The 144,179-nt window shown below is 44.3% G+C and overlaps 1 pseudogene; it reads right to left on the bottom strand.

Annotated features, from left to right (window-relative positions):
• Positions 1-56,835: 56,835 nt before the first annotated feature.
• LOC135052469 (5S ribosomal RNA) lies at positions 56,836-56,954 on the bottom strand (annotated as a pseudogene).
• Between the last annotated feature and the right edge of the window lie 87,225 nt (positions 56,955-144,179).

Raw genomic sequence — 144,179 nt, 5'->3', positions numbered from 1 at the left:
GATTCTGTAGGGGAATGGGAGCCAGTGCAGATTTTGTCAAAGAGGAGTGGCAGATGTGGAGCGGTGGAAGAGGAAGATAAGCCTAGCTGCAAATGTGAGGACAGACTGGAGAGAAGCAAGATGGGAGCAAGTGAGGCCAGTGAGGAGAAAGTTGCAGTAGTCGAGCCGTGAGATGACCAGTGAGTGGATGATAAGTTTAGTTGCACTCTGGGAGAGAAATGGCCTGAGCGAGCAATGTTGCGTAGCTGGAACTGACAGGATTGTGCCAGAGCTTGGATATGGGGTGCAAAGAAGAGGGAGCTATCAAGAGTGACGCCCAAGCAGCGGAGTTGGGGAACGGGGGAGATGATGATGTTGTCAACAGTGATAGAGATATTGGTAGGGGGTGTTACTCTGACTGGGGGGAAGATAATGAGTTCAGTTTTGTCAATGTTGAGCTTCAGAGAGCGCTCAGCCATCCAGGAGGAGATGGCATAGAGGCAGCTGGAAACCTGAGAGAGGGCAGAGAGGGACAGATCAGAAGAGGAGAGGTAGAGTTGTGTGTCATCAGCATAGAGGTGTTCTTGAAGGCCAAAAAAGTTAATGAGCGCACCCAGGGAAGAGGTGTACAGGGAGAACAGAAGGGGTTGAGGACAGAACCCTGAGGGACACCAACAGGAAGGATGAAAGGGTGTGAGGCGGTGCTGGAGGCAAACACAGAGAAGGAGCGGTTAGTGAGGTAAGAGGTAAACCAGTCAAGGACAGTACTAGAGAGGCCAATGTTTTGGAGTGCGCAGAGGAGTAGATGATTATCCACGGTATCAAAGGCAGCAGAGAGGTCCAGAAGAATAAGCAGAGAGAAGTGGCTCCTGGATTTGACCGAAAGCAGGTCATTGGTGACTTTCACCAGGACAGTCTCAGTGGAGTGGGCGAAAGCCAGAATTTAATGAATAAATTATGAATTAATTTAATGGATAAATTATGTAAATAGCATCTATTTAACCCCGATTCTGTCTGATTTTATTAACAAATCTGCATGTTTCTTATTAAAATTATACTGAACCAGATTTAAATAGGTATTATTTACATAATTTGAAAATACAAATCAACAATTTTGGGGACATTTTGTTAAATGAATATTAGCCAGTTAAGTGGTTAAGATTAAATGATCATAGTAAACGTTTCACAATTCTAGCTGGCTGCAAATAAACATCGCTATTTTACAATAGTCTGTACGCACTGGAGCAGGACACACTGCCTCCCTGTGCTGACCCATCCCCAAATGTGCCACGTCCACAAGGGGGTAGGGCCACCGACAGGTTAGAAATGGAAAGCTGCCTGGACGCTCTGGCAGCTCTACACAGTGTTCATGCTAGGTGCACCCTTTGGAGGATCCAAGCAACAGCTACTGGCTGCAGAGTGCTGTTCCAGGACTGTCCAGGACCCTGCTAATCAGAAACAGGGGCCATGAGGCAACACCACTCACACACCCCTCCCTGCAGCCCTGGTCTAAGTACAACAGATAGTATATTGTAGTAAAAATGACACACAGCCGAAACTGCCAACACCAATTTTATTTCTATGCTTATTCATTTTTGTGCTTTCTAAAATCGTTGCAGTATGGACTCTATATGATTGTAATTGCAATGCACCATGATATTGCCTACAGTAAGTGTACAATTTCTCTTCAGCTGTGATGTATCTACTTAGTTTGTTGCAGCCTGGCGCTTCATAGTGGTGTCGTGATGGGTATGCCGTTGCAACAACAAACTAAGTGGACACATCTGTATATGTGAGATTCACAATATAAATTAGAAGGCTGCAATGTGCGGGCCTAATGGAGTGTGGCTGCCTGACCTGACTGTTTGGCCATGATACCATGATGATAGGCCTATTTTTATGTGGAGGCCTGAAGCAGTAGCTCCATGAGACCCATTGTTAATCTGATCCAGATATTGACCACAACCACCCTTCTGAGTAATAGAGGTAGAGATTGCATTCAACCCCAGCTTTTAAAATCTCTAGTAACTGATTGCTGATTCAGCATCGTATTGGCCATACTACTGGTCAAGGGTAAACCATCTGATTACAATGATATGATTGTTGTTGCAGTATATTTACGTTACTATAATTAATTTACAATAAATTACAAATTACTTTTCAGAGGATAATTCCAATCAAATAATACATTTTATCTTCCTATTAATTTAGAACAGGGCCCCTAAAAACCCGTAGAGAACACACATATGGGTGCTACATCAGGTCTCTTTACATACACAGCACCACAATTCCAGGATTACTGGAGGGGGTTCCAAATGTTAGATTTCAGAACAGGGCAAAAATGAACTTTGTGCTAATGTACACATATTTCCTATAAATGTATGCCTATGGCACACTAATGCTAATTCAGGATATCACACCAGTGTATACCTCCCAACATGACCCTCTTCAGGAGGGACAAAATTCTTCTTCTGGACTTTCCTCTTAATTTATGATTGCTGGCACCTGTTTTGAACAGGTTAATGGATAAGAAAGGTTTTCCACCACAGGTGCTGGTAATCATAAATTAAGAGGGAAGTCCAGGAGCAGAGCATTGTGTCCCTCCTGGAGAGAGTCATGTTGGGAGGTATGCCAGTGTTTGCACTTCGGATATGCTGTGTGTCACCTTCAACATAAACTACACCATCTGGTTTCCTTGATATGAGAAGCAAGATTTTAATGCAACTAAATATCTGAGTGTCATGTTTATCATGTGCATCTATTCATGGCTGCTGTGTACTGTACATACATACTAATGAGCTCATCAAGATATATATATATATATATATATATATATATATATATATGCCACAAGACTAGACAAAGTCCTAAATGCAGGGACAGAGTGACCATCTGGTAAACTGTCAAATGCCAGAAGCTCCGATGACCTAAAAGGGCCGGTATGGCCGCATGAAGGCCTAGCTGAACAGCTTCCCTTCCGGTGCTCACAGCACACCTCCATGATGCTTGGCCACACCCCTGTGGTGTGTGGACACACCCATTTCTCCCACGTGCACAGGCACATTACAAATGTCCGAGTCTTGCTCCCAGTCCACCCCTGCCTGAATGTTTGCAGAAATCCATCATCAGCTATTTCGCGATAACTACGGTTATTTGGAACTTTATTAACTTATGCATGAAAATTAGGCTGTTTTTTTCATGGCAAATTAGGGGACAACAGTTAGGCTAATGCACTAAATAAAGTGACCCACTGGGAAAAAAAATGTAAGCCTGGTGCTGTATGAATATAAGGTAATAGCACATTTAAGCCAAATGATGTGTGTTGCCCTTTACAGTAAATTGTATAGCTGTACTGGATCAATCCACATAGTAAAGTCTGTAAACTTGATAAACAGCCAAGAAAATATTTTAGTGGGAAATACTTTTAACAAAGTGGATAACAATAGATCCAATATACACTGATTGAAGTTCAGGCTTGCAGCCCTGTTCATTCATTTAACCATCCCAGGTGTTTGTTAAGTAGGAAGTCATTCTGAGGTTGTGATGAGAGAAGCTTTTTACCAGAAATCGGCAGCCAAGCCCAATGCCGAATCCTTTCTATGCCAAACACTGTTGTGCTTTAGCTATAAAGCATTGTTGTGGCTGCTTTCTATAACAGTTTAAGTAATACATTTACAGAATCACAGTTAAGCCCTTTGCAGAGTGAATATTAAACACAAGGTTTAGAGAAACAATAAATATGTTTATAGGTTTGGGTGGGATTGCAACCTTTTCGCACTTTCCTGTGCCTTAGCTTGTAAAAGGTATTATGTAAAATCAATTGGAGTAAAACACTTTATTCTGGTTTTAGCAAATTATGTAGAGAAGTTTAGCCTGCAGTCTTACAGCAACACATCTTGTACAAAGGAAACATTTAGGTGTATTATATAAAAAAAATTCCTTGAGTGTTGCCTAATGGATTCTGCAAGGAATTTAATCCCAGTGTATCTCATTTACACTCTCAATACAATGTTATTTTTAAAGCACTTGTTCACTTAAACAAGTTGTTTGAAAGATATATTGGTTGCTGCATACTCTGAAGGGGGGTACACACGGGGAGATGTGTGCTGAGTGATTTAGCACAGACCGCGCAGCACACATCTCTCCCCCCGCTCAGCACACAGCATGACGTTTGCTGAGGGGAGTGGCGATCTAGAACCAGTGATAGCAACGCGCAGGGCCACGCATCGCTATCGCTATGGGGCATACACACAAGAGATCCGTGCTTAATTTCTAAGCAATCTAGTCAGATTGCTTAGAAATTAAGCACGGATCTCTCCATTTGTACCCCCGCTTAAGGCTAGAAAGGTGCTTATGTGTCAGTATCTGTTATGCTAGTAGAGACTCATTTGTATTAGCATCTGGACCTCAGTGCAGGCTTTGCCAGTGCACTAAATGTAATTGATAGAATGAAATGAGTTCCAAAAAACAGAATACAGGAGGAAAGTTGTTGCTGTACTAGTTAAGGTTAGTAGTAGCTGTATACTAGGGACGTGCCTCACCTGCCTCACCCCACCGCACGTCATTGCTGTATACAGAGGTGTATCTAGGTGCCATGGTGCCCGAAGCAAGGGTATGTTTTGACGCCCTTCCCCCCCCTTCCCTGTACTGAATTGGGGGCCTGGCCAACATGTAGTGGAATGTTACATTTGAAAATAAAAAATATTTAACAATCCTAAACTGGTGAGAGGGCCGGTTCTAGACCTTGTGGAGCTCAGTAATTCGAAAGTTTCCTTTGGGTGCCTCCATGTTTAAAATATGGACAATGCATGCCATTGGTGTGCAACAAAAATATAGGGGCATGGCTTCACGGGAGGGGGTGTGGCCACATAATAGTATCAATTCACATTACACTGCACAGTTGTGTCTGTTATTCACATTATACCACACAGCAGTACCCCTTATACACGTTACACTACACAGTAGAGTAATTTATTCATGTTACACCGAAGTAGAGCTGCTTATACACATTATTCCACAGTAGAGCTACGTATACACATTATGCCACAGTAGAGACCCTTATAAATGTTACACCATGGTAGAGCACCTTATAAATGTTATGCCATTGTAGAGCCACTGGAAATAGCTGTATTTAACTATTTACTTGTTTAATTAAAATTAATGAATAGTAATAATAATTTTATTTATATAGCGCTCTTTCTCCAATTGGAATCAAGGCGCTTAAAAACTGTATATATGCCTTGACTGACCTGATCTCACAACCCCCCAATCCCTTAATGAAAATAATGCTCCAAATGTAACATCCCACAGACCTGATAATCCCCCCAATATCACAATGAAAATTATGCCCTGAAACTGCCCCCTCTCCAGATCTGATAATTTCCAAATGCCTCAATGAAAATAATACCCTAAATGTGACCCCCGTCCCACAGACCTGAACCCTCCCCCCCAGACTTTTAATGAAAATAATAGACCAACCCCCCCCCCCCCCCCCGATTTAATAATCCCCCAATGCCTCAATGAAAACAATGGACCCTAAAACTTCTATCCCAGACTTGATAATCCCACTATGCCTCAATGAAAATAATGTCCCAGAATTGCCTGAGGGGCAGAGGGAGGTGCTGCAGCTGCCTGAGAGGCAGAGTGAGGTGCTACAGCAGCAGCTGGGACAGAGAGAGGTGCTGCAGCAGCCAGGGCGCCCTCTAACTTTTCCAGCACCTGGAGCTTGCGCTCCACCGGTGCCACCCTCGCTACACCCTTGGCTGTATGGTAATATTAGAAACAAAGCTTTGTAATGTTGGACCCAGTTACATGCATTTTACAAGGATTAAAGATGGTTATGTCATTTGTTTTGAGGCTTGTTTGGAAGGTCAACCATTTAAAACTAGTCATCCATAAACATTATGCTTCCATACTTTTAATGTCTCCCCTCTTGGAGAAATGTGCTCTGTTTATGTCTTGGTTACTGTAATGTTATGCAATGTTCTGTGTACCCTGAACTGTACTGTAATGTTATGCAATGTTCTGTGTACCCTGAACTGTACTGTAATGTTATGCAATGTTCTGTGTACCCTGTACTGTAATGTTCTGTGTACCCTGTACTGCACTGTAATGTTATGCAATGTTCTGTGCACCATGTACTGTACTGTAATGTTATGCAATGTTCTGTGTACCCTGAACTGTACTGTAATGTTATGCAATGTTCTGTGTACCCTGAACTGTACTGTAATGTTATGCAATGTTCTGTGTACCCTGGACTGTACTGTAATGTTATGCAGTGTTCTGTGTACCCTGTACTGTACTGCACTGTAATGTTATGCAGTGTTCTGTGTACCCTGTACTGCACTGTAATGCTATGCAGTGTTCTGTGTACCCTGTACTGCACTGTAATGTTATTCAGTGTTCTGTGTACCCTGTACTGCACTGTAATGTTATTCAGTGTTCTGTGTACCCTGTACTGTGCTGTAATGCTCTGTGCACCCTGTACTGTATTGTTATGCAATGTTCTGTGTACACTGTATTGCACTGTAATGTTATGCAGTGTTCGGTGTACCCTGTACTGCACTGTAATGTTATGCAGTGTTCTATGGGGGTAATTCCAAGTTGATCGCAGCAGGAAATTTTTTAGCAGTTGGGCAAAACCATGTGCACTGCAGGGGAGGCAGATATAACATGTGCAGAGAGAGTTAGATTTGGGTGAGGTGTGTTCAATCTGCAATCTAAATTGCAGTGTAAAAATAAAGCAGCCAGTATTTACCCTGCACAGAAACAAAATAATCCACCCAAATCTAACTCTCTCTGCAAATGTTATATCTGCCCCCCCCCCCCCCCTGCAGTGCACATGGTTTTGCCCAACTGCTAAAAAAATTCCTGCTGCGATCAACTTGGAATTACCCCCTTTGTACCCTGTACTGTAATGTTATGCAATGTTCTGTGCACCCTGTACTGTACTATAATGTTATGCAGTGTTCTGTGTACCCTGTACTGTACTGTAATGTTCTGTGCACCCTGTACTGCACTGTAATGTTATGCAGTGTTCTGTGTACCCGGTACTGTACTGTATTGTTATGCAATGTTCTGTGTACCCTGTACTGCACTGTAATGTTATGCAGTATTCGGTGTACCCTGTACTGCACTGTAATGTTATGCAGTGTTCTGTGTACCCTGTACTGCACTGTAATGTTATACAGTGTTCTGTGCACCATGTACTGTACTGTAATGTTATGCAGTGTTCTGTGTACCCTGTACTGCACTGTATTGTTATGCAATGTTCTGTGTACCCTGTACTGCACTGTAATGTTATGCAGTATTCGGTGTACCCTGTACTGCACTGTAATGTTATGCAGTGTTCTGTGTACCCTGTACTGCACTGTAATGTTATTCAGTGTTCTGTGCACCATGTACTGTACTGTAATGTTATGCAATGTTCTGTGCACCCTGTACTTTACTGTATTGTTATGCAATGTTCTGTGTACCCTGTACTGCACTGTAATGTTATGCAGTGTTCTGTGTACCCTGTACTGCACTGTAATGTTATTCAGTGTTCTCTGCACCATGGCCCTCATTCCGAGTTGTTCGCTCGCAAGTGAATTTTAGCAGATTTGCTCATGCTAAGCCGTCGCCTACTGGGAGTGAATCTTAGCATCTTAAAATTGCGAACGATGTATTCGCAATATTGCGATTACACACCTCGTAGCAGTTTCTGAGTAGCTTCAGACTTACTCGGCATCTGCGATCAGTTCAGTGCTTGTCGTTCCTGGTTTGACGTCACAAACACACCCAGCGTTCGCCCAGACACTCCCCCGTTTCTCTGGCCACTCCTGCGTTTTTTCCGGAAACAGTAGCGTTTTTTCCCACACGCCCATAAAACGGCCTGTTTCCGCCCAGTAACACCCATTTCCTGTCAATCACATTACGATCGCCAGAACGATGAAAAAGCCGTGAGTAAAAATCCTAACTACATAGCAAATTTACTTGGCACAGTCGCAGTGCGGACATTGCGCATGCGCATTAAGCGGAAAATCGCTGCGATGCGAAGATTTTTACCGAGCGAACAACTCGGAATGAGGGCCCATGTACTGTACTGTAATGTTATGCAATGTTCTGTGCACCCTGTACTGTACTGTATTGTTTTGCAATGTTCTGTGCACCCTGTACTGTACTATAATGTTATGCAGTGTTCTGTGTACCCTGTACTGTACTGTAATGTTCTGTGCACCCTGTACTGTACTGTAATGTTATTCAGTGTTCTGTGCACCATGTACTGTACTGTAATGTTATGCAATGTTCTGTGCACCCTGTACTGTACTGTATTGTTATGCAATGTTCTGTGTACCCTGTACTGCACTGTAATGTTATGCAGTGTTCTGTGTACCCTGTACTGCACTGTATTGTTATGCAATGTTCTGTGTACCCTGTACTGCACTGTAATGTTATGCAGTGTTCGGTGTACCCTGTACTGCACTGTAATGTTATGCAGTGTTCTGTGCACCCTGTACTGCACTGTAATGTTATGCAATGTTCTGTGCACCCTGTACTGTACTGTAATGTTATGCAATGTTCTGTGCACCCTGTACTGTACTGTAATGTTATGCAATGTTCTGTGCAGCCTGTACTGTACTGTAATGTTATACAGTGTTCTGTGCACCCTGTACTGTACTGTAATGTTATGCAATGTTCTGTGCACCCTGTACTGTACTGTAATGTTATGCAATGTTCTGTGCAGCCTGTACTGTACTGTAATGTTATGCAATGTTCTGTGCACCCTGTACTGTACTGTACTGTAATGTTATGCAATGTTCTGTGCACCCTGTACTGTACTGTAATGTTATGCAATGTTCTGTGCAGCCTGTACTGTACTGTAATGTTATGCAGTGTTCTGTGCACCCTGTACTATAATGTTACAGTATGCAATGTTCTGTGTTCCCTGTACTGTAATGTTATGCAATGTTCTGTATACCCTGTACTGTCCTACTGATGCTGAGTATGGTACTGCGGACCACTTGTGGTGTCTTATAAATAAAATGTAATTATAATAATAATGAGTGTAGGAAGTTGTGCAACAGGGCTGATTGTGAGTCTTTGACTGGATCTCCCTTTCCATGAAATAGGGAATTTTAGAATGAAACTGGGTAGTGACAATGCGATCACATGTAACCACCGTGACTTGTGGGTGTGTATTTAAAGCTCTGTGCTAAAGTCGTGCATATGGGGTAGGGATGTCTGTTTCTGAGGGATCTCTTGCACTTAGCATAGGAATGGTGCAAGTGCCTGTACTAATGATGACAGTCATGGCAGCTGGTATAAAATCAATAGGCAGCATGGCTTTCCGCTTGCAAATTCACAAACAACTGTATTGGCCTGATGGATTCCTGCATTAGCATAAGAATTTAAAAAATTTAAAAAAGTCTATATATATATATATATATATATATATATATATAAAACTATATATATATATATAGAACCCAGCGCTCCTATAAAAACTTAACTATTCCACCAGTTGTTGCTTATTTCATTAGATCTTGTGCATCTGTTTAATTTCACAGTATATTATAAATTGCTGTTCCCATAGGTAGTACTGTTCTACCAATAGTAAACCAATTTTTAGAGATAATAACACTTATTATCAAGGGAGCGCAAAAATAAAATATACAAACTCTTTATTTTTAAAATGTATATAAACAGAAAAACCCCACATTCAATAAATACATTGGAGTCAATATACATAAACACCGCTATCCATATCTATATGAAAACTGATATATCTATTTCATATTGCCCTTTATGACAACGGAAAATGTCTATTTAAAGTGTCCAAGAAATCCTCATGGATAAAGCTGTTGTAAATGTATAATCGTTACTTTCCAGTAGTGGTTGATACTTAGCATAAGAAGGTAAATCAGGCGTCTGCTGCTGCCCGCAACTAGAGTCACTATGACTGCCATGAGAGAATCCCATGTTAGGGCAGTTCCCAGAGAGATGGTGGACTCACTAGCACTGCTTCATGAGGTTCTGACCGCCTTTCCCGCATAATGCTGTATAGCAGGGGTGGCCAACCAGTCAGAGAAAAAGAGCCAAAAAATCTTGTTAGGTACGTAAAAGAGCCGACATCAAGCCAAAGGCCTGTGTGCAAAAATGGGGTGTGACCTTGTGCCTGCTAGGCCACACCCTGTTATAAAAGACAATGAAAATGCCAGATCCACATAAAATACATTGAAAAAGACACTTCCACATAAAATAATGAAAAAATCCAGATCCACATAACATATATTGATAAAGCCATATTCACATAATACACTTCAGCTCCTCCGTGTGTCACTCCAGCCAGCTCCCCATTGTGTCTCTCCTGCCAGGATTCTCCTTTGTCAGTACAGCCAGCTTCCCATTGTGTCACTCTTGCCAGCACCCTCCTGTGTCACTCCAATCAGCTCCCCCATTATGTCTCTCCTACCAGGATCTTTCTGTGTCACTCCTGCCAGCTCCTCCATTATGGCCCTCATTCCGAGTTGATTGCTCGCTAGGTGCTTTTAGCAGCAGTGCAAACGCTAAGCCACCACCCTCTGGGAGTGTATCTTAGCTTAGCAGAAGTGCGAACGAAAGGTTAGCAGAAAAGTGCTGAAATTTTTTCAAGCAGTTTCAGAGTGGCTGCCGACCTACTCCTTCCTTGCGATCACTTCAGTCTGTTTAGTTCCTGCTTTGACGTCACAAACACGCCCTGCGTTCGGCCAGCCACTCCCCCATTTTCCCAGGCACGCCTGCGTTTTTTAGCACACTCCAGGAAACCGGTCAGTTACCACCAAGAAACACCCACTTCCTGTCAATCACTCACCGATCAACAGAGCGACGGAAAAGAGTTGCTAGACCTTGTGTAAAACTGCATAGTTTTGTGTGAAAGTACGTGGCGCATGTGCATTGCGGCCCGTACGCATGCGCAGTTTTGCCGTTTTTTTACCTGATCGCTGCGCTGCGAAAATCGGCAGCGAGCGATCAACTCGGAATGACCCCCTATGTCTCTCCTACCAGGATCTTGCTGTGTCACTCCAGCCAGCTCCCCCTTGTGTCACTACAGCCCAGTAACTGGCTCCCTCAGTTTTCAGTCGCCGTAGTGCTGCTGTGTGTCTGGTTGGAGTGCACCAGTTTCCAGCATCTGTTGTGGTAAGGTGACTGAGTGTCTGGAGCCACATTTGAATAAAGAAAGAGCCGCATGTGGCTCAAGAGCCACAGGTTGGCCATGGCCGCTGTATAGTCACAGGTACTTGTCTGCAAGCTGAAAGCAGTATGGACTTATTATCTCTGTGAAGAGCTTGTGGGCAGAACAGATGGTCAAGTTACTCACAGGACAAATAAGATCCGGTCACGGAATACAGGCAGGCAGGGCTTCTGGAATGGTAGTAGGGCAGAAGGCAACAAGAAAATGCCAGTAACCAGGCTGAGGCCAGGGGCATGCATCGTTAAAGGCAGAATCCAAAAAACAATCTATGTCACACAAGAAAGTGCTCACGAAACACCAGCTCTTTCTAGCCATTGGAGCAGTAGGACAAAAAGAGGTTAGTGTCAGGCTGAGTGAAAGTGACATACATCCTTTAATCTTGGTGCCACTTCTCTGTTTTCTAGTGCCCAGTGCCACCAAATTCACTGTAAAATTTGGGAAGGATTTTGAAGAAGGTATCCTTTGTCTCAACCCCTTTTCTACACATTTGAAATGGAAACATAAACATCTGTGAAAGTGCTGCAGCTTTTGAGACATGTTGTATACGGATGCACTAGTGGTGGCAACATCTACCAGACTAAATGGCTACCATGATTAATTGAAATCTCCTTACATCGAAGTGAACGTCTGGCTTAGCGAGAAAATGCACTTTGTTTCCAAATTCTATTATTATTGTTGTCAACAGTAGTTTGTGCACAGACAGGGAGGTGTGCACCTGTCTGCACTGTGCAAAGGTCTAAAGAGATCCTGTGGAGAAACAGTTTTTTGGAGTGATGGCCACAGCAATAATAACATGAGATCACTATACCCAGAAAACTAAAAGAAAATAAGGAATTGGAATATAATATATATATATATATATATATATATATATATATATATATATATATATAGCGGAGAAAATGAGCTGGCACTCACAGAGACTTATAATAAAACATACAAACTACATAGTTTGATGCCAACGTTTCAGGGTATTACCCCTTTTATCAAGTCTTGATAAAAGGGGTAATACCCTGAAACGTTGGCATCAAACTATGTAGTTTGTATGTTTTATTATAAGTCTCTGTGAGTGCCAGCTCATTTTCTCCGCTACATACTGACTTCAGAGGGCAGGGCACCGGAGCAGATTGTTATTCATTACAAACTTAGAGTGCCGAACTCTTCTCCAATATATATATATATATATATATATATAGAAGAAAAGCAGCGGCACTCTCAGGTTTTTGATTCAAAGAAAACGGGACACAGCGGTCACAGGTTCAATATTCAACGTTTCGATATTTTACTATCGTCATCATTAGTAAAATATCGAAACGTTGAATTTTGAACCTGTGACCGCTGTGTCCCGTTTTCTTTGAATCAAAAACCTGAGAGTGCCGCTGCTTTTCTTCTATATACTTGGTTGCAAAACTAATACAGAAGGCACCTGGGTGTTTTCATGCTGGTTGGAGTGAGTGCCGGCTGTCCATATCTCTATATATATATATATATATATATTTATTTATTTTTTGCAAATAATAAAAATCCTGCATTTTGTCTAAATAGAGCAAATGTTGCATATACTATTATTAATGCTAATAGTGTGGCGCTATCTTTATTTGGCTTTGAGCTCTTCCCTTTAAAGGATCAAAGAACATTCCAAAATATACATATTGATCTACTGTCTACCTAAGCAGAGAGTAAAAATGTCTTTGTAATAATAACAACCTGTTAATGGCAGCTTACAAGTGCATATATGTACCACTGGCTGCTCACGGTACATGTATTTGCCAGTTTCTAGAAAGATTTGTTCGTCCATTTCAAAAAGAAAACAAATGATTGAACTTATCTCTATATCAGGCAGGTAAAAACACATTGGATAAACTAGTCAAAGAATTACTTTCTGTTTTATTTTCTTTGAGTCCTTTGTCAGAAATATGTATGGAGTGAATGCGTCGACAGTGTAACTCACACTTGTCTTGGAACAGATTCATAAGACCAAACAAATTTACTGACAAAAATGTCACCATACGTATTTTATTTGTACAGTGATCTGAGTGGAAGATGAATGATCCTTCCATCTAAAATGCCAGCTATTACCAGGAAAAGTGTCATGCACAGTTCCCAAAGAAATGTTTTAGAGGTAAAATTCTCATTATTTAAAGTTTTGCAGTTATCAATAGTATTACAGTAGTACAATCATTGTATATATGTAGAAGACATTTTAAAAATAGGTTTCTCTACCGTCCTAGAGGATGCTGGGGACTCCGTAAGGACCATGGGGATAGATGGGCTCCGCAGGAGACATGGGCACTTTAAGAAAGACTTTGGATCTGGGTGTGCACTGGCTCCTCCCTCTATGCCCCTCCTCCAGACCTCAGTTTGATACTGTGCCCAGTGGAGACTGGGTTCTTTCAGGGAGCTCTCCTGAGTTTCCTGTCAGAAAGTATTTTAGTTAGGTTTTTTATTTTCAGGGAGCCTGCTGGCAACAGACTCCCTGCATCGAGGGACTGAGGAGAGAGAAACAGACCTACTTCTCTGAGTTTCAAGGCTCTGTTTCTTAGGCTACTGGACACCATTAGCTCCAGAGGGATTGGTACGCAGGTCTCACCCTCGCCGTCCGTCCCAGAGCCGCGCCGCCATCCTCCTCGCAGAGCCGGAAGATAGAAGCTGAATGAGTATGAGAAGAAAAGAAGACTTCAGAGGCGGCAGAAGACATCTTGATCTTCATAGAGGTAACGCACAGCAGTGAAGCTGTGCGCCATTGCTCCCATTCACCTCACACGCATCTGTCACTGTAAGGGTGCAGGGCGCAGGGGGGGCGCCCTGGGCAGCAATATAAACCTCTCCTGTGGCAAAAGTACATATATACATGTACAGCTGGGCACTGTACATGTATATAAAGAGCCCCCGCCATGTTTTTAAGAATTTTGAGCGGGACAGAAGCCCGCCGCCGAGGGGGCGTGGCTTCTCCCTCAGCACTCACCAGCGCCATTTTCTCCACAGCACAGCGCTGAGAGGAAGCTCCCCGGACTCTCCCCTGCTTACTCACGGTGACAGAGGCTTTTCAAGAGGGGGGGGGGGCACATAATTGGCGCATATACATACATAAAGGCGCTACTGGGTAAACATTCTGTGTTTTTCCTGGGTCATATAGCGCTGGGGTGTGTGCTGGCATACTCTCTCTCTGTCTTTCCAAAGGGCCTGGTGGGGAACCTGTCTTCAGAAAAGAGCTTCCCTGTGTGTGTGTGGTTTGTCGGTACGCGTGTGTCGACATGTCTGAGGTTGAAGGCTCACCTAAGGTGGAGGGGGAGTGTATGAATGTAAGGTCTCCGTCGGCAGCGCCGACACCTGACTGGATGTATATGTGGAATGTCTTAAGTGCTAATGTAAATTTATTGCACAAAAGATTAGACAAAGCTGAGGCTAGGGAACAGTCAGGGAGTCAAACCATGTCTGTCCCAATGTCGCCGGGACCTTCGGGGTCTCAGAAGCGCACACTATCCCAAATAGTTGACACAGATACCGACACGGATTCAGACTCCAGTGTCGACTACGATGATGCAAAATTACAGCCAAAAGTGGCTAAATGTATTCGATATATGATTATTGCAATAAAAGATGTTTTGCATATCACAGGGGAACCCCCCTGTCCCTGACACGAGTGTACACATGTATAAAGGAAAGAATCCTGAGGTCACCTTTCCATCCTCACATGAGCTGAACGAATTATGCGAAAAAGCTTGGGAAACTCCAGACAAAAAAGGTTTCCCAAAAGGATTCTTATGGCGTATCCTTTCCCGCCAAAGGACAGAATACGGTGGGAATCCTCCCCTAGGGTAGACAAAGCCTTGACACGCTTATCAAAAAAGATAGCGCTGCCATCCCAAGATACGGCTACCCTCAAGGATCCTGCTGATCGCAAGCAGGAGGTTACCTTGAAGTCCATTTACACACATTCTGGTACGATACTCAGACCGGCAATTGCGTCGGCCTGGGTTTGTAGTGCTGTAGCAGCATGGACAGATTCCTTATCAGCGGAAATTGAGACCCTAGATAAGGATACCATTTTAATGACCCTAGGGCATATAAAAGATGCTGTGTTATATATGAGGGATACTCAAAGAGACATTAGTTTACTGGGTTCCAGAATAAACGCTATGTCTATTTCTGCTAGGCGAGTCTTATGGACCCGACAGTGGACAGGTGATGCCGACTCAAAGAGGCATATGGAGTTTTTACCTTACAAGGGTGAGGAATTATTTGGAGAAGGCCTCTCGGACCTCGTCTCCACAGCTACGGCAGGTAAATCGAATTTTTTGCCTTATGTTCCCTCACAACCTAAGAAAGCGCCTCATTATCAAATGCAGTCCTTTCGTTCAAATAAAAGCAAAAGAGTACGTGGATCGTCCTTTCTTGCCAGAGGTAAGGGCAGAGGGAAAAAGCTGCACAACACAGCTAGTTCCCAGGAACAGAAGTCCTCCCCGGCCTCTGCAAAATCCACCGCATGATGCTGGGGCTCCCCTGAGGGAGTCCGCTCCAGTGGGGGCACGTCTTCGACTTTTCAGCCACATCTGGGTTCACTCACAGGTGGATCCCTGGGCAATAGAAATTGTTTCTCAGGGATATAAGTTGGAATTCGAAGATGTGCCCCCTCGCCGGTTTTTCAAATCGGCGCTACCGACTTCTCCCCTAGAAATGGAGATAGTGTTACATGCGATTCACAAATTGTGTCTTCAACAAGTGGTGGTCGAGGTTCCCCTGCTTCAAAGAGGGAAGGGATACTACTCAACTCTGTTTGTGGTCCCGAAACCGGACGGTTCGGTCAGACCCATTTTGAATTTAAAATCCCTGAACCTTTACTTAAAACGGTTCAAGTTCAAACTGGAATCGCTCAGAGCGGTCATCGCCAGCCTGGAAGGGGGAGATTTTATGGTATCTCTGGACATAAAGTATGCATACCTGCATGTTCCAATATATCCTCCTCATCAGGCGTACCTGAGATTTGCGGTACAGGATTGTCATTACCAATTTCAGACGTTGCCGTTTGGGCTTTCCACGGCCCTGAGGATTTTCACCAAGGTAATGGCGGAAATGATGGTGCTCATGCGCAAGCAGGGTGTCACAATTATCCCATACTTGGACGATCTCCTCATAAAAGCGAGATCACGGGAGAAGTTGCTGAACAGCGTATCACTTTCACTGATTCTCAATATCCCGAAGTCACAGTTAGTTCATACGACTCGTTTGACCTTCTTAGGCATGATTCTGGACACAGACCAGTAAAGGGTTTTTCTTCCGACAGAAAAAGCTCAAGAACTCATGACTCTGGTCAGGAACTTATTGAAGCCAAAACAGGTGTCAGTGCATCACTGCACTTGAGTCCTGGGAAAGATGGTGGCATCATACGAAGCCATTCCCTTCGGCAGGTTCCATGCGAGGACTTTCCAATGGGACCTACTGGACAAGTGGTCCGGGTCACATCTACAAATTCATCAGCGGATCACCCTGTCCCCCAGAGCCAGGGTATCTCTCCTGTGGTGGCTACAGAGTGCTCACCTCCTAAAGGGCCGCAGATTCGGCATTCAGGACTAGATCCTGGTGACCACGGACGCGAGCCTCCGAGGTTGGGGAGCAGTCACACAGGAAAGAAATTTCCAAGGTCTTTGGTCAAGTCTAGAGACTTGTCTCCACATCAACATCCTGGAACTAAGGGCCATATACAACGCCCTATGTCAAGCGGAGGCATTACTTCGCGACCAACCAGTTCTGATCCAGTCAGACAACGTCACCGCAGTAGCTCATGTAAACCGCCAAGGCGGCACAAGGAGCAGAGTGGCGATGGCGGAAGCCACCAGAATTCTTCGCTGGGCGGAGAATCATGTAAGGGCACTGTCAGCAGTGTTCATTCCGGGAGTGGACAACTGGGAAGCAGACTTCCTCAGCAGACACGACCTACATCCGGGAGAGTGGGGACTTCATCAGGAAGTCTTCGCGCAGATTGCAAGTCAGTGGGGACTGCCCCAAATAGACATGATGGCGTTCCGTCTCAACAAAAAGCTACAAAGGTATTGCGCCAGGTCAAGAGACCCTCAGGCGGTAGCTGTGGACGCCCTAGTGACACCATGGGTGTTCCGGTCGGTCTATGTATTTCCTCCTCTTCCTCTCATACCCAAGGTGTTGAGAAAAATAAGGAAAAGAGGAGTGAGAACAATCCTCATTGTTCCAGATTGGCCATGAAGGACCTGGTATCCGGATCTGCAGGAGATGCTCACAGAAGATCCGTGGCCTCTTCCTCTAAGACAGGACCTGTTGCAACAGGGGCCCTGTCTGTTCCAAGACTTACCGTGGCTGGGTTTGACGGCATGGCGGTTGAACGCCGTATCCTAGCGGAAAAAGGTATTCCGGATGAGGTCATTCCTACACTAATAAAGGCTAGGAAGGACGTGACATCAAAACATTATCACCGAATATGGCGAAAATATGTTTCTTGGTGTGAGGCCAGGAATGCTCCTACGGAAGAATTCCATCTGGGCCGTTTTCTTCACTTCCTACAAACTGGAGTGAATTTGGGCCTAAAATTAGGATCTATTAAGGTTCAGATTTCGGCCTTATCCATTTTCTTTCAAAAGGAATTGGCCTCTCTCCCAGAAGTACAGACGTTTGTGAAGGGAGTACTGCATATTCAGCCTCCTTTTGTACCTCCGGTGGCGCCTTGGGACCTTAACGTGGTGTTAAGTTTCCTTAAGTCACATTGGTTTGAACCACTTAAAACGGTGGAGTTGAAATATCTCACTTGGAAGGTGGTCATGTTGTTAGCCTTGGCTTCGGCTAGGCGAGTTTCGGAATTAGCGGCTTTATCACATAAAAGCCCCTATCTGGTTTTCCATATGGATAGGGTGGAATTGCGGACTCGTCCTCAATTCCTACCTAAAGTGGTCTCATCTTTTCATATGAACCAACCTATTGTCGTGCCTGTGGCTACGCGTGACTTGGAGGATTCCGAGTCCCTTGATGTGGTCAGGGCTTTGAAAATTTACGTGGCCAGAACGGCTAGAGTCAGGAAGACAGAAGCACTGTTTGTCCTGTATGCAGCCAACAAGGTTGGCGCTCCCGCTTCAAAGCAGACTATTGCTCGCTGGATCTGTAACACGATTCAGCAGGCGCATTCTACGGCAGGATTGCCGTTACCAAAATCGGTTAAGGCCCATTCCACTAGGAAGGTGGGCTCTTCTTGGACGGCTGCCCGAGGGGTCTCGGCACTACAGCTGTGCCGAGCTGCTACTTGGTCAGGGTCAAACACCTTTGCAAAGTTCTATAAGTTTGATACCCTGGCTGAGGAGGACCTCCTGTTTGCTCAATCGGTGCTGCAGAGTCATCCGCACTCTCCCGCCCGTTTGGGAGCTTTGGTATAATCCCCATGGTCCTTACGGAGTCCCCAGCATCCTCTAGGACGTTAGAGAAAATAAGATTTTAAACCTACCTGTAAATCTTTTTCTCGTAGTCCGTAGAGGATGCTGGGCGCCCGTCCCAAGTGCGGACTACTTCTGCAAGACTTGTATATAGTTATTGCTTACATAAGGGTTATGTTATAGTTTCATCGGTTTTGGACCGATGCTATGTTGTTTTTTCATACTGTTAACTAGATAGTATATCACAAGTTATACGGTGTGATTGGTGTGGCTGGTATGAGTCTTGCCCTTGGATTAACTAAAATCCTTTCCTCGTACTGTCCGTCTCCTCTGGGCACAGTTTCTCTAACTGAGGTCTGGAGGAGGGGCATAGAGGTAGGAGCCAGTTCACACCCAGATCCAAAGTCTTTCTTAAAGTGCACATGTCTCCTGTGGAGCCCGTCTATCCCCATGGTCCTTACGGAGTACCCAGCATCCTCTACGAACTACGAGAAAAAGATTTACCGGTAAGTTTAAAATCTTAAATTTTTTTACAATTAAGATATTAGATACATTATGTTGCCTGGATCAGGTTATGTTCATGGGTGGTATTCAGTATACTGGTTGGTGGGATCCCGGCGCACAGTATACTGGCGCTGGAATCCCGACAACCGACACCTTTTCTCCCTCTTGGGGGTCCATGACCCCCCTGGAGGGAGAATAAATAGCGTGGCTCGCAAGGGGCTCAATTGCGCTCGCCTTGCTGTCGGCAAGCCGGCAGTCGGAATCCTGGCGTCAGTATGCTGCCCGCCGGGGACTGGGCTGCCGGCAACTCACCCTATGTTCATATTTTGTCAGAGCTAAAGTCCAGATATAAACCACCAGGGATTAAAGTGAGCCAAAACAGGGCGGAACCGCATTCCGTCAGTTCCATTTGAAGACGGAACTAGTTCCACCTCCTCGGCTCACCTAACCCAGGGAGATGCCTGGCGCTCAGGGATATGCCGGGCGCCCGCTGAGATTCTGTTACCAGCGAGCGCCCGGCAACTTCCCCACAGTGGTAGCCAGAGGCAGGGGTTCACTCCTGAGCTTCGGCTCCCAAGTCCCGCAGTGTGCACTATGGGAGAGAAATCATAGTTTGGAAGAGTGGGTGCCAGACGGATGGCAGCGGTCGGAAGCAGGAGTGGGGTTTAAGGAAAGTATTATGGTTTTTTTTTGTGTGTGTAAGGGGAACTACTACAGGTGGCACTACCAAAGGGGCATTAATACTGGAGGCACTACTATTGAGGACAATGCAACAGGGAGCATTACTAGAGGCACTACTACAGGAGCATTAATATTGGGGCCACTACTGGCGGCAATGCTACAGGGGGCATTACTAGAGGCATTAATACTGGGGGCACTAATATAGGGGGCATTACTACTGGGGGGACTACTGATGGGGCATTACCACTGGGGACACTACTATAGGGGTCATTACTTGGGGCACTGCAGGGGGCATTGTTACTTGGGGCACTACAGGGGGCATTACTACTTGGGGCACTACTACAGGAGTCATTACTACTGGGAGCACTGCATAAGGTGAATCACACCTTGGTGCATAAGTGGCACTGCATAAGGGGCACCACTACTATGGGCTCTACATAAGGTTCACTGCCACTATGGGCTCCACATAAGGGGCACTACCACTACAGTGGAGCATTGCATAAGAGGCACTACTGCTGTGGGTATTGTAAAAGGGGAACTACTGCTGTGCACATTATGTGTATTAATGGCATTACTGCTGTGGGCATTGTGTATAAGGGGCACTAATGTGGGCATTGTGTAAAAGGGGCACTACTGTGTGTCAAAACATGAATAAGGGACACTACTATGTGGTGTAATGTGAATAAGATTGTGCTATTGTGCGGCGTAATGTGAACTGGGGTTACTGTTGTGTGACCACGCACCTTTCTTTTTGAGACCATGCCCCTACTTTGTGGCGCACACGATCCCTTTATTTAGTAGGAGAGGGGGCGAGTTCCACCACCTCTCTAGGACCACTTTAAGCACTGTAAACCACTCTGGAGAAGATGTCTGCAATGGATTCTTATGATAATAGAAATAGATGTTTTCCATATCAAAAATCAGTTCTTAGAATGATACCTGTTAGAATTATACCAGATAGGTAGCATTTGTATTATTTTATCTCTTATATTCTTTCATTAAGTTGTTATATAATATAGATATTTAGCAAGGTATGTACACATATACATTTAAACTTGTTATTATGCAATAGTTGCGGTTATAACAACAAGTTATGACTTATATCATTACAGGAAAATGCTCAATTTGCTCCTGAAGTGGCTTGGTTAGAAAATAACATCATATCCAAATTACTGTTTGTCTTTAAATCAATCCCAATTGTTATCCCTATGTTATATAAGTAAACAACAAACATTTTTTAATACTGTGTACTCCACAGCCCTTCAAGGCTGTCCTCAGACAAACTGATATACTCATATCTATAGGTGGAAGAGACCAGCAAGATATGAAATTATATTATCGAAATGCTTATTTAAAATTTTGTCAACCTCTAAGCCTCTAGAAGTTTGTAATTAATAAGAAAATAATAAAAAATGCGACTACACTACAGAATATATTAGGGGAACAATAATTACTTACAATATTAGCTATAAATACGGGTGTAGTATGGTATGCCGGTGGCCGGGCTCCCGGCGGCCAGCATACCGGCTCCGGAATCCTGACAGCCGGCATACCAACAGCTGGGCGAGTGCAAATGAGCCCCATCCGGGCTCACACTCGCCACACTGCGGGCATGCAATCTATTCTCCCTCCAGGGGGGTCGTGGACCCCCAAGAGGGAGAAAAGGTGTTGGTATGCTGGGTCTCGGGTTCCTAACAGCCTGCAAACTGAAGACCACCCATAAATACAGTAATTTATATTCTGCACACATATTATTGGGATGTACTGTAGTTATGTGAATGGCGGTCAGGAGACCGTCTGTCACATTACCTCCCCCTACATCCTGCCCCCTTGCAATCCCGACAGCCGGCATGCCGACTAGCAGGGACTATTCCCACTCATGGGTGTCCATGGCACCCATAAAGTGGGACTAGAACCTGTGGCGAGCGCAGCGTCTCGATGCCGCCGGTCACGCATACCCAACCCCATATTATGTATTGCTGTACAGAGAATATGTAGGCATTCACATTCATCCCTGAGGCAGTGGAGCTTGCAATCCTACAATATGTGCACGTATACACACTAGGGTTAATTTTTGTCAAAAGCCAATGATATGTACCAGTATGTTTTTGATTGTGGGAGAAACATGTAGTCCAGTATCTGGACGAAATCCATGCAAATAAAGGATAAAATACAAACGCCACACACAGGGACATGGTTGAAATGGAACCCGTAACCCCCAGTGCTGTGAGGCAGCAAAGTTAACCATATCGGGGGTACAATTATCCTTAAAAACAATAGGTCTGATTAAGAGGTAGACGCTATTAAACCAACAACTATGTATTTTTGAGCTGTGCTACTGAGTCTTTATGCTAATGCCAAAGCCGATGGGCTTCTTCTTTCTGAGATACCCACCGGCAGTGACACAAATCTGCTATCGGTCGCACTTTGCACATGCTCTATATAGGTACAGAATAGCCGTCTGGACATGGCCACCAGTATCAGTGCAATTGCATTTTTAGATGCACAACTGACTGCAGCACGTCCGCGTCTGGCTAACGATTTCACTTTCAGTCCTTTTTTGCTGGAGCTGAAACCCCTTTTAGGGGGTTGTTTATCAAGAGTTGGGTTGTAAAACCCATCATTGTGTATTGTGTTTCTGCCCAATATAACGGCAATACTTCTAGTAGCAAGACATGGCATAAACTCCTTAGTCTTGCTTATAACTTAAAATGTTATTGTATACATACCAGGCCACTTACAGTAGTATCATAATCATACAAGATTCCTAGATATATCCCTACATTTAAAACACATGTTAGGGATCTGCATACATTTGACAATTTTTGTTTTGTTTATTTCAGTTGAAGCATGACAGAGATTCTCAAACAGAATATACCATTGTGTACAATCAATGTAACAGATATCTTGAAACATCCATACAATATACAATAAAAGTAATTCTACAATTTTCAGCATTGTACAGTCTAATTTGTTTGTATGAAACAAGCATAAAATCTGTCCATGTATGTAAGAGAAACAAGGAGAGCCCGGATCCATGCCCGCAACCACCCTTCCACCATCCCTCCCCCAATCATTGTCAAGAGGGATTGGGGGATCTTGCTCATAAATACGTGTTTCATACCATAATATGTGTTTAAAGCACCTCCACACTTGCTCCTTTAATGGGCGGGACAGGGTTTCTATATAGATTAGATTTCCCATGTCTCAAAGAATTTCATAGTGAATTATTCTTTCTGTAGGGAAGCCTCCAGCCATTCCATTCTGAAAATGTGAAAGCGTTTCCCCCAAAAAAGTGATAGTGGGGGAGCTGTGGATTGTATCCACATCTGCAAGATACATTTTTTAGCCGCTGCAGAAACTATTATCAACAATTTTTTAACACTCTGTGGTACTTTAGTATCCTCAGGTGTTATACCAAATATTGCCCACTCGGGGGTCAATGGCAAATAGTTAACCAGGTGTTGAGTAACATATATCCAGATCTGGACCCAGAATCCCCGGATAAAAGGACACCCCCACAGGCAGTGTAGTAACTCCGCCCGCTGTGATCCACATCTAGGACACGAGTGATCTTCTATCATACCCATCAGATATCTACGGTGTTGTGATTAACAATTATTTTAATGATAAAATTCTCCCTCAGCATCACTTTATATCTGATTCACTTGTACCAGTCACATAAATTTCTCAGAGGGAAAGATATTTAATCTATATTTTTAGTCTGCACTATATTAATATTTGCATTAACCAGATGGTAGCAAGGTAGAGTACTTTATTAAGCTTGGGGAAAACCTTAGTTATTGAGTTTGAGTCTTTATGGAATCTTCATAAAATATTTACATTAAATAATATGTGTATAATTATTTTTTATTTAATAGCGTGTGTAGGTTTTAAAAACCTAAATTGCATGTGATTTATACCAAACCACATATGGTTTAGGGCAAGCCACCTGATAAAACCGGAAGGGAAGCATGTGTATTGCCCTATTGTATCAGCCTAGCTATTTGGCTCCTGCACCTAGGGATAATCGAGCCAATGCCAAGTAGACACCGTTGACATCACCGGTACTGCCGCCGCCGGGTCAACCCCTCCCATTGCGCCTACACCAGTCGTTTCTCTGTATGGCTCTGTGGACACTTGAAGCACCATATACATAAAAGATAATAACTGCACCCCTTTCAAAAATAAATAATCCAATGTGTCCCCATACAAAAAAAAAAAAAGCAAACCATTATGTTGCCTTCATAAGTAGCTAAATTATGTGTCCCAATAATATTTTCTATAGGGCAGGGTTCCTTTCTCTCTTCTTGTATTCTTGATGAGACATAGGGGTCCTTCCGACCTGATCGCACGCTGCCGTTTTCGCAGCGCAGTGGTCAGGTCACTACTGCGCATGCGTATGCACCGCAATGCGCAGGTGCGTCATACGGGTACAAAGCGTAACGTTGCTGGGCGATGGCCGATCACAAGAAGATTGCCAGGAAGAAGGCGTTTATTGGTGTCAACTGACCGCTTTCAGAGAGTGGTTGTAAAAACGTAGGCATGTCCAAGCGTTTGCATGGCAGGTGTCTGATGTCAATTTTGGGACCGGACAGGCTGAAATTGATCGCAGTGGCTGAGTAAGTTAAGACTTGCTCAGAAACTGCACAAACTATTTTTGTAGCGCTCGGCTGCACAGGCGTTCGCACACTTGCAAAGCTAAAATACACTCCCCGGTGGGTGGCGACTATGCGTTTGCATGGCTGCAAAAAGTAGCTAGCGAACGATCAACTCGGAATGATCACCATAGGGCCTAATTCATGTTCGTACGCAATGCCAATGTTTTAGCTATGGAACGATAATCAGCAGTCAGCTCATGTGCTGTGATCACACTGCGCACTCGCAAAGGTAACTGTGCGATTGTACTTGCAGTGACGATTTAATCACAGAGTGATTTACAGGAAGGGACCATTTGGGGGAGTTGACAGGGAGTGGCTTCATAAATGCAGGTGTGTCATGGCCCCTTTTTGGGGAGTGGATCTGTCTTCAGCTGCAATCATGTATGTAGAGAAACATGGCGCCAGCATTGCCACAGCCAGTCTGAGTAACGATAGGTCTACCCTTTACAATCGATCGGTCCTTGTTCTTGTGTATAGGCTAAGAATGTGTACGCAGTTGCAAATGAGTTTGCAATCACTCTGGTGGGCATTTCTTTTCATCTCAGGATGGCAGTTTCACTACTATCACACTTGATAATGCATTAGCATATAAACATGAATTAGGCCCTTAATCCATATGGATAAAAATGAAAAAAAAGCTAATACACAAATTGAAATGCTCACAAGGAGCTTTCCAAGAGAAATTAGTCAATTTCCTACTCAGAGCCTTAATTAGAGATTTTGTTGCACAGTAGTGTCCCTTATTCAAGTTACTCCACACAGTATAGCCCCTTATTCACATTACACTACACAGTAGTGACCAATACACATGATGCCACACATTATTAGTGCCCCTTAGCAGTAGTAGTGGCACTTATGCATTATGCCACACAATAGTGCCCCTTATACATTATGTCCACAGCAATAGCGCCCCTTTCACATGCCCACAGCAGTAGCGCCCCTTACACATTATTCCACACAGTAGTAGTGCCTCTTACACATAATGCCCACAGCAACAGTGCCCCTTACACATTATGCCCACATTAGAAGTGTCCCTTAAACATTTTGCCCACAGCAGTAATGCCCCTTATGCTTTATGCCCACACAGTAGTGCCCCTTACACGTTACGCCCACAGCAGTAGTGCCTCTTACACATTATGCCCACACAGTAGAAGTGCCCCTAACACATTATGCCCACAGCAATAGTGCCCCTCAGACATTATGCCCACAGCAGTAGTGACCCTTACATGACATCTCTCCTTACAGATGGGAGCTGGAGAGGCAGAGAGATTGAGTCAGACAGGGCTGCAATGAGGAAGTTGGGTGCACCATTACTAATTTACATAGCAGCAGGCATCCGGTAAATATATATTGCGGTGGTGGTCGGTTCCACCCAAGGACATCCTGCAATCTATGTAGTGGCACCAGAAGCCCTGGTTTACAGTTCTGGTCCTGCTTAATAGATGGGCAGAAAAACAGAAGCTGTCCTTCACCCATAAGTTTCCCCGTGACCATGACACAGAAGCATGTTCTTGTACTGGTGCACATGCAGTTCATAAGAATGTACAACTGAATAACTTTTAGATGTACTATTGTTCCATAATTAATGCATATTCCATAAAAATAGTTTATATATATTAATAAGGAATTTATAATTTTTTTTTTTTACAAACTGACAATATAGAACGTATAACTACATAACCTTAACTTGTACTGAAGGGATTATCCTAGACTTGGTTTGCTCATAAACCTCTATTATACTATAGGGTAGTTGGTTTTCTGGTATATGGATTAAATTATATTACATATTACAGTGAGGTCCCGTGAGCTGTGGGCAGAGCCGGCCATAGGCAGACTAGGCAATTGCCTAGGGCATTTGATATGCCTAGGGGCATCAGCAGCTTCTGCTGATTAAAATGATATGCAGCATGCCTATATTCTGTGTGTAGCATTTCATATGCAGATACAGCCACAGTCTCACACAGTATATAGGCATGTTGCATATCATTTTAATCAGCAGAAGCTGCTTGTGCATCCTAGCCACATAGCAATGCAAATAAGATGAATTTCATTATAAAAATGTGCCCGACGTTAGCATTGAGGCAAGATTTATGAGGACACATCTGTATCCAAGCAAAGGCAGAGGTCACAGTTTTAGTGGCAGTGTGAGTGCTGTGTGCATGTGAGTGGGTTGGTTGTGCAGTAGTGTTCGGAATATGTGTAAGTAGCATTATGTGTGTCATGTAAAAATGCATTAATAATGTGCAACATATGTGTAAGGGGCACTATGTGTGTCATTATGTGTATAAGGGCATTCATAATGTGTGGCATATGTGTAACACGGTACTACTGTATGTGTCATTATTTGTATAGGGGCCTAATAATGTGCAGCAAATGTGTAGGGGGCACTATGTGTGTCATTATGTGTATAAGGGCATTAATGATGTTCAGCATATGTGTAAGGGATATTATGTGTAAAAGGGCATTAATAAAGGTTGTCATAATGTGTAAGGCACTATGTTTATAAGGACATTAATACTGTGTCTCATATGTGTTAGGGGCATTATTGTGTGGCATTATGTGATTAAGGTGCTCTACTATGTGGCGTTGCGTATAGAAAGGGCAATACTGTGTCGTCTAATGTGAATAAAGAGCAATAGGGTGTGGTGTAATGTGAATAAGGAGCAATTCAGTGTGATGTCATATGAATTAAGGGGCTCTACTGTGTGGAGTAACGTTTATAAGGTAAAGTGATACTACAGTGGGATGTAATATGACTTATGGAAACTATTGCATGATCAAATGTGAATAAAGTGCAGTACTGTGTGGCGTAATTGTAATTGAGGTTACTATTGTGTGGCCATGCCCCTTGCCAGCAAAAACACACCCCTTTTTGGGCTGTGCGCCAAATGTGCGAACTGTTCCTATTTAAAATATAGGGGGTACAAACACCAAAATAAGGACTGCTATGGGTGAGGGGTGATGGTGCTGGGAGAGAAGTGCAAGGTCAGAGGCGGAACCAGCGGTGGTGCTAGGGGGCACCAGCCAAAATTTTGCCTAGGGCATCATGTTGGTTAGGACCGGCTCTGGCTGTGGGTTATTGTGCTCTTATTCAAATGTGTATTATCCCAAGCTTTCTGTCGCTGTTTAGAGATATGTTATCACAGTGCACAAAGTGTTACATAATAAAATATAAATTCAGAGCCAGGTGAGAGATTTATCATTATGTATTCATCTTTTAACACACTTTTCTTAGCAGTCTTCTGGAACATATTATATTTTCTTATTTTACCACTGTATTTTGTATGTAATTAATAAAATGAGAGCTAACTTATAATAATATATAACTTTATTATTGTGGAGGATGCAGATGTTTATTTGGAGATTTACAGTAGTTACACTGTTGTCCTGTAAAATCCCTCCTACTGAATACCATGGGCACGGGATCCGGTCTGAAGATCGACAGTGTCTAGGTCGACAATGTTTAGGTCGACCACTATAGGTCGACAGTCACTAGGTCGACATGGATGGAAGGTCGACAGGGTTTCTAGGTCGACATGTGCTAGGTCGACAGGTCTAAAGGTCGACATGAGTTTTTCAAATTTTTTTCTTTTTTTAAATCTTTTCATACTTAACGATCCACGTGGACTACGATTGGAACGGTAAAGTGTGCCGAGCGAAGCGGTAGCGGAGCGAAGGCACCATGCCCGAAGCATGGCGAGCGAAGCGAGCCATGCGTGGGGACGCAGTGCACTAATTTGGGATCCCGGTCACTCTACGAAGAAAACGACACAAAAAAATAATAATCCTCATGTCGACCTTTAGACCTGTCGACCTAGCACATGTCGACCTAGAAACCCTGTCGACCTTCCATCCATGTCGACCTAGTGACTGTCGACCTATAGTGGTCGACCTAAACATTGTCGACCTAGACACTGTCGATTTGATGAACCACACCCCATGGGCACATAGGAGCTGATTCTGATTTAGGAGCAAAGCAAATAATAGCAAGACACTGGGTAAAAGCATGTTGCACTGCTGGGGTGGGGTCTATACGCAGCAGCTGCATCCAGAGGGTCTACACACGCGCACCGGTCGCAGTGTGCATGCGCGACCGTTAACCATGCGGCGCATCCCAGAAGGATACGGTCGCAAGGTGATTGACAGCGGCAGCCATCAAGATCAGTGACATGGCGTTGTGGGAGCGTGATGGGCAAAGAGTGACACCAGACCACCTACCAGCACAGGGCTCAACCTCAAATCGATGTGTTCACAATTAAATTGCGAATGCATCGCAGGGCGGTGCCACACACCTGCTGGGTGGCCTTGCCCTCTGCTGGGCGGCCCCCAGCATGTGAGTAGATGAATGCAGATCTTGCTGCGGAACATTGCTTGCTCCAGATACAAAGTTACTTGCTTTTTGTTTTTGTGCTTTGCTCCCAACAGAGCCAGCCCCATATTGTCTTGATATACTGTAGAAGATATATAGAAGAATTACTTTACTATTTAATTCAAGCAGATTTAAATATGTAAAGGGGTTTAACTTTTTTTCATCTATAACATTTTTGTTTAAAACTAGCCTCTGTACTCGTTTCAAACAAACTAAAGTGACTAGATCTGTCTATTCTACCTGCTGTTACCTTTGTTCCCCATGGCATGAGACCACACTAAATACTCATATTTTACTGTATGCCCCAGAACATGATATTGCACATGAGTGAAATACGGAAGAAGATTTGTAGGTTATTGGATAGTGATAAAAGCACTGTTTTTTTTTACAGCAGCATCATATTTATTCCCCAGTGTCAAATATTTGTTGGTTGGATGTAAAACATTTTATTCAACAAAATAAGGCAATCTTTCTCTTGAAAGACATAAAAAAGTGACTGTCTTAAAATACAGGCCGCAGGACTTAAACTACTTACATAACATGCCAGCTTTCCTAGAGCATGATTTCAAACCTGCAGCTGCGTTTAAATCACTTACTCTGCAGACTGTAGTCAAAAACAGATACTGCCAAGAAAAACAGTGTCATTTCATAAATGGAGAATTAAAAGGAAATAAATGGTTTGTTTCAAATGAGTAGGAGAAAATCGTGCTTCAGGCACACCTCTCGTTCTTGTAGGAAATGCGTTCCCAGCTAGTGAAGAGATCCCCGATGGATACATTTGCTCTCCTCTTACAAATTGCTCTGCGCTCTGCAAAAAACAGACATTAACATTTATTGTTTGTTTGATTATTTATTTCTTCACTGTAACACCCAACATTTTCCTGGGAAGGCACTTGAGCAAATACATTTAATCCACATACATCCTGCAGAAACAGTAAAGATTTTGCATAGCAAAACATAATTGCATGAGATTTCTCTTTGTGCTCCTACTGTTATTTTAAGAATAAAATCAATTTTCTAGAAACTGGACTAAAGCGGTATTAGTTGTGTGTCTTTTATGCTGGGAAGATTACAGACGGCATGATCTCACAGATGTGACAGTTGTACACAATATAAAAACAAATACGATTATTGATAGCAAACATAGTAGCTGAGTTTAGTGCTTTCCCAACTCCCTTTGGGGTTTGGCCAGTCAACTTTTAAAGAAAGTTCATATGAAGAGCAAGTCTGATGATCAAATGTTTTACCACTCACAGATTAATGCAGGTGTTTTCTTTCATCAGACCTTTTGACTTGGATCCTAAAGAATAGTTTGTTGTAGTTGAATGTGTACACAGAGAATAAGGTGCTTTCTCTCATCAGACTTGTTGACGTCGGTGAGATTCAATAGCGTTAGAGATGAAAAAAAGAGAATTAAAACAAACTCCATAATTCAGGATAAATGTGCCATTTTAAATTGTGTTTTTGTAGCACTTCTCTCAATTTGTCAGCTTAATGTATTACTTTTTTCATTTTTCTCTAGTAAAATTGAATGATAACATGTGAATGATCACTAGCTTATCAGAACAATGGAAAGCATATTTTCCCATTGAATCAAATTAAAAGTTTGTCTAAGGTGTGGGATGTTTCTGAGTACTACTGTATATCATAGTTCTTTGAACATTTATTGGAGTCACATAAAAAGTGAATCATTTAATTAATCAATTTAATTAATTACTATCAGTGGTGGCTACTGCCCCTGGTCTGCAGGTCCGAGCACGCAGTGCAGGAAGGAGCCGGTCAGCACATATAAACATACATGTGATGTTGTATGTAATATATGTGCTGCCTGCCTTACCTCAGGGATCAGCAACCACCGCTGTGTGTGTCACTGACCTGCCTGCTGCCGAAGTACAGGAGACATCACTTGTCTATCATCTTCTATAAGCCCGTCCCCCGACTCTCATTGGCTCACAGGAGTCGGGGGGCAGGCTTATAGAAATATCAAATGTATGTTATCAGTAACATAGTAAGCCAGCAAAGGGACGACACTCCACACACTTTACTATAAATTCAAAACAAGTTCCAAAACAACACCAGGTTGTTGTTCCAACGTTTCATGTATTATCACATTTTGATAATACATGAAAAATTGGAACAACAATCCAGTTTTGATTTGGATCTTGTTTTAAATTTATACTAAAGTCTGTGGAGTGCCATCCGTTTGCTGGTGTAACATATATATATATGTATATATATGTATATATATATATATATATATATATATATATATATACACATGCACGCACAAATAGAGACCAGCACTTACTTAAAATGTACAACTGCCCCAGTTTCCTTTCCAAATGCAGGGTATTTGCTAAATCCAATCCAAACAAGGGACGACACTCAGGGTCTTTATGATGGCGAAAGGTATATATTGTAATACAAAAAGCTTCACATTGTCAAGTCAACGTTTCAGTTCCTGATGACACCATCAGGCAAAAAAAGTACAGTTACATAATAAACATAATACCTACAGCAACAAAAGAGTGTTACTTACCACCATAAATAGAGAAGCAAGTGAAGAGGATACACCATGTGTGGCCGCCGTTATTGCTCTACCGGTACTGCGGGGCGTCCACTAGTAACATCACACCGTCCTACGGGACACGCGGCTGCTGCCGGCTCCCTGTGCTATGTTACTGCACAAGCTGCACTCACTCCGGATGCCTAGCGTCCCAGCAGCACTAGAAAGAATATAAAACCATAAAAAGACAATGCAGCATGTGGAATACGTTATAATACACACACAAAAGCATCCCATAGAGAGTTGTGCACCATGTGTAACTAGTAACAGAAACAAATAAATTGAAGCCAAGACAAATAAACAAAGAAATCTAGAGAGTACATGTAAAATACACTTGTATACAAGTGTCAAACTGGCCAATATTGAATGAACTGACAGATACTAGCATATCCTACCATAAAGTAACCTACAGTATATTAAGCTTCTAATCAAGTAAATAAAAACACTATTAAGGAGAATGCCTTACAGTATACAGGTACTTCATGAAAGACAAGAGTATACCTCAATGGATCCATACTTTATATGTAATGATATAAAATGGGGAAAGGGCTAATACTGAACCAAACCATTATTGATTTATTTTTAAATGCATATTTTTGAGTGGATAGAGAGATAGATAGATAGATAGATAGACAGATAGATAGATACTGTAGATAGATCCAGTCAGTCTGGGAATGTCCCTACTGTGGAACAGTAATGTAAGTTCATACTAAGCTCCCAGAGACAAAACAGAGTTTAGTGCTACAGTGCTGGTCCACCACCAACGATCTAGCAGCATCCAGACAACCCAACAGAACCACACACACATACCCCCATCATTCACCAAAATACCAGCACCCATTAAGTCAGTGTTGCTCAAGATTCAGGCATCAGGGTGTACTGCTTATAAAAGGAAGAGCTGACTTAGGTTGCTACCATTGCCCCTTATATGTACAGGGCAGTGGCATCCAGACATTTGGTCCGAAGTACGGACTCAGGGGAGCACAAAGGTGGAACCAGGAGGAATGGAGGAGGTCAAGCGCTGAAACGTGACTACCTTCATTGTCTCCCCATGATTTTTCAGCAGGGAGAGCAACCTTTGCATCACCACTGCCTACGCCACTGGCTAGGCCAGTCTACAATTGTGTACATACAGTATGCAATGGGACTGAAAGCCTACAGATGATATTAACAAAGTACTCAGATGACGTTAACTGAACAGATATTGTAGTGTTACATATGCATTAAGTTCATGCTTTCAGTGCGCAGAACACCGTGAAAATGGCCGCTGCGCCATTTCTGCGGTGATTCCACAGCGCTGCTGACGTCAGTGCGGGACTCTGGATGGTGAGTATTCAAAAAATGTCTGTAGCGTGTGCGGTGGGGGCCCCCCTGGACTCATTATAGATACGCCAGTGAATAAAACCAGTATCTTCCTGAAATGTACCAATGAAGCTTCAGTGATAGAAGCACAAAATGCAGTAACTGCCTCAAGCCTACAATGTGATATCCCTGATATATGGTATTAAATATGTGTTGTTTAGAAAACATATCTGCATACCCCAGTACAAAAAGCATCCAGCGCTTCATGATATCACTGTAAGTCTGACAAGTTTTAGCATTACCAGATAAAAAAAAATCTCTATCACTTAAAGCATGGAACAGATTTATTGGTAAAATAATTTAAGCAGATAAAAAGTTGGCAAAGCTGCAAGAGTTCATGTGTGTTCTGTGCTTTGACCCAGATCACTTTAAAAATTTGGATTTGAGCCAAGACTTTGATACAAAAAGAATTTTGGACACTATGCATTTTCATTAGCATACAACATATAACAAATCATATTTAATTTTCCACAGCACAAATGCTTCAAACTTTTTTGAAATGTACAATTCAGAGACTATGGGGGTCATTCCGAGTTGTTCACTCGCTAGCTGCTTTTAGCAGCATTGCACACGCTAAGCCGCCGCCCTCTGGGAGTGTATCTTAGCTTAGCAGAATTGCGAACGAAAGATTCGCAGAATAGCGAAAATAAATTTCTTAGCAGTTTCTGAGTAGCTCGAGACTTACTCACAAATAGCGATCAGCTCAGGCCGTTTCGTTCCTGGTTTGACGTCACACACACGCCCAGCGTCCAGCCAGCCACTCCCCCGTTTCTCCAGACAATCCCGCGTTTTTCCCTGGCACGCCTGCGTTTTTCCGCACACTCCCAGAAAACGGCCAGTTTCCGCCCAGAAACATCCACTTCCTGTCAATCACACTACGATCACTTCAACGAGGAAAAATCTTCGTTCGGGCGTGAGTAAATCTACTAAGTTTTGTGTTAAAATACTAACCGCATGCGCACTGCGAACCATGCGCATGCGCTTTTTCACCTTTCTCGCTCCGTTGCGAAAATCGGCAACGAGCAAACAACTCGGAATGACCCCCTATGAGTATTATTCATTTTGTTTTGGGAATGCTATAGGTTATACCTGTGATAAATGCACAGGCTGCTGCTACATCCATGAATGAATGTACAGATGAAAGAAAAGACGGACTCAACAATGAAAAAGATAGCCACTATCTTATACATAAGATTTTGCTAAAATAATTTGTATCTTGGATCTAAGGGTCTATGGGCCTAATTCAGCATGGATCGCTATTCAGAGAAATCGCAAAATTGAGCGATTATCGAACGACTGCACATGCACAGCGTTCGCATTGTACACGCGCGAGTGGTATAGCGACAGAAATTGCATACAGATCATAATTGCAATGTAGCTGCTGTATGACAGGAGTCCGGCGTTTCTGGGCGGAAGCCTGCCGTTTTTTGGATGTGTTAGAAATAACACAGGCGTGTCCAGGCATTTTGGGGAGGGTCTCTGACATTAGCGCAGACCACTTCCAGGCTGTCTCAGTCGCAGATTACTGGCAGTCTCAGACCTACTTATATTTGCTCAGACGGCAAAGATTCTTCGATGTTCCTGGAATCTGTGAGTGGATAGTGATCGGCGATGCATTTGCAATATTTGCACGGGCCGTTTTTTCTTCCTGTTGGGGTGGCGCCTTTCTAATCGCAAACAACTGCAATTTCTCAGCATAACGATCCATGCTGAATCAGGCCCTAATTGCAACCCTTTACACTAGCATGCAGGGGAATGCCCAGCACAGGGCAAGTCGGCTCCCGCATGTCCACTTTCCTTGTCTGCATGTTTCCAAATGTAGACAAGGAAAGTGATAAATTCAGGATTAAGGGAAGGGGGGTCATAGGGGCAATGCAGGATCTTGTAACAAAGCAAAAGTAAATTTAATTGCACCCAGTCTGTAAGACACTTTTTTTGCCAATTTTAGGGCCTGATTTGGAATCACACGCTGCTGCGGCCACTTTAGCGTCTTATTCCACTTGGCACATATTTAGATCCAATCAGCAGTCGCACAGTGGAAACCTGCAGCAACCCCATGCTGGGTGCAGAATCTCCATCAGAGTATTGCCTCCAATTTGAGTGACTAAGCAACTGAGTTTACAACCAGTTCAGCGACATGCCTGCGACACTCCCAAGCATGCCATCTTCGTGCGTCAGAATAGCCGCCTCTCAGTCACCACCCATGAATGCTCAGCACATTTCCAATACATTTCTGATATCGCGCACCTCAATCACAACTGTGCCTATGCGCATACACATCGTGGGACGCATGCACCATATTACTTTTTAGGGATTTTTGCACATGCGCAGTACCAAGAAAATCCCTCAACTCTGTGTACAATGGCATTATGGGCGACTAAGAATCAGCCTCATAGGGGTTTATTTACTATAGTGCAGGTCTTTAGAAGTGGAGATGTTGCCCATGGCATCATCAAAGTTTCCCATGTAGGTGGACATTGCTATTCTGCTCTGTGGTAGGCAGCCATCAGATATACTGGAAAAGATGTGTTTAAAAGGATATTGTCTGCTGATGTCTGCACATCATGCCTCTACTCACTGCCACTGCCACTGTGGTTGACCTGCATAGCCACAAGGCCAAGCCACTGCAGCCATGACCAGACCACTTTTAAGTAAATTAGAGCCAGCCCTTTTATGTGAACCTACTCCAATTAGTAGAATGCTTTGGCTGAGGGGAGGGAGGGGGTGGGGGGCATATGGTACCACCACAGATCACAAAAATCAAGAGGACCTCTGTATAACCCAAAATCCTCATGTGCATGTGAAAAAGTAAGATTCCCAGGATCATTAAAAACAACAGAAATCTTACGTTATATTAAACCATTTTTGCCTTCTTTTTGGCTTATATGCTATGTACTTTGATATAATGTATCCTTAATTTTAGCCATATAAAGCTATCTTATTTTTTGCATTTACAAAAGTGCTCGACATGGTTCCTCCTATTGTTCATCTTTCCTGGAGTGTGGAGTGACTACAACAGCTATCACTTACTTCACCTTTACACAAATGGAGATTTTCATAAGAGAGCCGTATTGATGGAAGGCCTTCTACATGGAGAAAGTCTTGTTAGACTGCAAGACTCTGGTCTTCAAACCCCATATTTGGCCCTAAATGTATTTACTTAAGCAGTGTTATTGGTTATAAGAATCACAATGGTGAAAGAAAAAGGTTGGGAAGATTTCATATAATCCTTAGCAGTATTTGTTTTACTCTATTCAGGTCACTTGAAGAAAATGCATTCCTCTGTGGACTTATGATCCTAACAGCACTTCTAAAACAACAAGCCTGAAGGAACGTTGCATAAGGTGGTGCAATCGGCCTTTGTTATAGGTACTGTAGATTCCGGCAGTTTGATCTATCTTGTTAAGCAGCCGATTTGCAGCAACAGAGGAAAGCACTAAATTGACACATTTCAATATAAACAGAGCAGATGGCTACCAGCTTCATAGCAATACATGGTTACATATATGCTGCTACACGGTATATATATATATATATATATATATATATATATATATATATATATATAATTTTTTTATTTAAACTTTATATAGACAATTGCTAGAGATAATCCATCTTTTATTTATCATCCATTACTGCAGCTAATAAAGTAATTAGTGACATCAGTTGTTTATCTATTTATAATTTTGTTATTAACATTTTTTGTTTATTGCTTATATGTTACACAGCTTTTTACAGAGAAAATGTAATTGATTACATCAGGTCTTTACCCATTGGAGCTTACAATCTACAGTCTCTACAATGCAAACACATACTTTGGTTATTTTTTGTTAGAAATCAATTAGCCTACCATCTACGGAGGGAACCCAGTTACCCACCAACAGCTCGCATGGGTATGGGTTCCTGTTGTGGCTAGTGATGAGCGGGTTCGGTTCCTCGGAATCCGAACCCCCCCGAACTTCACCCATTTTACACGGTTCCGAGGCAGACTCGGATCCTCCCGCCTTGCTCGGTTAACCCGAGCGTGCCCGAACGTCATCATCCCGCTGTCATATTCTCGCAAGATTCGTATTCTATATAAGGAGCTGCGCGTTGCCGCCATTTTCACTTGTGCATTGGAGATGATAGGGAGAGGACGTGCAGCGTTCTCTCAGTTGTGTTCAGTGTGCTGCAAATATCTGTGGTCAGTGTGCTGCAAATATCTGTGCTCAGTGTGCTTGCAAATATCTGTGCTCAGTGTGCTGAAAATATCTACGTTCTCTGCCTGAAAAACGCTCCATATCTGTGCTGCATTGTAGTATATAGTAGGAGGACAGTGCAGAATTTTGCTGACCAGTGACCACCAGTATTATATCAGTACGGTACAGTAGTCCACTGCTCTACCTACCTTTGTGTCGTCAAGTATACTATCCATCCATACCTGTGGTGCATTTTAGTTGTGCGCAGTATATATAGTAGGAGGACAGTGCAGAATTTTGCTGACCACCAGTATATAATATATAGCAGTACGGTACAGTAGTCCACTGCTCTACCTACCTCTGTGTCGTCAAGTATACTATCCATCCATACCTGTGGTGCATTTAAGTTGTGCGCAGTATATATAGTAGGAGGACAGTGCATAATTTTGCTGACCACCAGTATATAATATATAGTAGTACGGTACAGTAGTCCACTGCTCTACCTACCTCTGTGTCGTCAAGTATACTATCCATCCATACCTGTGGTGCATTTTAGTTGTGCGCAGTATATATAGTAGGAGGGCAGTGCATAATTTTTCTGACCACCAGTATATAATATATAGCAGTACGGTACAGTAGTCCACTGCTCTACCTACCTCTGTGTCGTCAAGTATACTATCCATCCATACCTGTGGTGCATTTAAGTTGTGCGCAGTATATATAGTAGGAGGACAGTGCATAATTGTGCTGACCACCACTATATAATATATAGCAGTACGGTACAGTAGTCCACTGCTCTACCTACCTCTGTGTCGTCAAGTATACTATCCATCCATACCTGTGGTGCATTTAAGTTGTGCGCAGTATATATAGTAGGAGGACAGTGCATAATTTTGCTGACCACCAGTATATAATATATAGCAGTAAGGTACAGTAGTCCACTGCTCTACCTACCTCTGTGTCGTCAAGTATACTATCCATCCATACCTGTGGTGCATTTAAGTTGTGCGCAGTATATATAGTAGGAGGACAGTGCATAATTTTGCTGACCACCAGTATATAATATATAGCAGTACGGTACAGTAGTCCACTGCTCTACCTACCTCTGTGTCGTCAAGTATACTATCCATCCATACCTGTGGTGCATTTAAGTTGTGCGCAGTATATATAGTAGGAGGACAGTGCATAATTGTGCTGACCACCACTATATAATATATAGCAGTACGGTACAGTAGTCCACTGCTCTACCTACCTCTGTGTCGTCAAGTATACTATCCATCCATACCTGTGGTGCATTTAAGTTGTGCGCAGTATATATAGTAGGAGGACAGTGCATAATTGTGCTGACCACCACTATATAATATATAGCAGTACGGTACAGTAGTCCACTGCTCTACCTACCTCTGTGTCGTCAAGTATACTATCCATCCATACCTGTGGTGCATTTAAGTTGTGCGCAGTATATATAGTAGTAGGACAGTGCATAAATTTGCTGACCACCAGTATATAATATATAGCAGTACGGTACAGTAGTCCACTGCTCTACCTACCCCTGTGTCGTCAAGTATACTATCCATCCATACCTGTGGTGCATTTAAGTTGTGCGCAGTATATATAGTAGGAGGACAGTGCATAATTTTGCTGACCACCAGTATATAATATATAGCAGTACGGTACAGTAGTCCACTGCTCTACCTACCTCTGTGTCGTCAAGTATACTATCCATCCATACCTGTGGTGCATTTAAGTTGTGCGCAGTATATATAGTAGGAGGACAGTGCATAATGGTGCTGACCACCACTATATAATATATAGCAGTACGGTACAGTAGTCCACTGCTCTACCTACCTCTGTGTCGTCAAGTATACTATCCATCCATACCTATGGTGCATTTAAGTTGTGCGCAGTATATATAGTAGGAGGACAGTGCATAATTTTGCTGACCACCAGTATATAATATATAGCAGTACGGTACAGTAGTCCACTGCTCTACTTACCTCTGTCGTCAAGTATACTATCCATCCATACCTGTGGTGCATTTAAGTTGTGCGCAGTATATATAGTAGGAGGACAGTGCATAATAGTGCTGACCACCAGTATATAATATATAGCAGTACGGTACAGTAGTCCACTGCTCTACCTACCTCTGTGTCATCAAGTATACTATCCATCCATACCTGTGGTGCATTTAAGTTGTTCGCAGTATTTATAGTAGGAGGACAGTGCATAATTTTGCTGACCACCAGTATATAATATATAGCAGTACGGTACAGTAGTCCACTGCTCTACCTACCTCTGTGTCGTCAAGTATACTATCCATCCATACCTGTGGTGCATTTAAGTTGTGCGCAGTATATATAGTAGGAGGACAGTGCATAATTGTGCTGACCACCAGTGTATAATATATAGCAGTACGGTACAGTAGTCCACTGCTCTACCTACCTCTGTGTCGTCAAGTATACTATCCATCCATACCTGTGGTGCATTTAAGTTGTGCGCAGTATATATAGTAGGAGGACAGTGCATAATTTTGCTGACCACCAGTATATAATATATATCAGTACGGTACAGTAGGCCATTGCTATTGATATATTACTGGCATATAATTCCACACATTAAAAAATGGAGAACAAAAATGTGGAGGGTAAAATAGGGAAAGATCAAGATCCACTTCCACCTCGTGCTGAAGCTGCTGCCACTAGTCATGGCCGAGACGATGAAATGCCATCAACGTCGTCTGCCAAGGCCGATGCCCAATGTCATAGTACAGAGCATGTAAAGTCCAAAAAACAAAGTTCAGTAAAATGACCCAAAAATCAAAATGAAAAGCGTCTGATGAGAAGCGTAAACTTGCCAATATGCCATTTACGACACGGAGTGGCAAGGAACGGCTGAGGCCCTGGCCTATGTTCATGGCTAGTGGTTCAGATTCACATGAGGATGGAAGCACTCATCCTCTCGCTAGAAAACTGCAGTGCCACTCCTAGATGGGCCAGGTGTTTGTGTCGGCCACTTGGGTCGCTTAGCTTAGTCACACAGCTACCTCATTGCACCTCTTTTTTTCTTTGCATCATGTGCTGTTTGGGGACTATTTTTTAAATCTGCCATCCTGTCTGACACTGCAGTGCCACTCCTAGATGGGCCAGGTGTTTGTGTCGGCCACTTGGGTCGCTTAGCTTAGCCATCCAGCGACCTTGCTGCACCTCTTTTTTTCTTTGCATCATGTGCTGTTTGGGGACAATTTTTTTTAAGTGCCATCCTGCCTGACACTGCAGTATCACTCCTAGATGGGCCAGGTGTTTGTGTCGGCCACTTGGGTCGCTTAGCTTAGTCACACAGCTACCTCATTGCGCCTCTTTTTTTCTTTGCATCATGTGCTGTTTGGGGACAATTTTTTTAATCTGCCATCATGTCTGACACTGCAGTGCCACTCCTAGATGGGCCAGGTGTTTGTGTCGGCCACTTGGGTCGCTTAGCTTAGTCACACAGCTACCTCATTGCACCTCTTCTTTTCTTTGCATCATGTGCTGTTTGGGGACAATTTTTTTGAAGTGCCATCCTGTCTGACACTGCAGTGCCACTCCTAGATGGGCCAGGTGTTTGTGTCGGCCACTTGGGTCGCTTAGCTTAGTCATCCAGCGACCTCAGTGCAAATTTTAGGACTAAAAATAATATTGTGAGGTGTGAGGTGTTCAGAATAGACTGGAAATTAGTGGAAATTATGGTTATTGAGGTTAATAATACTATGGGATCAAAATGACCCCCAAATTCTATGATTTAACCTGTTTTTGAGAGTTTTTTGTAAAAAAAACCCAAATCCAAAACACACCCGAATCCGCCAAAACATTTTCAGGGAGGTTTTGCCAAACGCGTCCGAATCCAAAACACGGCCGCGGAACCGAATCCAAAACCAAAACACAAAACCCGAAAAATGTCCGGTGCACATCACTAGTTTCGGCAGCATGTAAACATGGCCAATGGCATTCAAATTTGCCCCCTCGCAGCCCCTTCTAGTGCCGGGCTTGTATATTTAGCTGCACTTTCTCGTGCCGTAACTTCAACACAGGTAATTCGATTCCCCCTTAGTCTTTGAATTGTGAAAGAAAATCAGAGCACCTAGAGGAAATCCATGCAAACAAAGGAAGAACATACAAAGCCCACACGTATAGGGCACTAGTCAAAATCCATTCAATGAAACTGGCAGAGTATGTAAAGTAACAGAAACCTCTCTCTGCACATGTTATATCTGCCTCCCCTGCAGTGCACATGGTTTTGCCCAACTGCTAAAAAAAATCCTGCTGCGATCAACTTGGAATTACCCCCATGGTTTTGCCCAACTGCCAACAAAATTCCTGCTGCGATCAACTTGGAATTACCCCCATTGTCAGTATCTCTCAGTGGCAGAATGGTAATAGCGTCTATTTGATATTAGGACATGATTTGGTTATGACCCCAGATTGACCCTAATGCCCCACAAGTAAACAAAAATGTACATTAACAATAAACATCACAGGATTTAGGTCCAACTGTGAACTTTACAAACCGAGAAATCTCAGTTCCAAATTCTGATATTCTATGGAGCAGTTACAGTAAAATGAAACCTGTTGCACAGCCCAACAATAAATAACGTTTAGTTGGCAAATTTTTTTTTAAATAATTTAAGGCATTTTGGTGTTGCAGAATTCAGAACTGAAAGTAGTTTTCCTCCGAAATTGGCTGTAATTCTTGAGATAATCGATACCCTCAATTAATAGGGAATTTAGGGCCTAATTCAGCATAGATTGCAATTACAAAGCTGATTACAGCAGCTTTGCAAATGCAAACCATAGCAATGTAAATACAAGAGCATGTTCATTTGCGACGGAAAGCTACTGTAAGTAAGCTTGAGCTTATTCAGGCTTGCCATCGCAGGACGCTGCCTTGGCCTTGCCACTCCCGGAAAATTGGGGCAACACTCCCCCCTTTTCACGAACTCCAATGGTCCTGTACATGCACAGTTTCCCAACCTTGAGGAAAATGTGCTTTGGATCACGATTGTGATCCAACCTGAATCAGGCCCATAGCCATAATGGGTGGTATTCAATTCTTTCTGCCCCCTTCCACACCCGTTCTGTTATTGATGACGAGCGTGGTATCATAATTTCAGCTCGCTACCCTGGGCATAGCATGGCGCCCTAACCCTTTACGCAGCTAAACTTGATTACTATGGGCGCGATATGCGCCGTAACGGGGACTACTTTAGAAAGGAGATTGCGTGCAATATATAATTTGAATACCGCCCAAAGTGTGCATAGGGGAATCTACTGGAATATTCTAGAAGACGAGACACACAAAGAATGTTTTATTCCGCGATCAAGCTAGAATATTTCCCCTCCCAATATAAATGATCAGTCACTGACAGTTGGTAGTTGAACAGTTTGCGTTTTCTATTGTGTTTCTCTTGTCCATGTATCTCAAACATTAGAGCTAATCTAGCAAAACCGATGTCATATTCATCATCAGCACCACAAAGTTACCCCAATTTCGCTGTAATATGATTGGCAATAACATGAGTGTTGATCTGTGAATCAAATGGGAGAGGATCAGGCGTTTTCCAAACTACATATTCAATTCCCCTACTTCAGTGGGGGGAAAACAGGTGAAATAGAGATGAAGTTCAATCTAGGCCATGTTGTTGCAACATATAGTACAGCTAATGTCAGCTTAAAGACCACATCCCATAGAGCAGGCATGTCCAAACTGCGGCCCTCCAGCTGCTGAGAAACTACACATCCCAGCATGCCCTGACACAGCTTTAGCATTCTCTGACCTCAAAACTATCAGGGCATCCTGGGATATGTAGTTTCACAACAGCTGGAGGGCAGCAGTTTGGACATGCATGCCATAGAGGTATAAATTTAGGAAAGAACCAGAAAACATGCTGTACATTTGTTATTGCTACACAACCATAAACATGGTTTCGATATGTTTAATACATTCCAAAGATGACCATATCATAGTGCATATCAGAATCTTCTAATCTACAATTAGCAATATCCTCCCTTATGAGAATTACAGGCTTGATGAAAAATGGAGGGTATCTAGTGATTTTGTATCAGTCAGGGAGGCTTTTATAAAGTGTAGAGATTTGCATAGGACGTTTGTTAAGTGTTTGCATATAACCCTCTGAAGGAGGTAGTATCTAAGGTATTACCATTTAAATATGCGGCGGGATGTAATGCCGTCCGAGTCCGGTGGCCATGTGGGATGCCGGACGTTTTTTTAAATGGACAATCACATGGCAAGGCCTTGTAAGTGATTGCTCCTTTAAAAAACACGCCCGAGTTTGGCAGACATCCCACGCGACCGCCGGACTCGGGCGCCATTACATCCCGCTGATAGATTAGATTAGAACCCAGGAGGTGTTTGAAATGTTTTACCATGAGAAATCAAACTTTTAGTTTGGCTATACATGCCAATATGGTTACCAGGGACAACGATAGATAGGGTAATATGCATAAGGCATTGCATCATTTGTCGCAAACATAAGTCATACTGGGGTATAAGTATTCTTTCAAGAGCAATACTCTAATGGAGTGCACAAGGGATTTACTGGTGTATCCATTGGCAAGGAGGCAGCTATGCCAAGATCTTCAGAACAGCAAGCCATTGTTAATTCTCATTTTTAGGAAGTGATAAATCCATACTAAAGGGATATTTGTGTCAAAACCTTAGCTACAGTATGTGTAATCTGATTTTTTTTTTCAAATAAGGGTCAATATGATCATCTAAACCAACCTAAAAATAGACTGGGTTTAGGCAATGGAATAGTTTTGTATAGCATTACTTCTATCACTTTGATTTCTGCCAACCTCCGAAACCATGAAATCTCCTGAAGGCTGCGAGTTGGAGGAAATCTGTAGCTCTGCAATCAAAGGGCCAAAGTTATGGAATGTCAAATCACCATACTTAATGATTTTGTCTTGCCAAACTAGACGTTAAAAAAACCATTGTGATTGTGTTTAGTTTATAATATGATGTTGATTGTCACGATACTGACTTCTCTGCTGTTCGATATAGCTTGTCTTGTGACTTACCTCTGCCACCTGTTCTGCAAGCCAGGATTTCTACTTGTCTTGTTTAAGAAACAGATGCACATACATCACCATCTTTGAACATGTGAGCTTACAAAACACAGTCCTTCCGTTTCAGTGCTTCTTACCTCAGCTGACATCAGTAACCTATCAATGAGCTGCAATTCCTGTGTAAAACATTTGAATTATGCCCAGTGAGTACATTACCTCTACTTTTAGCCAAAGTATTAGCACCCAGCAGCACAGTCTACCACTAGCATCCTGTAATCGTTTGTTCCTCTTCAAGCAGTTATATCCAGCCAGTACAGAGTTGCATCCTTGTTACTAGCAGGTCCCAGTCGGGCATCCTTGTTACTAGCTAGTAGCAGCCTGGTATCCTTGTTGCTAACTGTTCCCAGCTCGGTACAAGTATTACTAGCTGATACCAGCCCAGTATACTCATCTCTAACCAGTCCAGTAACAGTATTACTAGCTGGTCCCAGTCTGGTATCCTTGTTGCTAGCCGGTTCCAGGCTGGCAGTTCAGTATGAGCCAGCTCCACTCTGGTCCAGTATCTTCAGTTCCAGTCTGGTCCAACATTCACCGGTTCCATTCCAGAATCTCCAGTTCCAGTCCAGTATCTCCGGTTCCAGTCCATCCAGCATTCAACATTTCAAGTCCAGTCCAGTATCTTCTGGTGCCAGTCTGGCCCAGAGCTATTCTGGTTTCCGACCAACACAGTGCTGACCCGATTCCAGGCTGGTCATAATCTACTGTCAAGCTCTACTTTCCTTCAGTTATCTGTATCAGTGTTTACCTTCTCAAGTGCCTCTCTAAGTAAGACTCCGGTTGTATCTCCAGTGCCTCTGTCTACCAACAACCAGTCTGCACCAATCACTAACATCACAGTGCATCTCCCACAGTACATGTTCTCTCTGACCACAGTCCAAGAGCAGACTAAATTAGACCTCCCACCTACCAAGTCATCGACCGCAGAACCCAATCCAGCCAGAGACTCGAATCCGGATCAACAAACACAAACGTGACATTGATATCAGTGGTGCAACTAGCAAGTAGTAGGCCCAGGTGCAACAATATGCATTGCCCTCCACATACACGCATGATAGATAGATAGATAGATAGATAGATAGATAGATAGATAGATAGGTAGGTAGGTAGGTAGGTAGGTAGTGTCGAAGTCGAAAATATTATACCCACATGCATCACGTGCAAACACCACACAGAGTGGCCTCCGTGCGTGTGCTTGTTCTGCCGTGCATGCGCATACCCGTAGGTTGCATATATTGGCTCTCGAAGTCCTGTGTGTTAACGCGTGGTATGAGTAAATACGGTAGCATACGCATTCGCATGGAAAAGCCACAAAGACATATCTGATATTTAATCTACATAGTGCATAATTTACACATAGCCTACACGCACCACACCAGCAAGTTACATTTACTTTGGAAGTATAACAACAGAGGGATTCAACTCTACAAGATATGAGGGGACAAAATTAGGTTAGGATGTGGTGTTTGGTATTCGGCTGTACAGTATTTCAAGGGTAATATTCCGATGGCAGTTTGCAGAAAGTAGCACGCTCCTGCGCATAAATATGCGCAGGAATATATTATTAATATCACACTGTATTTACTGTACTCTTGATATTCGGAGGGAAACCCAGTGGAAAAACCTGCAAGTGCACCTGGACCAGGCATCGCCCACCTATTCAAACCGACCTATGACCTCTCATGTACTGTAAATGACCAGCCCTTTGACCTATGAAAGAAGAGATTACAGTTTCCTTTGTTTCATGCTTTGGACTATTGTATAAAAGCCAAGCCTCCTGGCCGGCCTCAGTCTATTCTCTGAAGGTCATCTTTCCAGATTGACTGAGGACCGGATCCGGGTGGCGCAGGCGAACAAACGTATGTATCCATTGGTTGTAGCTTTTCTCTTGTATTGTTGTATATCTCGTGAACCCCCTTTTAAGTAAATATTTGTTGCTGCGTTGGACCACAACATAACATATACAATTGGTGTTGCATTCCTTTCCTGTTAGGTGTTTAAAGTGTATTCGGCCGCACGTGTAGCTACTTTGTGCTTACAGCGTGACGGCGTGCTTAGGCAACGTGTACGCATTTCATAGAGGTTTATCACACACACGCTTAGTGGTCGCAGCGGCCTGAACATTTCTGTATTTAGGTATTGCTTTTTCCTGTAAGTTAAACGAACTTAACAATAGATAGATCGATAGAAAGATAGATAGATAGATAGATAGATAGATAGATATAGATATGCATCAGAGCTGTAACTAAACAATTTGGTGCCCTGCACTATAGTCCAAGCAGGATAAATTTGTGCCCAAAAAAATGGGGTATAGCTTTAATGAGAAGGGGCATGGCCTCACAATAGTACCCCCAATTCAATTATGCCACACAGTAGTGCAACCTTGTTCATGTTACACCACACAGTAGTAGTGCCCCTTACACATTACACCACACAGTAGTAGTGCCCATTATACATTACACCACACAGTAGTAGTGCCCATTATACATTACACCACACAATAGTAGCGCCCATTACACATTATGTCCACTCAGTAGCAGTGCCCCTTACACATTATGCCCACATAGTGTTAGTGCCCCGTACACATTATGCCCACATGGTAGTAGTGCCCCTTACACATTACGCCCACACGGGCTGCAGGAAGTTCTTCACTTCCATGATTCTGTGCATGCTGTTGTTTTTTTCTACTGTAACCTGGCCTGGCATCTGTGGCGCATGTGGATAATCAGGTAATGCTGCTGTGTAGGGAAATGGCTTGTCCTTCCCTCCCTTAAACATTTGGTGTTGTGACACACGAGAGATAGAGAGAGAGAGAGAGAGAGAGAGAGAGAGAGAGACATGGAAAGAGAGAGAGAAAGACATGGAGAGAGAGAGAAAGGGAAGAGCTGAGAGTAGAACGGAGAGTGTTGCCTCTCCTCCCCCTACAGCTGGGCACATACATTGTCACTCATGTGAGCCAGGGTGCACTGTTGCAGGCAGCATTACTGAAACAGTGGAGCTGAGAGGAGAGGAGAAGGCAAAGAGTGGCGATGGGCAGTGCAGCAGCATATAATGAATTGGTGTGACCTATTGTAATGCCAATAGCCGCGGGCCCATTCACTTTGGTTGGCCCCAGTGCACTGGTTTGCCGCTAGTTCTACCTCTGATTGATATTATGAGATGGTGCAAATGTATTAATGATCTGGATGAGTTTGTCACAGTGCTTAAGATAAGTTGTTTGAATAGGAAGCTCTTATAGGGGCAATTATTAATAATTAGCTCAGTAACTGCAAGGAACATCCTAATGGCTTCTGCTGGGGGTTATCATGATTAGTGTCAACTGTATCTGGTGCAATCTCCTATTGTGAGGCTTTGTGGAGTAAACACATCATTGGATACTGTTGAATTGAGTTAAAGTACTAGGTCAAAATAAAGTCTACTATATGTCCCATGAAACCAAATTTGTGTCTTCTACACATACATCCAGAGTAGATGATCAAACGCCTTTTAGGAATGTAATGATAATAATAGGAACACAGGGTCTGATTCTGATTTGGGAATAAAGTAAGAGCAAGTAACTGTGCACATTGGTAAAACCATGGGGTCCCTGTCCATATTAAACAATGAACTATAGCAAAATAATCTTTCTAAACAAGATGTCTCTTCAGAATATGGAGGGAAACATCATTATTCATAGGTGTAGTCTGTTTTAAAACGGAGCAAGTGCCCTTGATTTGGTATCTGTTCAGATGGTCCACAATGTTAAGGTCGACACTCATTAGGTCGACCACTATTGGTCGACATGGACAAAGGAGTCTTTTTTTACTTTTTCATACTTTACCATCCACGTGGACTGCGATTGGGTATAGTAACCTGTGCCGAGTGCAGCGGTAGCGGAGCGAGGCACCTTGCCCGCAGCATGGTGAGCGAAGTGAGCCATGCAAGGGGACACGATACACTAATTGGGGTTCCTGGTCATGTCACGGAAAAAATGAAACCAAAAACAGTACAAAAATCCATGTCGACCTTTTCATGTGTCGACCATTTTCATGTGTCAACCATTTGTCCATGTTGACCATGTCAATTTCGACCAATAGTCATCAACCTAATGACTGTCGACCATAACATTGTTGACCATTCATACCAGAACCCCTTGATTTATGGTAGTTACTGCTGTTTGCTTCTGATTTGTGCCTTAAGTTATACTCAGCTCTTGTATTGACACAGGAGTTTCTGGACTTGACCTCTGTCTCAACACTTTTGCATTTATCTGCGGCACTGTGTACAACCTCAGTTGCCTCTAACCATTCTATAATCTAGTGAAGCTTTATTAATGTGCCCTCTTTCCATCCACTGTGCTCCGATTCTGACAATTGCCTAATAATCTTCCTTAATATGGAGTCTGCTGGAGTACGTTTGCTAAGTGCAATCAAAAAAAGTTGAAAGCTTATGCATCATTTACCTAGTAAGATCTGAGATTTACAAACCCTTGTTATTCTCAGCATGAACAAAACATCCAATTTGATCAAATCTTTACCAAATAATGATTATGTTGCCACACAAATCTCAGGTCCACCAATTCCTTCAAAGTTCATTGGTGATTATTGCCTATTCAGTGGTTTCCTACATCAGTGCAGCACTTACTTCCAAATGCAACCAGTTTAGCTCACTAATGACAAAATGAAGATATTCGTCATGATAAATCTTTTGACGAAGGAAGCTCTTGGCTGGGCCCTTCCTTATACAGCGTAAGATAGCAATGTCTTGTAAAATCTAGACTTCTTATAGCAGCGTTATATTTTAGGTTTAAAAAAACCTAAAACATAATAAGTGCCGTGATTTCTCCTACAGACAGAGCAGCTCCATGGGGGTGTGATCGCACCCCCCCCCCTCTCGCAGACAGTAGCTCATCAGCCGCAGCAGCATCCCCAGACCCTTGCAGACCAGCACACAGCAGCGAGAGCTGGCTGCTGTGGATAGAGAGGCTGCTGCCAGCTGACATGTGAGGAAGGTTGGGTGGACCCAGGGCGATCACTGGGCCCCTCCAGCAAACCTGGCGATTAGTACCCATTCTCCCCAAACTCAGTGCCTTTGCAATTAGGCATTGCAACACCTCACCTGAACCCAAACACATTAATGTTATTAGGTAACCTTTTAGTTTTTTAATTAAAATCAGAGACATTATGCTGAAAAACTTGGTTTATATTGTGTTAGTAGTAGAATTATGCATTTCATTGCCTGAATAAGATTTGTTGAATGATTGCTATGACGACTTGCTTCTGTAAGCATTTTCCCCCCACAAAAATTAAATCAAGGAACTGGGAATATTTTACCCAGGGTTTTTAATCAAGTAGAGTGCCTGCTTCTAATTTGTAGGTTATTGCACAGTTGCAGGGAAGCAGCTGTGCAATACCATACAAATAAAATACAAATGCAGCAGGAGGCGTTTGTAGATGCCGCCTGCATTCATCTGCGATCTGAGTGTTGGGTCCGAAGACGCAACATTGAATCACCATCGCTGCTGCATTTGAGGGGTCACCGCCTTTCAAATGCAGCAGCATGTCAATCATACTGCAGCTAAGGGGGGCTGCGATCAATATCGCAGGACCCATTCTGCACATGTGCAGACCCGTAAAAATTCATTTGTATGTAAACCATTGGGTTTTTGTACATCATTTGACACACTTCTCTCCCCATCTCCCCACTAACTTGCCCTAATCAGGCTTTATCCCTCTACAACTCCACCCTTACTTCTGTCTTGGACTACACCACCAGAGCTGTCATTCATAGCCGAATCCTTGACACTTCAAATGCACCTGCCACCCCCAAAATGCTCTTGCACTGCTGAGTAACACCAGTGGAAGTTACGCTACGTTCATCCTATCCTTCTACAGCTCTGTCCTATCTCTCTCCAAACAATCTTACTTCAAGTCTATCACCTCCTCCCAGTCCTCTAATCCCCAAACCCTCTGTGCAACCTTCAAAACAGTCATTTACCTTCCCATCCTGCCTTACCTTCTGCCCTGGACTTTACCACCTATGTAAGTAATAGCCAATATATATGTTATCTGCCAGAATAATCTTAACTCCAACTGCCTGTCTACAATGTCCTCATTTTCCATTGCTGCTGTGAATGAAGGCCATGCCCTTATCTCACCACCCCCCTCCACCTGTCCCCTTGACTTTCTGTGGCGCCTCCTTCTTCCCCCCAGATGCCTACTCCCACCTTGCTCACCTCTGTAATCTATCCCTCTCATCTTGGACATTGTACTCCTTCAAGTGTGTTTTTGTCATCTCCATCATCAAAAAAATGCTCTCATGAAAGACTTGTCTATACTTGTCTCGCCTCTGTACCGAGCCAGATTAAGGGTGAGGACCAGTTGGTGAGTACCTCCAGGCCTCCACTCGCAGGAGGCCCTCCATACTTTAATCAAAGTAGCAGAGCAGTAATTGCACTGCCAGTTGGAGAAGAGGGAGGTAGAGTTTGAGCAGGGGTGAGGCTCACGTCAATTTGCCAGCAGCAGTATGGGAGAGAGGAGGGGAGAAACAGCTGCAGTCACAGATTGATGAGGACTTTCTAGCAGCCAGTTTAAAAGATAAGAGGGACTCAGGGAGGGGGCACTGTCTGTCTGTATGTATGTATGTATGTATGTATGTATGTATGTGTATAAGTGTGTGATGATGTGTGTGTATCTCTGTATGTATGTGTGACTATGTATTTATTTGTATGTATGTGTGACTGTATGTACAGTATGTGCATGACAATGTATGTGATATGTGTTTGACTATATATGTGTCAATGTATGTATGTATGTCTATACTGTTGGTGTGTAACTATATGGATGTGTGCCTATGTTTGACTGTATACGTATTTGCATGTGTATGTCTGCGTGTGACAGTATGTATGTGTATAGGTTTGTGACTATATGTATTTGTATTAGTGTGCGACTGTATGTATATGTTCTGACTATCTGTGTCACTGTATATATGTATGTGTATACTCTAGGTGTGTGACTATGTGTGCATGTGTGTAACTACGTGTGTGACACTATATATGTATTTATGTGTAAAGATGTGTGACTGTATGTATGTACAGTTGCGTCCTTCCTGGTTCAACCTGTGTACGTTATGAGTCGTGGTACATAGGGCACATGAGTGCCGCCAGCTGATTACACTGATTAAAATGATATGTGGCATGTGTATATTCTGTGTGTGACTGTATATGAAATCTACTTTACAGTGTCAGTGGAAAACAGTCACTGACACTGTAATGTAGCATTTCGTATACAGATACATCTGCAGTCGCACACAGAATATACACATACACAGTGGTGTCAAAAAGGGGGTGCGGCCCAAGCCCGAGTGTCACCCACCAAGGGGTGACACTAAAGTGCCGGCTCCTGCTCAGTGGCAGGAGCCGGGTGCTGCACTACAACATTACGTGCAGCAACCTGGCTCCGGTAACCCAGTAGAAGCAAGCACTGCGGGCACGCCAGTCTCCGGGGGCAGCCCGCATCTCCCAGACCCCTGGAGTGACCAAAATAGGGTTGGGGCCCTTAGCCACACACCCTCCCACTAAGCCACACCCCTGTCCCATGAAGCTACACCCCTTTTGTGAGTGACACCTCTGCACATGCCGCATATCATTTTAATCAGCATAGTTTGCTTGTGCGTCTAATCTGCATAGAATGCGAATAAGATGCATTTTCGGGGAGAAAAACTCTTGAAAAGATGCTCTGTGTTAGTAAACGTTCTCAGGACTGAGCATTACTAGAAACGCTGTTTAATGTGATTGCAGCAAAAACGATGGAGGACACATCTGTATGCATGTGTATATGTGAAAAAAGGGTGTGTATATGAGTGTGCACAGCTGGCTGCCTCGTGTCCGGTGCAAGAGCATGCACATCTTCCTATTAATATACAGATCTAAGCAGTCCTAACATTTCGTAGCCTGTTTGGGTGTGCTTGTTGTCTATTTCCCAATCAAGTGTAAGGCCCATACACATTAGACGATGTCGCTCTGTGAGCGACATCGTCTAACGTTTCCCCCTCCCGGGCCGGCCGGTCGGCGGCCACCTGTATGCACTGAGCGATATGACCGCTCATATCGCTCAGTGACGTCACGCCCCCGCCAGCCCTGCATGAAGGTCGTGGACGACAGTCCACATCCTTCATGCATGCCCTACCGACAGCGACGATCGTTGCCGACCCGCGGGGCCGCGCATCGGTCGTCGCTGGCGGCATACACACTTAACGATAAAATGAGCGACGTCGCTCAAGGAGGGGGAAAATGAGCGACGTCGCTCATTTTATCGTTAAGTGTGTATGGACCTTAAGTGTGTGTGTTGAGGTAGAGCAGGTATGTATTACCAGGGCCTGGGATTGTTGGAGGGGCCCGGGTCAGCAGCTAAGGGGGACACAATCGTCACTGTCCTTTGTCATTTTTACATTGCAGGCTTACAAACACTTATTCACATCTTATGACGCAAATATGCCTTGTTCTTGGCAATAAACATTGTAACTAATATAATATATAGACCTCATTTTCACATGCAAAGATGAGACTGCTGGATATAAGTCACAAGAGAAAATGATCTTTGAAGCTGCACCTTCACCCTCCTCTGCATACTGCAAATTATCCCAACTGACAGGGACGTTTGAGAATAGGAATTGAGCAGATTTTCTCATCTTGAAGGTCTGATTCATAAACCATAGGAGAATGTGAATATTTAATACAATTGTTCTCTAGATATTGAGAAGACAACTCCCATTTAAGCTTCAATGGTCTCCAAATGTCTCTCTCTTAAATTATTTCCCACTTATAGTAATATATGCTTATTGTTGAATGGAAAATGTACATATCTGTATCTATATTTTGCCATGTGTAGTTACAGCTGCAATTTGTAATGCATGAAGTCTAGTAGGGACGATGAAAGAGATGGTGGATTCTTTCAGTGATATGATTGGTAGAGTTCTGTGTCTGGACTGTAAATGTATTTGGGAAACACTCTCATTGTGACATAACATAAGCAGAATATTATATAATGACTGAGCAGCTGTTGCAGCTTCTTCCAAATCATATCCACCCATGGATGCTGCTAACCAATTAATGGCAACATGTTCAGCCCAAGCTCTTCCTAAACATGGCTGTCATATACAGCCATAGTAGGAGATTACAGTTTCTATAATGTGACCGCTGTCAGTCAGGGAATTAGGCAGTATCATTGGACAATCAAACAGGGAGACATATTCCTAGAATGAACACAACTCATTTTTAAATAGTTGTCTGGAATGCAATAAGGAACAATTACGGGGGCAAATGTAGTGTACTAGCAGACATCACTCTGAGCAGAGAAGACAGGGGTAATTCGAAAATTCTTACTTTTATAAAGCACAAAATAAATAGTTATAAATAGGCAAGCAATCAATTTATTTTGTGAGACTAAGAAATGTGTAATATTGTCACTGTACACAGTCTCAGTATGGCTTCTACCCATGGTCAGAGATCTTGGTGACCATCTTGGAATAGGGCATGAGACCTCCCTGGAGGATAGGAGTCTGCATAGCAGCAAACTCCTCTTTCAACACATCCCAGTCCCCCTTTCTCAGCCCCACCGGTTCTAGTGTATGTTCAATATACTTCCAACAATGAGTATCTGTGTGTTGCACATTTTACACTCAAAAGAACGGTAGAAGCTGTGCTTATGTGGACTCAGGCCTGGCGACCGAGGGGGGGTCAAAAGGGACACCCGTAGGTTCAGGGACACAAAAACTGCTCAGCAACACCTATTAACATCTTTTAAAGTGCCCGCTCCACCGGCCCACTAAATCACAAAAAAATAAATGAACCAGCTGGCCGCAGCAGCACCCCCAACACCCCCCCCCCCCTCCCCAAATTACCAGTCACTTGCTTCATTCCTGGTGGTATTGAATATAGACGCCGCTGCACCAGTTCTTCCTTGTTTCTGTTGCCTCCACCGGGAGCAGTACTGAGCCCAGCAGGTGTGCTGCCCAGCCTCCCACAGGACACAGTATCATAAATGGGGCATTTACAGACAGTAGCAGACACCCTGGTGGTAAGTTCCTTCTGGCACCCTTGCCACACTGACAGTCTGTAATGATTTTATTAATAAATGATGAATCACTCAAACTATGGGGGTCATTCAGATCTGATCGCTGGGCTGCGTTTTTGCTGTCCTGCATTCAGAGAGTTGCCGCCTATAGGGGGAGTGTATTTTCACTGTGCAAGTGTGCATACGCATGTGTTGGCAGAGCTGCTAAAAATCAGTTTGTGCAGTCTCTGTGAAGCCAAGGACTTTCTCTTCCAGTGCGATTGAATCCTGCTGATCGGGGCCAGAGCTGACGTCAGACACCCTCTCTGAAAACGCTTGGACATGCTTGCGTTTTTCCGGACACTCCCTGTAAATGGTCAGTTGCGTACGCCTGTGCAAATGGATCCTTCACACCGTACTGTCGCTGACCGGCAATGCCCGTTGTAGATGTTCGACACACGTACGCATGCGCTGTTAGGGTCTGATCGCCCGTTGTGCAAAAACGCACAGCAGCGATCACATCTGAATAACCCCCTATGTGTGTGTGTGTGTGTGTGTGTATATATATATATATATATATATATATATATATAAAATATGTATATATATATTGGAACAAAGAATGAGGTATTAAAAAGCGACCACTGGTGTCAAACAATTGTAGGACTAGGTATTTATAGATAAAAATATATACAATTTATTACAGAAACATAGCACTAAAAAAAAAAAAAAACAGAGTAGTATATAAAAATAGATATAATAAAAAAAGACCTACACAAGGTCATATATAGAAAAAATACAACAAGCCAAGTATATAAAAAAAATATATAAAAGTCATAAAAAATAGGACATAAAATATACAGGACTAAAAGATGTAATAGAGGAGAGAATTAGCTTAACTTCAATGGTTGAGGTAAGATCAAAGTGGCACCCAACGCGTTTTGTCCCGCATGGACTTCATCAAGGGGTGATTTAGAGCTAGAGACAGACCATGTATATATACCTAACTTGTGGGGGAAGTGGTGTCTACATCACTTCCTGTCAATTAATTAGTTAAAGTGGCCAAAAATTACCAAAATACAAATACACTGGGGATTTCATAAAGTTAAATTGATAAAGACATAGGCTGTTATGTCCGTGAGTTAAAAAGTACAGTACAGTGCCTGGAAAACATGAATAACAGCCGTTACCGCGGACTTCCTGTCCGGACTGTGCGCAACGTCACATCCGCCCCACATCCGGTATCCGCGCGCCCGATACGCGCATGCGCCGGCTCCGTGTGGCGGAAGGGGCTCACGGTGCTTGTAGCTATCCTTACAGTGGCGGGCATGTTCCTGTGCTCATTGTGCTGATGTTATCCAGGATGGAGAGTGTAGTTCCCGGCGGCCATTTTCCATTTGAACATAGTCCTCCTATATCTGTATTGCGGCGGCCATGTTTTTGAAGACCTTTTGTGGTGATAGGGATAAGATGTCCCAGCGGCCATATTTCATTTAAAAGGGATTATTTGGCATATATTTGTTCAGCTCCAAAGCAGATTTTTATGGAATAAAGAAGATATGAAAAAGAGTCAGGAGCTATGCTTTACAGAATTTTCATACAGTTAAAAATGTTCATAAGACACTAATATGGTAGAAAAAGTGCCTTTTCATTTATTCTATAAATAGTGCTGATGTGTGATAAAAGTATGGTTTTGAATTACCTATCTATATAGCTATAAATGCCACATAAGAGTAAAAATATGTGTACATTGAGTGCACATATTCTAATGCACATATTACAAGGCAGGTTACCAGAACTAGATATCACTTAGTGGATAAACCTTAGTGATGGTGGTCCCAAAAGGGGACGGCAAGAAAAGAAAAAGGTGGAAACTAAACAAGCAAAAGGAAAACATCCAATCATGTTTTAAACTATCGATCCAGATGTTATATAAATGAGAAGCGGAACAGATTCAGTCTGAGGGGAATTGTATATACACATGTAGTTTTCAGAGCACTCCTCACTTATTTCCCTGGCACCTTTAGATTTACAACACCCAGTCTTCCAAGGAGGTCTCCCATCCCTGTACTTGCCATTCCCAACCTCGCTTAACTTCCAAGATTGGACAGTATTGGGCGCCCCCAGGATGGTATAGTTGTAATATTAAGGCAGGATCATGAATGAGAGCTCATACATATCCGTATATACAGAATATAAAAACAATTTAGGTTCTCTAATTAGGAGAAATGAAGACTTCTTATACAACATGGCGGAATCTCCAAAGACATGTTATTGTGGAAGCAATTTTGGGGGTAATTCTGAGTTGATCGCAGCAGGATTTTTTTTTAGCAATTGGGCAAAACCATGTGCTCTGCAGGGGAGGCAGATATAACATGTGCAGAAAGAGTTAGATTTGGGTGGGTTATTTTGTTTCTGTGCAGGGTAAATACTGGCTGCTTTATTTTTACACTGCAAATTAGATTGCAGATTGAACACACCACACCCAAATCTAACTCTCTCTGCACATGTTATATCTGCCTCCCCTGCAGTGCACATGGTTTTGCCCAATTGCTAACAAAAATCATGCTGCGATCAACTTGGAATTACCCCCATTATGTAACATACACCAAAAGAACAGAGTGAGAGAAGTAGGAGGAACAAGTAAGCAAAGTTAGTTATATCATATTGGAGAGAAAGATCAGTAGCACAATTGTGCATGAGAGACTTATGAATATAGTAGAAAAAGAAGGAAAGTTTATCTCTGCAAAGTGGGGATCCCCCATTTTGGGTTCCTTTTTAGATTACAGTACCTAGTCTGTCCTGGTGGTCTCCCATCCAGGTACTGGCCAGACCCAACACTGCTTAGCTTCCAAGATCGGCTGGAGTTGGGCTTATCCAGTGTGGTATGGCTGTAATGCTGATGCGGAGACAGGGTGTTAGGCGCCGAGGGTCCGCTCGTCAGTGCGGCCCGGCGCCTAGCAACTAGGGACGCTGCATGCGGACAGCCGCCGGCTCCCTAGCAACGCTAGACGCCGGGCGCACGGAGCCGCACAGACCCTAGCAACGGGGACGCCACTGTCGGACCGCGTTCCCCGTTGCTGGGTCTAAGTTAATCACCTCACTGGTTCCTGGCCGTGCAGCATGCAGCTGCACGGCATGTTGTAATTAGCCCTGTCTGGCTCCTGATTGGAGGGCTCCCATTTAAAGGCACTCTCAGGACTTCTCACAGACGCCGGTAATAGCTTCCTGTTTGCTGTGTCAGTTGCAGAGAGTTTTCCAGTCCTGTTCTATCCGGTCGTTCCTGTCCTCAGTGATCCTGTATTCGGAAGTTGTCATCTTTTCCTGGAGTCCAGACCGAGCACCTTTAACATCCTGTGGTGTTCGTGAGTCGCGGCGTAGCCGTGTGTTGCGGCTTGACCGCTTACTATTTATTATTTGGTTATATTGTGTTTCGGAGCTTTTTGCGGAGGATTCCGCTCCCACAAATCCACTCTGGTATCCAGCGGTGCTGGATAGGAGTAACGGATTAGTGGATTTTTGGTTGTCCTTTTCCCTGGCGGTTTGTCCGCACATACTTCTGGTTTAAGTTAGTTAGCTTGTAGCCCCTGGCCTGGTTGCTTAGTCAGAGGGCCCCTTGTTATCACCCTGTCTCGGATTTCCCTTTGACTCCCATTAAGACCTGAGGGGGCATCGGAGTTGGGCAGACATAATCCGCCCTTCAAACGCGGCTGCCATGGGCTCAAGCAACCATAGTCTCGCAGGGGATTTCTGATTACACGGGCGAGACAACGGAGTTAGGGCGCCAGGGGTTACTAGGCTTTCCCGCTCCCGTAACCAGCATTTCCTTCCAGTACTCTGGCCTCTGTCATAAGATCTCCTCTGGTCAGAAGTACTGGAATCATAACACAGGGATCCAGTTCGTAGTGAGAGAATGAGGGAGCTGGTACATCAAAAGGGTTGCTTACATTACAAGAAGGGTGCTATCTCATATCCTTCATTGAAGCCATCTGGATGGAGAGTGTTCAGTTCATATATCCAGTACATCTCCCTCCTGGAGAGAAGGTTGGAAAGCTCTCCTCCTCTGTTTCCTAGTGATACCAGTTCAATGCCTTTATATGTTAACGCCTCTGGATCCGAGTTATGACATAGATGAAAGTGTTTCGATACTGCATGTGTTAGGACTTTATTCCTTATATTCCTGATGTGTTCTTGGATGCGTATTTTGAGGGGTCTCTTGGTTTTTCCGATGTACTTCATACTGCACGGGCATTCTAGAAGATACACCACTGATGATGTATTACAATTGATAAATTGTTTTATCCTGTATTCCTTATTAGTTTTGGTGTTATGGAATGATTTCCTGTTCTGATGGAGATACCTGCAAACGTTGCACCGACCACATTTGAAACTGCCCACACATTTTGGCATGGTACTCCGGATTCCTCAGGATTCCTCAGCATACTGGGTGCGACTAGGTCCTTTAGACTTTGAGATTTCCGGAATACCAGTTTAGGTTCTTTGGTAAGGTAATCCTTCAGAATGGGGTCCATTAACAGTATATTCCAGTGTTTCTTAAGTGTTTATTTGATGAAGTTCTCATGTCTACTGTACGTAGTAATTAATTTAACTGTTTCCTCTTTGTTTATTTTTAAGATTCTAGATTACATGGTTCCGATACTAGTGTTGTGATTTTAGATACTGTTTCTGTGGCGCTGATAGCTTCTCTGGTACACATGTATATATATATATATGTATATATATATATATATGTGTGTGTACGTATACATACTGTATATATTGCTGATGCAAGAAAACACAGACAGCACTCCATGGACTATCTCAGATGTGTATTAGTGATTCAATAATACACATCTGAGAAAGTCTGTGGATTGCCACCTGTGTTTTCTTGCGTCAGCATGGTATATGCTGTCTACATAAGTAAGCCAACTGCAATGGTATATTATTCTAGGAGGGCACCCCAGCAATAACTATGTTACAGAGTGCCAATTAACATAGTGAATATATATATATATATATATATATATATATATAATATGTATGTTTGGAGGTCAAATGTGGTTGGGTAGGGGGGGGGGGGCTGCAGATATCAGTGACACTTTACTTCAGGGGTGGGGAACCTCCGGCCCGCGGGCCGTATAAGACCCGCAAAGTCGTTTGGTCCGGCCCACCCGCTCCTCTCAGTGAGACACGCCGCCGCACAGTCCGGCGGCAGCGTGTCTCAGCTGTCACCACACTCGCTCCTCTCAGTGAGACACGCCGCCGCACAGTCCGGCGGCAGCGTGTCTCAGCTGTCACCACACGGAGGAGAGCGCGGCTATTGTCGGGCGGCGGCGGCGTGTAGGACTTGAAACCAGCCGCCGGTTCGTGAGCCAATCAGAGCTCGCGGACCGGCAGCCGCGGCTGCCGGTCCGCGAGCTCTGAATGTCTCTCGAACCGGCGGCTGGTTTCAAGTCTTACACGCCGCCGCCCAACATAGCCGCGCTCTCCTCCGTGTCCCCGCCGAAAGGAGCGGTAAGCGGGACGGGGGGGGGGGGGGGAGGGACGACGACACACAGGGGGCATCTGTATACCTGGCACTGTGGGGGGCATCTGTATACCTGGCACTGTGGGGGCATCTGTAAACCTGGCACTGTGGGCGCATCTGTATACCTGGCACTGTGGGGACATTTGTATACCTGGCACTGTGGGGCATCTGTATACCTGGCACTGTGGGGACATCTGTATACCTTGCACTGTGGGGAAATCTGTATACCTGGCACTGTGGGGGCATCTGTATACCTGGCACTGACATCTGTATACCTGGCACTGTGGGGGCATCTGTATACCTGGCACTGTGGGGGCATCTGTATACCTGGCACTGTGAGGGGCATTTGTATACCTGGCACTGTGGGGGCATTTGTATACCTGGCACTGTGGGGGCATCTGTATGCCTGGCACTGTGAGGGGCATTTGTACACCTGGCACTGTGGGGGCATTTGTATACCTGGCACTGTGGGGGCATCTGTATACCTGGCACTGTGAGGGGCATTTGTTTACCTGGCACTGTGGGGGAAATTGTGGATCTGGCACTCCACTATTGGGGGCATATGTGTATCACGTGCCATTTTAACTGGCCACACCCATTTTTTGGCGCGCGGGGGCAGACTTGTATGGCCCCCGAAGGATTTTATAAATATCCAAATGGCCCTCGGTAGAAAAAAGGTTCCCCACCCCTGCCTTACTTAGATCACAATGACAAGCAGAATTAATATCCCACCTGGCTGAGTCGGACTGAGTGACAGGAGAGGCGCACGCTGTGCTCTCCTCCCTGGCCCTCAGACATGGGAGCAGCAGCAGAGCCCGAGCGACAGCGGTGAGTAACTGCCACTGTGGGGGCATATGTGTATCTGGCACTGTGGGTACATATGTGTGTCTGGCACTGGGAGTATATGTGTAACTGGCACTGTGGGGGCATCTGTATACCTGGCACTGTGGGGGCATCTGTAAACCTGGCACTGTGGGCGCATCTGTATACCTGGCACTGTGGGGACATCTGTATACCTGGCACTGTGGGGGCATCTGTATACCTGGCACTGTGGGGACATTTGTATACCTGGCACTGTGGGGCATCTGTATACCTGGCACTGTGGGGACATCTGTATACCTTGCACTGTGGGGAAATCTGTATACCTGGCACTGTGGGGGCATCTGTATACCTGGCACTGACATCTGTATACCTGGCACTGTGGGGGCATCTGTATACCTGGCACTGTGGGGACATTTGTATACCTGGCACTGTGGGGGCATCTGTATACCTGGCACTGTGGGGGCATCTGTATACCTGGCACTGTGAGGGGCATTTGTATACCTGGCACTGTGGGGGCATTTGTATACCTGGCACTGTGGGGGCATTTGTATACCTGGCACTGTGGGGGCATCTGTATACCTGGCACTGTGGGGGCATCTGTATACCTGGCACTGTGAGGGGCATTTGTATACCTGGCACTGTGGGGGCATTTGTATACCTGGCACTGTGGGGGCATCTGTATGCCTGGCACTGTGAGGGGCATTTGTATACCTGGCACTGTGGGGGCATTTGTATACCTGGCACTGTGGGGGCATCTGTATACCTGGCACTGTGAGGGGCATTTGTTTACCTGGCACTGTGGGGGAAATTGTGGATCTGGCACTCCACTATTGGGGGCATATGTGTATCACGTCCCATTTTAACTGGCCACACCCATTTTTTGGCGCGCGGGGGCAGACTTGTATGGCCCCCGAAGGATTTTATAAATATCCAAATGGCCCTCGGTAGAAAAAAGGTTCCCCACCCCTGCCTTACTTAGATCACAATGACAAGCAGAATTAATATCCCACCTGGCTGAGTCGGACTGAGTGACAGGAGAGGCGCACGCTGTGCTCTCCTCCCTGGCCCTCAGACATGGGAGCAGCAGCAGAGCCCGGGCGACAGCGGTGAGTAACTGCCACTGTGGCAGGCATATGTGTATCTGGCACTGTGGGTACATATGTGTGTCTGGCACTGGGAGTATATGTGTAACTGGCACTGTGGGGGCATATGTGTATCCGGCACTGTGGGGCATATGTGTATTCTGCACTGTGGGGGCATATGTGAAACTGGCACTGTGGGATCATATGTGTATCTGGCAGTGTGGGATCAGTATGTGTATCTGACACTGTGGGGGCATATGTGTATCTGGCACTACTGGGGGCATATGTGTATTTGGCACTGCACTTCTGGGAGCATGGGTGTATGTGTATCTGGCACTGTCGGGCATATGTGTATATGGCACTATTGGGGGGTCTATGTGTATCTAGCACTGCACTACTGGGGGTATATGTGTATCTGGCACTCTACTGGGGGCATATGGGTATCTGGCACTACTATACTGGGGTCATTATGTGTATCTCGCACTGTTGTGGCCATATGTGTATTTAGCATTGTGGGGCATATGTGTATCTAGCACTACTGGGGGCATATGTGTATCTGGCACTGTGGGGGCATGTGTGTATCTGGCACTGTGGGGTCAGTATGTGTATATGGCACTGTGGGGGCATATGTGTATCTGGCATTACTGGGGGCATATGTGTATCTGGCACTGCACTACTGGGGGCATATGGGTATCTGTCACTGCTGGTTGTGTATGTGTATCTGGCACTACTAGGGGCATATGTGTATCTGTACTGCACTACTGGGGGCATATGTGTATCTGGCACTCTACTGGAGGCATATGTGTATCTGGCACAATACTGGGGTCAATATGTGTATCCAGCACTCTACTTTGTCTTTACGTGTATCTACTGTTCTCTCCTGATGTAAGCCAGGTGCATATACTACTGCTCTCTCCCGGTGTAACCCAGGCGTGTATACTACTGTTAAATACCGGTGTAACCCAGGCGCATATACTACTGATCTCTCCTGGTGTAACCCAGGCACATACACAACAGCTTGAAGTGTTCAGCGAGTTAGAGCTCTTTTTCTTTATATACTATGCTAGGTGGCGCCTATAATGGCTGTCCGCTCCTGTCTGGTCACGTGGCCACACCCCTTCCAGCATATGGCAACGCCGCTTAGTGGGACCCTGTGATTGCATTTCCCTGGTGGGTTCTTCATGCACCAGTCTGACGCTGAACAATGGATAAAGAAACATTGTATTTCTTTTTTTTTCTTTTTCTTTTTTATATATATATTGTAAATGCATTTTTCACTTTATTAATAAGACATTATTCTCTCTTGTGTATTTGACCACATCACCCTATTTGTACATACTGCACTGTAATATAATAATGTGTAAAACAAGTTGCGTGTGAAGTAGGGTAATACCACTTCAGCATTGCAACGAAATATCTACTCATGTCTGTGAAGTGGAAGGTGGTGCTGATGTAACCACTGATGATGTGCATGCTATCTATCTGTAGATGGCAGCATAACATAAACCATGCCAAACTTGTGTATATGTATGTGCCGAAGGCTACTTTAAATATTTAATATATAATTGCTGTTAAAAGGATCATATCAGTGCCTGTGTTATGTGTACAGAGATTACTTAGATATGATTGTCACATTAAACAAATGTTTATTTTTAAGCAAGCTAGAACTTTATTGTCTGCCGGTATATTGTTTTGTTTCATGGTGATTTATTGGTGACTGATTTTTTTTATTTTTTAAATAAGACAAACTGTACATTGGCCTGGCTTTAAATGTTTTAGATGCGTGTACATTAATACCTCCTATTATGCACTCAGGTTTAACCAAACAGCTCTGCCTTGCATATGATTCTTTCAAATTTTGTGTGTTCACTTTCTTGTGCAGTTCTTATTATTCTTATCCTGGTATTTTCTTTTATCCGGCATTATGTTACCGAGAATCTATTCTGTTTCTGCATGTGTTTTGATTTATTGCACGGAAAATGTTTTCTTTTAACAAGAATATGCATTTCACAGTATTTTATAGGAGTCTGTTTTACCACAAACCCAAAGCTTTTCCTTTTTTTTTTTTTTTTTTTTTTTCAAAAAGGTTACTCTTTGGCCAGAAACATTCCCTCCTATTAAACTATTTATCTGTTTGATTTAGGATAGTTTTATATTTGGGATATATTATTACAGTGTGTAAGATCATATCATTTCCTGTCAATACTGATTTGCAGTATACAAACCATGCCCTTGATGAGAAAACAAAGAAGTATGACAATTAGGCAGGGTCTGTTATGTGGTGTTGTTTAATTTTAATGTCAGTGAAAAAAAATCTAGATTTAAAGAAATTTAAGTTAAGATGGGATGTTGCCCATAGCAACCAATCAGATTCTGCTTCTCATTTATCTAGCACCTTCTAGAAAATTTTACCTGGAATCTGATAGGTTGCTATGAGCAACTCCCATCTTAGTAAATTTACCCCTAAATGTGGAACAGTGTATTATGATATCTCTGCAGCAATCCTGGGCTTGCCAGTGGATAAGTTCTTAGTCGCTATGGTAAAAGGTTTTTATGAAGCCAAAAAACTGAAGTATTTTTTAACTTAAACTTCTTTTAATCTAGGTTTTTTCACTGGCACTAAAGTTAAACAAATAACATCACATAATAAACCCTGCTTAATTGTCATCAGATTCTGCTTCTCATTTATCTAGCACCTTCTAGAAGATTTTACCTGGAATCTGATTGGTTGCTGTGAGCAACATCCCATCTTAAAGAGAACTCCCATCTTAGTTAAATTACCCTTCTCAACAGCTGGAGGGCCGCAGTTTGGACATGCCTGCATTAGAGTTACTGTAGGAACAAATCCAGCTAAAGGGTTTGCACCTGGAAAACCATTTTGCGACGCATGGGGTTCAAATTCAAATTGTTTTAGCATGTAGGGAAAAAACTTGTACATACTGTACCTCTAAAGGGTGTCCTTGGCCTGTTGAAACAGATGGCTGTGAATCGGTTTAGCTCATCTAGGTGCTGGAGCCTTCTTAATCAGTAAACTGTGTGTGTCTTACAACTTCTATTGTATGCTCTGTGTTCCATGGTGGTCATTCTGAGTTGATCGCTCGCTAGCAGTTTTTAGCAGCCGTGCAAACTCTATGCCGCTGTCCACTGGGAGTGTATTTTAGCTTAGCAGAAGTGCGAATGAATGTATTGCGATTAGTGATGAGCGGGTTCGGTTCGTCGGAATCCGAACCCCCCCCGAACTTCACCCATTTTACACGGTTCCGAGGTAGATTCGAATCTTCCCGCCTTGCTCGGTTAACCCGAGCGCGCCCGAACGTCATCATCCCGCTGTCGTATTCTCGCGAGATTCGGATTCTATATAAAGCCGCGCGTCGCCGCCATTTTTCACTCGTGCATTGGAAATGATAGTGAGAGGACGTGGCTGGAGTCCTCTCACTTTGTTTCAGGGGGCTGCAGTGCAAATATCTTTATTCTGGGGACCAGCAGTATTATAGGAGGAGTACAGTGCAGAGTTTTGCTGACCAGTGACCACCAGTATACGTTGTCTGCCTGAAAAACGCTCCATATCTGTGCTCAGTGTGCTGCATATATCTGTGCTCACACTGCTTTATTGTGGGGACTGGGGACCAGCAGTATTATATAGAAGGAGTACAGTGCAGAGTTTTGCTGACCAGTGACCACCAGTATACGTTGTCTGCCTGAAAAATGCTCCATATCTGTGCTCAGTGTGCTGCATATATCTGTGCTCACACTGCTTTATTGTGGGGACTGGGGACCAGCATTATTATATAGGAGAAGTACAGTGCAGAGTTTTGCTGACCAGTGACCACCAGTATTATACGTTGTCTGCCTGAAAAACGCTCCATATCTGTGCTCAGTGTGCTGCATATATCTGTACTCACACTGCTTTATTGTGGGGACTGGGGACCAGCAGTATTATATAGGAGGAGTACAGTGCAGAGTTTTGCTGACCAGTGACCACCAGTGTTATACGTTGTCTGCCTGAAAAACGCTCCATATCTGTGCTCAGTGTGCTGCATATATCTGTGCTCACACTGCTTTATTGTGGGGACTGGGGACCAGCAGTATTATATAGGAGGAGTACAGTGCAGAGTTTTGCTGACCAGTGACCACCAGTATTATACGTTGTCTGCCTGAAAAACGCTCCATATCTGTGCTCAGTGTGCTGCATATATCTGTGCTCACACTGCTTTATTGTGGGGACTGGGGACCAGCAGTATTATATAGAAGGAGTACAGTGCAGAGTTTTGCTGACCAGTGACCACCAGTATACGTTGTCTGCCTGAAAAATGCTCCATATCTGTGCTCAGTGTGCTGCATATATCTGTGCTCACACTGCTTTATTGTGGGGACTAGGGACCAGCAGTATTATATAGGAGAAGTACAGTGCAGAGTTTTGCTGACCAGTGACCACCAGTATTATACGTTGTCTGCCTGAAAAACGCTCCATATCTGTGCTCAGTGTGCTGCATATATCTGTACTCACACTGCTTTATTGTGGGGACTGGGGACCAGCAGTATTATATAGGAGGAGTACAGTGCAGAGTTTTGCTGACCAGTGACCACCAGTATACGTTGTCTGCCTGAAAAACGCTCCATATCTGTGCTCAGTGTGCTGCATATATCTGTGCTCACACTGCTTTATTGTGGGGACTGGGGACCAGCAGTATTATATAGGAGGAGTACAGTGCAGAGTTTTGCTGACCAGTGACCACCAGTATTATACGTTGTCTGCCTGAAAAACGCTCCATATCTGTGCTCAGGGTGCTGCATATATCTGTGCTCACACTGCTTTATTATGGGGACTGGGGACCAGCAGTATTATATAGGAGGAGTACAGTGCAGAGTTTTGCTGACCAGTGACCACCAGTATACGTTGTCTGATTGAAAAACGCTCCATATCTGTGCTCAGTGTGCTGCATATATCTGTGCTCACACTGCTTTATTGTGGGGACTGGGGACCAGCAGTATTATATAGGAGGAGTACAGTGCAGAGTTTTGCTGACCAGTGACCACCAGTATTATACGTTGATCTATTACTGGCATATAATTCCATACATTAAAAAATGGAGAACAAAAATGTGGAGGGTAAAATAGGGAAAGATCAAGATCCACTTCCACCTCGTGCTGAAGCTGCTGCCACTAGTCATGGCCGAGACGATGAAATGCCATCAACGTCGTCTGCCAAGGCCGATGCACAATGTCATAGTAGAGAGCATGTAAAATCCAAAAAAATAAAGCTCAGCAAAATGATCCAAAAATCTAAATCAAAATCGTCTGAGGAGAAGCGTAAACTTGCCAATGTGCCATTTACGACACGGAGTGGCAAGGAACGGCTGAGGCCCTGGCCTATGTTCAAGGCTAGTGGTTCAGCTTCACCTGAGGATGGAAGCACTCATCCTCCTGCTAGAAAACTTAAAAGAGTTAAGATGGCAAAAGCACAGCAAAGAACAGTGCGTTCTTCTAAATCACAAATCCCCAAGGAGAGTCCAATTGTGTCGTTTGCGATGCCTGAGCTTCCCAACACTGGACGGGAAGAGGTTGCGCCTTCCACCATTTGCACGCCCCCTGCAAGTGCTGGAAGGAGCACCCGCAGTCCAGTTCCTGTTAATCAAATTGAAGATGTCACTGTTGAAGTACACCAGGATGAGGATATGGGTGTTGCTGGCGCTGGGGAGGAAATTGACAAGGAAGATTCTGATGGTGAGGTGGTTTGTTTAAGTCAGGCATCCGGGGAGACACCTGTTGTCCGTGGGACGAATATGGCCATTGACATGCCTGGTCAAAATACAAAAAAAAAATCACCTCTTCGGTGTGGAATTATTTTAACAGAAATGCGGACAACTGGTGTCAAGCCGTGTGTTGCCTTTGTCAAGCTGTAATAAGTAGGGGTAAGGACGTTAACCACCTAGGAACATCCTCCCTTATACGTCACCTGGACCACATTCATCAGTAGTCAGTGACAAGTTCAAAAACTTTGGATGACAGCGGAAGCAGTCTACTGACCACTAAATCCCTTCCTCTTGTAACCAAGCTCCTGCAAACCACACCACCAACTCCCTCAGTGTCAATTTCCTCCTTAGACAGGAAAGCCAATAGTCCTGCAGGCCCTGTCACTGTCAAGTCTGATGAGTCCTCTCCTGGCTGGGATTCCTCCGATGCATCCTTGAGTGTAACGCCTACTGCTGCTGGCGCTGCTGTTGTTGCTGCTGGGAGTCGATCGTCATCCCAGAGGGGTAGTCGGAAGACCACTTGTACTACTTCCAGTAAGCAATTGACTGTCCAACAGTCCTATGCGAGGAAGATGAAATATCACAGCAGTCATCCTGCTGCAAAGCGGAAAACCCAGGCCTTGGCAGCCTGGGTGGTGAGAAACGTGTTTCCGGTATCCACCGTTAATTCACAGGCAACTGGAGACTTGATTGAGGTACTGTGTCCCCGGTACCAAATACCATCTAGGTTCCATTTCTCTAGGCAGGCGATACCGAAAATGTACACAGACGTCAGAAAAAGAGTCACCAGTGTCCTAAAAAATGCAGTTGTACCCAATGTCCACTTAACCACGGACATGTGGACAAGTGGAGCAGGGCAGACTCAGGATTATATGACTGTGACAGCCCACTGGGTAGATGTATTGCCTCCCGCAGCAAGAACAGCAGGGGCGGCACCAGTAGCAGCATCTCGCAAACGCCAACTCGTTCCTAGGCAGGCTACGCTTTGTATCACCGCTTTCCATAAGAGGCACACAGCTGACAACCTCTTACGGAAACTGAGGAACATCATCGCAGAATGGCTTACCCCAATTGGACTCTCCTGGGGATTTGTGACATCGGACAACACCACCAATATTGTGCATGCATTACATCTGGGCAAATTCCAGCATGTCCCATGTTTTGCACATACATTGAATTTGGTGGTGCAGAATTATTTAAAAAATGACAGGTGCGTGCAAGAGATGCTGTCAGTGGCCCGAAGAATTGCGGGCCACTTTCGGCATTCAGCCACCGCGTGCCGAAGACTGGAGCACCAGCAAACAGTCCTGAACCTGCCCTGCCATCATCTGAAGCAAGAGGTGGTAACGAGGTGGAATTCAACCCTCTATATGCTTCAGAGGATGGAGGAGCAGCAAAAGGCCATTCAAGCCTATACATCTGCCTACGATATAGGCAAAGGAGGGGGAATGCACCTGACTCAAGCGCAGTGGAGAATGATTTCAACGTTGTGCAAGGTTCTGCAACCCTTTGAACTTGCCACACGTGAAGTCAGTTCAGACACTGCCAGCCTGAGTCAGGTCATTCCCCTCATCAGGCTTTTGCAGAAAAAGCTGGAGACATTGAAGGAGGAGCTAAAACAGAGCGATTCTGCTAGGCATGTGGGACTTGTGGATGGAGCCCTTAATTCGCTTAACCAGGATTCACGGGTGGTCAATCTGTTGAAATCAGAGCACTACATTTTGGCCACCGTGCTCGATCCTAGATTTAAAACCTACGTTGTATCTCTCTTTCCGGCAGACACAAGTCTGCAGAGGTTCAAAGACCTGCTGGTGAGAAAATTGTCAAGTCAAGCGGAACGTGACCCGTCAACAGCTCCTCCTTCACATTCTCCCGCAACTGGGGGTGCGAGGAAAAGGCTAAGAATTCCGAGCCCACCCGCTGGCGGTGATGCAGGGCAGTCTGGAGCGAGTGCTGACATCTGGTCCGGACTGAAGGACCTGCCAACGATTACTGACATGTCGTCTACTGTCACTGCATATGATTCTGTCACCATTGAAAGAATGGTGGAGGATTATATGAGTGACCGCATCCAAGTAGGCACGTCAGACAGTCCGTACGTATACTGGCAGGAAAAAGAGGCAATTTGGAGGCCCTTGCAGAAACTGGCTTTATTTTACCTATATTGCCCCCCCTCCAGTGTGTACTCCGAAAGAGTGTTTAGTGCAGCCGCTCACCTTGTCAGCAATCGGCATACGAGGTTACTTCCAGAAAATGTGGAGAAGATGATGTTCATCAAAATGAATTATAATCAATTCCTCCGTGGAGACATTCACCAGCAGCAATTGCCTCCAGAAAGTACACAGGGACCTGAGGTGGTGGATTCCAGTGGGGACGAATTAATAATCTTTGAGGAGGGGGATGTATACAGTGAAAGGGGTGAGAAATTCGACGATGAGGAGGAGGTGGACATCTTGCCTCTGTAGAGCCAGTTTGTGCAAGGAGAGATTGATTGCTTCTTTTTTGGTGGGGGCCCAAACCAACCAGTCATTTCAGTCACAGTCGTGTGGCAGACCCTGTCGCTGAAATGATGGGTTCGTTAAAGTGTGCATGTCCTGTTTATACAACATAAGGGTGGGTGGGAGGGCCCAAGGACAATTCCATCTTGCACCTCTTTTTTCTTTCATGTTTCTTTGCATCATGTGCTGTTTGGGGACTATTTTTTTGAAGTGCCATCCTGCCTGACACTGCAGTGCCACTCCTAGATGGGCCAGGTGTTTGTGTCGGCCACTTGTGATGCTTAGCTTAGCCATCCAGCGACCTTGGTGCACCTCTTTTTTTCTTTGCATCATGTGCTGTTTGGGGACTATTTTTTAAATCTGCCATCCTGTCTGACACTGCAGTGCCACTCCTAGATGGGCCAGGTGTTTGTGTCAGCCACTTGGGTCGCTTAGCTTAGCCATCCAGCGACCTTGGTTCACCTCTTTTTTTCTTTGCATCATGTGCTGTTTGGGGACTATTTTTCAAATCTGCCATCCTGTCTGACACTGCAGTGCCACTCCTAGATGGGCCAGGTGTTTGTGTCGGCCACTTGGGTCGCTTAGCTTAGTCACACAGCTACCTTATTGCACCTCTTTTTTCTTTGCATCATGTGCTGTTTGGGGACTATTTTTTTGAAGTGCCATCCTGTCTGACACTGCAGTGCCACTCCTAGATGGGCCAGGTGTTTGTGTCGGCCATTTGGGTCGCTTAGCTTAGTCATCCAGCGACCTTGGTGCAAATTTTAGGACTAAAAATAATATTGTGAGGTGTGAGGTGTTCAGAATAGACTGGAAATTAGTGTAAATTATGTTTATTGAGGTTAATAATACTATGGGATCAAAATGACCCCCAAATTCTATGATTTAAGCTGTTTTTGTGGGTTTTTTGTAAAAAAACACCCGAATCCAAAACACACCCGAATACGACAAAAAATTTTCAGGGAGGTTTTGCCAAAACGCGTCCGAATCCAAAACACGGCCGCGGAACCGAATCCAAAACCAAAACACAAAACCCGAAAAATTTCCGGTACACATCACTAATTGCGATCACTTCAGACTGTTCAGTTCCTGTTTTGACGTCACAAACCCACCTAGTGTTCGCCTAGCCAAGCCTGCGTTTTTACTGGCACGCCTGCTTTTTTCCGAACACTCCCTAAAAATGGTCAGTTGACACCCAGAAATGCCTACTTCATGTCAATCACTCTGCGGCCACCAGTGCGACTGAAATGCTTCTCTAGACTCTGTCAAAACGACATTGTTCATTGTGCCCGTACGTTGCGCGTGCGTATTGCGCCGCATACGCATGCGCAGAACTGCCGTTTTTTAGCGTGATCGCTGCGCTGCAAACAAATGCAGCTAGCGATCAACTCGGAATGACCCCCCATATGCAGTTACGGAGAGTTTAGCCAGGGATATACCTGTATTGTTCTACTTGTGCCGCCAATTTGTCAACCCAATTAGCATTAGAATCTTGCAAAAAGAATTCTTATAGGCTGTCTCAAATGCCATAATTTTTATAATAATAATAATAATAATAATAATAATAATAATAATAATAATAATAATTTTATTTATATAGTTCTTTTCTCCCGCAGAACTCAGTCACTTAACATACATCAAAACATGCATAGGTTACTGCTGGCAGGGTGTGCAGACAGTGGGGTCACAGCACACAGGCATAGCATACAGTGGGGACAGAAGTACACAGTAAAGAACCAGTGAACAGCAAAGTAATACATAGTTTTCCCCAGCTCAGGGATAGGTTGGATCAGGGATGGCAAGAAGGTTGAGAGCGTGGGAAATGAAGAGGTCAGCGTGCAGTTTGTTACAGATGGATCTGTCATTCCAGAGGGCACAGGAGAATGGTAGAGAGGGGACAGGGAAGATATGTGAATGAGTTTGGCTGGGTTGCAGGTTTGACGGGGTGGGATGGATCTTGGAGAAGGTGAGAGCAGACAGAAAGGATTGGTATGGGACAGTGCTGAGGAGCTGGCGTTGGCATTCTGACAGCTGTTGGGATTCCGGCAATGGTATTCTGACTGCTGGGATCCCAAACCACAGGATCCAAACTACATCCCTTATTAATAACACTGTCCAGACACAGAACTATGGCCAGGTCTGATTACCGCAATCAAATACACTTCATAACTTCAGCTGCTGTAGCGCCACTTTCACCATGAATAGGTATACAGGTTGAGTATCCCTTATCCAAAATGCTTGGGACCAGAGGTATTTTGGATATGTGATTTTTCCGTATTTTGGAATAATTGCATACCATAATGAGATATCATGGTGATGGGACCTAAATCTAAGCACAGAATGCATGTATGTTTCATATACACCTTAAACACACAGCCTGAAGGTAATTTTAGCCAATATTGTTTATAACTTTGTGCATTAAACAAAGTGTGTCTACATTCACACAATTCATTTATGTTTCATATACACCTTATACACACAGCCTGAAGGTCATTTAATACAATATTTTTAATAACTTTGTGTATTAAACAAAGTGTGTGTACATTGAACCATCAAAAAACAAAGGTTTCACTATCTCACTCTCACTCAAAAAATTCCGTATTTCGGAATATTTGGATATGGGATAATCAACCTGTAGTAGAATTCTTTAACTACTTTACCACATTATATTCACGAATATAGATTTTATATAAGACGACAAGCGGGATCCCAACGCGAGCGCAGCGTGTCTCCTCGCAGGCTTACTGTTCTCGCCACGCTTTAGGCCTGGTGGCAAGCTGAGCACGCGACACTAATTTATTCTGCCTCAGGGGGTGGCATAGACCACCCCCAAGTAGGGATTCTAGGCCACAGTCGGGATTCCCTTGGTTGTCGGCATTCCGGCGTCAGTTTCCTGACCGAAACAAAAACTGGTTCCCCAAATAGAAATCTTTTATATTACTATGCAAAAATACCATAAATACCTCAGACTGTTCAGTCATTTACTTATAGGTGAACACAGAGTTATTTTGTTGGAGTACTCTCTTACTAGGTGGTCACTAGGTTGCAGGTGCATGTATTGGTAATCCACAATAAGGAATCCAAACAAAGCAAACGTTAGCATCTAATGCTGTTTTTCTGGTATCCAGACTATAAGTTCACAGTAATAAGGCATGCATTAGGTCAACATGGTCAAAAGGTTGACATGTAGAAGGTAGACAATACAAAAGTTTGACAGCTTCAGATTGTCGACGTGACAATGGTCGACACGTGGTCAACACACTTTTTTGAGGTTTTTGTTACCCATATTTTTCATACTTTACCATCCATGTAGACTGCAATAGGGAATAGTAACCTGAGCTGAGCGCAGCAGTAGCATAGCGAGGCACCTTGCCTGAAGCATTGCAAATGAAGTGAGCCATGCGAGGGAACGAGGTACACTAATGGGGGTTTGTTGTGACAGAAAAGAAACAAAACACAAAAAAAATCCACAAAAAGTGCGTTGACCTTTGTTTGTGTCGATCTTTTGACCCTGTCAACCTTTTCTACTGTCTACCTATTTAGTTGACCTTTTGACCCTGTTGACCTATTGAATGTTGATCCCAGAAAATGGGATCTTTAGCTCTCTTGCAATTCTATATCTCAGTCTTGAGGACACAAGTATCTTCAGCACTTTATCAGTTATATCTCAGCCCTGAGGGCACAGTTATCTTCAGCACTCTAGAAGTTATATCTCAGTCCTGAGTGCACTATTCTCTCCTGCTCTTAGCATTATATAATATTTGTCTATAAATCTCTTTCCAGCAATTAGCAAGACTTAGTGCTCTTTATATACATCAATAGCAAGATGTGATACAGACTTACAGTCGGACGTCTCCCTTCTTGACTCAGTAGTCTATCGGCCTTCATGGATCTTATGTGGCCACTGTGCTGCCATCCTAATCTATACAATGCTGTTCACTTCCTTACACTTCTGGAACTAAGCTGCGTCCTCCATGCCACATACACGCACATACAGCAGGTACTCTGTGGCTCTTTCTTCTGGCACCACTTCAGTGAACTTGATTGTTCCATTCTCTTAGACCTGCAGCACCTCACCCCTGCTCTCCAGCTCCCCCCCCCCCCCCCCTTGGCATTCCCCTCACACTCTGCACATGTGCAGTCCACAAGTGTTTTTCCATTTGCCTAAGTACCTCTCTTGCCCTTCACAGCACCACCAAGTGTCAGCCTCCAGAACTACAGGGTCCATTTGCTTCAATAGGAAGCCGCACTCATTGAAACAGAGATGTGTGTGGCCCCTGCTAAATACCGAATAAGTTATGTGTATAGTGTGAATGACGGACGATTTTTTAAGGTCAATGTTATGCCTTTTATTCAGAATCATATATATCACATATCTATCATGATGTTGGTTTCCCTACTAAAATTCTGATTCACATTCTGATTTTTTTAGGTTATCTATTATTATCATCATAATTATGTATTCATTACTGACTAGCTCGCAACATAATATTAGACAGCCGACTGATATTTAATTTTCTTATTAAATGAATATATGAGAAATATACATAGGATTGTTCTCTAATGGTGGGACTTAAGTTGACCACTTATGTATTTTTTCATACATAATGTACAGTACATAACATTGTTTAAAGCATGATGAGAGTGTAGTGAACCATGGCCTTGGAATACATCCAAACACTTTGCATTTCATGTGTAAGGATAAACTCTGCAGAGCTTTGCCTTTGTACTGCCTCAGTCAGGTCGTGTATTGTTTTGCTATTGTTGTTATTTTTATTGTGCAGATAAATGATTTTTTTATGTATAATACCTTGAACATTAAAGAGATTTTTGGTTTGTGTGAGTTTACTTTTGATGTTTGCTTTGGGCCTTAATGGGATGCAGACACAATACATAAAAGCCCACGCTCACTCTGTGTTACACCCATTAACACAAAAGTTGCAATGTTTTCAGAGATGCTTTTATTGAATCGCCAGTTATCCTGAACTTTTCACAGCTTGAACCAATAGTACATCACCGATAATGAAGCCTTCTCTTATGTGATATGACACAATAGACCCAAAGCAAGCACAGATCAATAGAGGAAAACTAAACATTTTAAAAGCACAAATGAAATCAACTTTTGTCAGGGACTCTTTATAATACCAGGATGATATTTCAGCAGGTGTGCTTTTCTGTACTCAAAACGCAGGTCGCTCCAATTTCTACAGAGCTGGATGGTTTCAATGGTTTGTGGAAAATTCTACTGTATTTTCTGAAAGGCTTTGTTTGTTTCAGTTTACAGGTCTCAAATAGGATGTCATTTTGACAGCAGTGCACTTGTTGGTACATATTTGCATCTGATGTCTTCTGGTCTAGCCAGGTTTTTTTATTAATTCTCTGAAGGGTACAGGTTACTGTTTATATGTTTGTACATCTTTATATTGTCTTATAAGTTATTTAAACTAAGAAATATGTGCTAAAAGAAACATATACCAAAAATAATTTCATTGCTAATGGTCACACTCTATTACCACCCAGTTCTACCCTTTCCACCTTAACTCTTACCTTGAACACTAATACAGTAGTTGTAAATTATTGATTTTTTTTTTATTTTTTTATTTTTTTACAAAATACAATGATCAGGTTGGGTAACAGTAGGCAAGGAAAGGGAAAGGCAGAGTAGATGGGGAAAAGTGTGTCTAAGTTTGTGTGTGTGTGTGGTATAGAATATACATATAACTTTGCTACTGTAGGTCGCAAGAGGTTAATACAAAGCAAATCATACATATAATGTAATAACAAATTAATGACAGAGATATCTAGATAGACTATTTTTTTTTTTTTTAATTAATATTTTTATTAAAGAAAAGTCGAGCATGCAGGTACAGAACAGACAAGAGATGACAGCTCCAAGTAGATGCTTAATCATATACAAGTTATCCCCTAGGGGGGTAACCAAATATTACAGAAACAAGGGTAAATTGTAACAATATCCAGTATATGCATGTCACGACCATCATAATTTTTTATGTTTAAACATCAAACAAGCAGAAAAAAAGAAAAAGAAAATAATAATAAAATAATAAGAAAGGTTCTGAGAAGAGAAGAGAGAAAAATAATGGGGGGAAAGAGAGGAAAGGGAGGGGGGGAGGGGGATGGGAAAATGGTGGTTCGTCAGAGAAGCGGTCTAAGTGAATACATAAGATGGGAGGGTAATACTTCCCAGCTACAAATCATACCATCTGTACCCCCAGGGTCTGTATTACATCTCTTATGTTTATTGGGTCCTGTATGGTATAGAGAACTGCCTCACCGTGTGACACATCTCGTCAGGTTCCAGTAGCGGGGGGCGTAGTATAGGTGAACCATGGTTCCCATATCCTCCTAAATTTGTCCGATCTGTCATGTAAGGAGGCTGTGATTTTCTCCATCGTGGAGATATGCCAGATTTTTGCTATTAGCATGCTCCTAGGGGGAGCATTGGTGTTTTTCCAATTTTTTGCTACTACACAGCGAGCTGCATGTAGGATTTGGAGCACTAAGCTATTAGCTTGGCTGTCTAGGTTGGGTAAGGGTAGGCCCAGCAAAGCTGACCAGGGACCCAGAGTTATCCGTGAACAAAAGACAGAGCCTAAGAGCGCCTCCACCTGAGACCAGAACGTATGGATTTTGGGGCATGACCACCAGATGTGTTTAAAGTCTCCAATCTGGCCACAACCACGCCAGCACAGTGGGGAGGACCCGGGGAAGATCTTATGCATTGTTGCTGGGACCCGATACCATCTGGTGTAGACTTTATAAGAGTTTTCCTTCACAAGAGAGGAAATTGATGATTGGGCTACTTTTTGTCTAATGGTTTCCCATGAGTCTTCATCAGGTGGAGGGCCTAGGTCCCGCTCCCACCTCTGTTCATGGGGGAGGGTGCTTGTTGCCTTCAGGGATCGTAGTAAACCATAGAGTATAGAGATAATACCCTGCCTCATAGGGGAGTAAATACATAGACGCTCCAAGGGGGTGAGTTGGCGAATAACCTGGGATTTGGGGAGGGAGTTTAAAAAGGAGCGGAGTTGTAAATATTCATAAAATACGGGTTGGGAGATATCGTATTTGTCACATAAAGATTGTAGGGAACGCCATGAGGAACCTTCTGTAAAATCAAATACGAGACCCGGGCGTGGGTTCAGATGAAGCCACGAATGAGATTGTAAGGTGGAACCTGGGGGGAAGTCCCTGTTATCCCAGATGGGGGTGATAGGAGATGGGAAAGTGGACAGGCCATAATGTCGAATGCAGAAAAGCCACAAGTCGCAAGTGAGTTTCGTCGAAGGGACACAGGTTTGTAACGACCGCAGTGGCTTGGTCGGTGAGAGGAGGGGGACCAAAGAGGAGACCCCAGCTGCCAGAAGCTCGATTCGTATCCAGGGCAGATGGGGGGCAGGGGAGAACCATGCCAGAGCCTGACTCAGGTGGGTTGCATGATAATATTTACGAATGTCCGGCAGTCCCCTACCCCCCGCCAACGGGTCACGTATCAGAGTGGAGGTCCTAATTCTAGGGGGCTTACCAGACCATATAAATTTTACAAATAATTTCTGCATTCGACATAAGGCCTTAGCGGGGATGCTCACGGGGATTGTTTGGATCAGATAAAGGATTCTCGGAAGGATGTTCATTTTAATTGAAACTATCCGTCCGAACCAGGCTATAATCTGTTTGTCCCAAACTCTAAGGTCAGACTCTATACACTTAAAAAGGGCAGGGAAGTTTTCGGAGTATAAGGAGTCGTAGGAGTTTGTGATGTACACGCCAAGGTACTTGATTTTCTTGGAGCGCCAAGAGAAGTTATAGTTAGCAGCTAGGAGAGACCTGGCACTCTCATCAAGATGCAGTGGGAGGGCTTCCGATTTGGAGTAATTAATGCGATATCCAGAGTAATGAGAGTATAGTGAAAGGGTTTTAAATAGGTTAGGGATGGATATATTGGGAGAGGAGATAGTCAAGAGGACATCATCTGCGAATAATGACAATTTGAATTCCTCCTCACCCACATGGATGCCTTTGATATCGGGGTTGGTCCTAACCATACACGCCAGAGGTTCAATCGTCATGGCAAAGATTAGTGGAGACAAGGGACATCCCTGGCGTGTTCCATTGCTAATGTGAAAGAGTTGAGAGTCCTTGCCGTTGACCCGTACTCTAGCGGAGGGGTTGGAGTAAAGTGCCTGAATACCTTGAAGTAGGCTTCCCCCCAGACCAAATCTGCGTAGAGTGGCAAACATGAAAGGCCATAGTATTTTGTCAAAAGCCTTCTCTGCGTCTAGCGAGAGAAGGACAGAAGGCATTTTAGTTTTGTTAATAAGATGGACCAGATTAATAGTTCTTCGTGTATTGTCTCTGGCTTGTCGGCCTGGGATGAAGCCCACCTGATCAGCGTGTATTAAGCGCGGGAGAACAGGGTTTAACCTTAAGGCTATAATTTTTGCGAATAATTTAATATCGTTGTTTAATAGGGAAATGGGGCGGTAGCTGGCACAGGAGTTGGGATCTTTCCCAGGTTTATGTATTAAGACTATTCGTGCCTCTAAGGCACGGGGTGATAGAGGATTACCATGTAAGAAACCATTGAAGAGCCGGCAGAGATGAGGCAGAAGCATCCCCTTAAATTTCTTATAATAAGTAATTGACATCCCATCGGGTCCAGGGGCCTTGCCCGGTTTCTGAGTTTTAAGTGCGTTCTCTATTTCTTCGATGGTAATCTCTGAGCCTAATTGGGACACCGTCGCGTCACTCAGTGACGGTAGGTTACATTTGTCTAGAAGGGAGTCAATTCCCTTTTCAAGCCTCGGTGGTGAGGGGGGGGGGGTAGTTTCCGAGTTATACAGCGATTTATAGAATTCCTCGAATTCACCCAGAATGCGGTCAGGATCATGGGTCAGAGCCCCTTGTTTGGTACGAATGGATAAGATATTTTTAGAGGAAATCCTAGCCCTCAATTTCCTGGCTAATAGTTTATCCGCCTTATCCCCTTTTTCGTAGTAAATCTGGTTGAGACGTCTAAGGCACATTTCAGTCTTATGAGACAATAATAAATTAAGTTCGCCTCTGATTTTAAGTACCAACTCTAAATCAGCAGGGTCAAGAGATGACTTATGCACCTCTTCCATTTGGTGGAGCTGCCTAGATAACTCCAGAGTTTTTTGGGAACGCTGCTTGTTGATCCTGGCCGCAGTCTGGATGAAGTGGCCCCGGAGGACCGCCTTGTGTGCCTCCCACAGGGTCATATCGGAAATGCCGGGGGTTTGGTTCTCATTGAAGTAATCAGTCAATACCTGAGTAGTTTGCTGTAACACTTCAGGTTGTTGGAGAAGGGCGTCGTTGAGCGACCAGGAGGGGGGGGGAAGGAGTACGGGACAGTCCAGTCAGGGTCAGAGAAATCGGGGCGTGATCAGACCACGTGATTGGATAAATACAGCAGTTCTGGATTCTAGATGTTAGGTCCCTTCCGACCATAATCATATCAATTCTAGTGTATAGGTTGTGGACTGGGGAATAGAACGTGTAATCCTTAATTAGGGGATCGACTACCCTCCAGGAGTCAAATAGGAGGTGATTTTTAAGTAGTGATTGTAGGGCTCTAGAGTTGCGGGTGCTGATATGGGACTGAGACCGTGGGAGGGGATGGGAGCGATCCAGATTATGGTGTAGTATGGTGTTAAAGTCTCCTGCTATTAAGAGGTCACCTTTCCTACACTGGGCGATTTTGGAGTCTAGGGAAGCAAAGAACGAGGCCTGGTTAATATTGGGAGCGTAGACATTAACCATGGTGATAGGGACATTATTAAGTTTACCTACTATAATAAGAAACCTACCGCGCTTATCCTTAATGATTCGGTCTGATTCCAAATGTAAATGAGCGGGGATTAGAATGGCAACCCCTCTTTTCTTTTGGGTGCGATCACAAGCGTGTATGGCAACAGGGTGGCGTCTAGAACGAAGTTCAGGGTGGGAAGTCCCTTTGAAATGCGTCTCCTGAAGGAATACCAGATCTCCCCTCACCTGCTTCAGAAAAAGAAATAACTTGGTCCTCTTTTGAGGACTGTTAAGGCCCTTAACATTGTAAGATATTACGTTAACAGACATATTGTTACAAGTGTAAATATAGCATGAGTGGTCTTAGTGAACCTGAGGTCGTTTCCCTGGGAAACGAGGGGAACAAGGGGAAGAGGGAGAGCGGGAGGTTGGGGAAGAAAAAGAAGGAGAGGGAAAAGAGAAAGATGAAAAAAAAGAAAAATCAAAAGAGTCACAAAAAGACATTTAAAAAACTGTAAAATAAACAAATAGAATTGACCGAGCCAATGACCCATCGTACGCTACGTACGGGTCTGAATGTTTGAGCACCCGTAAGGGGAATTAAGGGAGAAAAGAACTCCCTCACGCTCAAAACTGGCTATGGAGGCTCGGTGGAGGGCGCGGCTCCGGCCGCCGGGACGCCCACCAATTAAACATATGGAGGGGCGACCAAGGGGGTCGCCGCAACAACCTGCCACAATGGACCACTGTTAAAATTATATAAGTAAATAAACAATCTCAGCTCAAGAAGAAATTCCTAAACCTCTAAACTAGTTTGTAAAACATTAACATTTAACGGATAGTGACCCAGCAGCAGCACCTCTGTACAGAGACTTTCACGGCGGGTCATGGCTTGTAGAGGTTTTCTCCGGGACCATCGACCAAAGACGTCTAGGCGCTCGCTGAGGGAGGGGTGAATTTGGAGAGTGTCGGAGATCTGGAGCATCCCGTGGGGAGGAAGATTTGTTGGCCTCCGGGGGGGACAGGTTCAGTCTCAACAGGAGCCTGTGAGCCTCTTCTTTGGATCGTGCCAACAGTCTCTTCCCATCCAGCTGTACAATTAAAGCAAAAGGGAAGCCCCATCTGTAGCGGATTTGATTATTCCTGAGGATTTGGGTGTACTCCCTCAATTCGAGGCGTCTTTTGAGAGTAGTGGGGGATAAGTCCTGAAACACCAATAGCTTATGTGATTCAAATAGGCACACATCTTTGTTCCGGGCAGCCGACAGAATTCTCTCTTTAATCTTGAAATAGTGACAGCGTAAAACTACGTCTCGTGGGGGGGACGAAGTTGAGGGCTTTTGACGTAGTGAGCGATGGGCTCTGTCCAAGAGGAACTGCTCACTAGAAATGTCCGGGAGGAGGTGCTGGAAGAACCTGATGAGAAAATCCTCCAGTTGAGCTGGTTCTACTGACTCTGGGATATATTTAATGCGCAGGTTGTTACGTCGTGCGCGGTTGTCAGCGTCCTCTTGTTGGTCCTGGAGTAGGTATATATCCTCCTGCATGACTTGAACCGAGCGCTCTAGCTCCTGTTGGAAAGTAATGACTTCATCGATTTTCTGTTCCACCTCATTAGTGCGGGCCCCGAGGTCAGATATCTCGGCTTTGAGGCCAGAGATGGCTTTGTGGATCTCCGAGTGGAAAGCCTGCTTCAGCGACTTCATTTCCGTTAGAATTGAGGAGAAGCAATCTTTCATAGAGGGTTCATGAGTTGACGATTCTTCCTCGGATTCCGAGACCAGGTCCGGGGGGGGGGCCACTAGGGTTTTGGCCGCACTAGACTTCATCTTGGATATAAAGGTCGATATTTCTGCCGAAGCTGAGGCTTTCTTAGCCTTGGATTTAGATTTGGGCATGGTGTAAGACAGTCCCTAGGATAGCGAAGGTCAGAGATCAGAGCTGAGGTTTAACGTAAGTAATTAGCGATCCATCATGCAGGCCGCATAGAAATAGCACATGAGACGACCCCCCGGGTCGCACCCGTAGGAAATCAGCAGAACATTCCCCCGCTTGGAGAGATCATGGGGGGCTGGGGTATCATATAGAGATATTCACCGGCAATGGGCCGGGGAGGGTGGCACCCCCGGGCTGTAGGCTGTAGTATAGAAAGAGTCCAGTGTCTTAAGACAGAGACGGATAACCCCAGTTATATATGGGTATAAATGGTACTTAGGGGGAGAGTGAGTGAAATGCGGCCTAGTGAATGGAGGCCTCACATAAAGGGCCAGAAGACACCTCCCGTGTATATACTTAGTGCAAATGCTGGGAAGAGGGAAGGTGTGCCAGCCTGTGTGGGGTTAATCCGCTCAGGGCCCCCAGGTGTACCTTGTTAGCTCAGTGCAGTGGGTCCAGGAGGGAGGGTTAGCAGGAGTCAGCCGTCAGGTGAGGCACTTCAGCAGAGAGCCCCGGAGCCGGGCCTAATCCTCTTCACCTCGTCGGGAGCAGGGCGCAGGGCCGACAACCCTCAATTCCAGCGCGAGGCCGGCACCCGCCGGGTCCGGGAGCCGGGAGACAGCCCCCAGAGGAGACCCCAGCCAGAACCGCCGCCGAGCCGCGCGTCACCCGGCGGTCGGCCGTGAGGGGGGTGACCACGGTCCCCCGCTTGATGCGGCAGGAGCAGGCAAGCGTTGGTGGGGGAGAGCAGGAGTGTGAAGCTCCGTCGGGTCCCGTCGCCGCAGCACCTTCGTAGGCCTGGGAGCAGAAGATGGCCGCCGTCCCTGAGGCGCCGGAGTGGCGGAGTCCGCGTCCCGGCAGTATCTCCCTGCCCGCGCAGTGGACGGGCGGTCAGTCGGTGGATGGCGTCCAGGCAGCGGAGGTAGGCTATGGGGCAGACCACCGGGCAGGCAGCAAGGCCAGCAGTTGTAGAAACGGCAGAGGGAGGCCCGAGTCCGGAGCTCCAGACGGCCCACCACGGGCGGGTAGCTGAAATCTAGGCCCCGGCTTCGTAGTGGAGGGTAGGCCGCAACCCGCGGGAGCCAGCAGACCGGCTCCCCGATTCCGCAGCGCTACCCCACCATTCAGCACTGCACCTCCAGATCAGGGAGCAGATTTAGAGGGGTTTTCTATGGTGAAAAATGTGGTTTTTACAGTGTTTTTCCCCAAGGTTCTGAGGAGCTCACAGCACTTGCTGCCTATCAATTCAGCCTCCAGGCCACGCCCCTCCTAGATAGACTATTTTTATGCAATGCCGCTTAGTTTAGAACAAAAGGTATACAGTATATATTCAATTAGCAATGGGCTTATAAGGGGTGTAAAACTAGAGATGAGCTGTTTAGTTTTTCTCAGGTCATCCCTTTCTGATCGCAAATCTAAAAACCGAATATTGGCCCTAATTTAATATGGATCGAATCTGTAAAGCTGCTTACAGGCAGCTATGTAAATGTGATCCATTGTAATGCTTGCTGCATTTACGATCCCAGCGCTGCGACAGAGTCGTAGCCTGGGATTAACATCAGCTTACTCAGGCTGGCCATCGCAGGGGGACTTGCAAGGCCAAGAAATCTGCATCCAAGACGCAGACCTTGAACTAGCCACTCCTGGAAAATGGGGTCGACACTCCCCCCGTTTCCAGTAACATCGCCCATTTCCACCCCTGTCCGGCCTCCCGAACACTTCTGTTCAGCAGAGGCTATTGGAAAAATGCAAGACACACGCAGGAACCACTCTCTACATGCACAGAACGGGTCATGCGCGATTTCCCGATAATTGGTAAACTGTGCAGGGGATTGCACAAGCAATCCATACTGAATTAAGGTGGTCATTCCGAGTTGTTCGCTCGTTGCCGATTATCGCTATGCTGCGATTTGTTGCTAACTGCGCATGCGCATGGTACGCAGAGCGCATGCGCTAAGTTATTTAATTTAACACAAAACTTAGTAGATTTGCTGGTGTTCGAGCAACGCTTTTAAGTCGAACTGCTGATCGGTGAATGATTGACAGGAAAGGGGCGTTTCTGGGTGGTAACTGAGCGTTTTCCGGGAGTGTGCAAAAAACCGCAGGCGTGTCAGGGAAAAACGCGGGAGTGTCTGGAGAAACGGGGGAGTGGCTGGCCGAACGCAGGGCGTGTTTGTGACGTCAAACCAGGAACTAAACGGACTGAGCTGATCGCAATCTGTGAGTAGGTCTGGAGCTACTCAGAAACTGCAAAGAATTATTTAGTAGCAATTCTGCTAATCTTTCGTTCGCTATTCTGCTATGCTAAGATACACTCCCAGAGGGTGGCGGCCTAGCGTGTGCAATGCTGCTAAAAGCAGCTAGTGAGCGAACAACTTGGAATGAGGGCCTAAGCCCTTTGTGTGTTTTGGATGGCATATATCCAAAACCAAAACATGACACTTATTTAGAGCTAAAACCAAAACATGGGGGTCTGCGTGTATCTCTAGTAGAGATGTGCGCTGACCCCCGTGTTTTGGCTTTGATCTGTATTCATTTCATGTTTTGGTTTTGGTTCTAATTTTGCAAAACCACCCTCGTGTGTTTTGGTTTTGGATCTGTATTTTTTAAAATGCTAAAAACAGCTAACATCATGTAATTTGGACCTGTTTTGTTCCTGCAGTATTATTAATCTCACTGACATTCATTTCCAGTAATTTCCGGTCAATTTTTATTACCTCACAGCTCACAATATTGTTCAACCAATATTGGCTAAAGGCTGGCTGGCTAAACTAAGAAACAGAGCAGCGGCACAAACACACGGCGGATATTGTTGATGTGTTGCAAATTAGTAATGTACAGTATTAGCGATAACCAAGCTAACCAACTGGCAAGTACTTTCAACAGAAAACAGTATAACGCGGAAATTTACTAAGGATGGTGTGTGAAATATCGTTTCTCTAAAGTAGTAGTAGTTAACAAACAGCAAAGAAAACTAACCCTAAACCTTGTGTATAGTAGCATCAGCAGAAATGGATGCCACCTACATTAGTCCACATGTCCTCAGCACATGCCTATTCTCTATACCCAATCTGTGCCTCCCTCCTGGGGGCCCTGCACCACTGATGACTGGCATTCTGTTCCCATGTAAAATCCTGACCGCCGGGATGGTTACCATCCCAGCGGTCAGGATCCCGGCCACCACAATGCCGGCAGGGGTCCCAGGGCTTTTCCCCCTCGTGGTTGTCCACAACACCCATAGAGTGGGAATACAACCTGTGGCGAGCACAGTGAGCCACCGAGCCTGCAGCATGGCGAGTGCTGCCTGCCCGCAAGGAGCTTCATTGTGCTCGATCCCCCCCCCCTGCTGGCATTCTAGCAGCCGGGATCCCGGCGTTGATATGCTGACCGCCGGTAACCCGTACCCAACATGATCAATCAGCCTTTTTATTGAGCTGCTCCCCAAAATGTCCCCAACCATAATAACAGTGCCCCTCACCTGCAGGATACTCTGCGGCATACAGTACGGAATACTGTGGGACACAGAGTTAAATACTGAGTGCTTGACAGTGCGGGTTGGATACAGGGCAGGTCATATACAGTAAGGGTCAGAGATCCTGTGGGTTATAGTGTGGGTCGGATACATTGCGGGTTGCATGTAGTGTGGATGGCATACAGTGCAGACCAGATACAGCGCGGGTTAGATACAGTGCAGGTAGTATAGAATGTGAGTCAGATACACTGCGGATTACAGTGTGGGACGCATATAGCACTGTTCACAATGTGGATCGGATACAGTGCTTGTCGGATACAGTGCGGGCTGGATACAGTGCGGGCTGGATACAGTGTGGTTCAGATACAGTGCGGGTCAAATACAGTGTGGGTCGGATACATTGTGGGTAGACATGCCAGGTCTAACCCAGAAGTAATAGTCCACTTAAAATGACAGCAGGTGGGAGGGGTCCCATAGTGGTAAATGGTGGCAATGGTGGTTGTGTGATGATGATGGTCTGGGTGCCGCTCATATGAGCAGTGCACAGCCGGTGTGTGGCTGCAGCAGCCTCTGGTCTGGATGGGATGCAGGGAGCTATTGGCAGGGAATGGCTCTATCAGCTAATCAGTTGTCAGCCAATTGATTTTATTGGGAATTTGAAAACGGCGCCCGAATCCAAACGTACAAGATTCTTTACCGGGAAGATGAAGTTTTGCCTCAATTTCAGATCCAAACATGGTGGAAAGACCCAAGCCGGGACTTGGATCTGCTCATGATAGGTAAGTTCGGGTGGGTTTGGTTTCTAGGAAACCAAACCCACTCAACTATAATCTTAATTGGACAACTTGATGGTAGAGAGGTCACTTTAGTTTCCTTGTATATTGGGGGTCATTCCGAGTTGGTCGCTCTGTGACGTTTTTCGCAGCGCAGCGATCAGGTAAAAAAATTACTAAACTGCGCGTGCGTAAGCACTGCAATGCGCCCGAGCGTCGTACGGGCACAAAGAGCATTGCGAAGATTCCATTCGCACAACCGATTGCAAGGAGATTGACAGGAAGAGGGCGTTCATGAGTGTCAACTGACCGCTTCCTGGGAGTGGTAGGAAAAACGCAGGGGTGTCCAGGCGTTTGCAGGGCGGGTGTCTGATGTCAATTCCGGGACCTTCGTCGCTGCAATCATCGCACAGAATAAGTAACTACAGGGCTGGTCTTGTTTTGCACAAAATGTTTTTGTACCGCTCGGCTGCACAGGCATTCGCACACTTGCAAAGCGAAAATACACTCCCCCGTGGGCGGCGACTATGCGTTTGCACGGCTGCTAAAAGTAGCTAGCGAGTGATCAACTCAGAATGAGCGCCATAGTTCTTACAAATCATAAACAATTTATACCTAAATTAACAAAATATACATAAACCATAAAACATCATAAACCTTTAAAATATATCGATAAAACATATAAAATCTGGTAACACTGATGTGGCAATAATAGGGGCTCCTTAACATGGCCAATTGCCACAGAGAGAGCAGAGACCCATTTGTGAGTAGTTTGTAGGCACCATTTGATGGAAACTCCACTTAAAGTAGATTATGTGGCTATGCTAGTGTAACCTATGGCTCTGCTATTTTTAAACTAAAGTTACAGCTTGCCTTACTTGCTGTACTTTGTAGTTCCCCAACAAGAAAAGTGTACTTAAGTCAAGGTACACCTTCCTTACAGCCAGGAGTGGTTCTAGGCACGGGCAAGCAGGACAGACCTCTAGTGTCTGTGCGGCGCTATGGGAGAGACGTAATGATGTTGCTCCCATAGAGAGGAGCGGGCGGCCAGAGATGGAGCAGCAGCGGTTGGGAAGCAGGAGCGGAGCTGGTGAGTATTGTGTGGGGTTTTTTGTGTTTATAAGCAGCGCTACTAGGGGGTACAACTACTGGAAGCACAACTACAGTGGGCACAACTACTGTGAGCACAGCTACAGGGGGCACAGCTACAGGGGGCACAGCTACTGAGGGCAAATCTACTGGGGGCACAACTACAGGGGGCATAACTGTGGCCATGCCCCTTCCCTATGAAGCCATGTGTCACAACTGAGGGTTTTGGCTGACAGGAGAAAGCCTCAGTTGTAGGGGCTGAGAGGAACTTAAACCGGGGAGGTTTAATCAGACCCCTGGACATGTAAGTGTTAAAAGGAAACCCGAAGGTGTGACCATGACAACCAGGTGAAAGTCAAGATAAAGGTTTATTAACAGACTCCGTGTAAACAAACAGCATTCAAGGTAAATAATGGCAATAATAAATAATATGATTCCTGGAGCACTCTGACCATGAAATGGTTACACAGGACACTGGTAGGTAAGAACAGCTGTTACAGTCCTTAGATGGAATAACCTTACCAGGCCTGGCTGTAGTAGTGAAGATATCCAAGGAACATGCCAGTAGATGGAACAGATGAAGTTGGTAACTTGAATCAGCTGTTGTAATTGCTGGATGGAACCAGCCAGGTGGTAAGACACGGAGTGGATGCGGAATGGAATCAGCCAGATGATAAAGTCACTGAATAAATGCTGGGTGGAACCAGCCAGGTGATGGAACACGGAGTGAATGTAGTAAGATGCTAGGGAGCGTGGAAACAGAGGAGTTGAAGGATGATTACCGGTGGTAGTGGATACTGCTGGAAGCGGATGAAATAGCTGGAAGCTGGAAACTGGATCAGCCACGGAGGACTGCCGAGTCAGGCTGCACCGCAGGATGGTAGGCAGGTGCGGATCTCTTTAGTGGATGCTGGAGACAGGAGCTGGAACCTGGAGACACAACCACAGGAGAGAGACTGGAACAAGGTATGACAAACAAAGCACTGACCATTTGCTGGCCCAGGCACAGGATACTTATACCTGCAGCAATGAAGGTATTGGCTGGGCAATTATGCAGATTTCCAGGCAGTGGATTGGAGGAACTGAAACATGTGATTGAATCCAACATGGCTGCGCCCATGTTAGAACTTGGAGGGAAAACTGGTTTAGGAAACCATGTGGAAACATAACTGCAATGGCGGCGCCGGCCACAGAGGACAGGAGACGCCAGACTGAGAAATGTATGCTGATACTCGTGGATGACAACGGAGGCCGCGGCAGGCATGGAACACCACACTGACAACCTGCACCTATAACACAGGAGCGGCGGCGGAGGCCGCGGAGGACGGGAGACGCCATGCAGGATTCAAACATGGCGCCGCTGTGACAGCATCTCAGCGTGACAGGAGGGATGTGCAGTATGTGGACACAGATGAGATCCGGCCTTGGAACGCTGAGCGAGCCTCAGGAGACATCTGAAAGGCAGGTAATGGCGTCCAGATACCCGGATCGTGACAGCACCCCCCCCTTTAGGAGTGGCCCCAGGACGCTTCTTAGGCTTTAGAGGGAACTTCGAGTGGAAATTCCGGACCAAGGCAGGAGCATGGACATCAGACGCATTGGTCCAAGAGCGTTCTTCAGGACCATAGCCCTTCCAGTCAATAAGATACTGCAACTGACCGTAACGGAAACGTGAGTCTAGAATCTTGGCCACCTCATACTCGATTCCCCGTTGAGTCTGAACTTTAGGAGTTGGAGGAAGTGCAGAATGAAACCGATTCAGGATCAGCGGTTTCAACAGGGAAACATGGAATGTCCTGGGTATTTTCAAGAAGGGAGGTAACTGGAGTCTGTAAGCAACAGGATTGATGACTTGTTCAATTTTAAAAGGACCGATGTAACGAGGAGCAAATTTCATGCTGGGAACTCTCAACCTCAAATTCTTCGTGGACAACCATACTCGATCACCCACCTTGAGAGCAGGAACCGCTCTACGCTTCCTATCGGCAAACTTCTTGTACCTAAATGAGGCTTTAAGCAGGGCTGCGCGGACATTCTTCCAGTTGTTTGAAAACTGACGCAAGGTGACATCCACTGCTGGAACAGAAGTTGCTGGAAGCGGTTGGAATTCTGGAACCTTAGGGTGAAATCCATAGTTGATGAAGAATGGTGTTGAGGAGGATGAGGAATGGTATTGATTGTTGTGGCTAAACTCAGCCCAAGGAAGGAGTTGAACGTCAACTTGGGAGGAAGACACGTAAATGCGGAGGAAGGCCTCCAAGTCCTGATTCACCCTCTCGGTTTGACCATTGGTCTGAGGATGGTAAGCCGTAGAAAACTTTAACTTGACTTGGAGGGCTTGACACAAACTTTGCCAAAATTTGGCTACAAATTGTACTCCACGTTCGGAGATGATCTCTTCAGGAAGACCGTGAAGTCGGAAGATCTCTTGGATAAACACTTGAGCCAACTTGGAAGCTGACGGAAGACCGGTGAGGGGTATGAAATGTGCCATCTTGGTGAACCGGTCAACTACCACCCAAATGGTATTAAACTTGTTGCATATAGGCAGATCTGTAACAAAGTCCATCGACAAATGGGTCCACGGACGACTGGGAACAGATAATGGAACCAGTTGCCCCGCAGGAGACTGGCAGGGAACTTTGTGTTGGGCACACTTTGGGCAAGAGGCAATAAACTCCTTGACGTCCTTCTTCAGAGTTGGCCACCAGTAGGACCTAGAGATAAACTTGAGGGTTTTCTGAATGCCTGTATGTCCGGCAAAACGGGAAGCATGGGCCCAATGCATGAGCTTCTTCCTTAACACCGGCTTCACAAAACTTTTCCCTGGTGGGGGCGTAGAGTCCATCCCTACTGTGGAGAATGCCAACGGATTAATAATAGGATGCTTGTCTGAAGACTCTGACTCGTTTTCTTGCTCCCAAGAGCGGGAAAGGGCATCGGCCTTGCGATTCTGAGAGCCCGGACAGAACTGGAGTTTAAAGTCGAACCTGGAAAAGAAAAGTGCCCATCTGGCCTGACGAGGGTTAAGACATTGTGCGCCTTTCAGGTATAAAAGATTCTTGTGGTCGGTAAGTATCGTAATTGAATGAGAAGCTCCCTCCAGCAGGTATCTCCACTCCTCCAGAGCGAGTTTGATTGCCAGCAACTCCTGATCGCTAATGGCATAGTTGCGCTCAGCTGGAGAAAACTTCCGGGAGAAGAAGCTGCAAGGATGTAGATGACCATCTTTAGCTCTCTGGGATAGCACCGCCCCTACTCCAACGGAAGAGGCATCCACCTCAAGGATGAAAGGTGAGTTGATGTCGGGCTGTTTCAAAACCGGAGCAGAGATGAATCGTTGCTTTAATAGATGAAAGGCTTGCGTAGCTTCTTCAGACCACTTGGACGGGTTAGCACCCTTCTTGGTTAACGCAGTGATAGGTGCCACAATGGTGGAAAAGTCTTGTATAAACTTTCTGTAATAATTGGCGAAACCTAAAAATCTCTGGACCCCTTTGAGGGTTAAAGGTATCGGACAATTCTGGATTGCTTGTAGTTTCTCAGGATCCATCTCTAGTCCGGAACCGGACACAATGTAGCCTAGAAACGGAATGGATTTAACTTCAAAAACACACTTCTCCAATTTGCAATAGAGATGATTGACATGGAGACGGGACAGAACTTCCTTTACCCAGAAACGATGTTCTTCCAGATTGTTGGCAAAGATAAGTATATCATCTAGATAAACCACGACATGACGATATAAGATGTCTCTGAAGATCTCGTTCACGAAATGCTGGAAGACAGCTGGAGCATTACTTAATCCGAAAGGCATGACGAGGTACTCATAATGTCCATCACGGGTGTTAAATGCGGTCTTCCACTCGTCACCCTCTCGGATCCGGATGAGGTTGTAGGCACCCCTCAAATCTAATTTCGTGAAGATGGTTGCTCCGCTAACTTGATCGAAGAGTTCTGTAATCAAGGGTAAAGGATATCAGTTCTTGACAGTGATGTCGTTCAAGCCTCTGTAGTCGATGCATGGCCGCAGGCCACCGTCTTTCTTCTTAACGAAGAAGAAACTTGCGCCAGCTGGAGAGGAAGAAGGTCGAATGAAACCCTTCGCCAGATTCTCCTTAATATATTCTTCCATAGAATGCGTTTCTGGTAAAGACGGATAGGTTCGGCCTCGAGGTGGAACCTTCCCCGGGATGAGATCGATTGGACAGTCCCATTCCCTATGAGGAGGAAGGATATCGGCAGAAGCTTTACTGAACACGTCCGTGTAATCTTGATACGGAGGAGGTGGAACATCCAACGACTTGGAGGAGGAAGAACATACAGGAAGCACTTTGGACAAACAGGTCTCAGTACAGGAAGGACCCCCATGCCAGGATTTGAGTAGTCGTCCAGTCAATCGATGGGTTATGGAGACGAAGCCATGGAAGGCCCAAAACCACTGAATGTGTGGCTCTTGGAATAACTAGAAAAGAAATTAATTCTGAGTGAAGAACTCCTACTCTCAGACGAACTGGTAGAGTTCTTAAAGAAATAACTGCATCAAAAATCTTACTGCCATCCACGGCAGTCAAAGATATGGACGAGGAAAGTCTCTCAGTGGGTAGGGACCACCGTTTAACATATGCTTCAGTTATGAAATTCCCAGCTGCTCCGGAATCTAGGAGGGCAATGACGTTCCTATAACGTTGAGCAATTTGAAGCGAGACTGGGAAATTACAATCATGAGGAGATGGAGAGGAGAGCATTACTCCTAGCCGGCCCTCTCCTTGGCGGGCTAGGACTTGAAGTTTCCCGGACGTTTGGGACAGGCATTGATTGCATGAGACGGAGCTGCACAGTAAAGACAGAGGGACTCAGAAAGACGTCTTCGACGCTCAGCTGGAGATAGACGGGAACGACCAATTTGCATGGGCTCTTATTTGGATGGAGACGGTTGACGAGGAGGAGGAGCAGAAGATTTTGGGATAGATGACCTTCCCCGCTCAGTTGCTCTTTCTCTGATCCGTAGATCAACTTTTGTACATAGAGATATTAGCTCATCCAACTTAGAGGGCAAGTCTCTGGTAGCTAATTCGTCCTTGATGCGTTCAGATAAGCCATGCCAGAATGCAGCATACAGGGCTTCGTCGTTCCATGCCAATTCGGATGCCAGGATCTTGAACTGTATTAGGTACTGTCCCACAGTACGCGTTCCTTGGCGTAAACGAAGAATCTCAGAAGAAGCTGAAGTTACATGGCCTGGCTCGTCGAAGATGCACCTGAATGTCGTTACAAAGTCAGTATATGAGGACAACAGGGTGTCGGATTTCTCCCATAAAGGTGATGCCCAATCAAGGGCTGAGCCACTAAGGAGGGAAATAATATAAGCAATTTTAGTGCGTTCACTAGGAAAACTGCCAGGTTGTAGCTCAAAATGTATTTCACATTGATTGAGAAATCCCCTGCAAGATCTTGGAGATCCATCAAATTTTGCTGGCGTTGGAAGATGAAGACGTGGAGCAGAAATGGGTAAGGTGGGTGGGGTTACAACTGGTGTCACTGTGGTGGACGCACCGGACGCCCCTGATCCACGAAGGGTCGTTTGGATCCCATCCAGCCGAGTAGAGAGATCCTGGAGACAGCGGATGATGTGGCCTTGTGCAGCCTCCTGATGTTCGAGTCTGGCTGCCAGTTCTTGCATTGTCCTGGCCGCTTGATCCTGGTCTCCGGCTGGATTCATATGGTCAGTGCTTACTGTCACAACTGAGGGCCTGAGCTGATGGGAGGAAGCCTCAGTTGTAGGGGCTGAGGTGAAGCTAAACCTCGGAGGTTTAATCAGACCCCTGGACATATGAGTAGGATGTAGAAAGGTTGCCCGAAGGCGTGACCATGACAACCAGGATTAAAAGTCAATAAAAGTTTATTAACAGAACTCCATGTATTCACAGCAGTGATAAATGAATGAAGATATACAGCAGATATGATAAAACAGTTCCTGGATAACTATGGGTTTGGCAATGGCCACAGGGTACTGGTAGCAGTAGGTACAGTTCTTAATGTCCCAGAGATGGAATGTCCTTACCAGACCCGTCCGTAGTATTAAGTGTAGCCAAGGAACACACCAGCAGATGTATCACTGGAAGCCGGTAACACTGTAGTTGAGGTAGCTGCTGTGGATGCTGGATGGAACCAGCCAGGTGTTAAACATGGAGTGGATGCTGGATGGAACCAGCCCAAATAGTAGAATGAAGCTAGGGAGCGAGGATATAGGAACCGATGGTGTGCGGGTACCGATGGTTGGTGGGTACTGATGGTATGCAGGTAACCGCTGGAGACGCACCGGCTCTTTTAAGGAAGCTGATCACTGCTGGAAGCTGACCGCTGGAAGCAGATGACACTGTAGCTGGAAGCTGGAGCAAACACAGAAGACTGCAGAGTCAGGCTGCACCGCAAGGTGGTAAGCTGGTGCGGGTCTCTTAGTGGTAACTGGAAACAGGAGCTGGAAACCTGGAATGAAAACAACCACAGGAGAGAGAGACTGGAAACAAGGTTTGACAACCAAAGCACTGACGATTTCCTGGTGCAGGCTCAATCCCTTTATACCCTTAGGTATGCAGGGATTGGATGAGCAATTAGGCAGACTTCAGCGGAGCTATGGATTGGAGGTCAGGATCATGTGACTAGAACTAAGATGGCTGCGCCTATACCGGCCAGTGGAGGGAAACCTTGTTTGTAACACCACATGGAGATTCCTCTGTAATGGTGGCGGTGAACACAGAGAACGCCGACTTGCGTCTCAAACCTCCAACATGGATGGCCGCAGCCGCAGTAGGTGAAGAGTGCCACATACCCTGTAGTGCATTGAGAATAGGAGACGATGCCCGAGGCCCCGCCGGCAGGTGACGCCATGCCAGTCGCCCGGGCATTGGAAGGACAATATTCATGGATCAGCAAAGATGAGACATGACATATGAATGCTAGCAACATAGCTGGGAACCGGGCCTAGGATGCTGAGCCAGCCTTAGGAGACACCTGAAAGGTAAATAATGGCGTCCAGATACCCGGATCGTGACAATGTAGACAGAGCCATTGGCACGATAGGCTTAGCTGTGGAGCAGCATGTTTATTCTATAATCAGTGGGAAAGTGTCAGCTAAGGACATGTGGACAGCCCTACAAAAGGCGTATGAGGACAGAGGTCTGATGAGAAGGATAAGTTTGAGACGCATGCTATATGGGACAAAATTGAGTGCCTGCAAGGACATGAACAATTACATTGATAAGATATTGTCAATAGCTCAGCGGTTTGCATCTGTGGGGGCACAGGTGGACGAGGAGGAAGTGGCAATGGCGATGTTACAAAATCTGACGCCAGAATTAGATTTTTTAGGTGGTTGCTTTGGAGTTTAATGATACCAAGATGACAACAGAAATTGTAAGGGCCAAGCTACTACAGTTCTAAGAACGTATTCCTGTCGAGACCATAGCTGAGGGTTCTGCCTTACACACAAAAGGGACGAAGTCCAAAAAGCTCAAGTTCAAGTGTTTTGTTTGTCACAAGTTGGGGCACAAGGCTTCAGATTGTAGGATGAGAAATTCCAGTGGTGCACAGAAACAGTGTGGCAAACCAAACGAGTCAGCACCGAATGTAGCAGATAGTCACAAGAAGGACTGCTGGTACATGGACTCTGGGGCCACTAAGCATTTCAGTTGCAATCAGCATTGGCTCAGTTCTTTAACACCGTGTGTAAAAGGGATTGGAAATAAAATCGTTACTGCATCACAAGTTGGAACAATTACAGTGCGTTTAATAATTGAGGAGATACAGTTGTTACAGCTATCCAAGATGTATTATTTGTGCCAGATTTGGGAAGAAATGGGGGTATAGAAAGGGGTTAAAGAGTCCATTTTGAAAAGGGCAAATAAAAGAGGGACTGTAATTGCTTCAGCAACCCGGTGTAACCAACAATATGTCCTGGACACTGAGGAGTGTTCTGCAATGATGGCTACTGATGCAAACCAATCACTGGAGCTGTGGCACAAACGTTTGGGTCATCTAGGATATGACAACATCCAGAAACTGCTAGATGGAATGGTAACAGGGATCACCGTGAGTAACAATGAAAGACCTATGTGTGAGAGCTGTATAAAAGAAAAGCAAATTCGCAACACATATCCAAAGTCAGTTAGCAGAGCAGAGACACCACTAACTCTAGTGCATACCGACGTATGTGGTCCAATGGAGGTGGAATCAATCAGTGGCTACAGATATTTCATGACTCTCATTGATGACACCACAAGAATGACATATGTATATTTTATTAAAGAAAAGAGTGAAGTTGTCAACAAAATTGTGAAATCCAAAAACCTGATGGAGACTCAGACAGGTCTGAAATTAAAGGTCTTGAGATCCAACAATGGTGGAGAGTATGACAACAAGGTATTAGCCGCATTCCTTAAAAAATATGGCATAACGCATCAACTAACAATTGCCTACACATCGGAACAAAATGGTGTGAGTGAACGGGCAAACCGCACAATTGCTGAGAGAGCACGGACTATGTTAAGTGACGCAGGCCTGGAAAAAAGATTATGGGCAGAAGCAGTATCTACTGCAGTATACCTAAAAATTTGTGCATCTACAGTAGCTGTAAAAGGTAAAATGCCACTGGAGGTGTGGTCCAATAAAAAGCCAAGTGTCAGTCATCTTCGTGTCTTTTGGAGCAAAGTTTTTGCACATATACCTAAGGCGAAAAGGAGAAAGTTAGATCCAAAATCCATAGAATGTATTATGCTCGGATACTGTGAAGAAAACAAAGGATACAGACTTTGGGATATTACAAAGAAACGTCTTATTAAATCCAGAGATGTGGTGTTCTATGAAATAGCACCACTAACTGGGGCAGTGGAGCAAGAAGAAAAACAACATGTATTATTGGATGTACAGGCAGCAGAAAGCGTTTCTGAAACTGAGAATGTCAATGTAGACAACCAATCAGGAAACAGGAGTTCCATGAGGAGCAACAAAGGTGTTTCAGCCAAGAAATACAGTGAGGAATATGCAAACATAGCTTACTGTAAATCCCAAAACATACAGAAAGCAAAGTCAAGTAGTGATTGGACAGAGTGGAAGTCAGCAATTGATACAGAGCTGTCAGCACTGGATGATAACAGTACATGGACTGTAGTTGATAGGCCAAGCAACTGTAAAACGATCAAGAACAAGTGGGTCTTTTGCAAGAAGTTTAATGCAGATGGAACAATTGCTCATTACAAAGCCTGCCTTGTTGCCAAAGGATATACCCAAAGGTCCGGAATCGATTATGGAGAGATCTACTCACCTGTCGCAAGGTACAGTATCTTAAGGTTAGTGGTTGTTATTACTATACTACATGATTTACTGTTATACCAGCTACACTTTGATTCTGCATTTCTGAATGGAGAGTTAGCTGAGATCTATATGAAACCACCTGAACATTATGACGAGAATATATTCCAAGAAGGAAAAGTTTGTCTTTTAAAGAAGTCGTTATACGGCCTCAAGCAAAGTGATCGTTGCTGGTATGTGAAGTTGGATGCTGTGTTGTTAGAAATGAACTTTGTTAGGTCAGAAACTGTTCACTGTCTATATCACAAGACTATAGACGAAAAGTTGTTCATCATAGCTGTATACGTAGATGATCTACTACTGGGAGGCACAGCCATCGGCTGGGCGAGCAGGAACTGCCCCACAGTTGCCTTTTCAACTACAGAAGCTGAGTATATGGCACTTACAGAAACTTCAAAGGAAGCACTATGGATAAAAGAGACCTTGTGTGAATTAAGTCTTCTTTATCACAGTGAGACTATCAAGATTGCGTGTGATAACAAAGGAGCAATATATTTGTCTTCTAGCACCAAGCATTATAGACGGTCTAAGCATATTGCCATAAGACATCACTTAATTCGTGAATTATTGGAGAATAAGTCCATCAATGTGGAATATCTGGCAAGTGAGGACAATGTTGCCGACATGTTAACAAAGGGACTGTCATCACACCTGCTAAATGTGTTCTTGAAAGAATGTGGACTAGAATATACACTGCTCAAAAAAATAAAGGGAACACTAAAATAACACATCCTAGATCTGAATGAATTAAATATTCTTATTAAATACTTTGTTCTTTAAATAGTTGAATGTGCTGACAACAAAATCACACAAAAATTATCAATGGAAATCAAATTTATTAACCCATGGAGGTCTGGATTTGGAGTCACCCTCAAAATTAAAGTGGAAAAACACACTACAGGCTGATCCAACTTTGATGTAATGTCCTTAGAACAAGTCAAAATGAGGCTCAGTAGTGTGCGTGGCCTCCACGTGCCTGTATGACCTCCCTACAACACCTGGGCATGCTCCTGATGAGGTGACGGATGGTCTCCTGAGGGATCTCCTCCCAGACCTGGACTAAAGCATCTGCCAACTCCTGGACAGTCTGTGGTGCAACGTGGCATTGGTGGATGGAGCGAGACATGATGTCCCAGATGTGCTCAATTGGATTCAGGTCTGGGGAATGGGCGGGCCAGTCCATAGCATCAATGCCTTCATCTTGCAGGATCTGCTGACACACTCCAGCCACATGAGATCTAGCATTGTCTTGCATTAGGAGGAACCCAGGGCCAACCGCACCAGCATATGGTCTCACAAGGGGTCTGAGGATCTCATCTCGGTACCTAATGGCAGTCAGGCTACCTCTGGCGAGCACATGGAGTGCTGTGTGCCCCCCCAAAGAAATGCCACCCCACACCATTACTGACCCACTGCCAAACCGGTCATGCTGGAGGATGTTGCAGGCAGCAGAACGTTCTCCTTGGCGTCTCCAGATTCTGTCACATCTGTCACATGTGCTCAGTGAGAACCTGCTTTCATCTGTGAAGAGCACAGGGCGCCAGTGGCGAATTTGCCAATCTTGGTGTTATCTGGCAAATGCCAAACGTCCTGCATGGTGTTGGGCTGTAAGAACAACCCCCACCTGTGGGCGTCGGGCCCTCATACCACCCTCATGGAGTCTGTTTCTGATCGTTTGAGTAGACACATGCACATTTGTGGCTTGCTGGAGGTCATTTTGCAGGGCTCTGGCAGTGCTCCTCCTGTTCCTCCTTGCACAAAGGCGGAGGTAGCGGTCCTGCTGCTGGGTTGTTGCCCTCCTACGGCCTCCTCCACGTCTCCTGATGTACTGGCCTGTCTCCTGGTAGCGCCTCCATGCTCTGGACACTACGCTGACAGGCACAGCAAACCTTCTTGCCACAGCTCGCATTGATGTGCCATCCTGGATGAGCTGCACTATCTGAGCCACTTGTGTGGGTTGTAGGGAGGTCATACAGGCACGTGGAGGCCACACACACATACTGAGCCTCATTTTGACTTGTTTTAAGGACATTACATCAAAGTTGGATCAGCCTGTAGTGTGTTTTTCCACTTTAATTTTGAGGGTGACTCCAAATCCAGACCTCCATGGGTTAATAAATTTGATTTCCATTGATAATTTTTGTGTGATTTTGTTGTCAGCACATTCAACTATGTAAAGAACAAAGTATTTAATAAGAATATTTAATTCATTCAGATCTAGGATGTGTTATTTTAGTGTTCCCTTTATTTTTTTGAGCAGTGTATTTGAGGTCTATTTGTTCTTACTGTTTTTTTTTTGCTTCATAAACCATGTTTTTGGTTACAGGTATGACTTTATCGAAAAGTTTTGATAAAATGTCATGTTCTTTTATATGTGACCAGAGACAGTCCTGAGCCAGGGGGGTGTTGGAATATAGTGCACTCAGTACCTTGTCTCCTGTGTATACATTACACTGGGTGCACATCCTCTAGTGTTTACCCTCTAGTCCTGGAGCATCGGGGGGGGCGGAGTCTGATGTCAGTTCCTCCTGCAGTGGAGAAAGCGAACGAACGTTCCTCCTGCAGTGTAGAGAGAGAGACGGTTCCTCCTGTAGCATGTGCCACACTGCCTGAGTGGTACGGAGAGCAGTAGGCAGTGTGTTCCTTCCAAAGGGAGTCAGTCTGCACGAATGTGCAGCCTTCCATCACATACTGTCAGAGTCACTACCTTACCACAGCCGAATGACGTATAGCGATAAGTACCACGCTTTCACTGTACTGGCCTGTTATAAATATGAGTGTGTTACTGCTGCTGCAGAACACCTTACGCATTAACAAGTGTTGTCTTTGTATGTTAATAAACCAGTGTTCTGGTTAACTATCAATTGTGTGGATTAACATCCCTATCAAACACTGCTACACTTTGCCAACAATTACAAGTCTCATATTTTAAGGGCTATCACATCTAAAAAGGATCAGAGACATGTAAACTATTCTCTCTGTACATAAAAGTCTCTCCTGAAAGTGCATCTTTCACCAACACAAAATGAGTCCGTTGTTTTGCGTGCTGAACCATTAACTTTGACAATATAATATATCAGGTCACTAGAAAGTATCCAGGGACTTCACTGAGGTACTTTGTGGATGCAGCCATGTTGTAGTCTAAGACTTTATAAGGGACATGTAGAGTAGTCAGATTGATGGTATAATAAGGGCAAGTAGATAGATCTTGGGTGCATGTAAGGGTCATGTGGACAAGTAAATAATGCTAGAACCCAGAAACTAACAGATAATAACTGTATGCTGTGTTATGTGAATATTTGCATCATCCAAATGCAAGCAACAATTTATATGGATTGTTCTTTCAAAAAATAAATACTATAATGCATTACATTTTTAAATATTTTAATCTTTTTGCAAAGTAAAACTGTATACATTGTCTGACCAATAGAATGATAGTACCATGATGACAGAGACATAGCAGATGTCACAGGGCTTGTGGACAATAACCTTAAGAATGAGATATCACATCCCAAAGGGTTAATGTACAGTAGGTGCCTGTACCAGCCAGGTCTTAAACATTGAGAAACTGTATGTGTAAGTAGCGCTACTACTGTGGGCATTACTTTATGTGTAAGCAGCATTACTACTGTGGGCATTACTGTTTGTGTAAGCGGCATTACTACTGTGGGGTATTACTGTATGTGTAAGTAGCATTACTACTGTGGGCATTACTTTATGTGCAAGCAGCGATACTACTGTGGGCATTGTGTATAAAGGGCACTACTGTGGGCATTGTGTATAAGGAGCACTACTGTGGTCATTGTGTATAGGGGATACTACTGTGGGCATTGTTGTAACATGAATAATGGACACTAATATGCAGTGTAATGTGAATAAGGTGCACTACATGCAGTGTAATGTGAATAAGATTTTGCTACTGTTCGCGGTAATTTTATTTGGGGTACTATTGTGTGGCCACACCACTTCCTTGTGAGACCACACCCATTTTTGCACCAAAAAGGGCTTTTGCAAGTTTCAATGGTGCAACCTATGATGCATCTTACATATTTGGATGCATGGTTGTACACCAGGTTAGGGCTTTGTTGTGTCATGTGACTGAGGTAAAAGACTCTAGGACAGCTGGGACTACATATGAAAACTTATGCAACACTTCAGTGTATTGAAACACTTTTTTCTGCAGCGGGGTACACTGTGTTCCACAGGGAATACATTGGGTACAGAGATGGATCTTGATCCAGGCACCAACAGGTTAAAGCTTTAGCTGTCCCAGGATGCATTGGGCCTCCTCTATGGCCTCCTCTATAACCCCGCCTCCAGGCACTGTGAGCTCAGTTTCGAGTTGGTGCCCTTCAGAGCAGGTCACTTAACAGGGGGGAACAGGGGGGTTGCACTGGGCAGCCCTGAAAAAGCTTTTAGAAGACTTCAAGGGCCGCAGCACTTACATGTCAGGGTGACATTCTGTGCTGCGGCTCCGTCACCTCCCCAACTATGTCACATACTCCTGCTGGCTCTGTTCTCGGGTAATTGCGGCGAGGACGCTCCAACATTGGGCACACGGTCGCAGCGCTCTCCTAGTTCGCGTGGCTGCTTCAGAAGGGAGGAGGTAAGAGGGTCCCCCAGGCAGCACCCGCCATTAAATCGCATTCCAATTACAGTCTAGGGAGATAGACTGCGACACTGTGAACGAGCAGGGACCCCACTATATCCACCAGGGCATAGGAGTACAGGTCGGATCTACTAATATCCACTTTAATAAGACTCCATAGTACCAGGTGGTGAAGTCCAGCATAGGTGAGTCAGTGATTGATCTTTAGCCCATCCACCGACCCAGGGCACCATCTACTGCTGGTGTTCCCACCCTGGAGCTGCCTCACACTCTCCCTCACTCCCTGACTGAGACGCTGGGCGCCATTTTCTAAAATAGATGCGACAGGTCTTCGGGACAAGGTCTCCTTTGTAAACCCGCCTGTACATCAGCGCCATGGTTTTACAAGCACTTAAGTATTCTACATGTCAATATTAAGACAGCGTTAGTTAAGAACAAGTGTACCTGTGCCAGAATACTGTATATTGTACGAGTATTCTGATATATATACATCTGGTCTCAGACTGTGCATTGTTATATATAATATACATATACTAGTCCAGTGCAGTTTTATTTTGTTACTAAAATAATTATCTGCATTGTCACTGTGACTGTGTTTGCCTGTATTTGCTGTGTGGATTTCACTTTCAGTGTATCCCAGCTATATCTATCACTGTATTCTGTACCCTAAGGGACTATGTGCGTCGGGGTCCATATATAGTGCTTCACAGTATTTACTGATTAAATTGTACTCTACTGTGTACTCAGTCACCTAATACCGGATTTATTCGCTGGTGTTGTGTACTGTGTGTGCAGTCACATACTAGGGAATTTATTCACGGGTATTGTACTCTGTCTGGCTGTATCGTACTAATACACTCTGCGGTTGCATTCACTTATAATGTCTAACACAAAGGGCGGGAAATCCAAGGACGCTCCTGCATCCTGCAGCGCATGCGCCAAAGATTTGTCTGAGGGGGAAGTTTTTTATGACGGTCTGTGTACTATGTGCCATACATCTCCCAATCAGTCTGTGGCTCCTGTAACCAATCAGGATCCACCTTGGGCGGCGTTCTCAACTATGCTAAATGTGCTTGTGACACGCCTTATGGGACCTCCTGTGCAATTACAGCCACATATTGTCCCTATAGTAAATCCACCTTGGGTGGATAATTTGTCTACCCAGTTGCAGCAATTGAGTCAATCTTTGGTTAGACATAAAACTGCCCCAAGTCACTCTCGCGTCACGGGGTCATCTAAGCGGGCTACTTCCTCCTCACAATCCACTAATCTCTCAGAAGATTCCTCTGATGAGGATAGGGAGTATACTGTCCCGTCAGACACTGACACAGCTGCTTCTGATGAGGAATCTACTACTCAGGTTGATGTCCCTGACTTAGTGGTTGCTATTAAGCAGATCCTACAAATCACTGATGATGAGGAGGATTCCACTACGGTGTCTAAGAAACCTGATAAGTTTAAACGTCAGAAGGTAACTAAAATATTACCGCATTCTGACCATCTAGTGGACATACGACAACAACCCTGGTCTTCTCCAGGATAGAAATTCTCCCTGTCTAAAAGGATGGTAGCTCGCTATCCTCTCCCTACAGAGTTGTGTAACAAGCGGGAAAATTCACCACCGGTGGATTCCCATGTCACCAGTCTAGTGGTGTCATCTACTCTGGCTGTCACCACTGTCACCTCACTGAAGGAACTGATAGATAAGCATTTGGAGGGATGCCTGAAGTCTATTTACTCCTTTACAGGGGCTGTACATAGACCCACTATAGCAGCCTCTTGGGCTGCAAAAGGAATTGAAACATGGGTTCAGGCATTAGAGGAAGAGCTGCCTCAGGATATATCTGAGATGGCCCGACAGTATCTGTCTCACATTACCACCGCCGCCTAGTACATTCAGGAGGCATCCTCTGAGGCAGATGTGTTGGCAGCCAAGGCATCTACTACGTCCATCCTGGCTCGCCGTATTCTGTGGTTGAGGTCATGGAAGGTGGACCTGGACTCCAAAAAGACCTTGGAGGTACTCCCTTTTAAGAGAGACATCCTGTTTGGAGAAGACCTCAATAAAATTGTGGCGGACTTGGCGGCTGCTAAGACTGCCTTTCTCCCTAACAATACTCCTTCTGCACAGAAGGCAAATGGTACCACTTTTCACTCCTTTTGGGCTCAAGGGAAAGCAAAAGGTCAGGCATACCCGAGACAATCTTGTGCTTCCAAAACCACAAAGCCCAAGGCTAAACAATCCTGGGCAGCCTGCCAACCTGCTTCTAAACATGACAAGCCTGCTGCATGACGGGACAGGCCTCCCCCCTAGGGGATCCCAGGGTGGGAGTCCGATTCACCCAGGTTTGGTTAAAGACCACTTCAGATGCATGGGTGCGAGAAGTTGTCTCACGGGTACGCAGTCTCTTTCAGGAGGCGTACCACTCGCCAGTTCTGTACAACGGTTATCCCTTTGGATCTGTTAAAGGTGCAAGCTCTACAAATGGTTGTGAGTTCCCTCCTGGATACAGGAGTGGTGGTGCCGGTACCGCTATCCCAGACAGAGGAAACTACTCGACCCTTTTTCTAGTGCCAAAACCCAATGGGTCTTTCTGTCCTATACTCAATCTCAAATCACTGAACAAGTTTGTGAGAGTATTCAAGTTCCTTATGGAAACACTGCGCACAATTGTACTGGCCATGGAACCCGGAGATTATATGGTATCCCTGGGTATACAAGATGGTTACCTGCATATACCTATTGTCATGTCGCATCAGCAATATCTGCGGTTTGCTATTGGCAACCTTCACTATCAGTTCCAGGCTCTGCCGTTTGGACTAGCCACGGCCCCTTGGATCTTCACCAAGGTTATGGCCATGATGACGGCTCATCTCCGTCGCCAGGGAGTAAGGATCCTGCCATATCTGGACGACTTGCTGATCCTGGCAAACTCCCACGATGTCCTCCTCAGTCATCTGCAACTGACGGTAAACTTCCTACAAGCCCACGGATGGCTCATCAACTGGAAGAAGTCCTCGCTGGTCCCTGCTCGGAGCATGGTGCACCTGGGGGCACTGCTGGGCACACACAGTCAATGTATGTTTCTGTCTCCAGAGAAGGTTCTGAACCTTCAGGACAGGATAAGATACTTCCTCTCTCGCCCAAGAGTGTCGATACACACGGCGATGCAAGTACTAGGCCTGATGGTGTCGGCTTTCGACATGGTAAGAGTACGCTGAATTTAATTCCCGCCCTCTGCAGAGGTTAATCCTTTCCAAGTGGGACGGCCTACCTCATCGGATCAGGTATCACTTGATCTCCTTGACTCCGGAGGTTCGTCTATCGCTGACCTGGTGGCTACAGGACCAGCAGTTAAGCAGGGGCCGTCCCTTCTGGATCCCCAACTGGGTCCTACTGACTATGGATGCCAGTCTGAGGATCTGGGGCGCGGTGTTGGAGCAACACTCTTTCCAGGGTCGGTGGACCAAGGAGGAACCACTCCTCACGATAAACATTCTGGAATTGCGGGCAGTGTTCAATGCTTTGTCTCTCGCCCTGCCTCTGTTGATGAACAGGCCTGTTCAAGTACGGTCAGACATTGCCACTATGGTGGCATACATAAACCATCAAGGAGATATTCGAAGTTGCTTGGCAATGATGGAAGTGTCAAAAATCCTTCATTGGGGCGGAACGCCATCTGCCAGCAATATCGGCAGTGTTCATTCCGGGAGTCCTCAACTGGGAAGTGTATTTCCTCAGTCATCAGGACGTGCATGCCGGGGAGTGGAGTCTTCATCAGGTGATCTTTCAACTCCTAGCGGACAAGTGGGGCCTACCAGATGTAGACCTGATGGCGTCTCGATACAATCACAAAGTTCCGGTCTTCAGATCAAGATCCAGGGATCCTCAAGCAGCATTCGTGGATGCACTGGCAATTCCATGGAACTTTCGACTGCCCTACGTGTTCCCTCCAGTGTCACTCCTGTTCAGGGTACTACGGAAGTTCAATCAAGAAGGAGGAATACTACTTCTATTCACTCCAGCGTGGCCCAGACGGCATTGGTTATCAGACCTGCAGGGTCTATCGATGGCGCGTACTCTTCTATTTCCTCAACGCCCAGACCTCCTCATTCAGGGCCCTTGTGTCTACCCAGACCTGGCTAGACTGGCTTTGACGGTGTGGCTCTTGAAGCATCACTCCTGAGGGCCAAAGGATTCTCCGAGGCGGTTATCCAAACTATGCTAAAGGCCCGAATACCGGCATCTGCACGAATATATTACAGGGTTGGGAATTCTTACTTCACCTGGTGTACTGCTAAGAATTACAATGCGTACAAATTCAGAGCTTCCAGACTTCTGTTTTTTCTGCAACAAGGCCTGGCCTTAGGCCTTCATCTGGCCTACCTCAAGGTTCATATATCTGCCTTGTCAGTGGGGTTTCCGAGAAAAATTGCATCTATTCCTGACGTTCATACTTTCACTCAGGGTGTTTTTATGGATTCAACCTCCCTATGTCCCTCCTGTGGCTCCATGGGATCTGTCTGTTGTTCTGAATGCCCTGCAAGAGTCTCCATTCAAACCTATTGAGTCAGTGGACCTTAAATGGCTCATGGTCAAGGTTCTGTTCCTACTGGCTATTGCCTCTGCTAGGAGGGTGTCAGACCTAGGCGGTTTGTCCTGTCGTCCACCCTTCCTGATATTTCACTTTGACCGGGCAGTTCTTAGAACTCACCCTGGTTATTTACCTAAGGTGGTGTTATCTTTTCACTTTAACCCGGAGAGTGTGGTTCCGGCTCATCTCTTCTGGTTTGTAATCCAAAGAGCGGTCTTTGGATGTGGTACAGGCTCTCCGTATATACATGGAGAGGACTGCCTCTATCAGGAGGTCAGATTCCCTTTTTGTACTTTTTGGTTTTCACAAACGTGGCAGGCCTGCGAATAAGAAAAACTTGGCCAGATGGATTAGAATGGTGATTGCACAAGTTTATGCACAGGCTGGACCTCCAGCTCCTGTTGCCCATTCTACTCGGTCTGTTGGACCCTCTTGGGCGGCCCACCGTGGCGCATCCGCAGAACAATTGTGCAAGGCGGCTACATGGTCCTCAGTGAACACATTCATTAGGTTCTATGCCTTTGATACTTCCGCCTCCCAGAATGCTTCCTTTGGACGGCGGGTTCTCATACCCGCTAAAGTGCATCCCCTCCCTTGAGGAACTGCTTTAGGACATCCACGATGTATTTCCTGTGCAACACAGTGTACCCTGCTGCAGAGAAGGAGATTTATGGTAGACTTATCATTATTAAATCTCTTTCTGCGAGGTACACTGGGTTCCACTGGGCGTCCGCCCTGACGCACCTTGCTTTTAAGGATTTGTATAGCATTAGCCGCTGGTCCCGTCTGCTATTGTGAAAATGTGGTTCTATGTGACTAACATCTGCCTTCTCTTTTACCTGCCCCTGCATTGGACTGATTAACGAAACTGAGCTCACAGTGCCTGGAGGTGGGGTTATAGAGGAGGCCCCAATGCATCCTGGGACAGCTAAAGCTTTAACCTCTTTGTGCCTAGATCAAGATCCATCTCTACATCTGATGTATTCCCTGTGGAACCCAGTGGAACTCGCAGAAAGAGATTTAACAATGGTAAGTCTACCATAAATCTCCTTTTATCAGGGATAATATGTTTTTCTGTGTGTTTAAGTGCCAAATCCGTTGTATGCGCTGGTAGAAAAGCTGGGCCACAATCAATAGATTGTGTATAAGTAAGCTGACTTTCAAGACTGCTTAGGGCCTTTACATCAGGGTGTGCAAACAAAAAAAGATTACTTATGCTCAATATATAACAATAATTTATTGTTCTTCAATATAATAGTTGAATGTCTCCCCACTGCCTAAGTCTGATCTAGTAGCAGTGCCCTATGTGGCATACAAGGGGTACAACTGTGTGGCATACCATGTATAAGGTGTACTACTATGTGGAATACTGTGTAGCATACTCTGTAGCAGGTGTACTACTGTGTGGCATACTGTGTATAAGGGGTACTGCTGTGGCGTAACGTGAATAAGTGGAACATATGTTTAGTGTGACCATGCCCCTTTCCTGCAATACCATTCTCCCTTTTTTGTACACTCGCCTTCGGCGTACTGTCCCTCTTCAGAATATAGGGCGGAGGGGTCAGTGGCAGACTAGGCATGTGAGGCTTGTGCCTGGGGGGGGCACTTGCTGGGGGAGGCACAGCAGGCTGATGAGGCCAGGAGATTTTTTTTATAAACTGTATATATTGAAACTTATTTTTTATTATTTTGTTTTGTAACTGGTGAGGGTGGGACAATGGGCTGCAAATTGTGGTGAGGTGAAGTTGGGGCTGATTTGGTTTCCTGACTGTATCGGGACTGGCCTTGACATGAAAGAGGTAGTAACATGATGAGTTCACACGTACCAAAATGTCTAGTTACGGCTCTGCCATATGCCATCTTTTATTTTCAAGTTTTACCTAAGAGTGAATACAAATAAGAGCTGACAAATGAAGTTATTGTGCAACAATCCAAATTTAGAAGACTATTGACAGGTGTTTTTTATTTTTACATTTTAGTTAGCTTGCCCAAATCTGCATGGCTGCACATTGGGCCTAATTCAAATTTGCTTGCAGCAGCAAATTTGTTAGTAGTTGGGCAAAGCCATGTGCACTGCAGGGGAGGAAGGGGGGAGGGGGGGGCAGGCAGATGTAACATGTGCAGAGAGACTTAGATTTGGCTGGGATGCGTTCAAACTCAAATCTACATTGCAGTGTAAAAATAGAGCAGCCAGTATTTACCCTGCACAGAATCAAAATAACCCACCCAAATCTGTCTCTCTCTACAAATGTTTATCTGCCACACCTGCAGTGCACATGGTTTTGCCCATCTGCTAACACATTTTCTGCTGCGATCAACTCTGAATTACCCCATACTTACCTACTCTCCCGGAAGCTGCGGGAGGCTCACGTTTTTTGGGGTAGCCCCCCGCACCCCCGGAAGAGTGGGCAGGTCTCCCGCATCCTGCTCGCACCCTAGTGATGCGAGCAGGATGGAGAAATAACCTCCCGCCGTCGGGTGGAGAAGGGGTTAAAATGATGCAAATCGCGTCATTTTAGCCCCGCCGCCTTCCCGCGGACCCGCGAATCGCGGCATTTCCTGATGCGGGGGCGGGGCTTAGTGATGTCACAGTCCGGCCCCGCCCCCCGAAGACACCTGCAGCGTCTCCTCTCCGGGCTTCTCCCGGAGAGGAGACTTACAATGTAGGTAAGTATGAATTACCCCCATTGTTTGGGTTATTTAAAAATCACTTTGTTCTACGTACCTAATATTGTCAGTACCAGTTATTATGCAATGAGATCTCTGGACAGCAGTACAAGATTGTTGGGTGAAAAGCTTTCTGTGAATCACAAATAAAACATCAAATTATATTATTGAAACTAATATGAGGTGTCTTATGCTCTTGCACTGAAAATAATTCCTCCTTATCCTAGAAAATGTGTATCAGCCCAAAGGGAGCATTTCTCTTAAAAAAAATATTTTTTTGTCTTCAGCGGTTCAATTAGTGGATTTTTAGACATGATTAGAGGCGTGCAGTGACTAACAGTATATCATGTATTCTGGAACAGCTGATGCCCTTTGCAAAGTGATTCTCTATTTCTAACTCCCCAAAGAAGAGTAATAAAGGCCAGGAGAGAGGTAATGATGAAAAGTACATACATATGGCTCAAACAACAGACTATCACATGTCATCTGGCTTTCCTGCTTGAAACTGTTTTCTCTGGATTACTGCTGGGATGGCTAATCAATCTGGAGAGAAATGATTACCCTGCACAATACTCCTTGAATCACATTTTTATTCTGTTCCTCTGCATATCCAAAATGTTTTCACTGTTATTTATCACTTGAGATATACTGTATATTTCAAGGCTATATATTATTGAGTTGCCTATTGTAATTTACAGACACAGAGGCTGGCCTAAGAGGTGTAGCAATGGAGAGTGTGCCCAGTGTTCCAGACCCCTATCTGGCCTTCCTGGTGGTCCAGTGATGGACATACATAGCCACACGTAGGGCCTATTAAAGGCCCTACACACTGGCCGATATTCCTCAAAGATATTAACGATCTCGTTCATTATTGAAGAGATACCGTTCATATCTTTGAGTGTGGAGGCACCAGCGAAGAACGATGCGTGGCCCCGCGCTCGTTCATCACTGGTTCCCCGTCGGCTGTGCATGCAGGCCAATATGGACGATCTCGTCCATATTTGCCTGCACTTCAATGGAGCCGTGTGACGGGGGGAGTGAAAAGACTTCACTCCCCCCGTCACTGCCCGCACGCCGCCGGGTCGCCCGTCGGCCGTATCCGCCGCCGGCCAGCTCGGCGGCGGATCTATTAATGTGTAGGGCCCTTAAGTCAGACCTGATCGCAAAAGCAAAACTTTTCTCTAATGGGCAAAACCATGTGCACTGCAGGTGGGGAAGATATAACATGTGCAGAGAGTGTTAGATTTGGATGGGTTATATTGTTTCTATGCAGGGTAAATCATACTTGCCTACCTGACCCTCTCCATGAGGGAGAAAATGCTCTGTTCCTGGTAATGTATGATTGCCATCACCTGTGGTGAGCCTGTTAATTGATAAGAAAGGTGTTTCAATACACGTGATGGCAATCATACATTACCAGGAAAGTCCAGGAACAGAGCATTTTCTCCCTTATGGAGAGGGTCATGTAGGTAAGTATGGGGTAAATACTGTCTGCTTTATTTTTACACTACAATTTAGATTTCAGTTTAAACACACCCCACCCAATTCTAACTCTCTCTGCTTGTTATATTTGCCCCACCTGCACTGCACATGGGGGGTCATTCCGAGTTGATCGCACGTAGCAACTTTTTGCTGCTCGTGATATTTGATATTGTTTTTATGAGTGGTGTATATTACGGACATGGTAACGATGTATAATTATGGTGAAGTGATTGCTCTCTTTATGAGGTTTTGTAGTGGAGGGATGCGGTTAAGGGTATGGGTCGACTCAACTCACGTCGACAGTTATTGGGTCGACATGGGCATTAGGTCGACAAGTGAAAAGGTCGACATGAGTTTTGGGATTTTTTTTTTGGGTGTCGTTTTCTTTGTAAAGTGACGGGGAACACCAATTAGTTCACCGTGTCCCCTCCGCTACTGCTTCGCTCGGCACATGTTACCGTTCCAATCGTAGTCCACATAGATCGTCAAGAATAGAAAAATCCTCATAAAAAAGAAAAAATTTGTGAAAAACTCATGTCAACCTACTGACCATGCCGACCTATCGACCATGTCGACCTAATGCATGTCAACCTTCAGTGGTCGACCTAATGTCTGTCGACCTAAGGTGTGTCGACCTAACGACTGTATCCCGCGGTTAACATGCTGGATATCGGCATTCCGGCAGTCGGAATGCAGACGCCAGAATCCCAACAGCTATCAGTATGCAGACACCGGAATTCCGACAGGGTCAGGATACAGAAGCTGTATCCCCACAGCCAGCATCCCGACCGTAAGTATAGCGGGTGGGTTATGGTTCGTGCAGTGCGGGAGGGGTGGGGGGTGTTAGGTTAGCGTTAGGCTGCTTTGGGTGGGGTTAGGCACTGCCAAGTGGAAGTTAGGTTTAAACACTAAGGGGGAGGGTTAGGCTGTGGGGGGAGAGTGGGGAACAGTCCTCCCTCCCCGTTAGAATTTCAACTATTAGGATGCCGGCGTCGGTATTCTGACCGCTGGCATCCCGTCCACCTTGATATCATACTGATTGCGTAGTGGAGGGTGTTTCCAGCTTATTTAAGTTTATTGTGTTCAATATTCTCAGCTCTTGTATTGTCTATCATTTATTAATACAGTGGCTATTATTAAAGTCATTTAACATCAGGCTGTCTCCTGACTGGTAGATCTAAATGTATATGCTAGAATTAATAGTCATCCAGGATTTTCCTGATACTATTTTTTTTTTTATTAGATGAATATGGTACTTATGTGGATGAAATGCTATATGCTTATTGTGCAATGTAACACACAGGGCCTGAAAAATATCGTGTTCTACCTATAAGGCAGACACATACACACCACCTACAGGTTAGGAATTGTGAAAAAGAAGATCAACCTCTTGGGAGTCAACATAAGAGACAGAAATCGAGATGGGCTTATATTCATACGCTGTCTTGTGAGTTTGCATTTGTCTTATATAAAAAGACAAATTTTTATAAAGGTCTCTGCACTATATGTTTCTTCTCTTTCTCCTTTGTAAACCACGCTCTGTTCATATAAGTGGATGCGTGGTATGTCTAGGTTTAAGGGTATGAAGATATCCTGTGACACGTAAGCCTTGTAAAGCGCCAGTGTGGAATACTTCTTGTCTCTCCCACCCCCCGCAACCTAGCCACCTGGATGGTGGCTAAAGCTAACCCCCCACCCACAGCTGCTTACTCCTAACCATCCCATCTATACTTACCTACGGAAAATCCAGGTGTTGGGATTCGGTCATCGGGATCCTGACCTTTTCTGGATTCCAGCGTCAGTGTTCTGATGGCCGTCAGGATTCTGGCATCGGTATTTCGGGATGTTGACCGTTACCTGGTGTCGAAGTCAAAAATATTACATAAAAAGAACATACAAACTCTACACATTATAAGTCGCTATACTTGCAAATACGCGCAGCGAGCACAGCAATATATGGTAACACACACATTTACACGGACATGCCACAGAGATGGATTCGACACTTATTTCATACAGTACATAACTATAATAATATCAAGCGCCAGACATCATGATGATTTAAAATTATATATAATGAAGTAATGTCATGTATGTGTATTATGGGAATGAAGCCAGATACACCTGTCATATTTGGTATTTAAGCAACCAGATTAATGTGTAGATTCATTTGATACTTGTTATTAAGTTGTAGGACATTGCAACAAATAGTTATGATTAAATGTATAAAAGCTAAAATCACTTTTATTAGAACAATAGATATTCCAAACAGGTAGTGGACAGGAAGCTCAGGCTAGCCCCTCAGACATCCCCAAGGCTGAACCTCTTCAGCACACGAACAAACCAGTGACTCATCATGAATGAGAAAGTTCCCTCCCCCAAAAACTAGATAACACATTGCTGATCACACAGGAGTCAGTTGCTGTTTTGTCTCAGAGGATGATGGAGTTGCTGGCAGACCAGTTCCTGCATGATTTTATATATAGAGAGAGAGTGATATGGAGAGACAAATTTATATAACTTAAGGATAATGGTATTGTATGCTGGCCTGTAACTGTAACTGTATGTTTTAACTGCTTACTGTGTGAGTTGTAATCATGTAATTATGTGTATTCTGTGCATTGTAATATATTGAATCCATATCCTTTTAATAACAAATATATACATCAATGAGCTTTGGAACTCAGATAATGTGTGGGTGTATTGTTTTCTCTTATGGGATGCAGTGTTTTGCGATGTACAGCGCACATTCATGGCAAATGGTAATAAGATGTGCAGGCGTTTACAATATATATTAGAGCGGGCATTTTAAATATTTGTGAGGAAACAATTTGGCATTCACAGATGGGGGCTCGTCCGGGATATCATGGTCTTAATGATGCACTGTACATTATAAACGTGACGCTGTGGTCGATCAGCTTGTGGTGGACGCATCGTGAAGCTGAGAAAATCATATCCGTGTGTATTGTTGTGATATCAGTAAGCCAATGATATGAAATTTCAAGGGACAATGCGTTTCTCATAATATTTAAAATGCTAAAATGTATTTTTATTGTTGCAAAACAAAGTTCAAATAAGTCATATTGTGTTTGATTCAGATTGGATTGTTTATCTGTTAAGTAGGTTTAAAAGTACATTTAAAAGTTGCTGCGTAGCCTTGATATAGTTTTTTTTTTAAACTCAGGCCTAAAATAACTTCTGGTGCTGGTATAATGTGTGATTTCTTTGTGACAAAGGAAGCCGCATGGTCTGTCCTCCATTTTGGACTAACCACATGGCCTGTCCACCATTTTGTGTAAACCTCATGGATGTGGAAGGGGGAGGAGCAGTGGCCATTTTAGGAAGGTAATTTTCTAAATAGCTGATTTTCAGTCTGCTCAGAACAATCAGTTTCCTTGGTCACATCAAGCACCATTTATGAGTTACCAATGCATTTATTTAACCCATGCCATAGTCAATTACAAATAGTTTCAATTGGGCCTAGTGAGAGTAAATGGTGAGATAAATGCTTGGCTTAGTGTAAGAAATTGCACACAAAAAAGAAAAGAAAAAAATGCTTTTTTTTTCTTTCTTCTTCTTTCCCAGGATTTAGTTAACTCTCTGTTTACTAGGGGAGGATAGCCATTGAAATGCAAATTAACCTGTGTAACTGCTTTTTTCTTAGCAGTGAAAAGCAAATAGCTTTGATATGCAAATTAGAAGCACTGAATGGGTAAATGAGTCACATAGAAGGCTAGTGAATGATACATATATATAATATTATTATAATAATTATGTGTATATTTATATCAGTGTATTTTCTGCACGATAGCTATCCAATCTGAATAATATCATTTAAAGTATAGGTTATTGCAGTCATTATAGATCTGTGTGAAATCAGATACATTTGTTGCTATATAGGTAAATTTGAAATAACAGTATTTTAAGGAAGTAAGTGTAAAGACACAAACGCAGGTCTGCGTAAAGTTTATACAGAGCAAGTTGTGTCTAGTGGGCAATAGTAATTAGTATTGTTCACATTTATAGAGCTGTGTGATTTATTTTATTGCGGACGCAGGGTTTTGTACACGTGTCTCGGACAAAGTACAGGACTGCGCACGCAGTGTAAGAGACACGCACGGTCGCGTGTTTACGCAAAGTGCGTAAGAGTGCGGGCACTAAGTACAAATTACACAATAGTGTCGTTTAGTTCAAAGGTGGGACAGTAGCCAGGCTACAATAGCACAAAACTACCCGGTTTCTAAAGCAGATTAGTATAAAACTTTTGTTTAAACTGTATTGCCTCTGGGGGTAAAGCTGCCAATATGAATGAATTAAAATTTTCTGTACAGAAAAACAAAGTGTATTTGAGTGAGCGAACATAGGAGTGAGTGGATTCGAACCCCGGAATTCGGGATCCCGTCGTGTGGTACACCAAGTAAGTGGAGGCTTGGTGGCGTGAGACAGCTGACTCACGTTAGTATAGGATTTGGAATACATAAGTCATGAGGAGACTTACACAGGAGCATGGTAGGGAATTGTGATGAACTGTGTGACCCATGTAGTTTTTTGATATGCTCCGGCTGAAGTTTCGCAGCTTGTGATTCGATTCCAGTGTTCGTACGGCGGATAGGTAACAAGTACCTATACGCTGTGCGATTGGACCGCGCGTTTGTGGATGCGATATATAGCGCAACTTGATACCCCTTTTACGAGCTTTTGCGTAAAATCGCTGTATCATTAGCGCTGTATACAGCATACGCAAGTGTGATTTGTGTATAAAAAGTGCATAAGGAGTTTTCGCTGGTCTCTCTCAGGAAAATCTCCAACGACAGATACTTTACTGGAAAGGGTAAGTTATTCCTAAAAACTTCCAGTAAATATAGGTCAATAGGGACCCTAAGTTGGGTACATCGCCTTCGCTAACGACAGTGTATGGTAGTACTGGCCAACGTGGGCGAGAGTGGGTGAAAGCGCTCGGAGAACTTTCACCGTCACCTTATATTGAGTATTTTGGTGTTTGTGGGAAAAGGCCCACAATTATGGGAGCCAGTTGCTCAACTAAGAGACGTTTAGCCAGGGTTCAGGCTGAAGAGCCGCGGCCCAAGGGGTCAGCGAGATTTAAAAAAATAAAAAGGAAAAAGTTTTATGTGTGGGAAATATGGTCCAAACGCTGAAGACATTTTGTCTGAATGGGTACGTATGACTGACAAAGATAGGGTACCATTCCCTAAGGTGGGCAGCATTGAACCAGAGGTACTGCAGAATGTAAGCAGTAAAATATGTCTGATAAAATCCAGAAAACAAAGGGTCAGACATACAAAGTGTTTAATCCTGTGGCAGCAAGAGGGGTTGGTGAGTTTGATCCTAAGGTATTGCAGGTGGTATGTCTAACCAAAGTCATATAAGACAAGAATGGAAATATAAGAACTGTTTGAACTTGTAGCAACAATATAAGAACTGTTTGAACTTGTAGCAACAATAAACAAGTAGGAAGAAAAAAAGAGAATGCAAGTACACCGCCTTATGTAGATGTGGAAGCAGTTACGGCCAGCATACAAACTATAGAAAATAATAAAAATATGACTGTAACCTATATATGTTGAAGTTTTATTTAGGAGGAGAAGGTGACCTGATTGTTTTCAGCCATTTCTCATGCACCCAGAGGAGTATCCAACCGGTAAAAGAAGAGCAGTAGCCTGTGGGGGAAGTGGCTGAGACCAGTGGAACAGGTAAGTATGGTATCATTTGTGTACATATATATTTAAACCCAAAAATAAAACAAAACAAAAAAATCAAGCAAGTAACGTCAGAAATGGAGAAAAATCTGTCCGCACATTAGTAAAGCGGACAGAGACAAGGTAACCCCCGGGTATTTCTTTCAGTTACCATATAAGAAGTATTCATTCCTAGTAATGCCCCTAGTCAAGATGAGCTTGGAAATTTTGTTGGACCATGTACAGACCCTTAATACGGGATAAGAAGTATTGAATGAATACTTCGCATGACCTAGAAGCTTGTTAAACGGTTTTTTTTTTGTCTTTTGCAGTAATAGAAAACTCTCCATCTGGATAAGACCACTGGTAAACACTAATTCGGCAAATGGGAGGTGGCTGTCTCTGTGCAAATGGACGGGCTCAATAAGGCATTGAGTGTCAGGGTGCAGACTTCTTTGCAAAATTGGAAAGGGGTCACAGTAGCTAATCTTAGATAGTGTGCTATTGAACATCACAAGAATAGTGTTAGGCGCAAAGAACAACAGGTGGAGAGGTTGAGGACGGTAAGTATACTGGCACATACAGGAAAGACCCATCAGTCCAAACCCCAGATCCTTAATGGTCAATAATATGTTACACTTGTAGGAAGGAAGGGCATTTTGCCAGAGATTGTAGGAGTAGTAGGACACATAGTCAACATAGATCCCCTAGACAGAAAACACAAGCCACATTATTAAACACATAGACGGGACCAAGGGACATATAGTAAGGAGTCATAAGCCATATAGAAAACACAGATTCGGCTAATGGGAAGAACAAAATAAATGCAACATTACCCTTTGACAAAACTTGCTGGGGTTAAGATGGGGCCTCTAAACTTTTGCTTCTTTTTCCTAGCAGAAATGGCCCCTGATTAACTTAATTTTGTTAGATATGATATACATATACTGTGCTCCCGCTCAGGAAGTACAAAGTATGTTAGACACCCACGAAGACTAATGTCGCATTCTACTGTTCTAGATGCATGTCCATCACAGGTAGAGGAAATTATCTCACAGATACCGGGTTCCCTATGAACTTAAAATGAACAGGACACTGGATTGATGGCTGGGATAGTCCCGATAGCGATACGACAAACACATAAATTTTTTTAAGGGGAGTAGACCAAGTAGAGAATCACTTCCCCTTAGTGCCCAATCCAGTTGTCAAATTTTTATAAAAATCTTCACCTCTACAAACTCATCTGTCACCAACCTCTATTCTGTTTCTCTACAGTTTCCTCTTCATCTTTTGCGTTCACACAGGGTGGTACAATACATGGACCCAAGTACAGTTCAAACTCCACATGCCTAGGTCCTACAGAGTTCTGCCCAAACCCAGTATATCTCAACAGCACGATAACACCAGTATTACTGCAGTGTGCCTTGTCATGCACAAAGGGTGGAGAATGGGAATACTGGTGAAGGGAAATTTTGTATAGACACTGATATGCCTGTTGGTGAATGGCAAACCTGACATTTTCTTTTTCATTTTCTTCTTCTTTCTCTCCTCTAGAGATGTTTCTTTTTTCTTTTTTTTGAGTTATACTCATGGTACTCTACATTGCAAACACACGATAGTAAATTAAAATGAAAAAATTTGTGTTCCCTGCAGGAAAAGGCAGCCTGGAGGACAAAGGGGTATGGCCAGGAGTCGTCAGGACTGTGGATAGGTGGACACGGTAAGCCAGTAGCCCCCAGAGCATACCTTCCAAATCTAGCTGAGGTGGCACACGGTATGACTCATCTAGGCAAAGAGGGTATGTGCAGGCTGATGAGAGCCTACTGGTGTGCGCCAGGATTCTATTCTCATGCAGGTAAGAGAGCAATGACCTGTCTTGCTTGCTTGAGGAAGAATATTGGTAAAGCAATACCAACAGAGCCATCCCATATCCCTCCTGCAGACGTATCTTTTCAGGAAATACTAATCGACTTCGTACAGTTAACACCCTTTAGGAATTATTGTTATGTATTGGTGTTCACTGATGTTTTCTCAAACTGGGTAGAGGCATTTCCTGCCGCCATGGATGCTGCTGTGTTTACCGCAAAGAAAAATTGCGCAGATATTTGTGTGTAGATAATGGTACCCCTAGAAGTAGGAGCAAAGCTTGAAATTGTACTATTGTGATCATAAATACTGCCACTAGTATTATGTAGCATCGGAACCACTCCCAGATCTTCACTCAACGAATCACCCTCTTCGAAATTTGTTTTTGTTTTGGTATTTGTGTCTTTTTGGGTTGTTTTTGGAAGACAACCTCATGTCATGATTGATCCGCACAATGATCAGAGATGCACCAATAAGGTGACAGTACAGTACTTTATCGAGATGAGCCAGCATTTGAGAACTTGACAAAAGAACTTGAAACTGTTGATTGCTGGTATGCCAAGTGCTAACTGTCTTGATTGTGAACCAAGAGACTGTGTGATTGTTCTTACGCTCAGGTTGCCTAATAGACAGGTGGGAAGGACCATACCAAGTTTTGTTGACAGCACTATCCCAGTGAAAGTAGCCGAGAGAGAGACTTGGGTCCACGATTCCCATTGCAGGAAAGTCGGTAGTCCAGAAGGAACTCGTAAATGGAGTGAGATCGCAAAAGTATCACCAGAGACTCTGTTCCGTGAAGACTGAGAGGCGGCACTGTTGAACACTACCTGAGCGTACTAAAGGATTGCAGAAAGACCAGTCATTGTAATTGATTTGTTATGAACAAGAGTTGTTTTGTTCTATTTCTCTTTTCTCTCTTTCCCGCTGACAAACATTTTTTTTCAGGATATTCTATTTTTGCAAGGTTTTTTTATGAGGAGTCGAGTGTGGGACTGGAACTGGTTCTGGAGGAAGGAGTGATTTCCTTATAGGATCCCAGGATTAGCCGATCAGTTTGTTAAAATCAGAGAAAAATCAAAGGTCTTGTAGTTATGAAGTTCAAAGGTAATCAGGAACAATCAGACAATGGCTATTCACACATTGCAGATAAAGAGCTCATTAATATATGTGGAAGAAAGGGTTATGAGTGGCTCTCCCCGAACTCCGAAGGTTTATGTTATTTAGGAAGGACACTACTTATAACCCTTGTTCAATTATTAAACAGACCTAGCATACATTCCAGAAATGGAAATAATGTTCAGAAAATGATAGGAATATGTAGATCATGAAAATTTTATATGTCACTTTCACGATTTGTTTGTGTCTTCTTCATCTACCCAGCAGAACCTCAATCGAATCCAAACATCATTGTACAAAGACGTAGGTACATGTATGTGTGAAATGTTCATCGCAAATCAGACATTATAGGCCAAAGCACTGTCCCAGCATACTCTATAGGTTGAATGTTGTCCCACACCCAACCAGTGGTCCCGTGACCGCCGAGTGCATATAGAGGATGTCTCATCCTCCTCCCTGTCTTCCCCAAATATAGTCAAGTGTCTGATTTGCGAAATGAATACATACTTGTGTCTAGGTCACCGATTATTGTATGAAATATTTTTTTTTCTTATGTTAATAATTGATGGCAGTTATTGTTTGCTGCCAAAGGGTGGACTGTCGAAGTAAAAAATATTACATAAAAAGAACATACAAACTCTACACATTATAAGTCGCTATACTTGCAAATACGCGCAGCGAGCACAGCAATATATGGTAGCACACGCATTTACATGGACATGCCACAGAGATAGATTCGACACTTATTTCATACAGTACATAACTATAATAATATCAAGCGCCAGACATCATGAAGATTTAAAATTATATATAATGTAAGGGCATAAGGGTTGGGGAGGTTGAAATGAAATTATCGGCCTTTGCGGACGATGTATTACTATATATAGATGATCCAAAGTCTTCTTTGCAAAACATTTTAGAGAAGCTGGAAGAATTTGGTGAAATCTCGGGATTTACGGTCAACTTGGCTAAATCGGTGGGTCTCTGCTTACACCCTTCCATTACCACTCCGCAATGGGGCCGCTCGATTGCAGTGCGGTGGGCTAGATCATACATAGACTACTTGGGTATTCGTCTTCCTAAGCGCCCAGCAGAACTCTATAGATTGAATTTTTCTTCGGCATTAACGGATACAATGAGGGAGCTAGAGGGTTGGGCCCACCTCATGCTGTCATATGTTGGGAGAGCAAATCTTATCAAGATGGTGACATTCCCGAGATGGTTGTATATCTTGCAGGCTTTACCTCTTCTTTTATCCCAAAAAGATATCGGTTCACTTAACGCCCTTTTTAGAAAATTTATTTGGGGAAATAAGAGACAGCGAATAGGACTGATAAAACTTCAACAACCGGTCACTAACAGGGGTATTAATTTTCCTAATATCTTACATTATAATCATGCAGCAGTACTGCGATACCTGCGAGATTGGTTATCGGAAAAGGACCTTTATGCTAACACTTCTCTGGAAGGACAGTTTTTAACCAACTGCAGTTTGACGGGTTTGCTACACTTACATGACAGTGAAGTAGAGGATAATATACGTAATAATCCCTTACTATGGACTACGAAACGTCTTTGGCATATTCTCCGTCATAGACAGAATTTAAACTCTTATCATACCCTTCACTCACAATTTCTAAACAACCCTGATTTTCAGGGGGTGGATTGGCGGCAACGCCATTTGACAGATTAAGACTTGAGGGACTATATAATGTGGGGGCACTTTTGGATAAGGTAACCAGAACACCGTTATCATACGCAGTAGCGTCGGAGAGATTCCCGGGTTTCCAGAGATACCCTTTCGCATATATACAGGCTAAACATTATGCTATGGCAGTGGTGGGGAAACTATCTAACGATGACTGGATTAATACTTTGGATGTACTGCTGGTATCAGAGTTAACGGTTAAGGGGGCGATCTCACATCCTTATGCTTTTCTGAGAAAGGGTATTGACCATAACCAAATTCAGTCGGGTATGTCCGCTTGGGTACGTGCTATCCCCTCCCTGACGTGTGATGGTTTGCTAAAGACACTCTGCTGGTCGAGAAAGACAATTCCGGCGATTCAATACCAAGAAATGTTTTTGAACATCTTTCATAGGGCTTATTTCTCACCACGCAGACAACATTTGGCAGGGTTGATATCATCTGCATCTTGCCCTAGATGCCATGCTGATATAGCAGATATGTATCATTATTTTTGGAAATGTCCCATGTTGAGAATATTTTGGCTTAAAATAAGACGATTTGCCCTTGACAATTTGGTAAATTATATTCCTTTTACGGATAAATGGGCAATATTTGGTATGTTGCCAGGAGAGCAACATATAGAGAGAGGGTGTAAACGCTTGTTATTAATTATAAGTGCGACTGCCCGCAAGGCAATTCTGCAGACATGGATTGAGGCAACTCCTCCCACCCTGAAATTATTTAAAGAAAAACTACACCATGTATTTAACATCGAGTGGATTGACACTATGTTGGAGAAAGAGAAGAGATCGGCGGGGTTCTTCGGAACCTGGGAAAGTTATATTGATATTTTGTCAATTGAATTACGTACCAGAATATGTGATTCCCTGAAACTCACACAATAGTATGCTATTCGAGAATTATCTGGAGATCCACCGGTAAATGTACAACTCTAATTGCCTCATTTGTGCACATTGACTTATCGAAGCTAGGGGGTGGTTGGGGACACGGGGGGTTGGACGGGAATGATCTTTAAATACATAGTCTCATGGGAAAAGACACTGAACTGAATCTTTTTTTTTTGTACAACAGACAAGACTGCTGCATGTTTGTATAATACACAATGTTGGTTTATTGAAATGTACAATTGGACTAGTGGTTGATTAATATCATATAAGAAACTCTATACAGTACTTTTTATGGATAACTTGAAGGATATCGAGGAATTTGTATGTATTATGGATTTCTGAGTGTTTCAATAAAAATTATATTAAAAAAAAAAATTATATATAATGAAGTAATGTCATGTATGTGTATTAGGGGAACGAAGCCAGATACACCTGTCATATTTGGTATTTAAGCAACCAGATTGATGTGTAGATTCATTTGATGCTTGTTATTAAGTTGTAGGACATTGCAACAAATAGTTATGATTAAATGTATAAAAGTTAAAATCACTTTTATTAGAATAGATATTCCAAACAGGTAGTGGACAGGAAGCTCAGGCCAGCCCCTCAGACATCCCCAAGGCTGAACCTCTTCAGCACACGAACAAACCAGTGACTCATCATGAATGAGAAAGTCCCCTCCCCAAAAACTAGATAACACATTGCTGATCACACAGGAGTCAGTTGCTGTTTTGTCTCAGAGGATGATGGAGTTGCTGGCAAACCAGTTCCTGCATGATTTTACAGAGAAAAAGAGAGAGTGATATGGAGAGACGAATTTATATAACTTAAGGATAATGGTATTGTATGCTGGCCTGTACCTGTACCTGTAACTATATGTTTTAACTGCTTACTGTGTGAGTTGTAATCATGTAATTATGTGTATTCTGTGCATTATAATATATTGAATCCATATCCTTTTTTTTTGCATTCTTCATTAAAAAATTTTGTAATTATAAGAAAAAAGTTTGCTTTTTTAAATTTGCTTTTTTTTTGTTAATGCACAAATTAGCCATTTAACACCTTTTAAGAGCACACTTTCCTAGCAGCCTTCTATATGGTCCTGCTAGCAAAGTTGTCACTTTTTTTGGTGTCCAGGAAGGTCTCCCCACTTTTTCATGCTCTTTTCCGAGTTCACTTTTTGGACAAAATTTGCACACCCTCGCTCCGAACTGGCATTTCTAATTGTATTTAGTTTTTCTCTGGTGCGTGCATGAAGGTGAAGTGTGCGGATTTAGCGAAACGAGTTTGCCTTTTTGCAAACTTGCACCTAACTGAATCTACCCTAGGACTGGTGCAAATGCTGATAATAAAAATTACAATTACACTCATAAGCGGAGTGCTGTGGTGGTGCAGTCACATGGATGCGTCCAACTGGATCACAGAAAGCATCTGGAAAGGTGACCACATTTCATGTGAATTTGGGGTCTATTTACTAAGCCTTGTATGGAGATAAATTCGCTGGAGATAAAGTACCAGCCAATCGGCTCCTAACTGTCATTTTTCAAACACAACCTGTGGCAGTTAGGAGCCGATTGGCTGGTACTTTATCTCCAGTGACCTTATCTCCATCCACGGCTTAGTAAATAGTCCCCTAAGAATCAGGCTCTTCGTGGCCTATTTATGGAGTGCAGTTCATATACCGGCTGTCGTGATACTGGCAGAAATACCGACAGCCGATGAAATGCCATTGGTCTGAATCCCGACCGCAGCCCATTAGTACCACTTGAATGGTGGATCCACACCACCACCCGAGTGGGAATAGATCCTGTGGTGAGTGCAGCAAGCTCGCGAAGGGACTCGCTGCATTCGCTGCTGGGATTCCGCAAGGCGGGATGCTGCTGTTGGGATCCCATCAGCCAGGATTACATATGTATTCCCTATTTGTAAACGAGGGCTGCTCAGATATTCATATCTAAACAACAGTTTATTCATGGTTAACGCGTTTCATTCCTATGTATACATAGTAACATAGTATCTAAGGTTGAAAAAAGACAATTGTACATCGGGTTCAACCTATTTGTGGTCTCCTATGCACGATTATTTTGTATAAAATGTTGACTGAAGTTGCTGACTGCCGTTCCGATTAACCCCTCTTTTTTATAATAACCATAGTGCGTGACTATGCCCCGTACCCCTGGATATCCTTATCCATTAGGAATTTATCTAACCCATTCTTAAAGGTGTTGACTGAGTTGGCCATTACAACTCCCTCAGGCAGGGAATTCCAAACACGTATCGTCCTTACCGTAAAAAAGCCTTTACGCCGTATTGTGTGGAATCTCCTCTCCTCTAACCTGAGCGAGTGTCCACGAGTTCTCTGTGTTGATCTAACCAAAAACAGGTCCTGCACAAGATCTGTATAATGTCCCCTTATATATTTGTAAATGTTGATCATGTCCCCTCTTAATCTCCTCTTTTCCAGTGTAAACATGCCTAGTCTTGCAAGCCTTTCCTCATATTCCAGCGTCTCCATACCCTTAATTAGTTTGGTCGCCCGCCTTTGAACCTTTTATAGCTCCAGGATATCCTTTTTGTAGTAAGGTGCCCAGAATTGTACACAGTATTCAAGGTGTGGCCTCACAAGTGATTTATATAACGGGAGTATAATACTCTCGTCCCTAGCATCAATTTCCCGTTTTATGCATGCTAATATCTTATTAGCCTTCTTTGCTGCAGTCCTACTTTGGGTACTACTGCTTAGTTTGCTATCTATGAGGACACCTAAGTCCTTTTCCAGTACAGAATCCCCTAATTTTAGCCCATTTAGTAGGTAGGTGTTATTTTTGTTCTTGTTACCACAGTGCATTACCTTACACTTGTCTGTATTGAAGCGCATTCTCCATTTCGCTGCCCAAGCTTCTAATTTAACTAAGTCATTCTGAAGCGACTCAGCATCCCCCTCCGCATTTATAACTTTACACAATTTGGTATCATCTGCAAAAATTGACACCATGCTCTCTAGACCTTCTGTTAGGTCGTTAATGAAAATATTGAACAATAACGGTCCTAATACTGAGCCTTGCGGCACACCACTTAGCACTTCAGTCCAAGTTGAAAAAGATCCATTAACCACAACGCGCTGCTCCCTATTATCTAACCAGTTTTTGACCCTAGTGCATATTGTGCTTCCTAGCCCTGATTCTTGTAGCTTGTAGATAAGTCTCATGTGTGGTACAGTATCGAACGCTTTGGCAAAATCTAAAAAGATTACATCCACCTCTTTACCCTGATCTAGGTTTGCGCTTACTGTTTCATAAAAGCCAAGTAAGTTGGTTTGACAGGATCTGTCCTTCATAAACCCATGTTGATTCCTTTTAATGACCTTATTGACTTCAAGGAACTTCTGAATACTATCTCTTAGAATACCTTCCAATACTTTCCCCACTATAGATGTATGACTAACTGGTCTATAATTACCTGGTTCAGCTTTACTTCCCTTTTTGAATATAGGCACTACTTCCGCTATACGCCAGTCTTTGGGAACCATACCTGATATTACTGAATCCTTAAAGATCAAAAATAGCGGTTTTGCAAGTTCAGAATGAAGCTTCATTAGAACCCTTGGGTGAATACCATCGGGACCTGGTGACTTATTAATCTTTAAATGTTTTAATCGGTCACAGACTACTTCCTCACTTAAATAAGTACCTATCAGTGGGATATTCTCATTGTTGAGATTATATGTTAGTCCCTGAATTGGGTCCTCTCTAGTAAATACTGTTGAAAAAAACTCATTTAGTGTGTCCGCTATGTCAATATAATTTTTGCTTAAGACTCCCAACTTGTCTTTTAAAGGGCCTATACTCTCGTTCTTTAATCTCTTGCTATTAATGTATTTAAAGAATTTTTGGGGATTCGCTTTGCTTTCCTTTGCTACTAGTTTTTCAGTTTCTACTTTAGCCGCTCTTATTTCCTTTTTGCGTATTTTGCTACATTCCTTATAGTGCTGAAATGACTCTGCTTCCCCGTCAGATTTGTATTTTTAAATGCTCGCCTTTTCTTGCCCATAAGTTCCTTAATCTTTTTGTTAAGCCACATCGGTTTATTATTTTTAGTCCTTTTTTTGCTGCTCGTAGGAATAAATTTGAGTGTATTTTTAGCTAGCAGGAATTTTAGTACCTCCCATTTCTCCGTAGTATTTTTTCCTAAAAACAAACCTTCCCATTCAATATCCCTGAAAAATACCCTCATCTTTTCAAAATTTGCTTTGCTAAAGTTTAGAGTCCTAGTTGAGCCAGTATAGGGCTGTTTATGGAAACTGATATTGAATGTGACCATATTGTGGTCGCTGTTTCCTATGGGTTCCCCTACTATAATACCTGATACCAAATCCCCATTGTTTGTTAATACCAGGTCTAAGATTGCATTGTACCTAGTTGGTTCCTCAATTAGTTGAACTAAGTAGTTATCATTAAGTGTGTTTAAAAACATATTGCCCATAGCAGTATCACATGAATAATTTTTCCAGTTTATCTCTGAATAGTTAAAATCTCCCATCACTACTATGTCTCCTACTCCTGCTGCTCTTTCAATTTGCTTTAGTAACAATTCCTCATCAGATGCGTTGATACCAGGCGGCCTATAGCATACACCCAATACTAACTTTTTTATTCCTTTTTCCCCGCATGCAATTTCTACCCATAATGTCTCGACAGTGTATACAGTCCCCTCCTGAATATCTTCCCAGATATCAGGTTTTAAAAACGGCTTTACGTAAAGACACACCCCTCCTCCCTTTTTATTTAGTCTGTCTCTCCTAAACAGTGTATAGCCCTCTAGATTGACTGTCCAATCATGAGATTCGTCACACCAAATTTCAGTAATGCCTATAATATCATACTGTTTGCTTGCTGCAAGTATTTCTAGTTCACCCTTTTTACCAGTAATGCTTCTGGCATTTACATACATACAACTAAGATAAGTATTTCCCTTGCGTTAGGGACATCTTTCACCTTATGTAGCAATGATGACCTGTAATCGTCATTTTAGTACCCATGTTAGTAACCTTACCACCTGCTCTTACCCTCCCCCCAACTTCTCCCCCATTTCGTTTACTACCGCCATCCCCACTATTCTCACTGCATGACCCGTAGTTTCTAGCTAAACCCTCCCCCCAGGCTCCTAGTTTAAAATCTCCTCCAACCTTCTAACCATCCTTCCCCCCAGCACCGCTGCCCCCTCCTCAGTCAGGTGCAATCCGTCACGACAAAAGAGATGGCGCCTGACTGAGAAGTCCGCCCAGTGTTCCAGTAACACAAACCCCTCTTTCCTGCACCAATCCCTAAGCCATACATTTACCTCCCTAATCTCCCTCTGCCTCCCTGGACTAGCGCGTGGCACGGGTAATAATTCCAAGAATATTACCTTAGATGTCCTTGCCTTCAGTTTCTTTCCTAAGTCCCTATAGTCTTTCTTAAGGACATCCCACCTTCCGCTAACTTTGTCATTGGTGCCAACGTGCACCAAGACCGCCGGGTCTTTCCCAGCCCCTCCCAACAATCTATCTACCCGGTCCGCGATGTGCCGTACCCGAGCACCTGGGAGACAACAGACTGTACGGCGATCCTTCTACAGTTTATGAGGACTTTCCAATTATCTTATTTAGCAAGCTTCACTGTGATAGGTAACATAATTTTCTGAAGATGATAGCTCGCTTTTTCCAATGGAAACAGGATCCAGAGGATTCTAAGGTCACACACATGTGCAGTAACACTGGTGGGACAGAATCTGGCAGTGTAAAATGTTGCCATAGCTAACGGGTTTTTAAGGGGCTATAATATTTGCCAGGACAGCAGCATTTTGCTGTCCTGGCAGAGAAATACTGATAACTGTAAATGTTGACTTGTCATAGTAATCGATAAATAGTAATATTCAGCTTAAAGCAACACCACTATATTCTTTAAACTTAAGCATTTTTCATTATTTCCATTTAAACTTTTAGCTATATACTGTGTGTATATATATATATATATATATATATATATTACCAGTTATTTATATAGCGGACACATATTCTGCAGAGAGAATATTTGGCCATTCACATCAGTTCCTGCCCCAATGGAGCTTACACTCTATATTCCCTACCACATGTACACACACACACACACACACGTTAATTTTTTTTTTGTTGGGAGCCAATTAACCTACCAGTATATTTTTGGATTGTGGGAGGAAACCAATGCAAGTACAGGGAGAATATACAAACTCCACACCATTAGAGCCATGGTGGGAATCGAACCCATGACCTCAGTGCTGTGAGGCAGTAATGCTAACCATTACACCATCCATAGTGTTATATATATTTATAACAGTCAACGGCACTCCACACCATCAGTTATACTTATAATGAACTCTGCCAGTGCCCTCCAGATGCACGTGGAAACATCACCATTCCAGTACAGCATGCAATGTCGGCGGCACTCATGGCTTGATGAAAAATACAGAAACCTGCTGTTTGCAGTCAACGTTTCAATGTTATTTTCAAACCATTTTCATCAGGACAAACAGGCATGTGCAAGCAAGCTTACCTAAATACCCTCCATCCATCCGCCTGCCACATCCCGCTCAGCCCAAAAAATTATGTAATCTCAGGTTACCAGCGGTGGCGTTATGGCAACAGACTGTAGCACCTAAAACACATAATCGATAAATAGTAATATTCAGATTAAAGCAACAGTATATTCTCTATACTGAAGCATTTTTCCATATTTCCATTTAAACTTAATAGATCTATCTATCTATCTATCTATCTATCTATCTATCTATCTATCTATCTATCTATCTATCTATCTATTTAGAGATATATGTATATATATATATATATATATATATTTATATACACACACACACACACACACACACACACACAAATGCTAATTCACGTACATTTAAGATTTAAGTAGGGAAAAGTGGTTGCTTATCCTACGGTAATAGAGATTGTAGTAGGAATTGTTGGTGTGTGTTTACGATTTGTAAATATTTAACTGATTTTGTTAACATTACTTTTGTGCAACATATCATATAGTCAGACTAGACAATATAATGGTTTCCGAAAGCCTCAAACTGGTGACAAAAATGTTTTATGACTTATTCAAAGGGCAATCATACATTGATATAGTATTTGCTTCCAAAGGAAATGGTGAAATCAGGTCAAGTGCGGTAATTTGAGAGTCTGCGGGATTAAAGTTTATTAATGAAAGAAACTGTAACCTTAGGAATCCATAGGCTAAGCCAAACTTTTCTATCAATTTATGTACCATACACAAATAGATGTATTGTGTCTGCTCCAATTTAAATAAAAGAATAAATATTATTTTAAATATATTTTATATATTTTAGGCACAGGTAAATTCAATTGAATATTTTTTTTTCATGAACAGCTGGGTTGTGAAGATCTTTAACTTCGGTTCCATGTTACTTAGCTTCTGAGCAGTCTGATCCTGTATTTCACATCCATTTGTGCTCTGTGTATTCTTGATATCAACTACTACCTGTTAACCAGGCCAGGCATAGGGCCTAATTCTGAGTTGATCGCAGCAGGAAATTTGTTAGCAGTTGGGCAAAACCATGTGCACTGCAGGGGGGCAGATATAACATGTGCAGAGAGAGTTAAGGTGGATACACACTAGTGGATATATCTGCAGATCAATTGATCTGCAGATATATCTATGGACGGATCGGGCAGTGTGTTCAGCATACACACTGCCCGATCCGTCGGGGACTGTCGTCATGAACTGGGCGGGTGTATACACACGCCCGCCCAGTTCAGCTGTCAATCACCGCCGGCCGCCGCAGCATGTGTACGGGTGGTTGGCCGACTGCCCCGTACACACACAGCGACGCGCCAATATATCGGTAGATATATTGGCCGTCGGCTGTGCTGCGCAGCTGACGCGATACGTCTGTGAATGACGGAGTTCACAGACGTATCGGTCGTACACTGTGGCCGACGCTCCCGCGATATATCGGCCGTTCAAGAGAACGGCTGATATATCGACCAGTGTGTATGGGCCTTTAGATTTGGGTGGGGTGTATTCAAACTGAAATCTAAATTGCAGTGTAAAAATAAAGCCGCCAGTATTTACCCTGCACAGTAACAAAATAGCCCACCCAAATCTAACTCTCTCTGCAAATTTTATATCTGCCCCCCCTGCACTGCACATGGTTTTGCCCAAACTTGCTGCTGTGATCAACTCAGAATTACCCCCATAGTTGGCTGGTTATCCAGTAGCTCCTAGTAGCTGACTGTCAACTCATAAGCACTGCCATGCAAAATGCTGACTCAGTTCTCCTGCTGGCCCAAATAAATGATCATGTCAGCCAGCCATTGGGAGATGTGAAAGTTGGAGTTTTGCTGATCACACTACAGTGCTTTAAATATTGTATTGCATTCGATTTTAAAAGCAATGTTTGGAAACAACTGATTAGGGAGAAAAAGCATAGGAAAGCCTGTTGCGAGACATGTACAGTGTGCTAAGTGATAACTGGGATATCCTTGGCATCGCTGAAAGGCTAGTGGGTTGATTTTTAAAATAATGGTAAATTAGTTTTAGTGCTGGCACTTGTGAGTTCCAGTTATGTCATACATACAGATGGAGCCGCGGTCATCTATAGCGGCTCCATCGCAAAGTGCACTTTCGGCGTGACTAGGTGATACGGCGCCTAGCCCCGCTACAGAAGTGCAGAGACCCTCCCATTACAGTAAATGGGGCACGTGCGTATCACGGACGTGGGCAAGGCCCAGACGCTGTGATCGGCACACCTAGGTAGGCGCGCCCTGGCATAGACGGAGCAACGATTAGTGTGGGTCCATCTGTATACTGTAATTAACTGGTATTATGCCTTGTCCTTATTTTTAGCAACTGTTACCTACTGTAACTTGTTGCTTTGGATTGAAGTCTTTTTCAGGTTCTGCAACAATATTACTGTTGTTTTACGGTCTGGATTATGACATGAACCAGTTTTTTCTAGACTGCGGCACAAACACACAGCAGTTTATAGACCGCGGCTCCATCTGTATGTATGACATAACTGGAACTCACACTGACACATAGCAGTAGGAGAAATAAAGGGTGGTATAAGATGGAATTGTCCTTGGGCCCTTTCCACCCACCCTTATGTTGGATATTAAACAGGACATACACAGTTTAACAAACCAAGCCCTCCAGCTACAGGGACTGCAGCTTATGTGACTGAAGTGCTTGGTTTATTTGGACCCCCACAAAACAAGCCACCAGTCGGCTGTAGGCAACAGCTCTACAGTGGCTAGATGTCATCATCATTGCCATCACCCTCATCAGTATGGGTATCCGGTCTCCAGGTCGACAACAAAAAGGTCGACACACATTAGGTCGACGCCAATTGGTCGACACACCTTAGGTCGACATGGACAAAAGGTCGACAGGAACAAGGTCGACATGGAAAAAGGTCGACATGAGTTTTTCACAATTTTTTTCTTTTTTGGAACTTTTTCATACTTAACGATCCATGTGGACTACGATTGGAACGGTAATCAGTGCCGAGCGAAGCGAAGGCACCATGCCCGAAGCATGGCGAGCGAAGCGAGCCATGCGAGGGGACGCGGTGCACTAATTGGGGTTCCCGGTCACTCTACGAAGAAAACGACACCAAAAAAACATAAAAAACTCATGTCGACCTTTTTCCATGTCGACCTTGTTCCTGTCGACCTTTTGTCCATGTCGACCTAAGGTGTGTCGACCAATTGGCGTCGACCTAAGGTGTGTCGACCTTTTTTGTTGTCGACCTGGAGTCCCAGACCCATCAGTATGTACATCCTCCTCACGCAATATTAATTCATCCCCGTTGGAATCCACCATTACAGAAGTCTGTGTACTTTGATGGAATTGCGGGAAAGGTCCTCCTCATGGAATTTCCTGTTCATTTTGATGAACATCATCTTTTCCACATTTTGAGGAAGTAGCCTCCTGTGTCGATCGCTGACAAGGTTCCCGGCTGTGCTGAAAACTCTCTCCGAGTACACACTGGAGGGTGGGCAGCTTAAGTAATGCAAAGCCAGTTTGTACAAGGGCCTCCAAATTGCCTTTTTTTCCTTCCAGTACTTGAATGGACTCTGTGACATGCCTATTTTTATGGTGTTGTGAAAATAATCTTCCACCATTCTTTGTATGGTGACCTTTTTAGATGGAGTTATGGTAGAGGTGTCACAAATGCTGGGCAATTCATTTAAACCCGACCAGAAGTCAAAATGTTGTGTTGACTTATCTGCATCTCCACTAGGTTTTTTGAGAAAGGTAAGTTTTTTCCTGGCTGCTGCCGAAGAAACTGAAGGAGATGTTGTAGTGTCATGTGTCACTTGAGCTGCCAACTTGCTCACCAGGAGCTCTGTGCATCTCTTGAGATCTGGGTCAGTTGGAAAGAAAGACACAGCATTAAACCTAGGTTCAAGTACGGTTGCCAAAATGCAATGATCTGATTTCAAGATATTGGCAATCCTTGGATTCTGGCGAAGCGAATCAAGGACTTGATCTGCAAGACTGGCATACTTTGAGGATTCACTTTGTTTAAAATCCTCCTGAAATTTCCCAGCTGATTTGCCAAAAACCTAATTAGGGAAATCATTTGGCTCAAGCTAGCAGTGTCTGCACTTACTTCACAGATGGCTACTTCAAAGGGTTTGAGTACCTTGCACAAGACAGAAAGTACTCTCCACTGAGCTGGGCTAAGGGACATTCCCCCTTCTCTCCCAAAGTCATGGCTTGTTGTATAGCTATGAATGACTTTTTGCTGTTTCTCCATCTGCTGAAGCTGAAGGGTTGAGTTCTACCTTGTTACCACCTCTTGCTTCAGTTGATGACAGAAAAAAATAAACTGTTCTTGCAGGTGCTGCAATCTCCTGCATGCTGTTGCTGAATGCTGAAAATGTCCCAAAATCTTTTGGACCACAGACAGCATCTTCTGCACGCCCCTGTCATTTAAAAAAAACCTGTACCACCAAGTTAATCATGTCATCAAAACAGGGGATGTGTTGGAATTCACCCAGCTGTAATGCTTTCGTGATATTTGTGGTGTTATCAGAAACCACAAATCCTGAGGAAAGTCCAAGTGTGGTAAGCCATGTTGCTATGACATCCCTCAAATTTTCTAAGAGGTTATCAGCTGTATGCCTCATAGTGTAGCCGGTGATACACAGAGTAGCCTGCCTCTGAATGAGCTGACGTTTGTTAGATAATGCTTCTGCTGCTGATGAAGGTGATAAACCCACTCAGTGGGCTGTCACAGTCATATAATTTTTAGTTTGCCCACTATTGCTTGTCCACATATCTGTGGTTAAGTGGACAGTGGGTACAAAGGCATTTTGTAGAGCAATAATTAGATTTTTTTCAATGTTTGGGAAAAAAGGAACCGAGATGGAATAACAGTCAGTAGTTTTCTGGAACAACTACTAGCAGCCTTCTTCATCCACTTGTGGGTTGAAGATCAACCCACAGCAGCAGCAGGCCTAGCTCTTAAGAATTCTGCAGAGGAATCCTGGAGAGAAGAGTAGTCACCTAGCATTGACAAATCTGTTGCAGGACTATCTCTGATCATTAATGAGGATATTGAGGCTGAATGTGTTGGTGGTGGAGATTGCAGGTGCTGTGATCTAGTAGAGAGAAGGGAGTTAGCTGATGCTTGACTGCTTGCTGTTATTTTGTTAGCACCAGTTGTGGATGTTATAAAATACTTGTCATGAAGTTGCTGCAGATGACGTAATAGGGTGGAGGTTCCTAAATGCTTAACATCCCTACCTCTACTTACTGTGGTTTCACAAAGGCTACAGATGGCTTGACAAAAGTTGACAGGATTTGGGTAAAAATAATTCCACACAAAAGAGGTGGATTTGTTGGTCCTATGAATTGCCTTCTTCTTATCATGGCCAGGAAATGCATCCACTGGTGCCTGACTAACACAAACAACATCCTTATGAGTGCCAGCGTCAGCAACACAAATCTCCCCCTCATCCTCTTGCAATTCCACTGTGGAATCCTCAATTTCTACATCATCAGCAACACTTATGGTGCTCATCCCCACATATGCAGAGGGAGCAGAAATGGTGGAAGGCGGCTTCTCTTTGAATACAGTATCAGAAAGGTCAGACTCACACATAGCAGGTGGGAATACACTTAGACTCTCCTCAGGTATTTGAGAAATTTCTGTTTCTGATTACACAGTTTGTTCTACTGCCTTAGTGGGTTTCAGTTTTAATTTTACACCTCTTCTAGACTCAGAGTGTGAGGCATTATGAGTGGCAGAAGAAGATGCCACCACTGGCATGTTGGAAATTTTATGTTTTTCTGCACCAAACCTTTCATTTATAAGAGGTGCTTTTTATTTACCACTGTATGTTGGGTTTTTGGTTTTAGATGCACTGACTTAGATCTGCTATGCCCTTCAGCCCCGACTTTAGTGGATGCTGGACATTATGACTGGTGTCAGCAGGTTGGTGTTCTCTAAACTGATTGTTATCCATTTTTACTGCGTGCATCACAGGGTTAGATGCCCGTGAAGAAAGCACACTAGGGTACAGCAAACCAAATAGTACAAACAATAGAAATGAATTAACAATATATTTTATATAACTTGCAGCACCTTTCAAACTGCGTGAATCACAGGGCTAAATGCACGTGAAGAAAGCACACTAGGGTACAGCGCACTTCCTTGTGCAAACAATAGAAATTATATATTTCATATAACTTGCATCTCCTTTCAAACTGCGTGAATCACAGGGTTAGATGCACATAAAGAAAGTGAACTAGGGTACAGCGTACCAAATAGTACAAACAATAGAAATTAACAATATTTTTTTTATAAATCTTGCAGCTCCTTTTCGAAACTCTGTGAATCACAGGGTTTGATGCATGTGACGAAAACACACTAAGGTACCAGCGCACCAAGCAGTACACAAACAATAGAAATTAACAATATATTTTTTATATAACTTGCAGCTCCTTTCAAACTGCGTGAATCACAGGGTTAAATGCACGTGAAAGCGCATTAGGGCACAGTGCACCAAATAGTACAAACAATAGAACTACATTTTTATTTTTGTTTTATTTTTCTGTTTTTTTTTTCATTTGCAGTTCGCAGATCACTGCGTGGAATCACAGGGCGTATACACGTGAACACAGCGCAATAGGACAAAGTGCTGCAAACATTACTAAAAAATAAATAATAGAACTTAACTATATATTTTTTTCTATTTTTTTATACTTGCAGTTCGCAGATTACTGCGTGAAATCACAGGGCTTATAGACGCGCGTGAACACAGCGCACCAAACAGTACAGTTTACAGCAGAGTACTGTTAGGGGAACATCATACAGTAGCATGTGATTGCCAGTCAGACCCTTTATACTTTCATTTCGCCCTTACTTTTGTTTTTAAGTTTTCTTTTTGTTGATATTTTAAAAATTCTTCTGAATTTAAGTTGAAATGAAGGTTCAGATATCTTTAAGTAGAAATGAATTAATTTTATGACATGATTTAATTTTGTAACGTTTATAATCTGTAGCTTATGTAGACTCTGTAGTTCATGCAGACTTTCACAAACTGATGCCATTGAATTACTGAGATTTATGCCTCATATTGTAGTAGTTGCTTGGATGAAAGCTGAAAACAGCTGCAATTAAGCGTAGACCTTACACTGTGTTTGCATTGTGTATTACTTGCTGTGGTAGTTTTAATTAACTGCACAACATTAATCCCTTACATCCGGGTGTATCTGAGAGTGCTTACAATTTTGACTAACTACCTATTATTTATGAACGGTATGAGCTATATTTGTCACTGAGTAATTCTTTATGTAGAAGAAATAAAATTAAATTATAACCTTAATAACATGTTTATGTATAAAACATTAATAACTTTTCTCAAACTCAACTATGTTGAGCTTGCTGAGTGTAATAATTTAATTCATAAAGCTAATATCCAACATTTGCCGAATTAGAGAAGAGTTCTGTTAATACGATTTTGGTTTTAATGAAAATATAAATCTATTGATGCAATTATTTCCAATTACAAGATTGTATTGTGCTAACAATATGTTATAATGTATTATAATACATGAGTGTTCCTTTTTGTGTGTGTATATTTTATGTTCTAATACTGAGTGTGTTCTTTTTGTGTATGTATATTTTACATTTAACGTATCATAGTAAAGTGCAAGCTGCAAACTGTATTATCATTCTGCATATTGCCTAATAGGTAATGGTTTAGTTTACTCACCATTTAGTTTTCTCGGACGTCCTAGTGGATGCTGGGGACTCCGTAAGGACCATGGGGAATAGCGGCTCCGCAGGAGTCTGGGCACAAAAGTAAAGCTTTAGGACTACCTGGTGTGCACTGGCTCCTCCCCCTATGACCCTCCTCCAAGCCTCAGTTAGATTTTTGTGCCCGAACGAGAAGGGTGCACACTAGGTGGCTCTCCTGAGCTGCTTAGTGAAAAGTTTAGTTTTAGGTTTTTTATTTTCAGTGAGACCTGCTGGCAACAGGCTCACTGCATCGAGGGACTAAGGGGAGAAGAAGCGAACTCACCTGCGTGCAGAGTGGATTGGGCTTCTTAGGCTACTGGACACCATTAGCTCCAGAGGGATCGAACACAGGCCCAGCCATGGAGTCCGGTCCCAGAGCCGCGCCGCCGGCCCCCTTACAGAGCCAGAAGCAAGAAGAGGTCCGGAAAATCGGCGGCAGAAGACATCCTGTCTTCACCAAGGTAGCGCACAGCACTACAGCTGTGCGCCATTGCTCCTCAGCACACTTCACACTTCGGTCACTGAGGGTGCAGGGCGCTAGGGGGGGGGGGGGGGCGCCCTGAGCAGCAATAAAAACACCTTGGCTGGCGAAAATACATCACATATAGCCCCCAGGGCTATATGGATGAATTTTAACCCCTGCCAGAATACACAGAAAAACGGGAGATAAGGCCGCCGAGAAGGGGGCGGAGCCTATCTCCTCAGCACACTGGCGCCATTTTCCCTCACAGCTCCGTTGGAGGGAAGCTCCCTGGCTCTCCCCTGCAGTCACTACACTACAGAAAGGGTTAAAAAAGAGAGGGGGGCACTAATTAGGCGCAGTATTAAAAATACAGCAGCTATAAGGGGAAAAACACTTATATAAGGTTATCCCTGTATATATATAGCGCTCTGATGTGTGCTGGCAAACTCTCCCTCTGTCTCCCCAAAGGGCTAGTGGGGTCCTGTCCTCTATCAGAGCATTCCCTGTGTGTGTGCTGTGTGTCGGTACGTTTGTGTCGACATGTATGAGGAGGAAAATGATGTGGAGACGGAGCAAATTGCCTGTAATAGTGATGTCACCCCCTAGGGGGTCGACACCTGAGTGGATGAACTGTTGGAAGGAATTACGTGACAGTGTCAGCTCTGTATAAAAGACAGTGGTTGACATGAGACAGCCGGCTACTCAGCTTGTGCCTGTCCAGACGTCTCATAGGCCGTCAGGGGCTCTAAAGCGCCCGTTACCTCAGATGGCAGATACAGACGCCGACACGGATACTGACTCCAGTGTCGACGGTGAAGAGACAAATGTGACTTCCAGTAGGGCCACACGTTACATGATTGAGGCAATGAAAAATGTTTTACACATTTCTGATAATACGAGTACCACCAAAAAGGGGTATTATGTTCGGTGAGGAAAAACTACCTGTAGTTTTCCTGAATCTGAGAAATTAAATGAGGTGTGTGATGATGCGTGGGTTTCCCCCGATAACAACTGATAATTTCTAAAATGTTATTGGCATTATATCCTTTCCTGCCAGAGGTTAGGGTGCGTTGGGAAACACCCCCTAGGGTGGGTAAAGCGCTCACACGCTTGTAAGAACAAGGGCTCTACCCTCTCCTGAGATGGCCGCCCTTAAGGATCCTGCTGATAGAAAGCAGGAGGGTATCCTAAAATGTATTTACACACATACTGGTGTTATACTGCGACCAGCAATCGCCTCAGCCTGGATGTGCAGTGCTGGGTTGGCGTGGTCGGATTCCCTGACTGAAAATATTGATACCCTAGATAGGGACAGTATATTATTGCCTATAGAGCATTTAAAAGATGCATTTCTATATATGCGTGATGCACAGCGGAATATTTGCCGACTGGCATCAAGTGTAAGTGCGTTGTCCATTTCTGCCAGAAGAGGGTTATGGACACGACAGTGGTCAGGTGATGCGGATTCCAAACGGCATTTGGAAGTATTGCCTTATAAAGGGGAGGAGTTATTTGGGGTCGGTCTTTCAGACCTGGTGGCCACGGCAACAGCTGGGAAATCCACGTTTGTACCCCAGGTCGCCTCTCAACATAAGAAGACGCCGTATTATCAGGCGCAGTCCTTTCGTTCCCAGAAGGGCAAGCGGGCAAAAGGTTCCTCATTTCTGCCCCGTGACAGAGGGAGAGGAAAAAGGCTGCAGAAATCAGCCAGTTCCCAGGAACAGAAGCCCTCTCCCGCCTCTGCCAAGCCCTCAGCATGACGCTGGGGCTTTACAAGCAGACTCAGGCACGGTGGGGGCCCGTCTCAATGAATTTCAGCGCGCAGTGGGCTCACTCGCAAGTAGACCCCTGGATCCTTCAGGTGATATCTCAGGGGTACAAATTGGAATTCGAGACGTCTCCCCCTCGCCGTTTTCCTAAAGTCGGCTTTACCGACGTCTCCCTCTGACAGGGAGGCAGTTTTGGAAGCCATTCACAAGCTGTATTCCCAGCAGGTGATAATCAAGGTACCCCTCCTGCAACAGGGAACGGGGTATTATTCCACACTGTTGTGGTACCGAAGCCGGACGGCTCGGTGAGACCGATTCTAAATCTAAAATCTTTGAACACTTACATACGGAGGTTCAAATTCAAGATGGAGTCACTCAGAGCAGTGATTGCGAACCTGGAAGAAGGGGACTACATGATGTCTCGGGACATCAAGGATGCTTACCTTCATGTCCCAATTTACCCTTCTCACCAAGGGTACCTCAGGTTTGTGGTACAGAACTGTCACTATCAGTTTCAGACGCTGCCGTTTGGATGGTCCACGGCACCCCGGGTCTTTACCAAGGTAACGGCCGAAATGATGATACTCCTTCGAAGGAAGGGAGTTTTAGTTATCCCTTACTTGGACGATCTCCTGATAAGGGTAAGATCCAGAGAACAGTTGGAGGTCGGTGTAGCACTATCTCAGGTAGTGTTGCGGCAGCACGGTTGGATTCTCAATATTCCAAAATCGCAGCTGGTTCCGACGACTCGTCTTCTGTTCCTAGGGATGATCCTGGACACAGTCCAGAAAAAGGTGTTCTCCCGGAGGAGAAAGCCAGGGAGTTATCCGAGCTAGTCAGGAACCTCCTAAAACCGAGCCAAGTCTCAGTGCATCAATGCACAAGGGTTCTGGGAAAAATGGTGGCTTCCTACGAAGCAATCCCATTCGGCAGATTCCACGCAAGAACTTTCCAGTGGGACCTGCTGGACAAATGGTCCGGGTCGCATCTTCAGATGCATCAGCGGATAACCCTGTCACCAAGGACAAGGGTGTCCCTCCTGTGGTGGTTGCAGAGTGCTCATCTTCTAGAGGGCCGCAGATTCGGCATTCAGGACTGGGTCCTGGTGACCACGGATGCCAGCATGTGAGGCTGGGGAGCAGTCACACAGGGAAGGAATTTCCAGGGCTTATGGTCAAGCCTGGAGACATCACTTCACATAAATATCCTGAAGCTAAGGGCCATTTACAATGCTCTAAGCTTAGCAAGACCTCTGCTTCAAGGTCAGCCGGTGTTGATCCAGTCGGACAACATCACGGCAGTCACCCACGTAAACAGACAGGGTGGCACAAGAAGCAGGAGGGCAATGGCAGAAGCTGCAAGGATTCTTCGCTGGGCGGAAAATCATGTGATAGCACTGTCAGCAGTGTTCATTCCGGGAATGGACAACTGGGAAGCAGACTTCCTCAGCAGACGCTCTGGTAACACCGTGGGTGTACCGGTCAGTGTATGTGTTCCATCCTCTGCCTCTCATACACAAGGTACTGAGAATTATAAGATGGAGAGGAGTAAGCACTATATTCGTGGCTCCGGATTGGCCAAGAAGGACTTGGTAACCGGAACTTCAAGAGATGCTCACGGAGGATCCGTGGCCTCTACCTCTAAGAAGGGACCTGCTCCAGCAAGGACCCTGTCTGTTCCAAGACTTACCGCGGCTGCGTTTGACGGCATGGCGGTTGAACGCCGGATCCTGAAGGAAAAAGGCATTCCGGATGAAGTCATCCCTATCCTGATCAAAGCCAGGAAGGATGTAACCGCAAAACATTATCACCGCATTTGGCGAAAATATGTTGCGTGGTGCGAGGCCAGTAAGGCCCGACGGAGGAATTTCAACTGGGTCGATTCCTACATTTCCTGCAAACAGGAGTGTCTATGGGCCTGAAATTGGGGTCCATTAAGGTTCAAATTTCGTCCCTGTCAATTTTCTTCCAAAAAGAACTAGCTTCAGTCCCTGAAGTTCAGACGTTTGTAAAAGGGGTACTGTATATACAGCCTCCTTTTGTGCCTCCAGTGGCACCTTGGGATCTCAATGTAGTTTTTGGGTTCCAAAAGTCACATTGGGTTGAACCACTTAAATCTGTGGAGTTAAAATATCTCACATGGAAGGTGGTCATGCTGTTGGCCCTGGCCTGGGCCAGGCGCGTGTCAGAATTAGCGGCTTTATCCTGTAAAAGCCCTTATCTGATTTTCCATTCGGACAGGGCGGAATTGAGGACTCGTCCTCAGTTTCTCCCTAAGGTGGTTTCAGCGTTTCACCTGAACCAACCTATGGTGGTGCCTGCGGCTACTAGGGACTTGGAGGACTCCAAGTTGCTAGACGTTGTCAGGGCCCTGAAAATATATGTTTCCAGGACGGCTGGAGTCAGAAAATCTGACTCGCTGTTTATCCTGTATGCACCCAACAAGCTGGGTGCTCCTGCTTCTAAGCAGACTATTGCTCGTTGGATTTGTAGTACAATTCAGCTTGCGCATTCTGTGGCAGGCCTGCCACAGCCAAAAATCTGTAAATGCCCACTCCACAAGGGAGGTGGGCTCATCTTGGGCGGCTGCCCGAGGGGTCTCGGCTTTACAACTTTGCCGAGCAGCTACTTGGTCAGGAGCAAATACGTTTGTAAAATTCTACAAATTTGATACCCTGGCTGAGGAGGACCTGGAGTTCTCTCATTTGGTGCTGCAGAGTCATCCGCACTCTCCCGCCCGTTTGGGAGCTTTGGTATAATCCCCATGGTCCTTACGGAGTCCCCAGCATCCACTAGGACGTCAGAGAAAATAAGAATTTACTTACCGATAATTCTATTTCTCGTAGTCCGTAGTGGATGCTGGGCGCCCATCCCAAGTGCGGATTGTCTGCAATACTGGTACATAGTTATTGTTACCAAAAATCGGGTTATTGCTGTAGTGAGCCATCTTTTCTAGAGGCTCCTCTGTTATCATGCTGTTAACTGGGTTTAGATCACAAGTTATACGGTGTGATTGGTGTGGCTGGTATGAGTCTTACCCGGGATTCAAAATCCTTCCTTATTGTGTACGCTCGTCCGGGCACAGTATCCTAACTGAGGCTTGGAGGAGGGTCATAGGGGGAGGAGCCAGTGCACACCAGGTAGTTCTAAAGCTTTACTTTTGTGCCCAGTCTCCTGCGGAGCCGCTATTCCCCATGGTCCTTACGGAGTCCCCAGCATCCACTACGGAGGACAGGACCCCACTAGCCCTTTGGGGAGACAGAGGGAGAGTTTGCCAGCACACACCAGAGCGCTATATATATACAGGGATAACCTTATATAAGTGTTTTTCCCCTTATAGCTGCTGTATTTTTAATACTGCGCCTAATTAGTGCCCCCCTCTCTTTTTTAACCCTTTCTGTAGTGTAGTGACTGCAGGGGAGAGCCAGGGAGCTTCCCTCCAACGGAACTGTGAGGGAAAATGGCGCCAGTGTGCTGAGGAGATAGGCTCCGCCCCCTTCTCGGCGGCCTTATCTCCCATTTTTTTTTGTGTATTCTGGCAGGGGTTAAAATTCATCCATATAGCCCTGGGGGCTATATGTAATGTATTTTCACCAGCCAAGGTGTTTTTATTGCTGCTCAGGGCGCCCCCCCCCCTAGCGCCCTGCACCCTCAGTGACCGAAGTGTGAAGTGTGCTGAGGAGCAATGGCGCACAGCTGCAGTGCTGTGCGCTACCTTGGTGAAGACAGGATGTCTTCTGCCGCCGATTTTCCGGACCTCTTCTTGCTTCTGGCTCTGTAAGGGGGCCGGCGGCGCGGCTCTGGGACCGGACTCCATGGCTGGGCCTGTGTTCGATCCCTCTGGAGCTAATGGTGTCCAGTAGCCTAAGAAGCCCAATCCACTCTGCACGCAGGTGAGTTCGCTTCTTCTCCCCTTAGTCCCTCGATGCAGTGAGCCTGTTGCCAGCAGGTCTCACTGAAAATAAAAAACCTAAAACTAAACTTTTCACTAAGCAGCTCAGGAGAGCCACCTAGTGTGCACCCTTCTCGTTCGGGCACAAAAATCTAACTGAGGCTTGGAGGAGGGTCATAGGGGGAGGAGCCAGTGCACACCAGGTAGTCCTAAAGCTTTACTTTTGTGCCCAGACTCCTGCGGAGCCGCTATTCCCCATGGTCCTTACGGAGTCCCCAGCATCCACTACGGACTACGAGAAATAGAATTATCGGTAAGTAAATTCTTATTTTACCTTTCTGTTCAGTGGGTCCTTCTATTTCAGTTCTTTGGACTTGGGTTGTGTAGAATATAGGGAAGTGATCTTGGGAATGTCCACAATTTTAGTTCATGCTAGCTTGCCACATTTATTTAGATGATATTCTATCAAGGTCAATCCATTATCAAGACATTCTGCCAACAAAAGAACACCATGGCCTATCCCTATGGTGAGCTGGGGCACCAAGAGAGTGGGTGAGGCCTGATAAATGTCCGAAATGCTCTGCTTCGGCTGCTGGGTTCTGGCACTTGCTTTGGCAATGCCCGTGGGTGCATGCTTTTTGGGAGGATGTCACGACATCTATACAGATGTAGCCACCTTTATCTCGACTGGCTGAGGCATTTGTCCCGATCGGGCATACGCAGCGTACCGGGGCGCAGGGAGGCGCGCCTAGTCACAGAGAGGCGTGCCCAATCGCACAGAGGCAGACAGAGCGTTTGGCGTTACCTTTACATGTAATACCTGCGATCATCCACCAGATGTCGCTTTTTACAATCACTACTGCGCATGCATGTGATCTCCCGTAAAATACAATACTGAAATATATAGTAAGGACTACTTTACTAAGGCGTCTCATTACGCTGTATATAGTAAATACTCATTACACTGCATTATTTAATACAATATATTTGGTACAGACGCAAATAGTACAGCATAGAGTATGTGATCCATTTACAGTACTTTATGAATATGTGAGCATCCAAGTCCCGCAGACAAAACAACATAAAACCAGTAGTGTACACTGTCGCAAATGGACGTGTTAGAAGTTCACTATTGCCTATTGAGATTAGGAATATTGTACAGTATGTTAGTGTCCTAATCCCATAGCCATTACAGCATAATCAAAACCAATGGATTTATTCATCTGTCTGCGACGAAGTGGTGAATTGTTCTGCTTCCTATACTCAGGGTCCCGGGTTCGATTCCTAAAGTACGAATGCATGTTAGTTTTTTCCAGACACTTTATTATTATTTTTATTCACATAAACCAGGGCAAAGCTGCAGGAGCGGTTCTACTGTTAAGGTTCTATGCACCGTACAGTACACATACAATTCTTTAGCAGGGCAGACTCAATAGAAATGGCTACCACCTGTGACTCCTTGCCCCATGGAGGCCATAGGCTACGGAGCAAGTAACAGTCCAGATTTTGCAGGCTATGGGGCAATGCTGAAGGAGCGTCACAATCCCCTAGCTAAAATACACAGAGGCGATAGGGATAAGCGAGGTCTATGCACATTACGGTACACCGGACCCGATCGCATAGCACACTGGCAAAATGGCCGCCACCCCTGAACCCCCACCACGTGGCAGGCAGCGCTTGGATATGGAGTGAGAGATGGCATAAGTTTTGCAGGCTACGGGGCAATGCTAAAGGAGCATCACAATCCCCTAGCTAAAATACACAGAGGCGATAGGGATAAGCGAGGTCTATGCACATTACGGTACACCGGACTCGATCGCATAGCACACTGGCAAAAATGCATTACTAATGTGCGGCATTATGTGTATAAGGTGTACTACAATATTTTCTGGCATAACATAAAGAAAGGGCGCTACTGCATGGTCTAATTTGAATAAAGATCAATGTGGTGTGGTGTAATGTGAATAAGGGGCAATACTGTGAGGAGTAATGTGGTACTATCATATGATGTAACGAGAATAAGAGACACTACTGCATGATATAATGTGAATAAAGTTGCAGTACTGTGTTGTGTCATTTCAACTTGGGGAATTATTGTGTTGCCACGCCCCTTCCCAGCAAGAACATGCACTGTTTTGGGCTGGCACTAAATGTGCACACTGTTCCTATTTAAAATATAGGTGGTAGGAGCACCAAAATGGGTGAAGGTGCTGGGAAAGGGGTGCAGGGTTAGAGGCGGAACTAGCATCTGTGCAAGGGGGCATCAGCCAAAATCTAGCCTAGGGCATCATGTTGGTCAGGTACGGCTCTGGTAATACTGTATACTGTACTGTTACTGTACTTTGCATTCAATAGAGATACTGTTTGCACAAAGGTTTTACATGAATCATTGGCAATGCTGCAGGTGTGTCTCATTAGGCTATCTAAAATATACCACGACTATGGGTGGGGATACAGTAGGTAAGTTCTGTCACCATAAGCTGTCTGCTGTGTATAGCAGATTTCCGTCTGGGATGCATTTGTGTGTTTGTAATAAAAAAAAACATTTTACTGTACAATTAGTGTATACAGTATTTCTCCCCCATAACGGCACATCATACTGTACAGTTACCCCCATGTACTGTACCATACCATACTGTGTAATGGAATATTTATTGGAAAAGCATCAATATTAATGTAAAAAAAGTATTTATTACAACATCCGATTCCATGTACTGTACTGATAAAAACTGTACAGTACTCTTATTCAGGACTTATAAAACTGAAAATAACTGTTCATACACATCAATAACATTACTACTGTATAGTATAATGTATAATATTGTACATTAGCTTATGCAATAATCAGACAAAAGCAATTTCTAAACATTTTTAATACTGCATCAATTTAAAATTTTAAACAGAAAATACAGTACAGAACTACATATTTGTGGCTTGACCATTTATTTAG

This window comes from Pseudophryne corroboree, chromosome 2 (assembly GCF_028390025.1).
Source record: "Pseudophryne corroboree isolate aPseCor3 chromosome 2, aPseCor3.hap2, whole genome shotgun sequence".
Classification (NCBI taxonomy): Eukaryota; Metazoa; Chordata; class Amphibia; order Anura; family Myobatrachidae; genus Pseudophryne; species Pseudophryne corroboree.
Note: the sequence above shows the minus strand (reverse complement) of the source record. Positions and strands in the feature narration are given on the sequence as shown.